The sequence below is a fragment of the Diadema antillarum genome, unplaced genomic scaffold, assembly GCF_040938485.1.
Source record: "Diadema antillarum isolate AM-2024a unplaced genomic scaffold, OU_Dant_1.0 seq00001207_RagTag, whole genome shotgun sequence".
Classification (NCBI taxonomy): domain Eukaryota; kingdom Metazoa; phylum Echinodermata; class Echinoidea; order Diadematoida; family Diadematidae; genus Diadema; species Diadema antillarum.
The window spans coordinates 179078-323256 of NW_027272000.1; the positions used below are offsets into that span (position 1 = coordinate 179078).

General features: G+C 37.5%; 4 protein-coding genes across 4 annotated transcripts in view; 3 read left to right on the plus strand and 1 right to left on the minus strand.

Annotated features, from left to right (window-relative positions):
- Positions 1–6875: 6875 nt before the first annotated feature.
- On the minus strand, positions 6876–29131 carry LOC139744737 (opioid-binding protein/cell adhesion molecule homolog). Its single transcript, XM_071655159.1, has 7 exons — positions 29010–29131; positions 24996–25358; positions 22633–22935; positions 21710–22012; positions 19785–19928; positions 19049–19176; positions 6876–8515 (listed from the first exon to the last, which is right to left on the minus strand). The coding sequence occupies exons 1-7, from the start codon at positions 29062–29064 to the stop codon at positions 8258–8260; spliced, it is 1554 nt and encodes a 517-aa protein (XP_071511260.1). The 5' UTR covers positions 29065–29131; the 3' UTR covers positions 6876–8257.
- A 22485-nt stretch (positions 29132–51616) lies between these two features.
- Positions 51617–58615, plus strand: LOC139744749 (uncharacterized). Its single transcript, XM_071655172.1, has 5 exons — positions 51617–51949; positions 54977–55285; positions 55711–56034; positions 56749–56834; positions 57634–58615. The coding sequence occupies exons 1-5, from the start codon at positions 51895–51897 to the stop codon at positions 57679–57681; spliced, it is 822 nt and encodes a 273-aa protein (XP_071511273.1). The 5' UTR covers positions 51617–51894; the 3' UTR covers positions 57682–58615.
- A 30724-nt stretch (positions 58616–89339) lies between these two features.
- Positions 89340–92058, plus strand: LOC139744738 (uncharacterized). Its single transcript, XM_071655160.1, has 2 exons — positions 89340–90024; positions 90947–92058. The coding sequence occupies exons 1-2, from the start codon at positions 89655–89657 to the stop codon at positions 92056–92058; spliced, it is 1482 nt and encodes a 493-aa protein (XP_071511261.1). The 5' UTR covers positions 89340–89654.
- A 35336-nt stretch (positions 92059–127394) lies between these two features.
- Positions 127395–144179, plus strand: part of LOC139744750 (nicastrin-like) — a 24622-nt gene continuing 7837 nt past the window's right edge. Inside the window, exons 1-10 of the mRNA XM_071655173.1 lie at positions 127395–127470; positions 131559–131681; positions 133025–133148; positions 134330–134460; positions 135749–135888; positions 136872–137019; positions 137619–137725; positions 139836–139997; positions 140975–141193; positions 141616–141788. Coding sequence (XP_071511274.1) covers positions 127401–127470; positions 131559–131681; positions 133025–133148; positions 134330–134460; positions 135749–135888; positions 136872–137019; positions 137619–137725; positions 139836–139997; positions 140975–141193; positions 141616–141788 — 1397 coding nt within the window. The 5' untranslated portion in view covers positions 127395–127400. The remainder of the gene's footprint in view (positions 127471–131558; positions 131682–133024; positions 133149–134329; positions 134461–135748; positions 135889–136871; positions 137020–137618; positions 137726–139835; positions 139998–140974; positions 141194–141615; positions 141789–144179) is intronic.

Sequence of the window (144179 nt, forward strand, 5' to 3'; positions counted from 1 at the left end):
CATAATCGGCATATAACTTGCTTGAAACCATATCCTATCTGACATCCGCAAAAACTGGGATACTCTGTACTGAAGACTATTTTTTAGCAGCTGTTGTGTTACATCTAATTCTCATTCTGTTGTTGCTGCTGCTGCTGGTGGTGGTGCTGTCGCTGTTATTAATCTTATAGCCGAAATATAATATTCTATGTGTTTACGATGCGGAATTGAACAAAAAACAAAAAACAAAAAAACAAAACACGCAAATATTCAAAGCAAATAACAATACATCTCTCTTATGTATAGGCCTACAGAGGGCTTTAAACCGAACAGGAACTTAACAGACATACAGTCTGTAAATGTATTTGGTAGTCATTGTAAAAGCTCGAGTGCATTGATATAATATACTGTGTACAAGCAACGATTACTCCAATGTCACTTCACAAAGAGGAAATTAATGTAGGTGCATGCCGCATGATTGTGTAGATAACGCACGTAAGAGCACATATCTCATCAATCCTGTTTATTTGCATCTTGTATGATCTTATTTCATTCATTTTTTCTTTAGTTTAAACAGGAATTATGGATGCTTGTCTGCCCACAACTTTGGTTCATTGTGTTAGATTGAGCTCTTTGTTTGTTTGTTTTTCTCTGAGATATATTCTCATATAAGTCTAATTGTGATCGTGATCACTACTGAAGAGTCTTTTAATCTAAACGCTCTCGCAACGCAACGGCCACACAGGTATAGGCTACATAATCGCACCTCCCTGCGTGCACAATCGAACATTCAGAAGGCGTAAACAAATTGGTACTCGCCACCAATAATAACGATACCATATTAAGCCTACTCTTCATGACTGATTGACGTTGCACAAAGTAAATTGATCATATGCAGAGAAATGAAAAGATGGCAGCCTTGGCAGCCATCGATGCCTATGGCAATGAAAGTAAACATCATTAAAAATATGACTCGCTTGCTACCTGCGGCCTGCGGCTTTATTAATGTAATGAATGATTTACACTGGTAATGATGCCAGCTCTTTGTGTCTGAATTTGATGTATTCTAGAAAAGCTCTATTCATACCCAATACTATGTTATGTAATGAAACTTAGCAGTACCAGCAAAAAACAAACAAACAGACAGACAGACAAACAAACAAACAGCAATTCAATAACATAGGATAAGTATACATTGTGATGATAATCCAACTTTGGAGGGTTACCATTTCATAATTGTCAGCTATGGAGAGCACAATGTTGTAAATTGATTATGAGAAAATGGAAACTCTTGCACTTTCCATTGATACCTAATTATGTTGACAAATGTCGTGAATGATCGAGCAAATGAACTTTGAAGACAACAATGGCAAATTACGACCTTTTTTGTAAGTTTCTTCTAAGTTTCTTCAAGTGTCACATGAAGGAACAATGAATGTTTCATTGAATCAATGAGATCTGTCAATGAAAGTGGCCAAATAAACAGGCCAGCCTGTGCGAAACAGGTTTCTGTTTAGGATTTCTTCTAACCTATCTATGCCCCATGGCCACCTGTCCGATAAAGCGGTCACTCCAACAAAGTCCAAACCACACAGTCCATTTTCTCTGCTCGCATTCAACACATAGCTCGCAGCGACAAACCCATGTCTTGAACATGAAAAGAGAAAATGGATAATGGGTTACCCTTTGTGGGAGTGACCGAATTATCAACAACCACTAACTTCTCCCCCTGAAAAAAAAAAGAAACAGGTACATGCAGCTTCTATGTTCATGATTGATATTCAAAATATATGTATTTGTTGACAGCCTTTTAAATAAACAGATACTTACATTGACCCCAACAAGTCACAACAAAATTCCCGAAAGACGTACAATCGCTTGACAAGTATTATGTTCACACATGTTCCCTTTCAATAATCGAACAATACTAGTCACTTCTAGCTACACCAACATCCCCCACGAAGAAAGCAACAATACATGTCACAAAACCCTGGGAAAACGCTCCAATCTCCACCGTAACAATCTAATTAGATTATCTGAACACGATTTAAATTACTGTTTTTTACGTTTACTTCATAAGGCCTTGTCACACCTTTTCGGGCAAGCCTTGCGTCTTAAATGACGGGAACAATCTTTTATCCCCGCAGATGACCTGGCCATGATAGTATCTAGCACGTATCTCACCCGTAATTTTCCGGAGTTGCGCACGCAAGTCATATTTACCCGCAGCCAAGTTTAGTTCTGTATACACGAGCAGAAATCCTTACAGTCACTTAAAGAAATTTGTGTGGTAGGCTGGTATGTATTATAAAGTGGAACACTTATCTAAACCAGGAGAAAACCGTCAGAAATTCATGTTTTCTCTTTACTCTTTGCATTATAATGTAAATTAGGTGGTTATAATCATACATACGTTCTCTAAATGCTTACATTTTCTCTTTTTGCTTTATGGGATCTTTCTGTCGAGCTACAAATTTGTCTGAGATGAGATATTTAAGGTTTTTTCTTATTTCCATGTACTAGTATCAGTTTGCAGACATTATGCAAATGAGGGACTATTTGCACGGCTTATAAAAAGGGCATCTTTCAAAGGAAACGGTCAATTTGAAACAAGCAACATGTGTGCCAAATAGGACATCAATCTGTACTATAAAATGCAGCGGTCACTCTTTTTTTTTACCTTTAACGAGCCAACTACAATCCCGTGATAAGTTTCATGCTGCCTTCAAATAATCGAACAATGCTCGTCATGGCTGATATCACCTCTCTCTACACAAACATCCCACATGGAGAAAGCAGCAAGGCATGTCGCGAAGTACATGGGAAAAAACACTCAACGCTCTTCTCCACCTATCATGGGTGTATATAGACTACTCGAACTCACACTCGAGAACTTATCATCTTCAGTTCAACAGCGACAACTGATTGATTGATTAATGAAAGGGACACTATACAACCCCTCCGGACTCTGCAATGAACAGATTCATGTTTGTTGCGTTGTAACAGTGGATTAGTACCCTACCACACCACAGAATTCTGGCAATAACGTGACTGGCACAATCATTTATGGTTCCTACATATTGATTGTTATAATATCGAGTATGATTCAAATTTCTCTCCCCAAGGAGCCTGAACAAAATATATTCTCCAAAACATTCAACAGTCTCCGACCAGCAATCAAACTCATTTCGAATTCAGAAGCACACTTCCCAAATTATAGTCAACCGCACCTTCAAACAGAGATTTAAGATGTTTAAAGAATTACTACAAAGAAAAACCACATACACATATTCATACACAACAAGCTCCTAACATCTGAACACACTCCGAATAGTATACTCCGCAATACCGTCAAGCATATACTACTCGCAGAAAAGAAAACAATCTTGACGAAGACAGTGAAGACAACCTGAAACACATCTACCCAACCCACACCTCACAACTCGTTGATAAAAGGCATCAACTAAAGATGAACCCTAAAGAATAACTAAATCAGTTAGTTTACAAAGAAAGACGAGCACTCAACTCAAAACTGTTTTGAAGAATAGCAATTCTCTTTCTTAGACCATCAATCACTTTACTTCAGGCCTAATTACACCCTTTAAGACCTGCTTGTATGCGTCGATGCCCTCTACCGAACAAAATTAATCCTCGTCAACATTGCCAATGTCAGGATTCCACAAATGCAATTCGAAAAAAAAAAAAACCTGAACTACTACTAGACACAATAACAAACAAAAAACCCGACATGATCACTTCGATTCAATCATTTCATTTCCAACAAAATTTCACTTGCGATCAAGCATAATTGGCCCTATGTTTGCAGTAAAGATCTGAAATTTTCGAATTACTTTGAAAAAAAAAGCGCAGACAATCCCACTGATCCGTAGATGAACAGCCAGTGGTTGCTACGACACAAGTAAAACTACCCGAATGGTTGTCACGGACAACCTCACGGGCGATGAGGTGTCGTCTGACATAAAAAGCAATCTCCAACGCCATCGTCAGTTTGCGCCACTGGAGGCGCCATTAGTACATGTAGTTCAATTTTCGTATATTTGTTACCATCGAATTACCTTTATACATTTCGCTATCGCATAGTCGTACAAGGTATGATTTCCTTGCTGCCTTGTATAAGTTAAATTTGTTCACACGAAACGACTACCATTGTAACATTAAAAAAGAATGGAGAAAATTCTAACAAGGAAGGAATGATGGGCCGTACATTTTTTTTCTGTCGATCAGTTATTCATGTTTAGCCTTCCTTTCTGACTAGAGAATTCAGAGTACTTTCACTTTAGTGCTAAAAAGTGCTAAAAAGTACTAATGGTTAGGCATAGTGATACATGAGCACACTACGTTTCATGCCACTAAGATTGACACTGTTCTAAATTCTTCATGTCGTACTATTACTGGTTGCCTAAAGTCCACAAAGGTTGAAGACCTCTACCTACTAAGTGGGATTGCTCCTCCAAGCATCCGTAGGACCGTTGCATCCCAGAAGGAAAAGCTGAAGCAAGAAAATGACCCTCGCCACCCTCTCTTCAATCATGATCATTCAAGAAAGAGGCTGAAATCCAGGCGCAGCTTCATGCATTCTGTAAAGGCACTGAACAAAAGCCCTGACAAGCAGCGTGTATTCATGTGGATTGAACGTCTTTATACCCACACACCGCATACAGTGTCTACTACCAGCCCTAAGGAAACTACACCATCAGGCGCCAGTGAGTCATGACCTTTCTGGTCTTGCTGCAATCGCCTAAGAAGTGCTGTCGGCCGCTGCAAATTTAACCTAGCAAAGTGGGGGTGTAGTGAGAATGATGACACCACCTGCCTGTGCGGAGAGGAGCAGACTATGCAACATCTCCTGGTCTGTCCACTTCTACCGGAGCCTTGCACAAAGGAGGATCTGGCAGCTCTAACGCCCTGTGCCAGGCAGTGCATCCAACATTGGATTGGAAGAATCTAACGTTCCATTCTGCGTAGTGACTCGAGAAGAAGAAGAAGACTACGTTTCTATCACTTTCTGTGGAAATCGATCTCTAAAACTAAGTGCCATACTTGGCCTCAAAATCGAAAAGTAACACATTCTTAAAATGTGTACATTTTTATTTGGAAGAATTAAACTTACCGGATACGCCCAGGAGCAATACCAAGAAACTGCCAGCAGCTAGATTACAAAACATATTCGCAGTCTACAGCTGATTAGATACTATAGTATTGATCAAAAGCATGCGATTTGTGATATGAGGGCACACCACTCTGAGGAAGCAGTGCGATTCAACAGCGGAGTACGTGACGGTATCAATACCCCTCAACATTTCATAACGCTCAGCCACACGCGCGCACACACACAACCACACACACACACACACACACACACACACACGGACACACGCGAATTGACATCTTCACCAAATAATAGTGCAAAGTCCTCGGAGAGAAATGGCTCCCTCTAAGCTGCTGAGTATTCGATACACGTATTGAACAATAGTCCTCCATGATCAATTAACTGTAATTGTTATTTTACACACTGTCTGAACTGTCTAAACTGTCACGAATAGTGGATACACTGTGTACATTTCATCCCCCACACACACACATTTATATATCTATAAATGTATATATATATATATATATATAAAATATATATACATATACATATGTTATATATATATATATATATATATATATATATATATATATATAAGGTGCATTTTGTGCTCTCGTCAATTCAACGCTTCATTGCGTCCACATTGAGGCATATTTTCTTTTTCACAAGAGCCAATACTTGCATATATTCTGAATATCATCATGCTCTTTATCCAAATTACCCAAAATTATCATTTATCACGCATTTCCCTTTATGGGTGGAAATAGCATTGTATATATATATATATATATATATATATATATGATTATACATGTATCAAGGCTCGACACTGACTTATCTAATATCTTAAGATTTTAAAGTGGTGGTCCGGAAACAAAATGACCACCAAAACGTAACCTTTTGAACATTTTGTGGCCCCCGGCCATCGGGTAACAGCCCCTCTCCAGCGCGAAATAATGTTAGATTCTACGCTTAATATTACTTCATAAACTGTCATTGCAACATTGCAAAGCTTGTCGTTTCGTCACATACAGGAAAAAAAGACCAATGTAATCGATTTTTTTCTGTAAGAAAAATGACAAAGCAGATTTTTATTGCTTTTTTGACAGTTATACAAACGATTTCAAACAAACATTCTACACTCAATTCTACGATGATAACACCAATAACTTCATTATGATTCCTACGTTAATTATCTTACCACTTCAATTAAATAACCAAATGAAAGAAAGAAAAAATGACTCAATAATTTCGATGAAAGAAGTGTCATTTATAAAGATAAGATTTCGAAATTTAGCCTCTGAACATTGTCATCTTGTATGATAGCTGTTGCGTGCTTATGATTACCTTATTCAAAATATTCTGCATTCGATTGCATGAAAATGAAACAAGCAGAAAAAAACAACACAGAAGACAATAACAATTTGAAAATAGAACACTAATGTACATTAATGGTACTTAAATCTGAAAACCGGCATTACTTACAGAATACTGTAATCCATGTTCCTCTGACCTATCTCCTTTTCATATCTTTTTACATAATACAGTGTAACATCACTATTATATCTGTGTACGTACTATGTGCATAATTGCAAAAAGTCCGGTGTTAAATAGTGAACACCGAGCTGGTGTTAAATTAACACCTCCGGGTGTCATTTCCGAATATAAAACTGTTTTTTGAAGAGTTTCTTAGTAACTGCACTCCTCGTTGATTTTTGATTTAAACAAGACGATCAAGAATTTTACATTAAAATACTAGATTTTTGAAAAAATGTGAAAATAAATTTACACCACAGTAACACCATGGTGTTAAATCTTACACCGATGTTTTTACAGTGATAAGTTAATTATGTGTAAATTTATTTTCTATCTTCCACCAATTTCACACATTACAGGAAATTCATTGCGATATTTTTTCCATATCTAAGTGATGGTGCTTAAAAGAACTGTCGAGAAATAGTACACCGTAAGTAAATAACTGGACATTAAACATTCCAAGTGTTATGTATGTACTGTTGTTTACTGATGATATCAATTCATTTTCTAAACATGAAAATGATGCATGATTGGCTACAATTAAAATATGGAATTGTGTAAAGTTAGTAATTGGATAAGTGCAAATAAGTTACAATTGAATTATGAAAAGACGCATAAGATGGTTTTAACTCTCGTAAGGAAGATATAAGTTCATTAAGGGTAGTTATAGGATGGCCATGTACACTATAGTAACATATGTCTGAAGACAACTAAATTTATAGGTATTACTATTGACTGTGATCTGAAATGGAAGACACATGTGAATGTAATATTGTTAAAGATATCTAAGATCATCGTAATTATCAGTAAATTAAAAACATGTTTGCCAAAATGTATTCTTTTAACTATATAAACAAATCATCAATTCTTCCTCATTTGTCATATAGTATCATTGTTTGGGGTGCTTGTAGTAAGTATTTACTGCATCGTATTTTTCTATTACAGAAAAGAGCGGTACGTATAAGTCTATGATAGCCATACAAAGCCATTGTGTTTTGAATTGAGTACACCGCCAGTATTTTTACTTTATGATTATCAAGAGATATGTTTCACGCATTCATATACTTATAATATTTTACCAGCAGTATTTGATACTTTTTTTGTGTGTGCATGCGAAATAGGTAAATTCACAATTATAATACAGAATGTGCAAATGATTTTCCCAGGTCTTATAACCTCTTCCCATTCGGTTGCTGCGCTTTTATGATTATCACGTTTCTAAATCGTTTGATTATTTTCACTATGAAAATTGTGATACAATCACAGAATAACTCCAATTTCCAAATTAATCTGTTTTCCTCAACTTTAGTTATACATAAATTACATTTATACATTTCAAGCACAAATTTCTTAAACTAAGTAAGAATTTAACCAACATATTGTGTTTTTTCAAAGTATTTCACTATTAAATACCATGTACGTGGTCGTTGACAATATCAGAAACCAAAGGTCCCCTTATCACGTCGCCCGGGAGACACCCCACATTGTAATGTCTGTCTTTATGTTTATCTTCTTAAAGTGGAGTAATTCCGTCACACCATGGAGCAATAAACCCACTTTTTAACAATGATGACCACTACATGATATTATTGCTCAAGCACATGGTTCAGAAACTTTCCCGATGATCAGTCACATGTAAGTGGTGTCAATTTCTTGTCTTATAAATTCTCTCACGAGTGACGGGTGTCTGGTCTCGTAGAAGACGGTCTGTGAGTCCACGTAGCCTTGGTCAGAAAACAAATCCCTCCTACTATCAACTTGCTCCTGGAAAGACATGTAGGGGGAAGTAGCGCGGACATGTGATGACGTCATTGGCATGTATCTATCCCGGTTGGGGTCCATCGTCTGCTCCCTTATTTCAGCGTATACCTCGTCACTGTCCATTGTCTGTAACATGAATGGTTTAGAGATTTGCGCAGGTCAAGTTTGAGTGCTGATATCTCAAGCCTAGCATCCACACGTTCTAATATATATTGTTTAATTTGACACGCGATTAAGCAAACTAGATCCGTGTTTCAAATTTAAGTAAAACTCGGTACGTGTAAAAGGCCTAATTTATACTCACGAGAGTTAACTGTTGTTCCTTCACGATACCGTAATTGTGTTTGAATGTAACACCTGCTTCAATTATTACCCGGGAATCAAGCACTATCATGCATGAAGCAATATAGGACTGACAATTGATTAAGTTACAGTGAATGAAGATGATAAGTAACGTTGCTTATATATCGATGTAGATTTTGATTCATCCAGGTAGTATGCTAAAAGCGTGTAAATTAAATCTGTTCGACTGGACTTACTTGTGAAAATCACGGAGAAAACAGTTTCGTGACTCGTCCGAGTCACTTCTTCAGCTCTGTCTGGCTGGCGAGCATTCACCCGTGGAGGGTGAATGGGCGATGTTACTGCCTTTATTGTCTGTACGTCGAGGAATTTTTCGGATCACCGACTTGTATGTTGGTGAAAGGTTGTGTCGGAGTCCCCCTCCCCTGTTGAGTGAAGGATTTTCCGCATTCACATACACAGCTTCACGGACTCCTCTTTCAAACCATCTGGTTTCCTTGTCAATGATGTCGACCTCTTTGTCCTCAAAATGCTGCCCCGTGTTCTTCAGGTGGGTGAACACGGCCGACTCGTTCCCAGCTGAGCTGGATCTACGATGTTGGTAGAGACGTTTGTGGAGAGGTTGTTTGGTTTCAGCGATGTAGTTTTCTTTGCAGTCTTTTCCCTGACACTTTATCCTGTAAATTACACTGTTCCGTTTGTGTTTTGAGATTTTGTCTTTAGGATGAACTAGTCTCTGTCGAAGAGTGTTGGTCGGCTTGAATTATACAGGAATTCGGTAGAAGCTGAAAATTCGTTGGATTTTCTCTGACAGTCCTTGGCAGTATGGGACTGAAACCCCTCTGCCTCGCTGCTGGGTTGTGCTACTGGAAGCCCTGTCTCTGACGTCACGTTTGCGAGGGTGAAGGGCTTTCTCAATGCTCCAGTGTTTGTAACCGCAGTTTTTCAGGACGGTTCGTAGGTGTTGATGTTCCTTTTCCTTTGTCTCTTCAGAGGAAGAGACAACATACAAGTCGGTGATCCAAAAAATTCCTCGACGTACAGACAATAAAGGCAGTAACATCGCCCATTCACCCTCCACGGGTGAATGCTCGCCAGCCAGACAGAGCTGAAGAAGTGACTCGGAAACTGTTTTCTCCGTGATTTTCACAAGTAAGTCCAGTCGAACAGATTTAATGTACACGCTTTTAACGTTGCTTATGTTATAATTATACATTGTTTTCTTTTGCCATTACTGAAAGCCGACTCTCTTTTCTTTTTCCTGAAAGCCGACTCTCTTTCTTTTTAAAGCATGGATATTGTTATTCATTCTAACTACAGCTCAGGAAACCAAACTGGTCGTCCCAGCTAGCTACCACGTGCCTTAAGAGAGAGAATTGATTACAAGGGTTTTTTTGTTGTTTTTTTTTTTGCTCCTCATTCTTTCACATAGCACTTTCAAAGTCTTAAAGTCTGAGAAATATTAAGTGAAAGGAATATAATTCCTTGACACGAAACGCTTTACCTAAAGATGATGCTAATCAAGGTAGAATACAAAACTGGCTTTTTGAGTGGTCAACATGAAATTAAATGTCAGTATTATTCTATTCAAGAATCTTTATCCTCCTATATGAAAAAAAAAAGAAAAAGGTAAAAATTTTGATAAGGTGAATACCATAATTACAGCTAGCATCCAAGTCAATAAACCGTATAAATGACATGGTTACTGATTTAAGTGATTTCAATACCTATGAATACATAATTATGCATTTTGATTCACGACGTGTTTCCAATGAATTTGACCAATTTGATCATCTCCTTTCTTCTCGAGTTGATCTCTCCTTATTCCGTCATTGGAATATTTGGAACCTGGTTCCATGTTACTCCCCATGATATAAACAATAATACGGTTTATGAAATATTTCATGTTGATAGTAGCAAATTTCAGTTCAATTCAATTCAAATCATTTATTTTCATTCTCTTTTTCCAACAAAACATATTACATAATTAATCTGGAATTACATCATAAACATAAACATTCGACTTTGCAAAAGATGAATGATTCAGAAACACAAAAGGATGCATACTAGCAAAAAAAAGTACAAAGTTATGCTCCAGTTGAGAAAAAAACAAAGAACTGAGAGGTCCACTAAAAAGCAAGGTTGTATGTTGTGAACTACTCAAAGAAAGAACAAACTTACGAATTATTTATTTACAAACACTTTTCACAGATATAATCTACGACAGAACGGAACAAAACAGGAGAAACATAAAAACATGACACGACCTGACAGAATAGATGGAAAGAATGGAAGGACAGAAAGGAAAAAAAAAGAAAATGCCTACACCCTGAACTAGGAAAATGGAACGGGGTGGTGGGATTGAGGATGTGCAGCTGTGGAAAGATTGTGACAGCTACTTCATTACGTAATAATGAATTCAGTGATCGATTGATTGGTGGATGGAGAATGAACACTGAGAATGATGAGATCTAACTAATAAAGAAAACAATCACAAAGGATTTAACAGAAAGACTTTCAACTTGGGCTTAAAAGAATGCAAAGGTGGGAATTTTTTTTATTTCACAGCTTAATGAATTTCAAAATCTAGGTCCGGTGTATATAAATGTATTCTGAGCTAATAAAGTTCTCAGGAGGGGTAAATGAGACTCATAAGATTGCCTAGTGGGATAATTATGGAAAAAAAAATGGTTCCGTGGGAACATTGAATTGAAATACATGTACCAGGAAGTGCATTTGCATTTAACCGGGGGGCCAAAAGCTAAAAACAGAGGTCGAGTTGCACTCTCTCTACAAACTAAGTAGACCATGCTTATTTTCAAGTTTTTATTATACCAAACAACATTCCACTGGTCTACCTCAAAAAATTTGTTGCGAAAGCCTCCAAATCCAAGATGGCGTCCAAGATGGCCGCCATATTTACTGAATTTGTTATTTGAAAGATAGAATTTGATTGAAAGATCAGATTTCAACAAATGTGATGTCATATGAAAGAGAATACAATTTTCTACAAGTTGATACCATTTTTGTGGGTTATTGTGATAAGTGGATTGAGATTTTAAGGAAAAAACACTCATTTTTTGATATTTTTCTGAAAAAAGGAAAATCATGTAAATGCTTGATTCAGCATAAATCCGAGAAAGACTAAAGGATTATCTTGAAACGTTTCAAAAATTTTGTTTGACATATAACTAATATTTGGAGAAAATTAGGGGTCAGTACCGTTTTTGGTTCAGGAGTTATAACGTCTCAAACTTGAAAACTCACTATGTAAAAATGGCCACTTTAGTTGTGACAATACCTTGTTGGTCGTAAAAAGAGCCTGCGCGCGCCAAGACTACTACACGCACCACTGACACTGGCGCTTGTAGCAGTGCCAGTGGTGCGTGTAGTAGTCTTGGCAAACGCAGACATTTTCTTTGACAAACAAGGGTTTGTGCCTGCAAACTAACTTTTCATACCAAGTGGTAGCTCAGGTGACGCTGATTGCTATTATTTCAAAGTAGATTGTTCTGAAGCAGATGAGATGAAGCAAAAATATCTTTCAAATAGAGGTAGAAGCTTGAAACAACCTTGCTATAGAAAGTTTAAAACAAAATCTGGATCAATCACTCAAAAAATTCAAGATTGCAGGCCATCAAAGCTGACATAGTGTATTGAGCCAAAGTAAATGTATCATTTCGATTTTGATACAATTTTGTCTGTTTTGCTGTCTATTTATATGGTTTTTATATATTCTGAACATTTTAATGCTATTTCAAACCATCTTAGGTTTATACGGAGACATTTTTTTTTTAGAATGCACCATGAATATTTCTCTAAAAAGTTAAAAAAGAAATTAAATTAAAAATGTTTATGAAAACCATGCAGAAATTAACATCTTTCCCATATAATCAATATTTGGAGAAAATTAGAGGTCAGTATTGTATTTGGTTCAGGAGTTATAATGTCTCAAACTTGAAATCCCATTTTACATAATATGCATTTACACGCATCTGTTCCCAAAGACGTCACAGAGGGTCAAATCCAAGATCGTGCTTACTTTTCGAGTTCCAATCTCTCTATAAAGAAGACCATACATAATATATATTAAGCATACTAAGCAATGTTCCGTAAGTACACCTCAATAGATTTGTCGCAAAAACCTCCAAAGTACAAATGCGGTCCAATAGGGCCGCCATTTTCATTGAAGTTAACATTTCAAACATAAAATTTGATAGAGACATTGGATTGCAACACATTTGATGTCATATGAAGGAGAGTAAAACTTCCTAAAACTTGATACCACTTTAGCTGTGTATTGTGATAAATTGGGGGGGGGGGGGGGAATCCATATTTTTATGTTATTTTGAAAAAAGGAAGAAATGTGAAAATGCATGATTTAGTATTTATCAAAGAAGAACTGAAGAATTATTTTGAAACCTGCGATTGAGATTGAGATTTACTGAGATTGAGACATAATTCATATTTCTGGAATTACAGGCAATATCATACACTATTGACAAGTTAACGTCTAAAACTTGAAAAAATTACATTTATGCATTATAAATTTTGCATACAATGTGTTTACATGGTCACATGTAATACTGTAACGGTCTAGTGACTTGCAAGTACCTGCAAACTAACTTTTCATGCCAAGTGGTAGGTGACGCTGATCGCTATTACTGTAGCATTTCATCATAGTAGATTGTTCTGAGGCAGATAAAATTGAACAGAAAGTATTTTCCAAAAAGAGATAGGAGCTTGGAATTTGGCACAAATTTTGCCAATGTGTAATATTTAGCGATAAAAATAGTATCCACACAAAATTCAAGATGGCGGTAATTAATCGAGGTTGTCGTTCAAGGCATTATTTACCATTAGTGCACGTAAAACAAAAACCCAGCTTTACTTAATTCCTCAAACTAGTTCTAAACTGTGAGTTAGGGATAGAACAACTAATGTACAAACTGAAATCAGTATAATTAATGCTAAATATTGTTAGATATACTAAATAGATCTGATAAGAATGTTTTTTTATATACTAAATTGTCAACAGTTATGGCTATGGTTTCTTGAAAAGCAATGGTGATATCTCCGTATGTTTTAGGCTTTATTATAATTTTTTTACATGGTAGAATGTTTTGTAATACAACTAACCTGCACATATAAATCGAATGTGATATCTCTCCCAATGGTAGAATACCTTTAGTGTGTTGCGTCAAAGTTAAATCTCAACTTATAACTTATAATTTGATATATTTTTTTAATCTTCTTATATTGCTGTCTATTACATGTTCCTATACATCCGAACGATATTGTGCTGGTGTAAACCATATTGAGGGTCTTTTTTTTTGGGGGGGGGGGGGGTGGAGCTCATTCCAGTGTTAGGGTAAGGCCCAATCTTTGATAAAAAAGAAATGCTTCTGTATCAAAGATATGTTTTTTTACTTGTATGTTACTCTGCTGTTGTAGAAACGCCTGAATGATGATGGTATATGTGTAATAATGTCTGATCCGTAGATGTCCTTGAAAGCCCTTCTGATCCGAAACCCCCCCCCCCCCCCCAAAAAAAAAAAAAAAAATCCGACATGGCGGCAATTTCTCAAATTTGTTGTGCGAAATTACTTTTCAGTATATTGTTCGAATAAAATTGTCCAAATTGATTATTCGTGCTGTATAGTATTCACATTTACAAATAAGCATGCTGAAACTGTATTTTCTGTTACCAGATTTTTCTTACATTGTTTTTAGGCTGATTTCATGTGGGTTATAGTGTCACAATTATTGATCTGAGCTTATGCCATTGGTAGATGCTTTCCCATATTAGATATCAGGATCACTCGAGAGTGAAAAATGTTCATTTTCATTCATTCTAGAGTGACCTCGGGGGTCACTCGAAGAGTGACAAGTGATCCCTAAGGCAGGGCTCGACACTAACGGTGGTCCGGTGGCCCGGGGCCACCAAAAACGCACGTCGGGCCACCAAAATGTCAGAAATTAAGAACATAGGTGGCCTGATCGGGCCACCAAAAAAGATCGGATATTTGCCTTTGGGCCACCAAAAATAAAAGTTAGTGTGGAGCCCTGCCTATTAAGGTCACTCTAAAATGAGTGAAAATGAACATTTTCACTCAAAAGTCACTCCAATTTCACTCTAAATTCACCGTTTTCTTGTTATTCACTCCTCACATCAAAAGCAAAAGCTTCCACTCGATTTGTTTTTTTTTTCTTTTTCGGAGAGTAGAATATCACTGGTTCTAAAAATGTGTCCATAAAAACCTAAGACGGTTTAAGATAGCACAACAGACAAAATTGTATCAAAAACGAAATAATACATTTACTTTGGCTCAATACACTATGTCAGCTTTGATGGCCTGCAATCTTGAATTTTTTGAGTGATTGATCCAGATTTTGTTTTAAACTTTCTATAGCGAGGTTGTTTCAAGCTTCTACCTCTATTTGAAAGATATTTTTGCTTCATCTCATCTGCTTCAGAACAATCTACTTTGAAATAATAGCAATCAGCGTCACCTGAGCTACCACTTGGTATGAAAAGTTAGTTTGCAGGCACAAACCCTTGTTTGTCAAAGAAAATGTCTGCGTTTGCCAAGACTACTACACGCACCACTGGCACTGCTACAAGCGCCAGTGTCAGTGGTGCGTGTAGTAGTCTTGGCGCGCGCAGGCTCTTTTTACGACCAACAAGGTATTGTCACAACTAAAGTGGCCATTTTTACATAGTGAGTTTTCAAGTTTGAGACGTTATAACTCCTGAACCAAAAACGGTACTGACCCCTAATTTTCTCCAAATATTAGTTATATGTCAAACAAAATTCTTGAAACGTTTCAAGATAATCCTTCAGTCTTTCTCTGATTTATGCTGAATCAAGCATTTTCATGATTTTCCTTTTTTCAGAAAAATATCAAAAAATGAGTGTTTTTTCCTTAAAATCTCAATCCACTTATCACAATAACCCACAAAAATGGTATCAACTTGTAGAAAATTTTATTCTCTTTCATATGACATCACATTTGTTGAAATCTGATCTTTCAATCAAATTCTATCTTTCAAATAACAAATTCAGTAAATATGGCGGCCATCTTGGACGCCATCTTGGATTTGGAGGCTTTCGCAACAAATTTTTTGAAGTAGACCAGTGGAATGTTGTTTGTTACAATAAAAACTTGAAAATAAGCATGGTCTACTTAGTTTGTAGAGAGAGTGCAACTCACTCGTTAAGTAAGCGACTTTTTGGGGTTTGGCCCTCCGGTTAATTGTAATTAAACATATTTGTTAAACTGACCATGTTGAAAAAGGTATAAATCTTCAATTTTCACAATCTTTTATTTAGTAATGGCTCTGAATGGGAACGTGGTGGGACGCCACAAATAATACGGAGTGCCTTTTTTGCAGTAACAATAATTCATCTAGTAAAATTTGATGGGCACTACCCCATGCTAAAAGTCCGTAATTAAGATAAGGCAAAATTAGAGAAAAATACAATATCAACAAAGAGGACAATGGAATATGAGATTTGAGTCTGTTTATGATACCAATATTACGTGAAATTATTGTACTAATGTTAATAATATGCGGCCCCCACGAAAGTTATTTTTTTTCGTCCACCGTATTACCAAGAAATTTTATATGAGATACACGTTCTAGCAGATTGTCATCAAAAATGAAATTTGTGTATAAAGCTTCTATGGAATTGCAAAATAGGCACATACTTAGTTTTCTAGAGATAAATAGGAGAATGCGTTGATCTTTATTTAACACAGAGAACACGGAAAATGTATAGATATTTACAACAAGTGAATGAAAAATAAAGAGTTAGTTTGAGCAAATATTATGATTGGAGATACTTTATACCGAAATCCGAGTAATGATTTGGATTTTCTTTGAAAGTTCGAAAATTCTAAGATGAAATGGTCCGAAAATAACCTATTTACATTTGTTTGATTGTTTAAAGTTATGTTAAATGAAATCCGTTGATTTTTCCACAAGCTAGCGTTAACTTGTTTATTCAACAGATTTAAATAAATGTCAAATAACCCAATCATGACTCCCAAATACTTTTCAGCACTAACTGATTGCAAAATTTTCCTAAGATTTTGATTAATATTGATTGAGGTAAGTTTATACATTGCCAATTTTATGATGTATAGTATTCGATCATATTGGCCAGATTTTCCTTTATATTTGCAATCATTTTATCAAAGTACCAAAAATACAAAATTATGTATAGCACAGACAAATCTCGAAAATGTGACACCCGTAAATAATATAAATAGTGTTTGTATGTTAGAATCATATAAACATTTTATATGAAAATTGTATAACTGCATAATAAGAATATTGTAATATGAGCATACCATTGGTGAAAACTAAGCCATGTAAAAAATCGGCGAAAAGTATTTGGACGAGACAAGTTAAATAAATACACTATATGTGTGAACCAAATGTATTGAAATTTTATTGAAAATTGACCAAAGAAAATGGGATTCCATCGGGATTCGAATTTTACAAGTTTGAACATATCGAATGTAGCGTAATAAAGTAATTTGTAAACCTAATGTACGAAACTAAAGTTTATTTTACAAAAACTGCTTAATGTAAAGGGTAATGTAATTAACGATACAAAGTAATGAGTAGATTAATGAATGGCAAAGATAGAATCCATTTATGATACTGAAAAATTCAATAATAGCCCCTCTAATATTCAAACTTATTGTGCGTTTCCTCCTTAAGAATTAATTTTCAATTGCTCCAAGTAATGTAATGATAAGTTACAATATAGATACGTATATAATCTATTTAACACATTAATTAATTGAAACAGTGTTTTATCCTAAAACAAAAAGCAATATCATTGATATTATTGAATCATGTGACATAAAACTTCAACAGGATAATCGGGTTTATCAGAAAGGTTATTCAACTACACCTTCTCTGGAATGTTTTATTCAACATAACTTTACAGTATAGAATAAGCCCGACATTCGCGAAAGATTGCTAAAATAACACTGCCGTCTCATGAAAAAGGAATCAATCTACCTTTTTCCTTCATACGCAGTTTTTCATTTCTTTTCATTTATTTGTTGCCATAGCTAATTTTTTTTTTTGGTATCATTTTTATTTTTAAAATGTCTCTGAAGTTGGTGAAGAAATTGAAGTCACATGAACCCTGATTTCCGGAATATAGACATATCAAAACGAAGCAAATTGACAGATTTCCTTATACACTGTAAAAACATCGGTGTTAGATTGAACACCATGGGTATTAAATCTAACGCCAATCAAGTGTCAGTAGACACCCACACCTACAAATGTAGAAAATGTATTGTGGTGATGTTAAAAAGTGTTCAGCTGGCACTTCGTGGTGTTAAGTTGACACTGTAGGTGATGATATTTTTGACAATATGCTTGTGTTCAATTAGTAATACACCGCATAGTGTTGATTTCATATAGTTGGTGTTAATGTCAATGGTATAACACCGTCCCGCTTCAATAGAAGACCACACCAACTGGTGTTACTGTGGTGTAAATGTGTTTACTCATTTAAAAAAAAAAACAAGTACTTCACAGGAAAATTCTTGATCGTCTTGTTGAAAGTTTAAAATCAACAAGAAGTGGAGTAATTGAGAAACTATTCACAAAAAAAAAAATTATTTTGAAATGACACCGGAGGTGTTTATCTAACACCATAAATGAGCACCGGAAATTTGATACCACCTCTGTGTTCCATATCTAACACCGAATTTTTTGCAGTGTAAATCAATGACAAAAAGTAAGTCTGCCTGTAACTTTCAGCCAATCACCTATCAGCTTTTCAGTGACATACCAGTGGACATTGATCTATTTTGAAATACATTGTAGGAATATCATGACGAATACAACAGAAACGAAACAGTTGTCGTAAAGTTATGTTCCCTTTATGTATAATCATACATTTATTTTTTGTTTGTAAAATCGAACCGGGCCAATCGACGTTCTGCAAGTCTCCTTTCAGGTGTAGCTTCCCTCCCCTTTTATGCGAGCAAATCCTTGGGAATAGTTTTTTGGTTTGTCAAGGAAAAGGGCCTATCACCTCTCAGACATCATCTCGTGAAATTCCCTGCTACATGGAACATGTCATCAAAGAGAAAATATTACACACTCCCGTACTTTGTATCACGACAACGTATGGAATTCTTGTTTGCGTTTGTATTTGCATATTGTATTCAATACAATGATAACAAGAGATGTAGAAAATCAGAATTATAAATGAAGTATTTTCAATAGCACACATAACATCATCGGATCATAACTAGTAAGTACTTGCATCATTGTTAGATGATGATATTTTCTAATTACTCATCATTATCACTTACCTTTCGGCGTTTTGGTGTCACGTTGGTTTCATTCTCTTGACACGCGTAGTCATAGAGTTTTCCCACAGGAGCAGGTCTAGCGGGTAGTTTTCTATTTGGCTTTTTTGAGGCTGCATTTCGTTTTTTCGCTGTTAACGTGACAGGAATGTTTATGACATTACGAAATATTCTGTGCCACATTCCGACGATAATATACAAATGTTTTAAAAACTGGCTGTTGTGTCTGTTGCCTCTTAATATAGGTATTTTAGCTTCCCTTTGACATAGTAGTGAAAACGTCTTGCCAAGATAAATTGACATGTACTCTTTATACAGGTCTTGTACGGAAAAAAAGTCTTATCAATTGAAAATTCATTATCATTTGCCTTTATAATTATTTCTATTACGCTTTTGTTATTGTTTCAACCTAAGACATTCTCTTTACGATGGGAAAAGGAGGAGGTGCTGCACTATTCATTCTAACTCTACTTAGTATGTTGCTAACTATTTTAATACAGTGCACTCCCGTTATAACGAACACAGTTATAAAGAAATTCTGGTTACAACGAAGTAAAAATACGGGCCGCAACGTTGTCCACTCTTTGTATATTTATTGTTCATTAATTTTGTTAGGTTATAACAAAGTTTTGATATAACGAAAGAAAACTGCCGGTCCCGAGGACTTCCTTGTAACAGGATGAGAATACAAAAACAAATGATAAAACAAGAGATGTTTGTCAATATGAATTACGTTTACCCTTTGTCCGTCTGATGAGCATCACACAGATGATGACGATGAGAATGATGATTACTAACCCTGCTCCTGACGTGACCGAAGCGAACAGTGGAAGGTTTTTGGGTGCTAGGAGGCCTGTGTCGTCTTCCTCTGCTCCTACCATGGCTGTATACCAAACATGAAAAAAAGAGAATCATTCATTTACAAAATCTACATTCCGAATTAGCATTTTTCTGAAGAGAAATGAATAAACAAAGACTGCTTGTAACATGAACTGAGAGAAAAACATATCTGAATAGAATGAATATTTGTATGTATATGTAAATGTATGTGTATTATATGTGACCGTGCGCCTCAAAACGAACATAAAGTCGCACACACTGATTTTGCGTGAGGACTGAAAATAGGTGAAATGGGTCAACCTAGCCAAACTTGACTTTTTCATATTTTCTGAAAGAGCGGGTCTTCTTTTACATTAGGCCTATGCTAAAATTTGGTATCATAAAACGGGCAGGAAAGTGTGTTTTTTTTCTAGCAGTTTATCTCGAACATTTTTGGTAGAATAGTGTGATTAGGTGTGTCTTTAGAATCCCTTTTTCATTTCTGAAAAACCTTGTCCACACTCTTCAATTTCAACTCTAATAACTTTTGAAAGGATAGTGCTACTGCTTTTAAAGTTGGCATTCATTATGGACAGAATGTGTTTATGAGGCATGCTTAATTTCAGTTTAATTTGATAATCCCTTCATTGTTGTTACTCTGGTGGTTTACTTCCTGTTTTTTGTCCCATTCATCGCACAGCCAGCACGGTTTGGTAAAGATTAAGCGCTTGAATAGACACTGTACTTCAGAGCCTCTTTTCTCGGTTCACACTTTTCCTGAGTTTGTGCTTTCTTTCCAATATTTAGATAGGTTAAGAGAGTCCATTTGATTTGAGTTATACATCATTTTAAAGCTTAAAGTCTGCTTTTTCAGAATATGGTCTTAACTAAAAATTCATGTTTGGCGACTTTTTGTTTGTTTTGATGTGCAGGGCCACTATTATACATATATAATTATATATATATATATATATATATATATATGCAGTTACTGCATAAGTTTCAGCGGAACACATCACTTAAGTTTTTTGTTTATTTTTTCTTAAATCGGACACTCATTTCAAGGTATAAAACTAAGTTATGGTTGAACCCATGCAACATCAGTGCGATAAGACAGCGATATACCAAACATGTATATTCGATATAACGAATTTCTTTTCCGCGTGACCTTCAAGGCTATGCTGATATGCTATCATTTATGTTACCATTTTCTTCAAATCCAACATGAGGTATGTTTAAGAGAATAATTTGAAAGTCATTACCAGTGGCGGATCCAGAGGGGGGCGCAACCGGCGCACGTCCCCCCTTTAATTTTCGTAAAAAACAAAAGAAATGAAAAGAAAAAACAATGAAATAAAACCCGGAAGTGGCACTAGAAATATTAGTCACGCCCCCCTTTACAGAATTCCTGGATCCGCCCCTGATTACGATCATCACTATCAAAATAACGTGCCAGTTTTCATCAATTCTTCCGTGGTGATGATACTGATTTAATATTTAAAATGACATATAATTATGTAGTGCAATGGCTTTTTCGTCCGAGGCTTCCACTGAATTTTATGAGCTGCATTAAACTGAATTGAATTGACCTGCACTGAATTAAAATGAGTTTAGCAAGTAGGATGAAACTATAGGTTCAAAATTGGAATAGTGGGCCTTTCCAAGAGTGGTGCAGCAACAAATGTATGTTGGGGTAGGCATTGTAATTTTGTTGGGGGCGGGGGGGGGGGGATGATTTTTTTTAATATCCATCTAAAATTATTCCGGATACTATCAAGGGATTCTAAAGCTCGACATGAATCTTCTCTGGAAGTTCATTTATTATGTAAATGTATTCATCCTCACCTGATCCAAACACGTTAAAGGAGCGTTCGTCAATCCCTTCACTGTTCCGAGCGACACATGTGAACGTTCCATAATCCCTCTCCGGGATGACGTAGCCAATGAATAGAGAGTGGATAATTGATTCTCTTTGAGACTCAACGTGACGCACGGACGAACGTTGCCATGCAGCATTGCTGGCCACAGCTCCCGCATGATACCAGATGACGTCTGCTTCCGGGTTAGAGTTCACTTGACACCGTAGGGTTAATTCGGTGCCTTCGTCGGCCTTAACGCTGTCATTGTAAGCTAAGATCTCGGGCGGATCTGACATGACGAGTAGAATAATCACAAACCCGAAAGAAAGTCGTGTAATAGTTCAAAAATGACGCAATGAATTATAACTGGAGATTTGAAATAATAGAAAAATTAAACGGTTTAAAGAGAGGATTTATTTGTTTATTGAATTATTCATTTATTCATTTATTTGTTCATTTATTTATTCATTTATTTATTTATTTATTTATTTGACATGACGAATAAAATAATCACAAACCCGAAAGAAAGTCGTGTTAGTACACAAATGACGCAATGAATAATAACTGGAGATTTGAAATTATAGAAAAAGTAAACAGTTTAAAGAGAGGATTTATTTATTCATTAAATTATTCATTTATTTATTCATACATTCATTTATTTATTTATTTATTTATTTATTTATTTATTTATTTATACATTCATTCATTCAATCATTCATTCATTCAATCTTTCATCTATTTATTCGCTTTTTGCCATATTGAGTATATTTAGGTCAAGGTTTGCCCGTTGACATTTACATTTACCCATAACTGTTAGTGGTAGGATATTCCGCTATTGCTTGTGTAACACCAAACTCAGGGTAGTGAATCATGTTTATATGAAATCATTGATGACGAATACCAACTTACAGACAATGTTCAGTGTACATGGGTCGGAACATGACGAAGCACAGGAGGAGATTTTCTTTGCGCAGCAGATCATCTCCGACTCATGGTCATTTCTTCCAAAGGTCAGATTTACAGCAGCACCACCGGAAGTGAGTGCCGGGGAAAGATCGGATGACCTCTGAGATATCTCCGCTATTGTGGCGCCTTGGTGCAGAAATTCGGTGACGCTGAAGGGTCGAGTCCAGTTCGTGGCGCATTTCAATTCCGTTGGATCACCCGCAAGAATCGCCCTACAAGGTGACAAGCTAACGGATGCTGCGCAAACTGTGATGGAACCATCAGGACATCATGACAATATAGGGTTGGAATTGGCGAACATCACATTCAAAGGATAAGTTCACCTTGATATAAATGTGGATTGAATGACTGCAGCAACATATCGAATACATGATTTCAGTGCAATTTGAGGAAAATCTGACAATCTGTTCAAAGTATGAGTGTACTATAAAGTTTCTGTTCAGGTACTAGTGGATGAGAAGTCTGCGACATCTTATGATGTCATAATTATTTGTAGAATAATAAGAATAAATAGACAGAATTCAACAATTCTGTTTCTTTCATTTTTTTTGAAAAATTGCACATTCCCCTGACTTGTTACTGACCTTATATTTAAGGGTAATATTATTCCCCTTGCCTTCGGCAAGAGGCAATAACTCAGGAAAGTCAATTGCTCTTTTGATATTCAAGAATTTTTCCTAAACATTTTCTTTATATTGTTGAAAGCAATTGAAAGCAGAAGGTGTAGTAGTGTGCTATCTACTGATGGGAGCACTGAAACCTGCAAAAATTCACAATTTTTTGATCGGATTATCAGATTATCTTCAAATTGCCTCTTATATCATGTTCTTCTAGTTTAGGTGCATTTTCTCAATCCTCATGTACATTGAGATGAATTTCTTTTTAAACATCTGTGGAAAAAATCAAAATCAATTCAATACTGAGTTATGGTACTGTACTTATATTTATTTGCATTTAGAAAAAAAAAATGATGCAAAATGGTACATGAGTCCATTCGACTTTCATCCAATTGCGAAGGACAGATCATTGAACACAATATAAAATAGTCAACATGCATGAATGGTATTGTAGCGGAAAAAACATCAATACGCACTTTGCAACTGCGTTATATGATTAAAAAGAAGTAAGAAGTAATCATAACGATGAAAGAGAGTGTTCCATTAAAAGCTAAGCATGTAGGACTTGGAACACTGAAAAGAAAACAAATGGCAACACCAATATACCAATAAAATGCGTTTATGTTGAACTTTAAAACAAATTTTAGCACTCATTGGGCTACATTATGATGCTTATAATACAAGAATACTACCAACAGTACTTTTTGTTTTTATTAGAATCAAAGCAAATTATATATCGTGGCATAGCAATGCTGTGGCACAGACACTATTTATTTGGCCGAATCAATGTATACCAAGAAAATGTGACTAATGGAGAAGACATATGCGGACACGCAAAACAACAACAACAACACAAACAACACGCAGAAATAACAAAAATGAAGAAAATACGCATACGCAGTTACTGGACAACGAAGAAAGGGAAAAGAGGAGCAAGGAAATATGGAGCAAATAGGACAAAATAGCGTACAAACCAGTGGACAAAGGCCTACTTGAATGGAAGAGAGAAAGGAAGAAAATACATGGTTTTAAGGGAGAGAAGAAGTCAAATTGAAATCAACCAGTTTCAATGATAGGTAAGGTAAGATTAGTGATTGAAAATCACACAGAAGACAGAAAATAAAGGATGTAGAGAGGCAGTAAATAAATTCGATATTCAACAAAGTCATATTAAAAGTAACTTTGGAAATAGTATTGCTGGTAAAATAATTTGCAGCTGAGAGAAAACACTATTGAAAAATAAAACAGTAAGCACATAAGTAAGTAAGTCTTCAATAAAACTATTCAACCAATGAATGACAAATTACGGAATGATATTTTTTTACATATAGATATTTTGAATCTTCACTTATGTTCTTTAACAGCTGTCTTTAACACAATAACACACACATAGACGGATACCATTAAACATTTACATAGATACAGTGGTATATCCAGAAGTTATCATAAGGGATAAATTGGAAAGTTCTGTGATTGCGCAGTGCCACATGCATTCAGAAAGCTTTACAAGACCGAAATGCCTTGTTTCATGTAAAATTTTGATGACACTGCTACCAGGTTGTTTGAGGTTATTTTTTCTTTATTTGACTTATTCCAAATTGTATTACAATACAAATTAAGTCCAAACAAGACGACCACTAAGATAAGGGAGGTTAAAAGGGGAGAATCCAACTAAAATGGTTGGCTCACCTTCTACATTTAGTTGAACTGAGCCCGTAAATATCCCGCCTGTCGTCGTAACCGTGCAGGTATATGTCCCAGTATCAGCCAAAGTCAGCGATGCTATGGTCAGGTTGCTGTGCAGTATTGCGTCATGGGTAATTGAGAGTGTGTACCTTGGGGTGGCGTTGTGCTCGTTACAAGAACTTTCCTTGCAATTGTACATAGCCAAAGACAAAGTCGTGTCGGCGCGGCCCCACCGCAGTTGATATAAACTCTCGCCAAAAAACGGGTCGAAATGGTAGGTGCAAGTGATTACAACAGTGCCCGTCTCGACAGCTACATTGCTGATGCTCGTCATAGATGTTTGGTCCGACGCTCGGAAGAGTATTACTGCGTTGGACGAAAGGTATTTTGAATGAGCACCAAAGGTTTTCCTTCCTTCCTAGTAGCTTTGGCTTGTTAAGTGAAAACATGTGATTGTGAAACTCCAAAGTATTATCTCATTTTCATATTCCAGGCCTGATTTCTGATTGTCCTGTATAAGGTATAGCAGACTTGTTAAGTGGATAAACGCTGCATTTTTAGTACTATGAATGTCCTACTTGGCACAGATGTTCCCTAGGGCAACTGAAACATTTGTATCTAAAGAGACACTCTGTATCTATCCAAATAACTCTGCATTTTTGAAAGAATTTTTAATCTATTAGGCGCTGGATCTTGAACCTGAGATGATGTTCTCTGGGTCAAAAGCAAATGATTTGTGAAAAGAGATAAACTGGCTGTATGCAAACAACCTGTTACTTGCATAATATGCATATCAATACCTACACTTAATCAGAACAAAAAAAAAAACAATGTCTTAAATCCCTTTGAACTTAGTATTCAAAAAGCTAATAAAATAAGAAAATTTCTCGTAACAAAACTGGGTTAGTTGCTCAAAATGTTCCATATTATCTAATTAACTTAGACAATTTTATGCATATGTAAATAAGTATACAAGACGTGAAATTTCGAAACATATTGATCTTTAAAATAACATTTTTTATCAATTTTATTTCATTGCATAAATACTTTGCATTGCGGGAGAATAGCAATCGATGACACTCTTTAAATATGATTATGCAAATATAACAGTAGGGCCTACATTAGAACAGCACTGCTATATGGAAATCGAAGCAATATAATTGCTTACAGAAGGAAGTTTTATTCCTTGCAAGCAGTATACAACTGAGGTCATGGTTAGAAAAAAAAATACAAAAAATCACTACCGTAGGGAAAGTGTGAATTCTGATTTTCATTGTATTTTGTAGGCAACCAAGCGAATAAGAGGCTTTTTACATCGAAGTGATTATAAACTTGTGCACACTATGTGAATGCAAGGGTATCTGCACACATTAAGAACTTACAAGCTTGAGTTAGAAACAAAGTGTGTTTCTGAATAAGAAAAATAAGTCCTCTCAGTACACTGCGAGCTGCTATGGTATGAAAAACTGTGCTAGTAAATCTATAAACAATAACATTGTGATAAGGAAATAATTTATGCAAAAAATGTCATGTGAACAATTTAGGAGATGATGTACTTTAAGTCAAATAAACTTGGTCTTTGATTTATAATTGGTCAATTTTTAACAATAAATCAAAGTAGAAATCATATGTTCGTAGTCATAAAGGAGTACATTAGATGGCCTTTACCATTACTAGGGTGTGATTTGTCGACAGATCGTCACTGCACATGCTATTCTCACTTGTGATTATTTTCCCTTGGGATAATGTAACTCGCTGCGATGGCGGTCTAAAGAATGTTGACCACATACCACCTAATATCTGTATAGATGATCATGATCTACATGCTCTTGAAGCTTTTTTCAAAACAATTATTGTGTTAACTGATTTTGTGTAAAGATGTCAGAGGTCAAAAAATGCACAGGTAAAAATGTAAAAGGTAAGGATGTCAGAGGTTATAGTTTACATGTGTGCATCAAAATTAACTTTCATGCGACCCATATATTAAATGCAATGACGGTGATGACTACTGGTAAACCATGTCACTGAATTTTAGGTCCTTTCCAACTTACCAAGAGGATACAAAAACACTTGAGAGGGGGACGGCTAAACTTTTTTTTTTTACCGATAATCATCAAGAGAATCACTGTCAGGTAGAACATGCACAAATATATGCTAAATTTCACGATAACTTGATTCACATTCAAGAAATGGAGGAAAAAGTAAAATATAGCACTTTCATTCGAGCTTTGACCTTTTTGTAAGAAATTTTCCAGAGAATCTCCATAAGGTGACACAAGTATTATTAAGTTAAAAATAATCCTATGAGCATTGCATAAATATGAGGGAAATAGAGAAATTTTGAGGGCCTAATTGACCTTGATCTTTGACAACTGACCTTTGACAAAATGACACCTATAAATGCCCTAGAAAATCCCTGCCAGTGCCAAGTTTCATGACGTTACCTTGAAAAAGTGAAATTTCAGCATTTTCACCTAAACTTTCACCTCTTGACCAAAAACTTTAGAGAATCTTTTTGGTAGTTCATGATGCGGTCACTAAGTTTCAAGAAAATACCTTCAGGCATTGCATAGATATGGGGGAATTAATATCATTTCTAGCATTGACCTTGATCTTTTTGACCTTTGATCTTTTGCCGATTTTACTTTAAAATTCCTTAATTAATTGACCCATCACACGTCATCATTGGACCAAGTTTGGTGAAATTTGCTTAATCCGGTCTTGAGTTACCACTTAAACTGATAAAATTTCATTAGTCGACCTTGACCATTGACTTCTGGTATATATTCGGGTACTAATATGCAAATAAATTAGGTGCTATTTGCAAAGAGAAATAGTGTTTTTTATATCACAAACCATTTCCTTATGATTAAAGATATGCATACTACTTTTGTAGTTTTTAACATTAAATGCATTTCTTAGAACGTAAGAAAAACTTTTAATATAATGTTCTTACTTTACTTTCTCTAGTTATTATGTAAATTGGGTGCAACTGATGGTTCAATTTTTCAAATTCTTTTCTCATTTTGTTTTATGGGGTGTTTCTTACGGGTTGCATATCTATCTAGGATGAGATTTAAGGGGTTTTCATTGTTTAAAAATGAATTTGCATAGATTATGAAAAATAAGGGATATTTGCCTATAGATACAGATTGTCTCTTAGATGAAAAACGTCCAATTGTACCGAGGAACATGACATGTGTGCCAAATGGGACATTTGTACAAAGAAATGCAGCGATTGCCCCTTTTTTCGCCCTTAGCAAGCCTACAAGTATATATGGAATAATTCGGCTTTAACATGGAGTGGCACGATTTTATCACTTTGCAAACCAAAATTAGCTCTGGACATTATTTAGAAGGTCACTTTGGAAGTCTTCCCATCCCTCTCTGTATGACCAGTCAAATATTATTTCAATCTTTCAGCAATGGGAGTTGGCATGATCATCAATCTGCACATGGAACAATCTGTTGAAACCGTCAGGACCATACACTGATATAAAACAGCCATTGATATCTGCCATTACAATAACGTTACAAGCTCTCGAAAATAATGTCAAATGAAATCAATCGGCAAAGGAATCGATAGCTACTTTAAAATTTCCCATGATTTCCACCGACGTGCATCGATTGAGATTTACGAGAAAACTAATAGTGATGCATTATTTATTCGTTCTGAATGATAAACAATAGTTATATAAAACCTTGAACAAAATCTCCCCACGCGACAATTAAAAAAAAAAATGAATATTAAAAGACAAGGAATTCCTCATGTCGCAATACACTGCATTAGATAAATCACCAACAAATACATGGAATAGATGCACTGTTCTTATTCATTTTCATCTCTTTCTCGTAATACCACACTTGTAATCTTTTTATCTGTATAGCTGTTATCTTTCTTTGTTGGGTCGCGGTGCTGAGAAAAGTTAATCCAGGAAGTGCAAATTAGCGTCAAATTATTAAGTTTGACATTACCAGTGCTTTGCCCCGTCAAAACGTTCCTTCTAGATCACTTACCTTGCAAGTACAAGAAATACTGAAACTGTACGGAGGACCAGCTACACGTAGCCATATTCCTTCTTGCAAAGGAGATAATGTGTCCATTCTATCAGAGGCAGGAGGCAGACACAAAATCACATGACTGAGGCGAAAATGAATTCTGAGCCAAACTGAATTAGCTCTTAAGCTTGCATTCTTCTCTCAATAGCTTTTTCAGTCACTGTTTAGGTCTCCGGCCGTCCAATGTCAGTAACATAATATCTTTTATGAGGATTTCTTTGTCTCAATAGGAAGTAAGAACACCAACAATGAAAGTTAGTCGAAGTGCATGTTTTGGTTTTGCTACGCGATTGTGCGATAGTCAATAAATCATGAAAGGCCATAAGCCGTCAAACACGACTAGTCTCTGGTACTGGACTATATCTGCAACAGTATGATCCTAACCAGAGAATGTGAAGACAACAAACAGTAGAAAAGCACCCATCGAGAGCATACCTATGTCTAGTAGATCGTTCCCACCTATATTGTGATAAACAACAACTACAACAAATATACCATGTATAGACAGTAGAAGGTGATCGGTACCAACATCAAGATTTAATCATCTGCTCCTTGTGTCATTATCAACTTTTCCTGGACATTTCATTCAAATCCGTATAACTTCGTATAAATCCGTATGTATTGCAAACTTACAAAACAAACAGACAAAAGGAATTCAATTTAATTCAATTCAGTTTAATTAATTTAAATCATATCGACTCAACTTTACTTCATTTCCCTCTAGCAAAATCACTACAAAATCACAAAGCGTACACACAAAGTCAACAAACAAATAAATGCCGGAAGTATAGGAGTTAAGTTCTGGTTCCTAATACATATACATCGCAGTGTGTGTTAAGACAAACATTGGTATGACTTAGTATGTATATTGCTGTGTCGCATCTTCCGAAATAACTGTCCATGATAGAGAAAGATGTCCCCTTCTCCAAAAATGTTTTTCCCCATTTATAGAGTTAAAATTGAACTATCCGTTGCGCAGATTTTTGGTTGAATATTTACAAAATTTTATTCATATTGTTTTTTTACCTTTTAAACATGTTTCCATGTAAAAAAACTAACAAAAATCTTAACAAAATAGACACGAGGGAAGGTCCCCTTACAATGAATGAATAAATAAACAGATAGATAGATAGATAAATAAATAAATAAATAAACAAATAAATAGATACATAAATAAAACTATATAGATATCATGGGGGCTCATCCACCTCCCGTCGTCGTCGTTGAAGAGGAAGAATGTGCAATTCCAAACTGTGTTAAAGTTGGCCTTGATAAGCGGCTGTCAAAGTATAAATGGAGTAGAGGTACTCGTGTATATTATGAATAAGAAAGTCTTGGAAATCGTGTTCATCATGTCACGAAAACGGTATCATCCCTACCAAATACACCTTCAAATCATCTGCATAATTTACTCTGATCATTACCGTACATCCAACTTAGCATGGTGTGGATATCACTTTTAATGGTCACTTAACGGGTTATATACACACTGTTCCTTTGATCGAAACTGACGGATCTTTTATGATATCTAAACATAATTAAGTGAAGCACGCAAAGATATTGGGGCATTGATAGGCAATGCTCGAGTATTTTTTATGCGTACGCACCAAAACTTTCCCATTTCACAGAGAGTTCCATACATATCCACAGTCTATTGATATGTCTCGTACTTTTTAAATATGTCCCTGTGCTGTCATGCATAAGAGTGATCTTGCGTGTCCGTTGGTGATGAGATAATTTGATAGGAACAGATGTGCAAACAAAGAAAAAATAAAATACAGCCCATGAGCTAGACACTCGGAAAAACAAGGCCCACAAGTTCGACACTTTTGTAAAGCAAACAATTAAAAAACAAAGGCACACGAGTCCGACAATAGGGGAAACGGCCCACAAGACCGGCATTATATCACGGGGAGAAGTGTGCCACCCTCGTGGATCTTGTTTGCTTAACGTGTCAAATTCGTGGACATTTTTTCCTAGGGTCCATCTCATGGACTATTTGTTTTTTGTTTTGTTTTGGTTTTTTTTGGCTTTGATTTAGTTAAACTCATGGACTGCACTCATGAGCCATATGACTCGCGACCTGTCGAACTCTTGACATGCACCCGATTTGATATAGGTTATACCATTTAACGTCATTGACCCCCATCACTAAATGTACATGTATTTGTTTTATCAGTCATGATGATGAAATACAAAGTAAAAAGAAAAAGTTACATTCATTACTAGCTGGTGAACGCTTAATGCCCAGACATGTAATTGAATGGCTACATCCAAATTTGAATTTGTGACCACTAATTTGGATACCTACAAGCGAATTTGAATTTGACGTGAAATCGTTTGATCAAAGTCACTGCACCGCTCGAAATGTGCGAATTTGAATGCACATGAAATGAAAATGAATATTATTTTTACAAAAATTGACCGGGGAACCTATATATAATGTGGTGTCATTAAGAGTATGTTTAGATTGTCATTGTGTATTGTTTGGACTCTTTCCTGATTGGACCTTGTAACTTAAGATTTCTTGAAATGAAAAATCAAGAATGAATGAACACAGAACAATACAGAAACATTAAACATAATGAAATCCAATAACCCTCTGTTGTGCCTACCTCTTTGCTTGTTTGATAAGAACCTTTCACGCCTCTCTGCCCCCATTCTCACCATATTTCTCCATTCGTTAAATATATACTCAATCTTATTCCCTTCATTAAATTGATTGCACAAAGTAGGGTGCCTATATAGGAATTTTATCATCTGAGAATGAAACTGAACACCGCATACAAGCTTATCGGTATTATTGCGTGAATTTGATTGCACAAGTAGGAAAATGCAGTGCTCACATTTGGTAATTGAACGAACATGCGTGAATTTAATTTTCTTCCTGTACCATTCTTTTTCTCATCTCTTTTTCACCCTACACGTAGGATGGATGTGTGTAAGTGTGTGTGTGTGTGTGTGCCTGCCAACAAATTAAGCTAAGATTTGTTTTTGTGTTTGATAACAGATGATTTAAGTAAACATATGTGTTATATCAATTTGAACTAATTTTCTGTATGTATAGGTTCATGTCACAATAAGTGTTGGTTGATTGTATGTACAAGTATTTTATCTTTCTTTTTTTGTGTGTGTTTGAGGGCTCCAGCCACAGGCGCACAATTGCTTTTTAAGTGTCCTGACATGTATTCGTTTCTTTGTAATGACCTGTAAGTTGTATATTTTTTTTATATTTTGCCAAATAAATAAATGAATGAATGAATGAATGAATGAATGAGTGAGTGAATGAATGAATTGATTAATTAATTAATTAATTGATGAAAAAGAGTTCTCATAAATTAAATTGATCGGTCGGATTCTGAATTTGAATGCACGAATATTTTCGCTTGAGTGCTCTGTGTGAATTTAAACGCACATTCATAATTTAGAATGACAAAAATATTAAATTGACTGAAAATACCTTTACATGTATTTCCAAATAATTTGAAAGTTTGAGGGGAGGCTCAAGAGTGAAGTCAGACAAAGTTTAAAAAATATATAAATCTTTAGCTTTTGATTAATGTTTCAGCATCGCTGTATAAGAAGGATTGCAACAATTCGTGATATCACAGTAAACAACGATATAGAGAAAATACAAATAGAGTTCAACATATTATTTTTATTTTTCTAGAACAATCATTACAATGAAAGGCCTGGGGTGACAGTAGCCTCAGAATGGAAGGAGTGTGTAATTTTCATTAAGAATACTATTTTGCGGTGAATGAAAAAAAAACGAATGTAATATATATATATATATATATATATATAATTTCCGAAGTTTATCGAAAAATAAAAATTTCAATCTCAACTGCATAAAATGCAAGGCAAATAAGGCTACGATGTCGTTGCTTACAAGATGTCCATTCGTTTGTACTTAAATATTAACTTGGAAATGATTTTGGACAATAATATACCCCTGATCCCCTTGTACTAACAACGTTTGGGATATGAATCCTTAACTCATTATCTTATAATCAAAAACTTATAAAGATTTATATCCTTATCAAAGTGCTAAAGCAATAACACTGTATCTCTTCATCTGATTTGAGTGAACGATTTCATAATTTTACATCTACACCGTGATTCATGTTACCAGTTTCGAAAATGAGTCGAATGCAAATGAGAAGGTCGGTGCAATATAGTGCTTACCCACACAATAGTCATTTTGAGATAATCGCTGTTGAATGTTTGGAAAGTCCATACATTGTACATTAAGAAAACATGAATGCATGCATTTTTTGCCATCTTATTGATTGAATTCAAATATATTTCAGGTTAGAGTAAAGGATGAGGATTATGAAAATGCATGTAACTCAATGTTGACAAAAGTGTGGGTTAGCACTTTATTGCAATGACCCTCTCAATTGCAAATTGGCTTATCTTAGCCTCTAAGGACCATCATTTCTATACACACCAGATAACTGCACCGAATAGGTTGCCCATGGCAATACAAGTGTTAAATACTGCAGCCGTACTTCACGTCTTTGAAGTGAAAAGAAAATCGTGTTTTTATACAGTATATAATACTGACACTGAACTTTATTTTCGTCTACTATGCTCTTATTCTTCTACGTCTTACAAATATAAGACTAACAGCAAAAGGTAATAATAATGAAAAAAAAAAGTTGTTGAGTCATTCACCTTTTCTGTGCTAGTGATTCAGATGTGCAGAAATTAAACATGGATAGGAAACTAATGTGATTAAAAAAAATCAGCACATTTGGAATACCTAGAATAATGACAGCACACACACACACACATAACACACACACACACACACACACACACACAAATCAATGATTGGATTCCATTATCTCAAAGAAACTCATAAGAGAGTAAATAAAAACTTGGAAATGCATACATAATAATACACACACACGTTATATAATATCTATACATAAAGAGAGAGAGAGAGAGGTAAGAAGGAGACAGGAAGAAAGACTGAGAAGGAGAAAGTCGGAGATTAAGCTTTGAACATTATGAATGCTATCTTTCTATCGTTTGGTCTTGTTTCCTACTTATCATTTGCTAGAAATTCTAGCAATGCTATTCTCGCATTGGAGAACGAAGCTTCTTCTTCTCTTTGTCTTCCTTTCATTTTATTTTCGGGGGAGGGGGATGCGTAGGCGAACATGACAAACAAAATAATGTCCAAAATTCGTCATCAGTGATATCTTATTAATGATCATGCTTACCCGGTTCAGAAAATACATATATGTAGAATGACAATATGATTCATTGCTTGAATTCCCCCACTCAGATTTGCAAGACTATTTTAGTAGTTTCGAGTGAGTCTATTCTCCCAAAAGACTTTGCACTGTAATTTGGTGCAAATATCACCTTTTTGGGCTGTGATAAGTGAAAAACTTTGATACCTATGTCGCTTGCAGCACTAAATCAACAATCAAATTCAAAATCCGGTCGTTCGAATTCACTAGAGAGAGGAGCACGCATTTCAGCAATGAGCAAATTCAAATTCATCTCAAGCTAGCGACGGAATCTTTTCGGTCATTCAAGTTCGTGAATAGGCAACCATATTCCAAATAAGTGCATTTAATTTAAAGGAAGTCCTGAAGTTAGTTAATTTAATGTGTGTCTTTTCATTTAGCTTTGAATATATTGGGATCTATCATGAAGGTTATTTATTTTGCAGTATAGAGGTCCACCTGTTCATTGAAAATTTTGAACCCATGCTTCACAAAAAGGAATATAATAGGCACACATCCCTCTGATAGGACACAAAATGGAGGTCGGAAGTGTGAAAGTGTCACAACTCATGTACGTTAAAGATCCCGCTTCATTTATAATTCATCGAAAAAAAGCAGTGTGCTTAACCCGGTGAAGTGGTCCCTCCTTACATCCAACTGGACCCCATGGAAGACCAACCATTGGAGCTGAATATGGGCTATCCAGCCATCTTTTATGGAAAATTAAACAAACAAACAAACAAAAGCTACTGTATAGGCCTATAATCGAGCATAATATGGAAGGTTGGTCGACACCTTCGCCTACATTGAAACTGATAGCATGAACATTATAAATGTCTTGTTTGTTGTTTATTGATATCTTTTGGTTTACTTTTGCGAGACTATGTGAGGTCACTATGTTTTCGTTTGTCTTTAAATTGATGCATTATCCCGTTATGTGATTAGTGTAGTGGCGTTGTCAGCATGCATCGAGAAATATGATTAGATTATGATTGCTGTTTGGATGCACGGCTGATTGGACCTTACAATTTAGAATTCCTTGAGATGAAGAGCAAAGAATATATGAACAGAAAACAATGTAAAACCTTTGAACAATTATAATTACACTTTATGCAAACATTCATTCGTTGTGTATATCATTTCCCCTTTCTTAAAAAAGTGTACTCCATTTTTCTCGTTAGATTGATCGCACGAAGTAGGAACTTGATCGCCTGAAAATGACATTGAACGCTTCAAACAAGCTCATCGAGACTATCAAATGACTTTCGCTTGAATTTGAACGCACGAATAGGAAATGCAATGCTCGCATTTGGAAAATTGGAAAATGAACGCCAAATCGTGTGCGTGTGCTGTGTGAATTTGAATGACAAAAGTATGCAATTGACCAGGAAAACCTATGAACAAAGGTGTGCATCAGATCGTTCTGTTTCAATTCTACAAATGCAAAAGCTCCGTTGTGCGGAAGGGGCTACCCGTTCCCACACCTCCCCCCCCCCCCCGTCAACTTCAATTCACTTGACACACAGTGATGTCGCACCCGCCTAACGAGAGCTGAGATACCGCGATTAAGTTATTCACTTAATATCTGTGAATATTTATATTCTTTACTTTTTTAAATTTAAACTAGTAAACATCACCAAAATTATGCACCAGATGGTTGAATGTCATGTCTGTCCCCTCCTACACCCTCCCTCCCTCCCCCCCCCCCTCGCCATTCATAATTTCTCAAGGGGTGTTTCCTTGAGCAACATGCATCTGACACTTCGTTGCACGATGATCAAAGGTACGTGGAATCAAATTCCTGGCTTGTCTGGAAATCTTCCACGAGTACAGATGGATGCCTTGTCTCGTAGGAGACGCCTTGTGAGGTTATGTAGTTGTCCTCGTCAGAAAACACATCCCTCCTGCTGTCAGCTCCCTCCTGGAAAGATGGCGACATGGAGGACAAGATGGTGGGATCATGCAATGGCGTCAAGGGATCTTGGTCGGCGTTCACCTGCGCGTACCATTTGTCACTATCTCCTGTCTGGGGACGGGGAGGAGGTCGAAAGATGTGAGAGAATGACCCAAGTATACAAGAGATTACTTCTGTGCCTTCACAATACCATAGTTTTGCATTAATTTGACAAGTGAAACACTCGCTTTAAGTGACGGGGGGGGGGGGACACAGGGTTAATCAGCAAAAAATATTATGCAATCTGGACTAGCTAGCGATGTATTACAGGGAAGTGAATAAGTTATGCATCATTTTTATTCGTATACTTTTATCAATTTTTTCTTTGGTATGACATTAATCTTATCTTCTTTTCTGCTCTTTCGTTTTTAGCACAGACGTTTTTATTCCAAAATATTGCAGGTCGGAAAATAATAGCGGTCGTCTCCACTTTCTACTGATTAGGCCTACTTTAGGTAAGAAAATTAAATATTAGGTTTTATTCTTGCAATTGATTGACAAATTGCCTACATCGACGTAAGAATTTTATGAATTTGAAGGTTTTGTTCTTCTTTTAACTGTTGGATACTTCAAGAACATTATGGTTGAAAAAAAAAACAGAAAAAGAATCATCAGTGAAATGAGAGCAATTTGTCACCTGGACACGCAGTTACCCCCCCCCCCAAAAAAAAAGCTATTCAATACCCCATTATTGTTTATTACGTTCGTGCCTGAAAGTGAAAGAGAGAAAGGAAAAATAATTGTCTTGCCTTGTCCAGAATAAACTTTATACCTTTCCAGGTGTTGATCCATCGTTGGCCGTTGTAACTTGATACAAAACTAAGTAGTCATCGATTTTGCCAATAAGGACAGGAGCAGAGGGTAATTGTCTCCTTTTTCTTCTGGCGGCTGCTTTTTGCTTTTTTGCTACAAAGGTGACAGAGTGACATTCTGCAATTACATTTTTGCTTGACGATAATGTACCAACATTTTTTATACTGACTGTTGTACGTTGTCTCTTTAAAGGCATTCTGGATTTCCGTTGACACAAACGGAAATGTATGTATGTATGTATATAATATATATATATATATATATATATATATATATATGCATACAGTATGTCCAAAAAAAAAATACAATCAGATTTTCGCATTTCTAACACCCAGTATGATTAAATTGTCTAGATGCTACTTCAGGGCCTTAAAATATAACATCTTAGCTCTATTTTGCAAAAAGGCCCATTCAATTTGGTTAAGCGGTCAGAAAGAAATGTGGATTGTTGTAAAGCATGTCAAGATTCCGATTCTTCCAAGTTTAGAACTTGGATGCTACTGTGTGTGAACACAATAGTCTGAACTTGGAAGGAAGATGTTCTTGACATGCTCTACAAAATTCATCATTTCTCTTTGATCACTGAAGTAAATCTAATAGGGTTTTCAGTAAGATGTGGGCAATGAGTTATAGTTTCGTACCCTGAAATTGTATTTGGATTGATTCCCGTTGTATTTTTTTTTTGACAAACGGTAGATGTACATATGCATACACATGTATACCGAAAAAAATACCTCACATTTAAGCATACGTCTTGTGAGATTAAACGTTAAAAGGGCATATTGGCTAACTTTATTCATAACTTCATGAATATTCATTCTTATGCAACAAGTGAAGTATCAATGGAGAGGTTTTATTTTGATGGGCACTAGTATTTTATAACCAGTGAAAATCTATGAGGTATTACTATTTCAGTTCATTTCATTTCAGTTCAATTCACTTTTATTTTCCATCTAAAAAAGAGTGAAACAGAATAAAGCCTGGTTGAAACAATCCCATTGTTTGATTGAGTTGCAAAAAAAAAATAATGCGATGAGAAATGTAGACAGTATGTAACATCATATGACATGCACATTTAAGAAGAACTGCTAAAAAACACCAATGCATGTTTTGAAAGTTGACAGTGTAGGAAAAGAATGGTCCTGTTAGAAACAGGGGCCCGTTGCATAAAACTTACCATTGTATTTCAATGGTAACTACCGTCAAAATTAGGCATCACAGCCAATCAGCATCAAGGATTATAATATTTACCGCTGATTTGAAGACTTACCGCTAGAAAGGAGCGGTAAGTCCAGCGGTAAGGGTTTTATGCAACAGGGCCCAGGTCTTCTAATGCATGAATCACTCAAAAAACACAATACATAACTACTCAGTATTCATCATCATTATAAACAGTAATTATTTTATAGTACCAAAACAAAAAATACAAATTCAGGCTAATGTAACAATGTTCAACTTGCGGGCACTATAGGTATTACTAGGTATATCTTTGGCCTACATCAAACGAGAAAAAATTGATGAGAGTGAAAGTGTACTACTGAATATAATATTTACTATTTACACGTTTAAACAATAACAAAAGCATACCGACTGAAATCTTTGAAAAAATGAATTGCGCTTGCCTTTGGTCCGTTTGATGGTTATCACGCAGATGATGACAATGAAAACGATGATTATGAAACCTGCTCCTGTCAAGACTGACGCAAACAGGGGAACAAGGCTATTGGGTACTACAGGACCTATATCATCAGCCTCTCCTCCTATCAAACAAGAAAGAATGAGGGTGACTGATACAAAGATCGTCTGGATCAATAAAAACTTAATGTTGCAGGAAAAGAGCCTAGAAAGACTATATTGGAAGTGGAGAAAAGTAAACAGAGGGAGTCGTAACGAAGAAAAATGTACAAATCAGATTATTAAAGAAATATGAAATCGTTGGAAGGAGAGAGATGCATATGACAATTCATTTACTAATATTCTGATAAAGATACTTATAGCGGCATGCTTTATGCTTTAAGAAGGAAAATGTATATCGAGCATAATTATGAAAAGTTTATTTTGTAAAACAATATGACGATGAAAATATACCCGTTGCAGAAATTAAGGCAAGAAAAAAAATTGGATAACACATCATCAAAGAATGTTGATACAGGGAGGTGTCTCTCCCACTTTCCTGTTTGATATCTATCAAAACCTGTAGTTAGTTATGCATTTTGAATTGTGTAAACCAAATGTATAATTATATAGCATAAAGAAATATGCTCACTACAATTATTCGTAAATCTATGATGATGTATTATTCTATATATCAAAGAATATGAAAGGATATAGGGTGATTTGAATTGAGCTTGGAAAATGATTAATACAATCGTAAACATGGTATGAAGATAATGTCAGCATAAGTGACGAAGAATGAGATCAAAATCCCTCTTATATTGCAAATGCATTTTATATGTTGATTTTGTGTGTGTGCGTGTGTGTGTCCATTTTAAGCTTTAAAAGAAAGTTTGTGATGATTCACATTTTTCTGAACTTTTGTAAGGTTCATTGGTCATAACAATATTTTTCAATGGTACAAGGTGAAGTTATCAATACAATTAAACCATTTAAACATAAAACTTTGACTAAACATTACGGATTTAGTACACAGTTATTAATTCTGTCCGAATTTGCTAAAGATTTTACAGGCATTAAAAATTCATATAATGAATTAAAATTGAATAAAACGTCGGTATCACCCGTGGCCTTGTCTTATTATTACCGTATATTTCAAAGATTTTAGAAAAGATCGCATATTAAGGAATTTCATCGTTGACAGCTAATAACACCCATATCTAATCCCGGGTTGGTTTTATAGATACTGTTCAAATGATCTTGCCATTGTGTGGTTATCAGATAAAGTCAACAAACAACTTTCTTTAAAAAGTATATCAGTGCCATATTTATGGTTTAAGCAAGGCGTTTGATATCATTGTCCATAGATTTGTAACTACTAGTAGCCGAAAATTTGTATGTTTTAAAAGTCAGGAGTCGTCCATGGCAAATATCAAGCGAGGAGTCCCCTACTGATCAATACTCGGCCATCTACTGTTTTTTATACACAGATGATATGAAACAAAGTTGTTCGTCGATCTTTTTTTTATTGTTTGGGGTTGACTGTTTCTGCTTCCCAAAAGAACCATAATAGCCTTATCCAGATATTCAATTCAGTACTGCAGAAATGTAATTAAATTTTTGCTGCATATTTGTAAAACATCTTTTAGGCATTTTCAAACTACACGCTGCGATATGCATCAGCAAATTGATTATGGTATAAAGCTTAATGTTTTATCAGTAGATAAAAAAAAACAATCACACTATCTTTTTAGGAGTAATGAATTACCGTATAGCCAATATTTTTCACAATTAGGTAAAAGAAACGGTATTTGTACAAAAACTACCCGTCCAAAACTGCTGATTCTATATTTCACCAATTAAATGTTCTGAAATAAGATGATGTCAATGCCTTTCTAAAAACAAGACTAAATGTTTGAGAATGATTATGAAAATGTATCACCTGAAGCTTTTAATAATTGTGTTCATAACAATAATCAAAACATTAATTCGTATCCAACCCGTAGGTGCAATAGCACTCGTTTTAATAACCCAAGAATCCTTAAGACACTGTGGATCTGGAATACTTTTCCAAATAATCTGAAGCAATTTCAATCCTTCTTAAAACCTTTTGAAATTTTTTAAATTGAAATGACGATAAATGAATGATTATGTCAGATGTATGATATTTATATTTGTATTTATATTTATAAAAAGTTGCATTTTAAAGTATAGTATTGATGATAACAGAAATATATAATTCTACTAATTTATTGTTTTGATATGCGTTAATTGATTATTTTTTCAAAAAAGTATTTTTCCAAAGAAAATCATAATTCAACTTATTTGTACATTGTATTCTTAAAATCAATGTTGCAGAAAAATCGAAACTTAAAAATACAAAAAACACAACCTTTGATGATAGTGGCAATTTGCAATAATCATGTCTTCAACTATAAAAACGTTGGTCCTTTAAAGTGGTGGTAAAGTATTGGTTAAGATGAGGATTGAGGTTTGAACTTTTTTGGAGATACTAAGAAACCACTGTTGAAACATTTCAGAGCATACAACTCTAGGAGGAATCCAAAGTTTATTTGATGAGAATCGGTTTTGAAATGACTGTGATACGTACGAGTCAGAAACTAAAATCAAACGAAGCGATGCGAATGATCCCTTTGTTTTGGATATCTCAGCCCTTTCAAAACCAATTTACATCTAATAAACTTTGATTATATCGAGCTATATTGCATTAAGATTGTTTTTTTTTTTTCATGACGATTCAAAATTGGAAAAAGCCGACCTATTAGAATGATGAATCGACAGCAGTAGGCAGAGCCTGGAGAGGGATATAAAAATCTGTTCAAAGGAAAGGGGGAGGGGGGAGTTGTTCATAATGGGTTCCTATCTCTACCTAAAATAATTCTGGATACTACCAAGGGACTCCCGCGATCGACATTAAGCTTCTGAGAATAAGCGTATTTACTGTGACTTATACTTTGCCTACTTGATCCAAACACGAGAAAGGAACGTTCGTCAGTCCCTTCGCTGTTCTGAGCGACGCACGTGAACGTCCCATGGTCTCTCTCCGGGATGACGGAGGCTATGTATAGAGAGTTGATTTCTGATTCTCCGTGAGACAGCACGGACGAGCATTGCCATGCAGCATTGCTGGCCTCAGCGCCGGCGTGATACCAGACGACAACTGCTTCCGGGTTAGAATTCACGTGACACCGTAGGGTCAACTCGGTGCCTTCGTCGGCCGTGACACTGTCATTGTAAGCCCAGATCTCGGGCGGATCTTAAGTACAAAATAGTTACAGAAATATTGGAAGGTTCGAAAGTATTCATTGGACACAAGAATAATCAGTAGTGATATAAACGGCTTAAAGAGAGGTAAGATGGAAGTCCTACTTATATTCCTGTCATCTGATAGACTTTGTATTGCTATGATACACTCAGCAAGAAAAGAAAGGAAATACTTTTTTTTTAAATTCGTATTTCTCATAGAATATTTGGCTAAACATTTATGATTTTTAGACCATGTTAAAGGGAATTCAATTTTCTATTGACCTGGTAGGACAAACAGGGGGAAACTTTACCAATGAGTTATTGAAACACATTTAATTTTCTCTTCCAAGGCACAAAAGAAGAAATTGGAAAAATTGACAAGATGTCATTTATGCGGCCGTGTTCTTAACAATCAGAACAAAAGACAATCTTAATATAATAATAAAAACAAAATAATTTGCAAAAAATTCAACCTCTATAATGGCTATGTAGGCCACAAAGATAAAGAAAGGCAAAATAAAATGTAGAAAAATTAAGAATTTTTGAACCAATCCGAATTCAAATGACATTAGAGAATAAGCAAATTTAAGAAATGGTTAGATTGGAAATGTTATTTCCAATTGAGGAAAATGAAAATGACATTCGGTTTTTGAGGTTGTCTCATGAATTTCAGAGATTTCCAAATTAAATGAATGGAATATTTTAATTTTGTGCCTTGGAAGAGAGAAACAAATGTGATTACTCATGCGTAAAGCTTCTCTTTGTATCAGTCTACCAGGTTGATAGCCAGTTAAATAAACTGTAATATGGTATATGCCACAATGTTTATTTCTTTTATCAAAAACTTTCTATGAAAAGTATTAACTGAAAAAAAAGTGTTTTTGTTTTGTTGTTCTTGTTTTTTTTTTTGCTGGATGTATATTCATGTGATGTTTACGTATTGACTAGTTCGACCAGACGCCGCCAGAAGGGCTAAGTATAGTTACACATTGACATTCACTTCTAGCTGTAAGTCTTCATGGTACGGAATTCTACTAAAGAGACAACACAGGACAAGAGAAGACAAGACAAGACAAGACAAGACGAGACAAGAGAAAAAAATACATTTATAACACTACTGTCAAGGCAATAACTGTGTAATTATCCTTATAAGAACGTTTGTTGTTGTTTTTTGTGTGTAGCGAATTCTAACTTACAGACAATGTTCAGTGTACATGGAGCGGAGCACGATGAATTACAGGAGGGGATTTTCTTTGCGCAGCAAATCATCTCCGACTCATGATCCTTTCTTCCGAAGGTCAAATTTATTGAAGATCCACCGGAAGTGAGCACCGAGAAACGGTCCGATGAGCTCTGAGTTACCTCGGCGATAGTAGCGCCTTGGTGCAGAAATTCGGTGACGCTGAAGGGCCGATTCCAGTTCGTGGCGCATTTCAATTCCGTTGGATCACCGGCACGGATCGCCCGACAAGGCGACAAACTGACGGATGCTGCGCAAACTGTGAGAAATCCATAAAACAGGACACAATAATAGGGATTCTTATAAGATGAGAATCATGTGAACAATAGTGGAGAAAAATCTATGGGGGAAGAAGCGAAGAAAGACGAAAAATATCTTACAATCTAAAGGTGCTAGAACCATGTGCTTAGTTGGGACGATGTAGTGAACGAAGGCAGGAAAGGTAATATTTGAATTGAAAGATTAAAAAAAGAAACAAAAGTAATTTATTATTTTGTGAGCGAGAAGAAAGAAGGTTCATTGAACAAACAGCCATAAGATATTGGATATTCAATAAATGCATTTCAAAAGTAAGTAACGAATGAATAGTAGATTGCAAAAGAAATAAAAAGTTTGTTGTTCATTTCACTTCATCTCCGGCGAAAGTATGCAATGTGACATCTCCATACAAACGAAATAAAAGTAAAGTGTGACTTTTCCCAACTACTTGGGACAAAGAAGAGGGTTCTCTTATTGTACATTGTTGCACAATTAAAAAATGTGATCTCAGCATGACAATATAATGCAACCTAAATAAATGATAATGTCATTTCCTCGTCTGATTTGTGTTATGTGATTGCAACAAGCCTTTCCGTTCAGATTGAAACTTTGCAAGACCAAAATTCCTCGTTTCGTTTCCGATTTTAATGAAACATCTACCCGTCCATTTACTTGAGTTGACTTTTCCTTTATTGACAATTTTAACGTTTAGTAGTCTAAAATGTGTCCAAACAATATGTCCAATTACATATTTCTGGATGGGGGGGGGGGTCGAAAAGAGATGGTCTAACGAAGCCACCGGTCGCTCACCCTCCACGTGAAGTCGAACTAAGCCAGTAAATATCCCGTCAGTTGTATTAACCGTGCAGGTATATGTTCCAGCATCAGCCAAAGTCAGCGAGGCTATAGTCAGGTTGACGTCCAGTACTGCATCATCATGGGTACTGGCGAGGGTGTACCTTGATGTCGTGACATGTTCATGGCAAGAACTCCGCTGGCAATTATTATACGTTGCCAAAGGCAAGCTTCTGTCGGAGCGACCCCACCGTAGTTGATGCAGTCTCTCCCCAGTGGACGGGTCGAGATGATAAGTGCAGGTGAGCACCCCAGTGCCAGTTTCGACAGCTACATTGCTGGTGCTCGTCGTAAGTATTTGGTCCGACGCTCGGAAAAGGGTGACTGTGTTTAAATATACAAATTTAGAATGCACGACAGGTCTTATTCTGAACTTGAATCATGGGACGCAATTTGAAAGAGTACCCTCAATAGAGTGATCAGTTCTACGCCCAATTATGATACATTTACTGTAACTGTTACAGAATACAAGAAAAATAGTCTTAGTCAACAGGTAGTTATATACCAACTGATAATTACAACTCTGTTGACATGTCGCCGGCGACATTTTCAAAGCTCAGGAGACACACCGATATTCTTTGCCTGTAGGAATTTCGAAATGGTGATAATTATGAGGTTATTCACCGGGGTAGTTTCTCAAATACTTAGCACTCCCGTTCCAATTTGTCCAGCCAATAAGTGCTAATTTTGCAGGATAGGCAGATAGGCCGAACTAACCCCCCCCCCCCTTAATTCATGTCATTTTAAACAATGCGTTTTCAGTTTCGTCGGGTGCATTCTGGAACGTGCGAAAGTCCGTTCCAATATCATATTTTGTCGATCAGAGTGAAGTGATATAAATTTTAACATGGCGTGACAGATTACTCTAAAACTAAAAAAAAATAATGATAATAAAAATAAGATTTCACTAATATTTTTTCCGTTTTGTTCATGATTATGGTTGCAGTCAGTCTTGCAAAGTTAACTTTAAACATGACTGTTAGGGGAATAGCAAAGTGAGTATTTTTCCCCCTTTTTTTCTTCTGTCATCAGTCGTATTTCATTCCAGTCTTTCAGCAAAGGGTTTTGGCAAAATCCTCTGAACAGGGAACTACACAACCATCAAGCTGTTAAAACCATTTGGGACATTGATGTAAACTACCACTGCCATATGCTATGACACTGACATCTCTCGTTTGTCCGTCTCGAGAAATAGGCAGATAGGCCGAACTAACCCCCCCCCCCCCTTAATTCATTTCATTTTAAACAATGCGTTTTCAGTTTCGTCGGGTGCATTCTGGAACGTGCGAAAGTCCGTTCCAATATCATATTTTGTCGATCAGAGTGAAGTGATACAAATTTTAACATGGCGTGACAGATTCCTCTAAAACTAAAAAAAAAAAAATGATAAGAATAGGATTTCACTGATATTTTTTCCGTTTTGTTCATGATTATGGTTGCAGTCAGTCTTGCAAAGTTAACTTTAAACATGACTGTTAGGGGAATAGCAAAGTGAGTATTTTTCCCCCTTTTTTCTTCTGTCATCAGTCGTATTTCATTCCAGTCTTTCAGCAAAGGGTTTTGGCAAAATCCTCTGAATAGGGAACCACACAACCATCAGGCTGCATGGGCGTCACCAGGGGGGGGGGGGGGGGTGCGTTGGGTGCGAACGCACCCCCTTCAGATCTATTAAAAAAAAAAAAAAAAAAAAATCAGTCTGCGAGCGATCTCAAGGCCGGACGCTAAATGACTATTCTTTCCTATTTTTTATTCTTTTATTTTACACCACGGACAAAAAAACAAAAAAAAAAATTGTGGGCAAACCAATTCTCACCCCTGGTTTTGGCAGCACTGCTTTTATACATATCTACTAGTATTCTATACAGTGTTTACTATCGACCGTACTGTACATCCGTACGGTACGGAGCACGTACACGTTTGCATGTACGTGTGCTACTTACAAGTATGTAGGGTCTATGTACGTTACTTCTGTCCTATCCATATTGCAAGCCCAAGTGCGAGCCTTAACCTCATTAAAAAAAAATGGAAGGGCAAGCATATCATTTTGCCCACCCCATAAAAATATTGGAGGGGCAAGCATATTACAATTTTGCCCCCACCCCATAATTGATTATTCCAGAAATGAGAAGATTGTCTTGCTTTTGAAAGAAAACAAAACTGTTGCCTCCATAAAACTATTGAAAGGCAAGCGCACCATTTGCCCCACGCCACATAATCATAATTCCCGCGATGAATCTGTCCAATTATTTCACCCAAAAGCAGTGGCGTAACCATGGAGGAGGGGGGGTGCCCCCCCCCCATCCGCTTGTAAAAAAAAAAAAAAAAAAAAATTACCAAAATAGTAATTCGAGGGTTAGTAAACTACTTTTGAATGAAGGGGTGATCAAGAAATAAGATATTTTTCTATGATTTCTTTTAAGCATAATTAAATAGGTATATAGTTTGAAACATTGTTCAAAAAGCCCGGAGCCGACAAATAATTGTGATTCAGCGTGATTCCTGGTTGGCATTCTGCATATAAGCAGGATGTGCGCAGTGTACTCAGAACATCCGAACGGCAAAAAGAGTCGCTGCAATGTTGCGCAATGTGATGTAGAATGTACACCTTTGTACCTTACTCTTCGTTATATCAAAGCTAGATCATTGATTTTGCAGTGTTGCTTTACATACTAGTCTATATAAAATGTCTTGCATTGCCAATAAAAAGACTTGACCTGGGCTAATTCCTAACTTTTCCATGTATACGCACACACAAACAAACACGCACAATATTAGGGGATGCTCTAAAGTGCAGATTTTGGACATCCTTGGTCACTTTGGACATTCTTGGTCACTTCGACGCCACCTCGCTGGTCATACCTCCCCCCCAGTCATGAACATAAATCGACACCCTTGACTACCAGTGTAAAACCTTGACTACCTGTAAAATGTCGCTCGCTCGCTCGCATTTAGTCGTAATGCCATTCTCCTGAAGTTGCTGCCAGTAATTGCCGGCAGTTGCGCCCGGTGCGCCCCCTTAAATTTCAAAAGCGAAAAAATATAGCTACAAACGGCAGTTTTTGGACTGTAGACTAAAATGTCACAATTTTCAAGCTCGCTCGCTCCGCTCGCTCACATTCAAATTCTCCTGATATTGCTGCCAGTAATTGCCAGCAGTTGCGCCCGGTGCGTACCCCTTAATTCGAAAGAAAAAAAGATATAGCTTCAAACGGCAGTTTTTGGTCTGTAAAATAACAAAATTTTCAAGCTCGCTCTCTTTGCTCGCTCGTATTGAATCGTTATGCAATTCACCTGATGTTGCGGCCAGTAATTGCCAGCAGTTGCGCCCGGTGCGCCCCCCTTATGATTTTCAAAGCGAAAAAAATATGGGTAGGAACGGCAGTATTTGGACTGTACAATGTAAAATTTTCAAGCTCGCTCTCTTCGCTCGCTCGCATTGAATCGTTATGCAATTCACCTGATGTTGCTGCCAGTAATTGCCAGCAGTTGCGCCCGGTGCGCCCCCGAACTTAATTTCCAAAGCGAAAAACTATGGCTAAGAATGGCAGTTTTTGGACTGTAAAATGTAAAAATTTCAAGCTCGCTCGCTCCGCTCGCTCGCATGTAATCGTTATGCTCTCTTGATATTGCTGCCAGTAATTGCCAGCAGTTGCGCCCGGTGCGCCCCCTTATGATTTCCAAAGCGAAAAACTATGGTTAAGAACGGCAGTTTTTGGACTGTACAATGTAAAATTTTCTAGCTCGCTCTCTTCGCTCGCTCGCATTGAATCGTTATGCAATTCACCTGATGTTGCTGCCAGTAATTGCCAGTAGTTGCGCCCGCTGCGCCCCCCCCCCCCCCCCCTTGATTTCCAAAGCGAAAAACTATGGCTAAGAATAGCAGTTTTTGGACTGTAAAATGTAAAAATTTCAAGCTCGCTCGCTCCTCTCGCTCGCATGTAATCGTTATGCTCTCTTGATATTGCCGCCAGTAATTGCCAGCAGTTGCGCCCGGTGCGCCCCCCTTAAATTCCAAAGCAAAAAAATATAGCTATACAAACGGCATTTTTTTTACTGTAAAATGTCAAAATTTTCAAGCTCGCTCGCTGCGCTCACTCGCATTTAATTGTTACGCAATTCTCATGATGTTGCTGCCAGTAATTGCCGGCAGTTTAGCCCGGTGCGCCCCCCTTATTTCCAAAGGGAAAAAATATGGCTCCGAATGGCAGTTTTGGGACTGTAGGACAACAGGCACTTCCACACCCTCCCCCCCCCCCCCCCCTTGCTACGCTCCCTCGCATACTAACACCCCCCCCCCCCCCAAGATAAAATCCTAATAGCTATTACGCCGGTGCCGTTTACCCGCTTAGTTTCCCTAAAAAAATAGTAAAAGTCTATATTATAGGGATTGAGAGTCTCCTATATTCCAAATGTCTGTCCAAAAAATCTCGTTACATTTAGTGTCAAAACGCACCCCCCTTGAAAAAAAGCTGGTGACGCCCCTGGGCTGTTAAAACCATTTGGGACATTGATGTAAACTACCACTGCCATCTGCTATGACACTGACATCTCTCGTTTGTCCGTCTCGAGAAATAGTAAAACTCAATTTCTCAAGCTAGATGGATGAGAATAAATTTGCATGTACGTAATAAGGGTTAGACAAACGCTATGCCTATACATGTAAGCACGTACAGCCCTGAAGTTAATCTTCCCGACTCGGCAATTCTTAAAAGTGTGCATAAGAAAAACAATCCAGCTAGTTGATCGGACAATAATCTGAATGAATAAATGTCAGCAACAAAAACATGGAATAGATGTTGTATTACTATTCCCTCCCATCTATTTTTGTTTAAGCCTAATTTTCTCTATCTGCTTTTTCCCAAACTGTCTTTGTCGGTTCACAGTGCTGTGCAAAGAAACTTCAAGAAGTGCATACCATAACAACGTCAAATCATTAATGATAATAATTAGATTTATTCATCCATTATAGAGTATACTGACCTGTCACATTTTTTCTTGCAGCACTTACCTTGAAAGTACAAGAAATACAGAAAATGAACGCAAGAGATGCAACACTTATACATTTCGTCTTGTATATGGAGATGTGAATGTATTCCACTTGATCAGCTACAGGAAGCCATCGATGACTGAGACTGAAATGAATTCTGAACTAAACTGAACTTACTCTGAAACTTTCTTTCATAATTATGTCGAACCTGTTTTGTCAGGCCTGTTTGTCAGGAGGTTGGAGCATTTGATAAAGAGCTTTGATGTTACTGAAGGAGTTTTGGTTTTGCAAGGCGATTGCAGAGCCATGGGACTTTAACAATTAACATTTTTTTTAGATAATGAGAAACATCTTATGAAATATGAAAGCGTATTTAATTTAATGAGGAATTCAACGTTTATTTGATGAAAATAGGTTTTGAAATGGCTGAAATATCCAAAGCAGAACGATTCTGAAAAAGTGTGGACACCTTTTTTATTTTGTTTATGGATATTTCGGTCATTCCAAACCCGATTTTATCAAATAAACTTTGAATTCCTCTTAAAATGGTATGCTCTGTTCTATCTCATAAGTGTTTTCTTGGTATCTCGCAAAAAGTTAAGGGCCCAATTCTCATCTCCACCAATATTGTACCATCCCTTTAAAGTTGACCAGTCTCGGTAACGTGAGAAAGAAAAACGGTTTTATGACAGATGGATCCCAACAAGAGGCCCTTAAAGATAACAATGAAAATGCATTAGATCTGTCGTCCTTATGACATGATACATACTATGGTATATGTTTGAAATTGATAGTCGAAGGCCGTTTTAAGAAAAACCCTGCACAAGATTTGAGAAGAAAGAAATAGAGAAGAAGATGAAGATTAAAGAAAGAAGATTAAATAATTCATACAGATATAGAAGGTGGTCCGAGAGGATACCGAGATCAACTAATCAAGAAATATTTAGATCAGTTTGGTGCTGCTGTCTAGAAACCTACACATTGAAGGGCATATATGCAGAACTTTGGTGTGAAATATTCAACGTATTTTGCACTTTCCTCAGATATAATCATATCTCTTCTGGTGTACGCTCTTATGTAAGATATTTGGTTCTAGCTTGATTTACATTCAATGTGACTGGGCATCGGTTGAGATAAAGCGGTGGATATTCACAGGTTGAAAGTTGTGAGTCTCATTAAACCTCATCTAGTCGAAAGTGAGACAATAGGTGAGACGATGGGTGGAAGATTTATGTTATCCGAATGAAAACTAATGATGACAAGGCTCGAAAAACATCAGCAACTGTAGATGAGTCATCTGGCCGTGTTGCATTTGATTATGATGTATCATAGAAACTGTTTGAGAGACCATGAACGTAATTTGACTACAGCTTCCAAACCATGAGTCCATGCACGTAAGATCCCGCTTTATGTAGGCACGGTTTAAATATGCTACGATCTGGCAGACTCGGTAAATAGCCTACCTAAGGGTGTGTTATTAAGTCGATAAATTTACTGTACATCATGTGATTAATTGTCATTACTCCCGCCAGTAGTATCATGCTAACACTTCTAGTCTATGTTATATATCTCCGGGTCACCTCTGTTGTATCCACTGAGCAAAGCATTACGTGCCAAGGAGCACAATCACATTAAAGGGATGGTATAGTATATTGGTGGAGATGAAAATTGGGCTTTTAACTTCTTGCGAGATACCAAGAGAACACTTATGAAATAGTACAGAACATACCATTTTGAGAGGAATTCACAGTTGATTTGATGAAAATCGGGTTTGGAATGACTGAAACATCCACAAACAAAATAAAACAAAGCGATCGTAATAAAAGGTGGGTCCCATGCTTTATTAAAGTCGCTTTGTTGTGGATATCTCAGCCATTTTAAAACCAATTTTCATCAAATAAACGTTGAATTCCTCATGGAATTACATGCTCTTTCATATTTCATAAGAGGTTTCTCATTATCTCACAAAAACAAAATGAAACCTGAAATTAGGTCTCAACCAAAACTATACGATCCCTTTAAAGGTCCTGCTTACTTTTGGGAGCAGTGATATAAAAAGATGAAAACCAATATATCACTTTTGATGCATACATGTAGGTTAGTTGTATCACAAACATTCTACCATATACAAGTTTTGCACTAAGGCCTACTAATGAAATCAGAACGACATGTATAGAGAAATATGTACGGTCTGAACAGTGTCCCCTCGTCCGATTTCTCTTCGCTATTTGTTTAGTGCCTGCCTGCTCCATCATATTTTGCGACAGTACAAGGTCCAAAGTTCATGTAATGCGATCATACCTGTAGAAAGTAACTGGATAAGTGGCTAGGATGCTAGTATAGCCTCAAGACAGTGCCAACTTTATTTACTTTCTCGAGTGTGTCTTTCTAGTTGCAGTATCCTCATAACCATTGTGAGCATTTTTTTAGATAAATCTTCTTCGTGTTATCACCAGATGTTGTTAGCATCACGTTTCCCATAGCATACAACTCAAAGTATGTTGTACTGCTGTGCGGTAGATACTCACTTGCAGTGTACACTCAACCACAGTTGACACGTTGACTAATGCTCACTCACCTCTTTGTTCTTCGTGAAGTCTGCTCATGAAATGAGTATGAGTCTCAAGCATGTAACACTGTCGCTCCTTTTGGGAGCAGCGTCTGGTAAGTATATGCCTGAAAACATATTCGCGTTTGGGAACAACCTTGCATTATTTATTGTGCCGACAGAAGAACTGCACGATTTTTATACTCCATTTTGTTTCCATCTCATACCGCACCGTTGTGGGTTCTCTTTTTTCTTTCATTCCAAGGTCATTGCGAAGCGCCTTCATGGATTATCATGTTCATTACTCGTGCTTACCTATCAATATAACTTAGGCACCGAGATGTTGCAAGTTAGTCCTACCAACTGTGATTTCATTCCCGATTCATCCCATGTAGACCTATAGTACAATGGTATAAAAGTATAATAATGCTTTTACACAATAATGTGTTAAAAGATGTCCCTTTTGCAATTCCTTCCGATATGTGTATACTATAACGCAAATATAAATTTAGTTCCCTTTATGTATGCACACGATGCACATTGGATTATATATAGGCCTATATACATATATATATGTATATATACTTTTAAAAATACTTATTTATTACTCTACCCTCAGCTAAAAAAAAAGATAGTAAACACTTTTTCCAGTTAATATTTTTCATAGAAGATTTTGATAAAAATCAATGTGTGATATACCATATCAAAGATTGTTTAACTGGCTATCAACCTGGTAGGTTTATACAAAGGGAAATTTTACACATGAGTGAACACATTCGCTTTTGTCTTCCAAGGCAGAAAACTAAAAATTGTAGAGTTGGGCATATTGGAATTCACTTGCAAATGCCCTCCAAGATAGCAATGATAACAAAAGACCAATTTCATGCAATGAGAGACGTGAGGGAAACAGCAGAAATACGTTTCGTTCCCTTGTTTCCCTTTATATTCAAAACAAGAAACAAAGTGGGGAAACTGAAGGTGGAACATAAGCATTTTCCATCAATTCAAACTTTAAATGACATAGAGAGTAAGGGATTTAAGGATGCACGAGACAAATTCAAGAACCAAATGTTATTTCAAATTTTCTTAATTTGGAATAACATTTAATATTACGCTTTCTTTGTTACTATAATTTTTCTCATATCTTTTGACTGGAAAATTTGACAGAAAATTCTTAATTTTGCTCCATTATTTTTGCCTTTCCTTATCTTTGGAGGGTTACAGAGACATTATTGAGATCATACGTTGATTTTTGCAAATTAATTTGCAGTTCTTTTGTGTTGAATTTGTCATTATTATATGGAAGAGCATATGGGCTTGAATAACAACTTGTCCATTTTGCAATTTTTACTTTTGTGCCTTGGAAGAGAAAAACAAATGTGTTCACTCATGCGAAAAGTTAACATTTTCATTGACATACTGGGTTGATAGCTGATTAAATTACCTTTAACATGATATATAAAACACCCTTTTAAGTCAGATGGTCTATGAGAAAAATAAACTTGAAAAAGTGTTTACTTTCTTCTTTTGCCGAGTGTTTTTTCATATCTTCATTCATGTGTATAGGGCCCCTACAGTGAATACGTGGATGAAATTTGTATTTTGAAAATAGTGACGAACATTTTACTTTTAATCTGCATGACAAATCGTGACAGCAAAACAGACAGTACATCAAGCCCAAGAGTCACGAGGGGTAAACTTGTAAGTTATTTGAGCTCAACCTCTTACTCGTTGTCAAAGGAAGAAGTTCATTCTTAAGGAAAAAATACAGCATTGAGGAAAGAGGGTATCATAATTCAGTGGTGTCTATAAAGTTTCAAGTTTCACAATTGTTTTCACTTCATGCGATGTGTTCTTAGCTCCCGTGAATTTACGACGTCTCTATCATTCAGTGCTATAGCTTAAACACGTAGAGTTACCATAATTAATTGGGAATTTGACGGGCTGGTCAAAGATTAGTTCGGCAAGGAGGAGTATTGCACAATTACAGTGAAAATTTGATCAAAATGAGATAAAAATCAGCGGAGTTATAAAATTGCGAACTAGTGTTATACAGTTTCAACGGTTCTCGAACAGCTGAAATGAATGCAAATAAGTGAGCTGGTTGAAAGTTGAAAGTTGAAAGTTCAAGTGTGTTTTCATTTCCATGAAATAAACAGGGAAATTGTATACAATATATCAGCAGATTATCAATAATAATTGCAAACATGTAGATAAACAAACAAAATATGTGGAAAATGAGTAACAAAAAAGAGAGAAAACATAATTGTAATTCTTAATATATACGAAGGGGCAAAATAAGTAACGATGGGGATGAAAATGGAGGACTCCATTAAAAAGGACAAGTTCACCTTCATAGACATGTGGGTTGAGTGAATGCAGCAATATTAGTAGAGCACATCATTGAGAGTTTGAGGAAAATCGGACAATCCGTTCAAAAGTTATGAATTTTGAAAGTTTCTGCCCAGTCACAGCTGGATGAGAAGACTACTATAGCTTGTGATGACACATGAGTACAACGCTATAAAGAAAGTATAGAGAAAATTCAACTTATTTTCACTTTTCTCGCATAACAAAATAACACTCGACTTCTCTCTTTCAGAAGGCAAGGGGAATAATTAGTATCCTTACCATACATCAGTTACAAGTCCAAGAAATGTGCACCTTATTCAAAAAGTAAAATTTTGTGAAATTCTCTTTTTATTTTCCTTATATCGTTGTACGCATGTGACATCACCCACTGTAGTAGTCTTCTCATCCAGCAGGGATTGCGCAGATACTTTAAAAATTCAAAAACCTTTGAACGGATTGTCGGATTTTCCTCAAACTTTCACTAATGTGTTCATCTAATGTTGTTGCATTCACTCAATCCACATGTATATGACGGTGAGCTTGTCCTTTCAATAGCTTGTACGTTGTGGGACCCTCAGAAAATACATAAGAAAACGAATAATGAATTAACGAAACTATAAATCGATGTAAAACAAGAGCAAGCGAACCAATGTCATGTCCTCAAAATTTGCTTATAACATGCACAGGCACTACCTTTCACTTTCTTTTTATCTTTCATCCTCCAGTCTGTCCATTGCAATGTAGGTCTATTATAATCTTGTTTCTGCATTTTTTTTTAATTCGACCACAAGTGGTTTTAGCTATGGAAGATGTCATCCTGACAGCCGGCGCCATGGAGCATATCAGATGTGTGTCAGAGATACCACCTGACTTCTCGGCCATCTGGTGGTACAAACTCGACCAAGACCTTCACTCAATCAAACCTCCTGTAGCCCAGTATCCCGGAAGTCTTGATCAGATAGACGATAGATTCAAGATAGTTCAACCGGCCACCCTCCGGATAAGTCCTGTAATCACTGAGCATACAGGCTGCTATCGGTGTATTATAATTGCAAGTTCATCAGCCACGATAGTGCGTGAATACAACGTTTCTATTGATGGTTAGTCATGAACTTTCTGTCATTGCTTGGGAAAGAAATATCTGATAATTGCATTATTTCATAAAAGTCACTTAGTTTTTCTAATATAGGACTATATCCTTCTTTGATGTTCAGTAATCGCAAAGTCCATTTTCAATTAAACAAAAGCCTTGTGATGTAAAGAAAGTTACAAGATGGTTTATCATATCAGAAAATATTCTCAATGCTTCTTTGCCAACAATAGGCTTCACAAGTTTTTGTAGCCATATTGTGCTACAAATTCCCATGGGAAGGTTGATAAAAATTTCTTAGCGTATTTAGTCTGATGTTTGTGTGTTTGTTTAAGGGCTTGTCTAGGTTATTTAGGGGCATAGCTTTCATCCACGAATACATGCATTGGATGCTTTCTTAATTTTGTCATCTTTGTTAAACACATTGTTCTGTAGAGGCTAGTGCATTTCCAAGTGTCAATCTAATGGCTGGTACCAAGGATGTGGTCCCTTGCATCCGGAGAAGGCAATTAGATTTGGTCTCAGTTGAATGGTACAAGGCGGGAAAACGTAACGAATCGGGAGATCAACACGCCAAACTTGTGGGCAAGTTCGATCCAGAAGAAGCCAGGGTTCCAATAGCTGGAGTCCAGGTTTTAGCCAACACTTCTCTCAGCATTGATAACGTCATTCCAAACCACGCCGGATCGTACAGATGCGTTGTAAAAAAGGACGGCTCATCCTACCAAACGGAGTTAACAGTGAATGTACTCGTGGATGGTGAGTTTAACTTCATTGTCAGTATATTTCACTCTCCTCACTGTAATTATACGCTGACACTTTAAGGATAAACAGCTCTAGATCCAGATGTTTGTTCGTACCAGACAACAACATGTATTTCGCTCCGAAGGCTTAAATACTTTCAAACATTCAATCTTTGTTTTTCCTTCCAAAAGCTACCCATATCCAGCCCTGTGAATTAGGTGGGTAACAGTGTTCGGTTCGGTGTTCGGTTGTCACGTAACTCCAAAACCTTCAGGACAGACATTATGTTGCTTGGTTCAGTTGAAATAACTTTCCTTATCATATTAATCTCGCTCATGTTAATACGCGTCTGATTAAATAATGCATAAACCAAGCTCGGGGATGCGTGTCTGATAAAAAATCCATTACAAAAACTGTCTTTTCCAGACAAGACATCAATATGTTTTAACATAGGGTATGCCCTATTTTGGAACCTTACTGGGACATAATGGTTTCTGATATCAGATCGTTGTTTCGGGGTATCGTACATATATATTATAGTGCTTGTATAAGACCTTGAAATTGCATGATCTAAGACATTAAAGACCCTATCAATGTGGGGCTGCGTATGTGAGTGCAATTTTCTGCATATGTTTATCATATATTCCACAAACTGAGGTGCTTACTTTTGTTCCTTTTCTTCGACATTTCATATCTATCTGCATCTAATGATGTTTCCATCCCCTGCAGAAGCCGCTGTCTGGGCGAAACACATTACCTTGACCATGGGCTTCCTCTCTGTTATCATTCCCCTCTCATGCGCCGGCTACAAGAGGGTATGTTTCAATGGTTACAGTTCCTTATTCCGAGGGTTCCTCAGTCCGAAGGTTCGTTATTCCGAAGATTCGTTATTCCGGAGGTTCGTTAATCCTAAAATGAAATGAGGATCGTTATTCCGAAGGTTCATTAATCCGAAAATGACACAAAGCTCGTTATTCTGAAGGTTCGTTACGGACCCTATTTAATTTCGGATAAACGAACCTTCGGAACAAAGAACCCTATTTCATTTTCGGATTAACGAACCTTCGGAATAACGAACCTTCGGCATAACGCCACAAATGTTCGTATTAACAAACCCTTTTTCATTTTCGGATTAACGAACCTCTAGGTATAGGGGAGTCGTGTGTTTCGGGTTAACGAACCTTCGGAATAACGAACAGCACCCATGTTTCATTTTGGGAGAAATTTTCGTAATCTACCTGTTTAATGGAGGTAATTACATACCCACTTCTTTCCCAATTTAAACAGAAGAGAGCATCGTCGGACATTATTATTCATGTCTCGAGTTTGCTCCCGTTAGCAATGTACGAAGTTTTGTAATTCTGTTGATGAGACTCTGGACGGTATAAACATTGGTAAAGGTAGTCGGGAGAGGCTTGGGGCGGGGTCCTGCAATCGAATCGACGTTCAGTTTTAGGTGAAACAGTGATGTTTTAGGGTTGTTTGTTTTGCTGTTGTTGTCGTTGTTGTTTTTGTTGTTGTTGTTTTCCGATATGAAGCCATGTTGTTCTAACCATAACATAAGGATGATAACCTCCTTAAAGTGTTATCCTGTCTCTGATGCCTTTGTCACAGAAAGTCTTGGATGATGGAAGGGGAACATCAACTCATATTCAGGGATGAGGATAAACTCGCGGTACCCAGGAACCACACCTTTCGGTCTGCATCCGCTCATCAACCACACTGCACCTGGTTCTCGTGGCCGAAACCGCTGTTTCCAATCTGTAGATAGGTGTTTGGTTTGAGGCTCGTTCTGTGGCTTGTAAAGTTTACTGAAATAACTGGAGTATCATTTGCGCAAAAACGTCAGAAGAAATTTGCGATGTGATCTAATGAAGAGGTGGTCGCATAACAAAACGTTCCGTTGATATACCTTTAGTAAAATACGAGAAGGGACGTGGTGATTGAGGCAGATGGTAAAAAGCATACACAAATATTGTTGATTCAGCTTACTCCCTCAGTGTTTTAGCATTTAGCTTGAAATTTGGCACATGTGACCACAATGGTTCGTAGATGTGCAAACCTATTCTTTCGTAAATGTTGAATAATGGGTTGCCATGCTAACAGTCTTTGAGAACGTTGCTTGAAATTTTGCACATGCGACTGCTATATTACAGAAATGTGCCAACTTCATCTTTCGTCATTGTTGAACGATACGTTGCCATGGTAACAGTATATTTTGAATGAAAATCATAAAAATTGGGAATTCAGCTAACTCTTATTTTTTAGCATTTGGCTTCAAATTTGGCACATGTAACCATTATATAACATAATAACTGAATAATTACTCCCCTTACTTATATTCTTAATCAATCTTTGTCGACTGGAAAGGTCCCTGAAAAGATGAAAATTGCTAGAGTCGTTCCCATATTCAAAAAGGGTGCTGAAGAATCGGTTAGCAATTATCGTCCAATATCTCTTTTAACTTCAATTTCAAAAATCTTAGAAAAGCTTGTTCACAAACGAACTCTTAGATTCCTTATCAACTGCAGTATTCTTTCGAATTTTCAGTTTGGTTTCAGAAAACAGCATAGCACAACCCACGCTTTGTTAGCTTTCATTTCATTTCATTTCACACATGCATGTTCACATGCATGTTTGTTTTTGTTTTTTTTTCATTTCCAATCAAACACAGGTAATACACTTTGACATGATTACATATATTGGAACATAATAAATAATTGCTACTTCATTGATAAAGTAGCACATGCTTTAGACGACGCTTCCCATACTATAGGTGTTTTTCTCGACTTCTCGAAAGCGTTTGATGCGATAGACCATGATATTTTGCTTTATGAGTTAAGCCATTACGGCATTCGTGGGACAGCTCAAGATTGGTTTAAAGACTACCTTACTAATAGAAAGCAATATGTTTACGTAAATGGACATGAGTCTCTCTTGAAAACAACTTCTTGTGGTGTCCCTCAGGGTTCCCTAGTTGGCCCGTTATTATTTATCTTGTACATAAACGACCTCCAAAATTCGTCCCAGATTCTTTCTTTCATATGCTTTGCTGATGACACAAATTTATTTCTTTCACATCGTAACTCAAACACGCTTATACATATGTTAAACAATGAACTGAAATTTGTTCAGTCTTGGATCCACGCAAATAAGTTGTCACTAAATATTGATAAGACGCAATATATGCTGTTCAGCAATTCTCTGAACTCTGTTTCTGATTATGTTAAGATCAATGGTATCAATTTAAACCAGGTAAATAGTATCAAGTTTCTGGGACTTTACATTGATAGTGATCTATCCTGGAAAACCCGTATTAACTATTTAAGTAAATTTTGTCCAGAAACATTGGAATTTTAAACAAGCTGAAATATAATTTCCCCATACATATATTACAAATTATATATTCAACAATGATTTCCCCTTACCTCAAAAGAATTCTAGTATGGGGTAATTCGTCCAAATTTTAGCTTGATTCGCTTTTCCTTCTTCAAAAACGCGCCATCAGAATTATCAATAACGCCGGATATTTATCTCATACAAATGAATTTTTTCACAAGAATAAAATTTTGAAATTGATTGATTTGTTTAATTACAATCTAGGTATTTTAATGTATAAATGCTCCAGGAATGATCTTCCTGATGTTTTTCTTCACATGTTCAAAAGAAACTACTCAGTTCACAATTATCCCACCCGCCAACGGGACGCTTATCACCTTCCACGTACTCGCACAATTTTCGCGATGAAAACTATTATGTATGCGGGGCCGAAATACTGGAACGACCTCCCCCCCCCCCCCTGAACTCGAAGGTTGTTTATCACTATCATCCTTCAAATGCAAATTAAGACAGTATTTATTGAATAATTACGCTACATTAGCTCATTGAAATTCTGTTTTGTGCTGTCCAGGACTACATTGTATCCCGTTATGCCGTACTCCAGGGTTGTTGTCATGTTAAACCAGACTTTAAGAGCCCAGCTGTTTGCGCCCTTAAATTCTATCACTGTGTTTATGTATATTTTTCCTTCTTTAAAGATAGCTGGGACGAGGAAACAGCTGGTATTTCACATTCTCACTGCACTGCAACTGGTTGTTGAATGTCTTTTTTTTCTGGATTTGCAGGTGCATGTGTTCCCTTCTTAATACACGCTTAATACATCCCTCCTTAATAATGTGTACAATGTACACATTTCTAATACTGTCTAAACGGTATCATTGTTATTATATATTAAGTCATATTGTATTGCCAGAACGACAATGGTTCATCCGCCTATATACAGCATGTGGCTTTTCCGTCCCCTAACCTGCACTAGAGAAGAATTTGCTATATAACTGTATATTTGTACTTTTTATTTTGTTTTTCTCTTATGTTCCGGTCATTGTTGTACCCGTGCTCCCCTTCTCAATCTTAAACTCGTTTTTAACCGGGACCTACGCTCAACAAGCTCACTTTTTAAGTAGGTTCCTTCATATTTCTTTAGCATTCATTCACAGATTCCAAACTTTAACAGATCGACCACTATTATGTTTTACATATTTGCAATATTCTATGTATGTCATGTATTTCATTTAATTTTGTTATATTTGATGTAATTTTTCATCGAGAAATATGAAAATAAATTGAAATTGAAATTGAAATTGAAATATAACCTAACTGTACAAATTGATCTTTCGTCTTCCTTGAACGATGCGTTGCTGTAGTAACAGCATTTTTTCACTAAAAAGCATACACAAATATTGTGGATTCAGCTTAATCCCACAGTCATTTTTCAATTTATATAGCTTGAAATTTGGCACATGTGACCACAAAGGTACTTAGATGTGCAAAATTATTCTTTTGTAATTGTTGAATAATGGGTTGGCATGGTAACAGCATATTTTGAATGAAAATCATCAAAAAATACTGTGGATTCAATTAACTCCCTCATTCTTTGAGCATTTTGCTTGAAATTTGGCACATGTGACCGCTACACAGAGCGTATCAAAAAAGGTATTCCAACTTTGGAGGGCTGCCATTTCTTAATTGTCAGTTATGAAGAGCACAATGTTAGTTGTGAGGAAAGAAGGACTCTTCCTCTTTCCATTAATGCCTAATTATTTTGACAAATGTCATGCATGACTGAGCACATGGACTTTAAAGACAACAATGTAAAATTGCACTTTTTCCAAGTTTGTGTGTTATTGTGAAGGAACAGTGCATGTCTCACTGCATGGATGAAATCTGTCAATGAAGGTGGGCAAATCATCAGGCCAGCCTGCACGACAGCAGATTCGTGTTCTACGGTTTCTTTGACGTTTTATGGTTCATAACCTTTATCATGGCCGCGTTGTCGATATTTGGTCTTCCCCATTAAGGCAAAACCATTATCCATTTTACTGACAAAGATGTGCAAACTTCATCTTTTGTCATTGTTGAAGAATGTGTTGCCATCATGGCAACAGCATATTTTGAATGGAAAATCATACTAAAATACTGTGAATCTAGTTAACTCCCGGAGTCTTGAGCATTTGGCTTGAAATTTGGCACATGTGACTGCTATACTACATTCATGTGCATATTCATTCTTTTGTCATTGTTGAACAATGTGTTGCCATGGTAACAGCATATTCTTAATGAAAATTAAAAGATACTGTAGATTCAGTGAACCCCCTCAGTCTTTAAGCATTTTGTGTGAAGTTTGGCACATGTGACCGCTATAGTACAAAAATGTGCCAACTTCATCTTTTGTCATTGTTGAACGATATGTTGCCATGGTAACAGTATACATGTTTTTTTGAATGGAGATCCTAAAAAGTTGGAATTTAGCTAACTCTCATTTTTTTCTTACCATTTGGCTTCAAATTTGGCACATGTTACCACTATATTACCTAGCTGTACAAAATTGGTCTTTCGTCACTTTTGGAAAACATGTTGCCATGGTATCAGCATATTTTTAATGAAAATCATACATAATATTGTGGATACATCTATCTTCCTCAGGTTTTGAGCATTTGACTTGAAACTTGGCACATGTGACAGCTATGATATATACTTGTGCAAAATTTTTTGTTAATGTCAAACATTGTGTTACATGTTAACTGCATTTTGTAGTGAATATCATAGAAATTGCTGATTTATTTACTTAACTCACTCAAGCTTTGAGCACTTGACTTTAATAAGGTATGGCACATGTGACTATCAGTGAGCGAAATATACATTTGATTAATGATGAACAATACATTGTCTTGGTAATTGTTTTTTTTTCTCTCTCTCTCAATAAGAGGCATACAATAGATTTCGTTTTGATAGTTTTCGTTGAGATGGAACTTCAGGTTTCCACCTTGGTTAGATAATGAGAAACTTCTTATGAAATATGTAAGATCATGTAATTCTAAGAGGGATTCAAAATTCCTTTGAAGAAAATTGGTTTTGAAATGAATAAGATATCCAACACAAAGAAATCCTAAAAGGACCAGCCGTTTACTCGAATCGCTTTGTTCTACTGGTTTTGAATATCTCAGCGATTTCAAAGTCGATTTTTCATCAAATAAATTTTGAATTCCTCTTAGAATTGTGTGATCTGCAACATTTCATGAATGGTTTGTTAGTATCTCGCTAAAGGATAAAAGCTCAATCATCATCTTCTTCATGGTTCAATACTATATACCATCCCTTTATATGCCAAAACGAAAGAGCTAGTTAGATAGAAGACTGCAAAATCTAAAGAGACATTTGATGGGCCAGTAAATCAACAATGGCCTTACAATGTCTGTTAGATAAACAGGAGGTGATCTTTTTTCACGACTAAGATGAATTGCACCACCATAATTATCGATTAATCTAGATCATGCAAATAAAACTTCACATAACACCTTTATTACAGAATGACAACAATCTGTGCCTGATGCAATAATTGCTACCAAGTCTATCTATTTGTCGGTGTTGTATTAATTATTTGTTGTCTGTAACACCCCTTACTCTCCCCCATGGTGTAATAAAGTAGGGTGAACCTAATATACTTTTCATAATATTACACTATATTTCAAATTGAAATTTTTCATTAACTGGATGATGATCACAACAAATATGTAAAATTAGTTGCTACGACTTTGCCTCAATTATCTCACACGAAGTGTACATCCGCCATGGTTAAGGCTAGCGATACATTGCTGTTACAGCAAAGTATATTCCCGCCAATTCTAATCATACACATTTTACACATACATACGGACACACGGAAAGAATAAGGAGTTATCAGTTTTGTCATTCATTTTTCTTTCATTCTACTTCAATGTTTTAAAAGAAGCACTGCTAGAATTCTACTTTTCGAGTCAATTTGAAGGTATACATTGCCAATGCAAACCATATGATGTAGATTCAATGATTTATTGTGATTTTTTTTTACTCCCGTTGAAGTAAATATCTGCTGGTTCGAAGGTAGCATTAACACGAAAGTCATAATCGTACTCATTATTTGAATTGTGTATAGAGTAACTGACGCAGACATAGGAGGTAAATTTAATTTAGCTTTATGATTCAAATGTGGTGTTTGCACAGCCAGCCAAAGTCTAATGTTTTATTTACAGTACATGATTTTTTTTTTTTCAGGTGAGCCTCTGTTGTCGCACGCAATGCCCTTTAATATGTTCATTAAAACATGCTCAAGTTCATGTTTAAAATAATTTTGCGTAAAGATCACACTGAAAATTCCAATAAGGTTAATAAATCAACATTACCGAATTCACAATATTGTCATGTTTTCCAGAAACAGTAATACCAATAGTTATTACAAAGCACATTCCATTAAAGATCTTATATAAAATCATGTTATATAACAGAACAACTACATAATAGTAATAATAATAGTGAGACTCTTATAAAGCGCACATTTCTACCTAAAAAAGATACTCAAGGCGCTATAGAACAGATTGTGTCACGTTACAACAGTATCACAGAAAATAATAAGACAATAAACCAACAAACAATAGGTCTATATACGTACACATACTATACATACAGGTATACAATAGATTGTCAATTTGAATTGAATATATATGTCTTGAGATTCTTTTTGAAACCATCCATGGAAGATGCTTCCCTAAGAGATTTTGGTAGGCCATTCCATAGTTTTGGACCCTTATATGAAAAAGCCCGATCCCCCCAATTATGCTTGATTCGAGGTACCTGTAATTTTAGCGAGTTTGATGAACGGAGATTACGTGGTGGTTGGTGAAGATGAAGAGTATTTTGAAAGTAGACAGGGGCAAATTTGTGCAATGTACGGTAAACAAGAAGAAGAATCTTGAAGTGAATACGTTTTTCTACAGGAAGCCAGTGTAGGTCCGAAGTATTTGGGTAGTATGCACAGTTTTCTTCTTTAAAGTAAGTAATCTAGCGGCACAATTCTGAAGACGTCGCAGTTTACTGAGTTCTTTTTGTGGAAGGTTGCAAAACAGAAAATTGCAGAAATCTAGACGAGACGAAATAAGAGCATTCATCAGTTTTTCTGCTGCTGATCTAGTTAGATATCTCCGAACTGAGTCCACGTTACGCAAATGAAATCTTACAGATTGGGATACATATGAAATGTGGTCTTTGAATGTCAGATTTGCATCATAAGCAACACCAAGATTACGAACTTTGTTCGAAGGCTTGATATTACTATTGCCAATTCTAACATAACATGTATCAGACTTCACTTTAGACAACATCTGTTTGGATCCTATCAGAATAAATTCTGACTTACTGTCATTAAATTTGAGACCATTTCTTTCCATCCATGCCTTAACATCATCAAGACATAATTCCAATCGTTTTACAGCTTCAGAGAGTTCAGTCCTGGTTGGTGAAAAAGATACAAATATTTGTATATCATCTCCATAACAGTGATACTGAATGTCGTGTCTTTCAAAAATGTGTCTAATCCTTGAAAGATATAATGAGAATAGAAGTGGTCCACCTACAGACCCTTGCGGGACACCACAGGTAAGTGCAGCCGGATCAGAGTTACTGTCATTGATCTTAGCATATTGTGAACGGCGTAAGATTGAAACCATTCTAATGCAAGTCCTGTGACACCAACAGATCTGAGAGTCTGGGTGAGAATGGAATGGTCAACAGTAGTTTATATCAAAAGCTGCCGACATATCAGTAAAACAACTGCAGTGATATTCCCAGCATCCATCTTGATCAGTTAGGTCAGTAAGTAATGTCTCTACACTATGATCAGGGCGATACGCTGATTGGTGGTTATCAAGAAAATCATTCTCCTGCAAGTAGTCTCGTAGGCGTGAAAAGGAAACACGTTCCATAACTTTGCCAACAAATGGCAGGTTTGAAATTGGTCGATAATTGTTTAACATATTCTTATCTGAATGAGGTCTTTTGAGGGTTGGAAATATCACAGCTGTTTTCAATTCATTTGACACAACACCTGCTGCAAAACTGCCATTTATTATGCTCGTAATGGCAGGGGCAGTCACTGATACACATTTTTTGTATCAGATCCGTACACAAAGGGTCTAATTAACATGACTTATTTGGAGACTTCATAATAATATTCTTAACCTCAGTTACAGAGGTTGGATTTAGTGAGCCTAATTTTGAAGTAGTTGCAACTTTAGCTTCACTTTTAACCACACGGACACATGGTAAGGATAAGCGTATATTCTTATCGACGAAAAACCGATTAAACTGGTTAGCCAATTCTTTGTCAGAAGAATCATGCTCAGGTAGAGGGGATTTCTGTTTTCTGCCAAGAAGCTTGTTTACAACTTGAAAGAGTTTCTTTGTGTCTTTTCCACAGTCATTAACTTGTTTAGAGTGATATTCCGTTTTCGCTTTTCTGAGTAGTGAACGGACATACTGACGTTGTTTACAATACAACTGCCTATCAATCTCTAACAACGATTTCCTCCATTTTCTTTCTAATTGCCTTCGACGCAGTTTCGCACTTGCAATTTCTTCATTGTACCATTGAGTGTTTGGGCGAAGGGTAATACAGCGCTTCTGGATAGGGGCGTACTTGTCCAGAACCGTCGACAAATTGCTGATAGCTTTTTCAACATTTTCAGCACTTGAGCAAATAAAAGGAAGAGATTCCATCAACGGATCTTTACGCAGCATACCAATGTTGATTGATCGCACTTTCCGGGTTGATATCATTTTCTTGTAGGAGATTTTGACAGGAGTGTTGATTTCACACATTATGGCAGCGTGGTCAGAGATGCCCTCACAGACCCTGATATTTTGGACAGTTGTCACATCATCTTGCCTTGTCATGAGCAAATCAAGTATATACCCTCGGGAATGGGTGGCTTCTTGTATATGCTGCTGAAGATTATGACTAGCTATCAGATCTGTGAACTTCTTGGTATTAGGCGAAGGCAGATCCATCTGAATGTTGAAATCACTTGATACTATGAGGCCACTTCTCCGTGGAAGTTGTTCATCCAGAAGAGTAGAACATTCTTCAAGGAAATCATTGAATTGGTTTGGATTAGGAGGTCTATATACTATCATTAGGTGAACATTCCTTGTCGTATGCAGAATTTCAATCTGGATCAACTCGAAGGTGTTATAGTTGCATGAAGAGCTGATGATTTCATGTTCCAGATTGCTCCGGATGAGCACTGCAACACCGCCTCCTCTCTTGTGCTTACGTGGAACATGTCGGAATAAAAATCCACTTAGAGTAAGAAGGCCAACCGTAGCAACGTCATCTGGCGACAGCCACGTTTCGCATACACCGATGACATGAAGATCATTCTCAGTTGCAATATCAATGAAATCTGCAGGTTTATTTTTCAGTGATCTTGCATTCATCATGCAGAAGGAGATATTCTTTGTTGACTGAGAAGGCTGAAATATTTTCTCATGACATTGCTCGGTACTTTGCTTTGCTGTGGAATTGGATGTACTAGAGGCAGGAGAACTTGTCTGCTGGTGAGTCATATAGTGCCTATTCAATTTCTTTATACATGTACTCTTCTAAAAAAAATAAAAAAATACTGCTCCTAAATCACCACCAGTCTACAATAGATACTGACTTCGAATAGAATAAAGGAAAATATGCTAAAGGAGAAAAAAACAGGACTGAAAATGTTCCCTCTTGAGGGGGTGAATAACAGAATAGAGTTGGTGTAAAGTGAATTTTGAGTGAAATGTTTATTTTCACTCATTTTGGGGTGACCTCAGGGTCAGGGATCACTCAAAGATTTGTTATTGATCCCCGAGGTCACTTCAAAATAAGAGAAAAAAGGCATATTATACCATGGTTGCAAGAATTAGTGTTAAACTCAAAAGGTCTCAACTCATATTTTATTGCCCATTGTTTATACCTAGCACATGTCTAGAGGAACCCGTCATGTCACGCAGATGTGCATTATAGGAAGGTGTCAAAAATCGTAAGGAAGAGAGTCACACTGGCTTACATAAAATGATGCACGATGAGATTCAGAACGCAAACTCTTACACAGTGTAGTTCTCACCATCATGCACTTTTTGAGTATGCAATTATTTTTTTTTTGTTTGTTTTTTTGGAGGCTTGGAGGCTTTTTGGAGTGGGGTATGTTCTTTGTTCAAATGCACACAATAATCATTTATGTTTGTCCATGTCAATGACTGCCAGTCAAGGCGTAACAAATGTATTAAATATTGTAATCTCAAACAGTACTTCAGTTACAAAGTACTTATAATACGTCCCAGCTCTGTATCTTAGAAACATGTAAACTACGTTCGAACATAGGAGGTAATTAGTAATATTTGCTTGTGTCTGTGTGTCTTTTACTTGCATGAAAATATTTGACTCACATTAAAACTGCAAAGATGCCTCAATATTCAAGTTGTATCCAAATTGATATGGTCTCATGTTGGTAAACACTTCAAATAAAGCTGAACAACTCTCTACATGCACGTGCCATAATAATGAGAAGTAAATCTTTGTGTTTTTCCTCCATTAAAGAGTTAACACAGTCTATATACCAACAAACTCAAACACCGGCTCACTGCATAATTTGTCAAGGCAGAATATGACTTACAGAGTGGACAAAATTATACATACTTTGATTATTCAACTTATGGGTGAAGGAAAGGCATATTTCCATACTGACTGTAACAGGTTCACAAGAGAAGATCTCGACCTATTAAGCCCGCCGCACTCTATACGACTCACGACTATACGACTGACAGAATTTGGATCCGAAATATATCAACACACCTCAAAATAAACACCCATGTTTATTTCAGATCCAAATTCTGTCAGTCGTATAGTCGTGAGTCGAATACTGAGTAGTGTGCGGCGAGTTGTGTTAGCTCTTGCATAATCATCAAGTAGCATACACTATTTGAATAATGTTTTGATTCATTACTCCTAGGATAAAGCATCAGGTTGCCTGATTTTTCTCTCAATCAATACATATAACTACCATTTGTTACCGACAACTCAAAAAAAAAAGACACACCATATTCAATGTGTATATGTCCTTTACATGACAGCCCCTTCTTTACAATCATTACTTTGCAATCAGCAATCGGTTTCCATAATGATTACGATTTAACACGTAAACTGCTGAGGGTATTTTTGGCATTTTTAGTTTTAGGGCCACACAAATATTTCGGAAATTTTTGAAAAATATTATATTTCTAGTTTTTATGTTATGCTATATGTCATTTTGAAGAGGATGGATTGAAATATTAAACAAAAAAAAAAACTTATAATACATTTCGAATATTATTTTCTATATGACCCACCCCCCCCCCCCAAAAAAAAAATCATATTGAAAAAAAAATAGTTGTGGTAATAATATGAAAAATTATGATACATTTCAAACTTTTCAATATCGTTTTCCGAATTTTCTACCTATTTTTGTACATTGGTATATTGCGACACTAATATAAGAAATTCAAGTGTTGATCTCTTTTTACTGCTGAGATATTTGCATAATTGTGAGTCATGTAATCAATGTCCGTGTAGTCCCATATATTGCCTTTACTGTGGTATTCTGTTCAAAAATGCATATTTTAACATCTTTTTTGGCTGTACAATTTCCTTTTTATGATAAAATTTCTTTTTTTTTCTCGATTGGTTTGATAAAACTAAATGTGTTTGAGTGAAATATAAGTTTTCACTTAAATACTTGTTATGGATAACAAAATGACAAAAACTGTAACTTAGGGCCACAAGTGGCCTTCAGCAGTTTAAAGTTGATAATATTCCAATGCATTTCCCGGCGATTTCACATAATGGAGTATAAGGTGTTATTTTTTATGTCTGCTGTGATTTTTTTAAAAACAAAAAATGGCCTACAACACAGCCTCATTCCCACTCCCATTTCCCCACTCGTCTATTATGTGTGTTCAAAAAAAAAAAAAGGAAATTATAGGATTCACTGATGCGTTTGTATACAATTTTCTGTGGATTTTTCAGCCTCAAACACAATGCTCAAAATATCTTGGATCGGGAACAATAAAAACATTTCACACTTTTTACGTCACAAATGTAAGAAAAATGAGTCAATATTTGCCCTTTATATCACAACGCAGTGTGAGATCTAGGCGGGGGTGCACAGAGCACCACCGTCCCCTTTGATTTTTAAAGAAACCACAGCTGATTAAACCTTGAAGTGAAGAAATATATTTTTGCTCCCTTCCTTTACGGAATTCATGGATCCGCCACTGCAACAAATGATGAGAGGCATTTATATATAGTTATGACGACGCGGATCTAATTTTTTTTTTTCATATTTGCTTCGCCGACTTACCTGTGCGTGCCGAGTATTGTGCAGGTACAAGAGCACTATCCTGGGTAATCACAGCAGCATTCAGATCACAGGCGCAATATTTGCATTCGGCGTAATCTAACAGTCTGTATCAAAGGTGCAATGATCGTGTAACTGCTTTATGAGACTGCTACAATTTCTGGTGGGTTTTGTAGTCTTGTACTTCCAGGAGTAAAGCTCAGACTAGTTGGAGCCAGTTGCGGATGAGCAGGAGCTGGTTCATTAGGGAGTACTGACAAGTGACAATGACGCCCAATATTCATTACCTATTCGACAGATCAGTCATCGACGGCCCCACGTAATGCCTTATTTCAAACTTGCCACCGTGTTCTTGTTTTTGTTCCTGGGCATATCAGGTGAGGCATTATTCAGGATACCAGAGATAAGCTAACTGAAGTTCATGTTAACGTAGCCGGAAATTCATGCATTCTTTGACTTTAGGGCCCACTAACTGCGCAGACCTCGATGCAGTGAATGAGGTCTATAAGTGATCTTATTTAGATCTGCTTGGTGGTGATAAAACATGTTATTTCGGCTCCACAGCAACAAAGATTTACAATTTAAGGAAAAGTCAGTCCAATGTGTATTTGATATTTATGAAATGGGTGTCACGGAGATCTGCCGCTGCACCTCCAGTAACTTGACCAAAGGCTTGTTTACTGAGAGTCTACTCAGTGGGCCAAACAAATGCTTATTCAGTCACTTGGTCTTGGTGTATTGTCCTGAATTTTTCTATACGTGTAAATGTATTACAACATGTCAACAAAAAATGTGAAATAAAAATTTCTCACTGAGCTTATTCATATCAGTGATATCTGGTCGATTTTTGCTGGTCGGTTTGCAGAAACCAGGGAGGTGGATTTCACCTCCCTGCAGAGAGGATTATGTTCGCAGTTATGACCCAAGAGGTCACTTGCGCAATAAATCTGTAGGATCTTTTAGGACTGTAGTACCCTTTCTGCATTTTCCTATCTGAATTTTGAAATTCTGAAATAAGTTTGTGATACAAAGGGTTATACTATTTGAGTTTCCTCACTCTTGACCCATGTAACAACAATTATAAAATTATATTATATATAATTGTGAATGATTTCATTGTACTAAATCATATGAAAATGATTAGACAGAGATTGGTTAACCTACAACTTTCATTGGCGTTTTTCTCCTTCCTGTGCAAGCTAAACTCTCCCGGCCTCCGTCGCAATTTCCTTCGAGTTGACGAGATATTTACCTTTTATCTATAGCAAATACGTGATAGTATGTGACCTTTTGCAGTCCTACTTTCTCCTCGTTCCAAATTCATGTATTAGGGTAGACCGGTCTGTCGATTACACTGCTGTATTACGGAACACTTCCGAAGAAGTGGATGCAGCGGTTTCGTGAATAATTTTGTGCTCTGGTATGCAGGATATGGAGTTTTGCATTTCGGATTTGTTTTCCTAATTTAACATTTAGTTCTTAACCACTTTTGCCTTTGTAGGACTTGCGGTTATAAAACCAGTTATCTTTTGGAGAAGTTCGTGAAATGGTTCACATAACATTCTAGCATGTGAACAAAATGGTTACACACTTGAGACTGACTTTTCCATAATTTCAGGGAATTATTTTTGAACATAACTTCCAAAGAAAGGGACGTTCCTTGTAACTAACTACCATGTGGGCTTTCTTTGATCACTACATTCTGGGCGTAAACACCACTTACTAGTTCTTAATTTCTGCCTCTTCTGGGCTGTCATCCCAGGGACCCTCGCTCCTGGTAGCGATCCCCGCACCTTACGTGAGACACCCTTTCTCACTCTGATACTTTACTTCACTCATGTCCTTGACGTTTAAAAGAAAAGGCCTGTACGGGGAGTGCTCTCTTTCTTCCTGTGCAGTGTAAACTGACATGAACACATACCTTGCACATGAACATCAATTTGGTGTAAAAGGGGTAATAAGATTCTCAGGGGAACTTTCAGATGCATAACGTAACGCATCACACGTCGTGTCAATGCGTATATAATCAAGTAGTATTTCTATTGTCAGGACTTCCGTTACCCCCCCCCCCCCCCCCCCCCCCAACACTCACACATACACACACACGCACACACACACCCTTCTGTTGTTCTAACCCGGTATATGAGTATTTATTTTCACTGTATAATTATTTCTTCTACACTTCTACAGAATCTGTTCTGCCAGCAAGGGAGGTCGAACTTATTCAGGGCAGCAGGGAAATTATACCTTGTACGACCGAGCTACCGCCAGGTGTTACTATTCTGGTAACCCAGTGGTACCGAACCGACGAAACTCGAGCTATCATCTTGCCTCCAGTGGCACCACCAGTTACTGACGATACGGGTGGTTTCCTTCTGTCAGACGACGACACATCGCTCGTGATAGAAAATGTCACCGAAGGCAACCACTCGGGGCGTTTTGCTTGTGTCGTCACAGCTGAAGTTTCTTCACCCGATCCGCTGCAGTGGAATTTCGATTTCAAAGTAATACGTAAGTTTGAGATTCACTACAGCAGTCACACCATTCCACTCCTGCTCTTCATTTCATCTTATTTTATCAACTTGATTAGTTTTAGGTAACGTTCTCATTGATCAATTTTCCATAGAAAAGAAATACGTGTACAACATGGACAAGATGTGAAACTTTAGGGCTTTTTACACTTGCAAATTTTTGCTTAGTCCCGTACCAACGGTGGGGCTAGGGGGGGGGGGGGGGGGGGCTTAGCCCCACCGTTGGTACCGGACTTTCCTTAGCCCACTTTCTGTTGACACTTGTTTTTGCCAAAGTGGGCTAGCCCCACCGATAGTCCCGTACTATCTGGCCCTGCAAAATAACAGAACGAAAAAATAATCCGGGGCTAAGCGACGGAGACGAAGTCCGACCCCCACTGACCAATCAGAAACGAGGTAATCAAGTGCTGCCGGTGCGTGCGTGTACGTGTACAGTGCACAGCGTAATCATGAATATGCATGTGGTTTGGAAAGTAACGAACTAAGAAATACGAGTGTAAAAAGGTCAGTTTTCTCCTTAGCACCGGACAAGAGCTTAGTACGGGAGTTATTGGCGAGTGTAAAAAGCTGAAAAAATTGGTACGGGACTAAAGATAGTCCTGGGTCAGAGAAAGTCTGGGGTTAAGAAACACAAGTGTAAAAAGGGCTTATGTGTGTTTGGCTTCGTGATACGAACTCGTATATATAACCTGATAGAGGCTTATCATAATCTATGAACAATCCTTTGCAGAAAGTTTGATAAGGTTGCAGGGGATTGCACCGTCACACACCACCACCACCACCAACAACAACAACAACAACAAACAACGACAATAACACTTTATAGCTTGGAAACCCTGGAGGAAATCTATAATCTTTATTTCGGGTCCAACGTAAAACAGCAGGTAAACCTGTATAAGGGCGTGGGGTCAAGGAAAGGGCTCTTGACCCTAACATTGTGTTTAAGAATCTTAAGTTTAAATTGGTGGAGTATATGAAAATAATTGCAGCTGCTCGATGTACGATAAAAACATGTATTACATTAACTGTTACAATGTTTTAGACGGTTAACATATCAGGGAATAATACGTTAGTTTCTAATTGGCGTATCCTGTTCCGAAGTGCATATTTATCTTTATGTATTATACAAATTGAGTCTCAAGTAAACTGTAAAAAATCTTAGTTGATCTTTTCCAATAAACAACATTTTGTTTAATTAACCGTATAAAATTGAGTGTGAAAGTTCATAGTCATTCTCGCTCTGCAAGATTGCAGCGACGGTAAAAGAAAATACAAACAATAACATGCTGACAAAAGTGTATAATGGACTGCCGTTTGAGCGATATTTTTTCTTTGGTGACTTCGCGTGAGGGCAACATAACAATTCGCACATTCCATCTTTTGATTTTTCCTTAACTCACGCAACTCATCCTTGTTCCCATGATTCCATATATCAGATTATATAACGCCCGCAGAGATCCTTGTCGTTTGATTGGTTGTTTGACATTGATCATTCGACCCATTTCACTATGACGTCATCATCCGTGCAATTGTGGCTCCATTTACTAGTATACCGTGCAATTTTGGATCCATACGATTTGCTCCATTGCACGCTCCGTGAGAGCCCGGCACACTACGCGTGTAAAACGCTTGCGTTTGCAGTGTGTGTGTGCGAGAACGCGCTGGCGTAAAGCGATCAGTGAGCACTTTCGCGATCTCAGATTCTCTTTTGTTTCTAAATTAATAAAACAGCAAATGACAAGGATCTATTCTAGGCGTTATATAAAACAAATAATAAATGTTTTTCATTCATGCAATGGACAGAATATTTCATTCGGTGAAAGATGAAATGTTTGATCCATTCAACTCGGCTGCGCCTTGTTGAATGGATCATTTCATCTTTCACTGTTCACCTCATGAAATATTCTGTCCATTGCACTCATAAACATTCATTATTTGTATAATAGTTCAAAGAAGTGCCATAAACCTTGATGTTTTCAGATTTAATGTCATAATGTTGAATGCAATTGTTATTCGCCACCGTATCTGTCTGCGAATTTTTTTTTTCTTCGCGTTTTCATCATGTGGCCAACACTGGAATGAGTTTCTGAATAGAATAACACCAAAAGGGGGTAACTTGCTTTCAAGTATGACAGCGCGGGGTCCGTTTCATGAATTCATTACTTAAAAGTCGTTACGTTAATCTCAGAATGGCCAAAAGCGCTTGTATGTAGCTATGAGAGACTTTCAGAGAGAATAAAAATTCATTTCTCTCATAAGTGCGTCTTTTGATCAAAACGTCTCTCATAAAACTTTCATGAAACGGACTCCGGGGGTTAAACACCTCTAACAAAACTCTTGATCTTTCTTAAGACAGATACAATACTTATGAACTGTCTCTTTTAACAAGAAGCAATGGGTGTCAGCTTGTGGGATATCATTTCTTTCAGAGATACCAAAAAGGTATTCATTGTTCTCAGAAGAAAACGCAAATCCAATTTTCTCCTGGTAATACTCTAGAAATCCCTTAGCCTCGCACTTGTTGTTAATCAAAACCATAATTTGTAACAAATCATGGCTTTTACGCTATTTGATAAAAAAGTGGGGTATGTTCACCTATATTTCAACCACAACAAGTTTGGTGCTAGCAATAACGAACGTCTAGTAGGCCTATTTTAGGGTCTTGCAAACATACTGCCAATGGAAAACAAAGGCAAAACTTCTGTGAGGAGTAATCACAGTATTGAAACAAAATACAAAAGTTTACAACACTTAAACGCAGAAAAATTGATAAGGGTCGAAACGTCCCACGCATGATTGATATTCGTGTCTAGTCAGAATATGGTCATTTTACATTTCTGGTTTGCCAAAAATCACATCGGTTATTTGTATATTTACATGCATTTCAGTCATCTAAGCATGCAGCTCGTATTTCAACACTGATATCTTGTACTTCTCAACATTTCTAGCCAACGCAGTTAAAAGTGATGTCCACCTCCTGAGCGGGGCGATAGAATGCGTCCAATTGCTCCATCGTTGGCGACCTAATTACCTTCCCATGCATTGGTGTAAGCTGACCAACGGTGACGGGGTTCTGGGCGGACGGCTTGACCACTTCGGCTGCGACGATCCCACCGAGGCGGAGGGCAATTTTGAGATAGTGGATAAGTTGTATCTACAGGTGACGAACGTCACATCCAAGCAAGCAGGATCGTACAAATTCGTCATCAGGAGAAATGATTCTGATCAGCAAACAGAGTTGGTCATCAGATTCGAAGTTGATGGTAAGCAGATATGGTGTCTGTTTTCTGTATTATGCTTGGATGATTTGTGTCCTTTTTACGTAATTTTATTCCTTATGTTTGTCTATTCTGCCTATACCTGTCTCTTTCATATTTAAGTTGGATAATGTGCAGAGTGTAGACTAAACACACACACACACACACACACACACACACACACGGCAGTGAAATCCATACTGAAAGTGAACAAATAAATGCAGCTAATGAGTCTCATAATCCTATTTTCCCCAAGAAGGGGTAACGTTGACCAAAACAAAGAAAATGAGGTGATGATATTGTGATCAATCAAGTCTTTCATTTTTCGACTTCTTAAATGTTTCCTATCTTTCATTCCTGCGTTTCAGTTGTTAAGATCGGTTCTATGCGGAAAATTTTTGAAACTATATTGATTACTCATACTGAGGACATGGTATTCTTTTAAATTGTGTAAGTGTGCTTAATATGTACGTGTTTTGTTGGTGTCAGATGATATGAATGTCATGAAACAATAACGTTGGGATCATATCGAAAGACTAAGCAGTAGCCTTCTCACATTTATCAATGATGACAGTCTTGGTTTCTTCCAAACACTTCTAGCGAACAGAGTTAATAGCGACGTCCACCTGCTGAGTGGGGCGACAGAATGCGTCCAATTGCTCCATCGTTGGCGACCCAATTACCTTCCTGTCCAGTGGTGCAAGCTGACCAACGGTGACGGGGTTCTGGGCGGACAGCTTGACCACTTCGGCTGCGACGATCCAACCGAGGCGGAGGGCAATTTTGAGATAGTAGATAGGCTGTATCTACAGGTGACGAACGTCACATCCAAGCAAGCAGGATCGTATAAATTCGTCATCAGGAGAAATGATTCCGATCGGCAAACAGAATTTGTCTTCAGATTCGAAGTTAATTGTGATCACTTTTTTGTTGTTCTCTTACTGTCATTACTGTCATGTTTGATTGATTTGTGTCTTGTTTTTCGTTTAGTTTCTTCTGTTTGTCTATATTCTCCCTACACCTATCTACATCTACTTCATAACCAACTTGGGTAATGTGGGGAGTGGGAGCACACAAACATGACAGTAAAATCTAAATTGAAGTCGAGCAATATAACCTTAAAACGTGTCTCATGTTTTTCCAAGAAGGGTTAACGATGACAAGTATTATGATGTGATGATATCATGGTCAGACAAGGTCTCTCATTCACTTACACAGAGATATTGTTTCGTCTTTCTTGTATAGGAAGTGTAGTTTAAATTTCATCTTGTACATCAAATTGTTCTATGTTTATCACGATCTAGTACGGACCTACTATCGAAGTAATAGTAGTATGGTAGAAGCAGTAGAAGTAGTAGAGGTAGTAGCAATAGCAGAAGTGGTTATAGCCGTACTCATAATAGAAGATATCAATATTTATTATTTTGCAAGACGAAGGGGGTAACAGCTATTGACGATAGATATGTTTTTGTTCCAAACGTTCAAGCAATTAGGAAGTTGAACGCTTACGTGCTCTCTATCTATCATTCCTTCGTTTGAGTTATGAAAATCATTTGAAAATGTTTGAATCTCATAAATTGTATAATTTGTGAGCACAAAAATGTTCTCTTTTCAATGGTGGCTGTGCATTTATTATGGATGCGAAGTCTAAGTATAGATGCTATGAATCTCATTGAATGATAATTTCATGATCATATCGAAAGATTAAGAAATTATATTCTTTTTTTCATATTCATCAATGATGACAGTCTTGGTTTCTTCTAAACACTTCTAGCAAACAGAGTTTATGGCGACGTCCACCTGCTGAGCGGGGCGACAGAACGCGTCCAATTGCTCCATCGTTGGCGACCCAATTACCTTCCCATCCAGTGGTGCAAGCTGACCAACGGCGACGGGGTTCTGGGTGGACGGCTTGACCACTTCGGCTGCGACAATCCCACCGAGACAAAAGGAAATTTTGAAATGGTGGAAAAACGGTATCTGCAGGTAACGGACGTCACCCCCGACCAAGCTGGATGGTATAAATTCGTCATCAGGAGAAGTGATTCTGATCAGCAAACATATTTGGTCATCAGATTCGAAGTGGATTGTGAGCACTTTTGATTTTTGTTCGCCCTCGCTTACTTCTTTGTATTTGTTGAAAGGAGTGGATGTTTGTTTGTTTGTTTGTTTTGCATTATGTTGTTTATGTTTGTCCATTCTCCCTGCGCCTACAATGAATATCTACTCCGCCATTAAATGTACTGTTTATTATTGGGAGCAGTGATTTAGCAATCTTTCAAGATATCACATTTGATGCACGTGCGTAGGTCAGTTGTATCAGGGAACAGCCTATCATAAAAGAATTTTGCAATAAAACCTAAAATATAAACTTCAGTATGAGATGCTCATGAAATCAGAATTTTCGGATCATATCGAAAGAGTAAGCAGTTGTTTACATCCAATAATGTGTCACAATTCAGAAAATTTAGTACGACCAAATGACTTCATCTGGACTACCCCAGTGAACATGAAATACAATTAAATCCCTCAATTCTTCATACGGTATTATCTTAACGGTACTTAATGTTGGATGGAAGAAGCAAGATTTATACATTTCTGTCCAAGTTCAACTTATCTGGACAGGGTCAAAGTGCGAGTTACACGAAAATGAACTTCTAATTTACGTATTTGATAGTCTGAAAATTTCACAAGTTTGTGTACCCGAATATAGACTATAAAGTCCAATATGTACATAATCAATATTCTTCAAGCCGTTAATACCTATCATCTAAAATCAGTTCCGATAGTAATGCCAAGATCTAATGTATAAGTTTACAATCCAGTTGTTTCATATGATTGTTTTACTTGAAGCAAACAGTGCGAGCCCGAATGTCTATTTACTGACGGGAGCCAAGGAACTCATTACCTGTGCCAGCCCTTGGGAAAATGGACATTTGCAAGTCACATGGTATAGGATTGGCAACAATGGTACCCATAAAATCAAATCGGAAGCCCAGCGCTGTAACGAAGCTTGTCATCCATTCGACTATGGCCTCGACATTGTCGAGGGAAAACTGGTAGTAAACAACGTCACTACTACCCATGAGGGATCGTACCAGTGCGTCATAGAGAGGAGACATTTGCCTCAACAGACAGAACTGAAATTCAAATTTATTGTTCAAGGTGAGATGATGAAAATCTAATGCCTCTTGCATGATGTAACATGCTGGTTCTGCACTGTAGCAGTGAGGCAGGGCCAGCGCTACGTTTTTCATGAATGGGCCGACTTTATGGGAACAGGGACGTTAATCCGTTTTCAAGATGGAGGAGAAGGGGGCATTCTGCTGCCACTTGTCAACCAAACTCGGCTGACAAGCGAAACAATAATAACAACAATAATAATTATAATAATGATGATGATGATGATGCTGATAATAATAATAATAATAATAATAACAACAATAATACAGGTCTTTACTTTTTCGGCTGCCACGATTCTCTCCATAATTTGGCTGAATAGGCGTGACAAGCAGAGAAACAAAACACCGTATCTTTCTGCCAAGCGCGTTGTGCCGGCCCAGATGGGGAATTTAGTCGGTTGATAAATCACGTTATCAAATTTTCAACCTATAATTATGCACATGCACTGACGGGTCCGTATTCAATGGGTATCGAAGACAACAATTTGATTTCTTCTGTAAATGACGATCAATCGCTTGTTCACTAATGAGATTTAATTAATGTAACATACATTGTTGAACACAAAAACTCTTTATCTACTGTCTGCATTACTGTTTTCGTACCTCAATTCTCTTCTGCCCCTTTTGCTCAAAGGGTCTTCCTTTTCAAGAAAGAGTCTGTGACTATTTTCGTGTAACATAGTTCTTGTGTGAACAACTCGTTTATAGGTCGAACGGAAAGTAGTGTGTACAAGCAACATTCAACATTGTTGAATATACTTCATAAATAAATTTTACTCCTGGTTACGATAGCACTATAAAACGTACTTTGTCAAACTTTCAATGCAGTGAACGATGTTGAGTCTAACGTCCACCTCCTGAGCGGTACAGCGCAAGAGGTCCCATGTATCAATGTTTCGAATGTTCAACTAGATGTTCTGTCGGTCAAGTGGTACAGACTCGGTGATGGAACCTCTGGAAAACGACAAGTAGCCTACTGGGATCCTGGAGAATCCAGTGTGTTCGTGCGCGGACTCGGAACCGTGAGCCACTCTTCTCTCATGATAAAGAATGTCAATCCTAAACATAGCGGAACATACGAGTGCGTCATGAAAAGGCGTAATTCAGCTCAACAAACGGAGGTGACTTTCAATTTCATCGTACAAAGAGGTGAGTGCCATAGCCCGACATGATCTCGAAGTTGGTCAAAAAGGTAGCTCGGTTTAGCCCTTTCATGAATGCCATTAGTTTCTTGGCATCAGGAACATACCCGTCTTTCAAAGCGATTAACTACTTGTTTGAGGAACAAAGGTCATAAAAAGCCCCGTCTTAACGGGCCACAAAACGCAGGGTAGCCTTGGGGTAGCCTCGGGTGTAGAATCCCCCCCCCCCCCCGAAAATTGTGTCTGTTAAGAGAAAGTCATGAGTGTGGTCAAGATTCGGTGCCGTCTCTGTTCCTGATATATTGCCGGTTTTGGGTCTTCTGACTCTGTAATTCGGCTTATTGCACCTCGTAAACCATTAACTTCGCGATGCTTTAAAGTTTTACGTTTAGGTATCAAGATGGATGTATTGCATTCTCTTCAACGGAGAACAAAAAATAAAATAATAATAATTCAGACGACCGCCATCATTGGCAAAGTAGGGCAAGGATTACGTGGCCTCGAAACGAATGAAAATAAATCATACCAGAAAAAGTGAAATATAGAAAAAAATGTACATGTCACAATTTGTACATAATAATGTAATGAGTGTGTGCGTGTGTGTGTGTATGTGTGTTTGTGTGTGTGCATCAACTCGTGAATATCACGTAAGCTTACTAAAACATCCATGCATAATGTACCGTATAATATAGAAAGATACACACCGACTACTCGTACTTCTGGGTCATAAAAGAAGTTAGGATGTTACTATTGCTAGAATAGAAACCTCTCATGGCAACAGCCAACAAGGAAGCTTGATTCTTGTCGTTCATGACAATTACCGTTCCTGCAAGAGTTACTTTAACCTTTTTATGAAATGGGGCCCTGATCTTGTATTTATTTGTTGCAGAGGATGCCGCTGCACGAGCGCTAAGGATATTTGTAATTTGCCTGTCTGTCTTCACTCCGGTAATTCCACCTGTCTTGCGTCTCTGCCAGACCTTCCGGTATACGATATCGTTTTTCGCTTTTTGTTATGCTAGTAGATTATAGGGCTTTTTACACTTGTGTTTCTTAACCCCGGACTTTCTCTGACCCAGGACTATCGTTAGTCCCGTACCAATTTTTTCAGCTTTTTACACTCGCCAATTAGTCCCGTACTATCTCTTGTCCGGGGCTAAGGAGAAAACTGACCTTTTTACATTCGTATTTCTTAGCCCCGGACTTTCCAAACCACATGAATATTCATAATTACGCTGTGTACTGTACACGTACACGCACGCACCGGCAGCACTTGATTACCTCGTTTCTGATTGGTCAGTGAGGGTCAGACTTCGTCTCCGTCGCTTAGCCCAGGATTATTTTTTCGTTCTGTTTACACTCACTTGCTTGGCACCGCAATTGCGGTGCTAACCCCTGCTATTTTGCAGGGCCAGATAGTACCGTACTATCGGTGGGGCTAGCCCACTTTGGCAAAAACGAGTGTAAACAGAAAGTGGGCTAAGGATAGTCCCGTACCAACGGTGGGTCTAAGGCCCCCCCCCCCCCCTTAGCCCCACCGTTGGTCCGGGGCTAAGCAAAAATTTACAAGTGTAAAAAGCCCTTATGCTGCTAGTGTAAGGCGTTTCAATTTCAAAGGTTACGCTGGCTTGATGAAACGGTTACAGCTCGTTATTCCGAAGGTTCGTTATTCCGAAGGCTCTTTATTCCTAAGATTCGTTATTCCGAAGGTTCATTGTTCCGAATTTCATTTTCGGATTAACCGATCTTCGGAATAACGAGCCTTCAAAATAACGCCACAAATTTTCGGATTAACGAACCCTTTTTCATTTTTGGATTAACGAACCTCTAGGTATAGGGAATTTGCGTGTTTCGGATTAACGACCCTTCGGAACAACGAACCTTCGGAATAGCGAACCTTCGAAATAACGAACAGCACCCTAAGGGTAGCCTTCGGTCCTTTCATTTCAACCAGGTATCATTTCTCGTTAAGTTTTTGACCTTCCTTCATCTATGATTATACAGTAATTAGTTTCCCTTATCTCTTTTTTTCATTCATACTTTTCTTTTCTCATATTTCTTTTTTCACCTTTTCTTCTTTCACATCTCTGCTGTCCCGTCTGTTTCTCTTTTCTTCATGTCCATACCTACATATATTTTCATTACATGTAACAGCTGGAATCATAAGCTCTGTAGGCAAAGTAGAAATCAGATTACAAAATATTCAAACTTAACCCGTTCCTTACGGGAACCTGGTGGCCTGCGTGTTAAATATCTGCATGGGCATTTTAGAGTTCAGTATGGAATGGGTTAATCTGATTGAATGTCAAAGCTTTATGCAAAAGAAAAGTATTTTTGATAGCTTATACGGAAACTAATGAAAGTTGAGCCTAAGGAATACAGGAATAAGTGAGAACAGTTTCCCATGATATAATTTCCACACATTTTGTGCAGCATCCACCAGGTTTCCGCATGCAGTGAGTATATTTAGTTGTCGTTGAAGTAATTGTTTCAAGAATTGTTTATCAAAAGGACACCTAACAGCCACAAAACTAATGTTATGGTTTCTGTTTCGAATGCAGACCTTACCCCCGGCAGTGGCAGTAACAGCGGGACGATAATACTGAATAATATTCGGAAATTATTCAAACAAGGATGGCAACTGTCTTCTTCGACCGATATGGGAAAACATGACTAGAAAACGGTTTGGACTACCAGATGACTACGGAAGAAGAGCAGAGTCCAGACAACTGTAAATCTCGAATCTGTATTACGGGTTTTTCTTTTTCTTGTTTTGTAATGGTTGAATATTTCCCCATCAGACATTCGTGCAGGATGAAATTTGAAAATAAATGACCCCTCGACAAAGACGTTGCAATGGTGCTATGACATAGGCCTATATCTAAAACACAGTGAGATCTGATATGTCTGCTACATTGACAAAAAGAGAAGGATCAGAATTTTGACACATTTGGGGAAGCTTTATACCTGCCTGATTCTAGTAGATAGTACCTTTATCCGTGTTAAGTTCAAGAATATGCTTATTATAAGGAGATGCTCAATCAGCAAGCATCTTCGTATCTAGAAATTGACACGTTTAGTCCACTTGGCGAAAACCCGACCCGCGAAACAGCTAAGATACCCGAAATCAAAGAAGTCCCAACAAACGGTGGTACCCAACCTCCTTTAGGACCATCCTGTTTTACTTTGCCCCTCGGATACCTCAGCTGCCCCAAAACCGATTACCATCAAACAGACCCAGAACTCTTCCCAGAACTGCACGCTTTTTAACACCTCGCAAACGATTTCTAATCATCTCGCAAAGGTATAAGTATGGTTTCTTACCTGTCATCCACAACGAACAAAAAGCTGAGAATATTCAAGGAGGAACATCATTACTTTGTGTTATTGTGGTGGGCAAACTGAAGCTTATACAATTTTAACAGCTTTGAATCAATGTATATGTACATATATATACATATATGTGTGTGTGTTTGTGTGTGTGCGCATGTGCGTGTGCGTGTGTGTGTGTGTGTGTGTAGGTTGGCTGTAATCTAAGATTGTGAGATGCTTTATATTAAAAAGACAAAGATCTAATCTGCAAATTAGTGAATCTGTAGCATAATCCTCATAATGGCTGTTGACTGCATGTATGACGGGAGATACATGTCTTCATTGAATGTCCTTCATGATTTGAAATGCTGGTATCTGGGAATTTGATGATTTCGCAACAGACTTCATACCAAGGTATAGCTTTTACAAATTTTGTGTAAGATTTTTCTATATATTCCCAACGAAAACAAAAATGTAATCCTCTGTTGCATGATACTGCTAACTGAACAGAGATGATTTACGTGTATGTTTTTTTTAATCAGTTTCTCGTAATTACTTGCAATATATGTGTTTTGTCGATTGTGCCATATTGTTGTTTCGGTTTGGATCCTTTGTCATTATTTTTTTTTAGAATATAGGAATATGTTTTCACGTTGGAGAACATCACAGAACATTTTGTCAACGGCTTAGACACGTTTACAAATACTTAACTACCATGTGATCATGACTTGTTTATCAAGTCGCTAATCCGCCTTCTTAATAATCATAAAATGGCTTGACTTCATTTTGATACATTGATTTCAACAGAACCATGCCTCTCTGAATGGCCATTTATATCGCACTGTACTTTATTTCGCTCCTCAGTACTTGGACACATTGGATTCACTAGCTTTAGATTTTTTTTTGTATAGTCTGTGACTGCATGTTTATTCCACCCATCATCAAATTTTGTTAAGAATTTGCGGAGGTTTATATCATTTATCTGACTTTGTTTCCGAGTGTATATACCGAGAGATTCTATCAAGAGAAACTTTCAAAATTTCATCCTCAAGTACTGAACATTTCCGCTATAGTTGTGTGTTACAACTTTTTTAGTGAACTACTTATAAGTGCATTAATATCTCCATTATAATGTAAGGCGATACGATACATACGTGTGTATTAGATTAAATGTCAGTGCTAGTTTCATTGCCATTTCACTATATCAAAGAAAAGCTGTAAGAAATACGAAACGTAAATGATTATGTTTCCGTGCATGTTTTGTATTGCAATTTTTATCAGAAATTTTATATTGCTGTGATGCTTTTGCATTTGTTGTGTGGACATAATGAAATACGTGGTGATTGTCTTTCATTAAGTCAGTTTGAAGTCAAATCTAGTATTTGAAAGTGATAGGATTTACATAAATAAAAAGCAAAGAGTCTACCTTCAGAGAGACAGTCCATGTAGGCTTATCTCGAAATGGCGCGGAGCGGAGCGCTCAACGCACTCGTTCAAGATGGGTGTGTGTTTGTGTATGTGTGTGTGTGTGTGTGTGTGTGTGTGATGAAAGTTGCAATATTTGGGTCAAGAGAACAAAACAAGTTACCCAAGAGGGAAAAGATAAAGAAATTTGTTTTGGATTTTATAGAGGAGGAAAAGGACATTGCGGTGAAAGCAGGTAAGCTTAGGTTTCATTTGCGAAAATGGGAGCAGTTGAAGCTTTCGTAGAGAATAGATTGTTTTTTTAAATTGATTTATCCACACTGTTGGCAGATGTTAGGTGTCCACATTGATTATATGAATCATATATGTAATCTTTTCATCCTTCTTCCCGCTCGTCGGACGTATGGTCAGTTTCGGCTTCTGACGTATTAATGTTTAGGAATCGGTATTTATCAGCATTATGGTGGTCACATTTTTTTTTCTTCTTTCCCACGTCAAACGTTTGGTAAGCTTCGGTTTTTGGTGTGTGTCTACTGTCTTGGAAACAGGTAACCCTGATATATGTATGTTGTGTGATTAGGTGTGTGGGTGCTTGTGTTTATGAATGTGCGCGTGCGGGTATGTTTGTTGTCGTTGATGTTTTGTGTTCGTATGGGTATGTGTTGAGGGTTGACGGTTGACGGTGTATGTCTGTGTAAATAAGTGTGGATGGTCGGATATAGATGTTGTTAGGTAATAGTAGAGTAATAGTGTGCAAGTTAAGGGGGTTTAAGCAGGAATACGGTTTGTTTTCATATATATATTGTGCACATAATGGTTATGGTAGGTTGATATGTTAAAAATGATGAGTTTTGTTCGGTCAATTTAAGCATGATTTTTTTTTTTCAGTTTATGGAAAGTTTTGGGAAATGCTGTTTTCTCAAGGGAGTGTAAAGGGGTATATGTAATGAAGCGGATTTTGATTGATTTGATCAAGTTGATCAAGATTGTTTTTTTCTTTCTGTAAGACTTATACTTAATTTGATATAATTTTTGTGTATAGCTTGTGCTCTGCCAAAAAATGGTGATTTAGCAGCACTTTTTTCTAGTGTGTGTGTAATAAGGTTGATATGGTTTTGGCTTGATTAGGTTAATCAAGATAGCTTTTGCGCAGAGATATGCAGAATTCCATGTTATTTTTTTATATAAACATGGTATGATTTGGGAAAAAACCACAAACACCCAAAACATTTGTAATGTATGTTGGAAAAATGATTTAGCAGCACAATAAAGAAGAAGACAGCTGCTTTAATAATAATGATAATAATAGTAGTAGTAGTAGTAATAATAATAATACTAATAATAATAAGGTCTCATTTACCCAGGGTAGCCTCTTCAGTGTTGCCACTGTTCTACCAGAGGGCCCTGCCATTATTATTACCCTAGCGTTGCCAGGTACCCATTTACATACCTGGGTCGAGAGGGACATGGTGGGTAAAAGCATCTTGTCCAAGGACGTAAGCACTGGGCGGGATTCCAACTCGAGTCCTCCAACTCGGGAGTCGGGAGTCTTATCCAATATGCCACAGCGTTGTTGCTGTTGTTCATATTATATTAATTGTAAACATGGACCTGATATTGAATGAAACTCAAAATAAGAACATCATAAAAAGTGTGTATGTGTGTGTGGCATGTGTGTACACAGTAAGTGTGCGTGTGTTTTTTTGTACAGAGGTGTTTGCGAACAGGTCTCTGAACACGTCCTTTGTCACTGTCGCACAAAAGCTGTCTCAAGCCCTGGTCACAACTCGCCGTGCGTGCTTTTCGTCCGTACGTTCTTGGCGGAGGCCACGGCATTCACGTTTTTTCTAAAAACGTGGGGAGGAAGTGACTAGCGCAGGGAGGAAGTACGTCAACGCACGACACTCGCACGGTTGCGCATGGTGTAAGTGCGAGGCCCGCACGCCACGCCTGGCCATGAGGGGTCACGTGCATCGTACGTTGTGCACGTGGTAAGTGAGTTGTACGTGCTTACAACTTACAATCTGCGTGAGATTGCCACGTTCTCTTGCGGAGGCTGTATTTACACGTGCTGCTCACGTACGGTATCCCTACTCTGTCGCATGTTGTAAGTGCGTGCAGGTGCGATGATTCTTTTTTTCCCCGTCAGATGCTAGGGGTAGGCCTAATGCTATTGTAGGACCACCTTCCGAGGTTCTTCAGATGTATAATCATATGTCTTCTCCATACGTGTAAATGGTAGTTTAACCTTCTGTGTGTCATATTCATTTCATGTCTATAGGCTTTTATATTTTGTTGAAAGAAAATGAGATTGAAATAAGTGAACTAAATGAAATATGTGAAATGTGTGCATATTTGACTCACTGACAGAGAAAGGCTATATCAGGTATAGGACATAGGTTACATCACGTATAAAATGGCATTGTATACCTGATGTAGGCTAATAGGCTACTGTCAATATCAGGTATACAATGACATTGTATAACATTATTTTGGTTGAAACATCGTAACACATTGGCACTGGAGGTGAGATGCATAATGATTTGCTGTTATGAAGTCTACCATCTTTATACCCAGTTTCAGAGGTGGTGGCATTCCAGCCATGGAGGCATTTTTTAGCTAGATTTATCAGCATATTATTAGAACAATGAATGTAGGCCTATGGTTTTGCAGTTTCATCTGAGTCTGAAGGTGTCACGTTTGCAATTAAGGCCCTATATAAGGTAATACTGTCAGAGAAATTTCTATCTTGCTTAATTTCAAAATATAAACATTCTCAATTTCAGAGAATGGTACTGACTTTCACTGTTCTGCATACACAATGATGGTCAATGCCTTTTAACCACGCTTGTGCAGCTCTTATGTAACAATTTTTCAAAACTCCAAAAACCTGGTCACTTCATGTACTGACCACTCAGAGCTCAAGATTTCTATATGCTTTGCTTCTTCAAGCAGTTTTTGACTGTGTCTTATGTGCCGCAAAATATGATACAAGTGTGTATATATATATAATTATATATATATATATACATGTATATATAATCATATATATATATATATATATATATATATGTATATATATGAAGAGTCTGTTCGCAAAAACCGATAAGTCCATTTTTGAAGATTTTGAAGTACGTATCTGTCATAAAGCACAAAACAATACCTTTTAAATGATATATTGATCACTACATATAAAGGTACATTTTTGAAGCTATGGTCAAAAGAAGCAAAAATTTGCTTATTATTCTCTCTATTTTTCTTGACCTTTAATCGCAAATATCTCCATTTGGCAAATATGGACTTATCGGTTTTTGCGAACAAACTCTTCATATATATATATATATATATATATATATACATAAAATTATATATATATATGTGTGTGTGTTTGTGTGTGTGTGTGTGTGTGTATGTGTTTAAGAACTTCGAAAGAGTTTTGAAAGCCATTTCTAGTGATATAACAATCATTTTTCTGAGTATGCGATTTTTTCAATCCATAATCCTAACATGGCATTTCTTGCCGGTAGGTGAAATAGAACAGTATGAATATATAATTGCCAACATCAGGACATCTTGGAGACGAAATGATGATACTCTTCCGTCGGCTCAGCTCTTGTACATTGCAGAAATCACTGCGCACAACTTGCGTTTTAAGTGCGGAGCAGGTGCTTAGTCGGCAAGTTCGGTACGGTCTGCGTGCTCTATTGAACAGTTGAACTCAGGGAAGTGTCGAATAAACACGGGCTGCGCACTTATTACGTACTTAACACGTACGTGCTACGTGCGCCGTCCGTCGAGCAAGTGACGGTGGGAAAATTTTAAAAGACGCACGGAGTCAGTGCGTTGTACGCACGTTCGCTGTAGAGGGCACGTACGTTGCCCGCACTTATGGTGAATCCGTATAGCCCGAACGCAGCGAAAGTTCCTCGTGTCCTAAAAGTGCTACGGCGTCTCTGCGTCCTCCAAAATCCGTACTGAAGCAGTACTTACTACGTACGGATCCCCAAATTTTGCCCACGTTTTTGCAAGTAGACAGCACGCACTTGCAAGTACGGCGAGTTGTGACCACGGCTTTACCCCGTCGGATGAGGTAGGCTACCATGCAGGCTAGTTATAGTACCATCATAGCCACGATCCATAAACATGCAAAGGGGGAAAACCACTCCCATTCACACTCGTAACCATGGTAACAACCTTTTATGCGTGTCCTCCCCTCACCCCCCCCCCCAAAAAAAAAACATACACACACACACACACAAACACAAAGGAGAAGAAGAAGATTAACACGGTGTAAAAGCTATCTCACCGCACATAAAGCAGAGGGACTCATTGCGCAATACCATTGGCATGATTGGGCAAAATGGGAAAAGTGAGGGAAATTCCCAACATGATATTTGCCCTCCCCCCCCCCCCCCTCGAAAAGGCAAAGAACCCTCCCACCGCGAAATATTTGCCACCAGTCCTTTTCTTAAGTATTTTTTTCAACTTTTCTGCTTTTCATAGCGTTCTATTGAAGTATCATCAAAGTATACAGTCTAGATGTGCACTCTGCTGAAAGAGCAATGATGAATGGTTCACTGTTGTCTAGCAATAGGTGCGAATAATTATTCCAACTTCCTATTTTCGGCACTTCCTCTTGATAGGAGAATGCCGGTTTTTTCATAGCGTTCTATTGAAGTATCATCAAAGTATACAGTCTAGATGTGCACTCTGCTGAAAGAGCAATGATGAATGGTTCACTGTTGTCTAGCAATAGGTGCGAATAATTATTCCAACTTCCTATTTTCGGCACTTCCTCTTGATAGGAGAATGCCGGTTTGTGATTGGATCTTTTTTAGATATTTATCGTTTACGACATCACTACGAACAGAGACCTCGTGAAACAAGCAGAGGCAAACATTTTTTTTTCTTTTCAAAATCACTTTATGCTAGCACAATCTATTAAGCTCTTCTAGTTGTACTAAATAACAGCAGCCTGCAACCTACTCCTACAACCTACTCAACTGAGCTGTTTTAATTTGGAATTTCTCTCTTGCCATCGCAAATAATGCCGTGTAGCACGCTCGATCAGGGGCAAGCTGATGATGTCGGCCGCCAGTTGCTTGATGGAAGTCAAAATGGTCTTCATTCCGTACTGCTCGAAGACGTGGCAAAGGCTTCGGGGGAAGAAAGGCGAGAAAGCAAAGCAAACCTGCCTTTTGCAGTCTTGCTGGCCACCATCCTGACCGGTCTGTGGCGTCCCGTGTGTACGGCGAGTGAAGCAGAGAATAGAGACGATCTACTGGCCGATGTTGATGGTCGACGTCGGAATTTCGGCAGCATAACAACAAACGATTGCGACGCCGATGACATTGATGAGGAAGACGTCATCGCCGACGTAGAACACTGGAGTGTGGAGAAACCTGAGCCTACAAGACGTATGTATTAGCATCCAGGGCACATTGTCGACATTGTTTAAAATCCTTAATGTAGCAAATAGGGAGGGGTACTGGAAAACAACATCAGCAATGAAAAAGATCGCTCTGGAGTGGAGTGATATGTAATATGTAAAAATCTGTAAAGAAATCCATGCAATCTGTCGATTTTTTTCTAGACAACACTGAAACTCACCTATTTGATTTAGCATAGATTTTGATAAAGTAACGATTTTATGTTTAATTCTCTCTGTCTTTTCTTCCTTTTCTTCTTTTTTCTTTTTTTTTTTTTGGTTTATGCTGCGTGAGGAATTTCTTGTGTCCTTTAAGCACTCAGACCGAGGGGTGACGGACAATACAAATACCCCGAGTTACTTGTATTATTATTGTCATACTACTACTACTACTACTCCTGCTAAATAATAGTAATAATAGTAGTAGAAATAGTAGTAGTAGTAGTAGTAGTAGTAGTACTAGTATATCAATAAATGTAATTGTTATAATCATTATTACCATTATTGTTATCACTATTATTATTACTATTATTATCATCATCATCGTCATCATTACCATCATTAGGCCTACTGATGTTACTACATCTACTAGTATTACTATTACTATAAAGAAAAAATGCAAAGGCATACAAAATACATATGCGCCATAATCCACATGATCAGTGCAGGGTACATGATTAATATTAATTGTACTGTAACCAATATGTATCTTACGTACACTTGTGTATGTTGTCTGTTGTTAGAATAAAGGGTTTATCAATCTGAAGAAATAAGAAATTGATCCTGTAGACTATATAAACACAGTTTGTAGCAGTCTTAACTTTTTACATTGGCTAGGAAAATAAATTCGACCATAATAATTTGAGTCTTGTCGTCTAGTTGAGAACTTTCGTATTCTTCTTGTCCGACAGCAGTGAAACCAACGCTCGCTTTCTTCTGCAATGAGGTAATTTTCTTGGCTGTTCTGTTGTTTTTCAACGCCTGGCTTTTGAGCAATCTGCAGACATACGTCCTCGAAACATGGGGCAAGCAGGAATACGCCCTGGATACGGTTGCATACTGCTGTTACACATGCCAGATATTAATGGTTGTGGCCTACGCTCTGATGGATCGTCTACGTTTCTGTACAAGGATGCTCGTAGGAGGGAAAGGCGGAGGTTCTATCTACCCGTTCGATATGAGGTTCATTCGGAATCGCGTCTCGATCATCTTGGCAGACGCTACAATAGCGCGGACGTACGTGTCAACACTGAGCCTGAGACGATTTGTCATTTTTCTCCTTTTACCCCTAGCAAATGCTGTGCTGAAGATTGTCTTTTCTCTCGTTATATTGCATTACCTGTGTGAAGCTAAACTGGCACACTCCCGGGACGTTATCTCTGCCCTCTCCTTCATCCCCTACGGCTGCTTTTGGTATTTGGTCTACATAGAGCGCGTCTCTCTCCACGTTCAGTTTAATCGCACAGTGCGGGAGTTGAGGTGCGCGGCGCGTCGTGATGACGTAGACAGAGCGCGCAGACTGATCGATCGCATTTACGCGGAATTCCACGCCATTCGGAAGACCACCGGCCGATGGTCTGCGGTAACCATGGTAACGGTTCCAATTTTGCTCGTCTACTTTGTGATCGTCACTTATATAGATGACTGGAACCACTCTCCGATAAAGATGAAAGTGCATTGGATCTTCAGCGTTCTGTTTGTGCAGAATGTGATGTACTCCACCCTGCCCTTTCTCGCTTTAGGTGGCGCCAATCTGAAGTACCTGTGGCGTAACTTTTGCCATGTCATCTGCAAGGCCAAGCTCCAACAACATAAATCGTTCTGGTTAGAGACGGAACAGTATGCTTCCCAGATAGACACACTAGGAGGCTTGGAACTCAAGCTGACTGTCCTTTTCCCAATACTCGGTGTAGTAGTCTCTCAGGCTCTTGCAGCAAACCACAATTTTTTGGTGTATTGGACCTACCCGTACGACTGTCCAAACGTAACGACAGTGTTACCAAGTGTCATTAGATTTGATTGACATTAGATATCAACTTGGTTTCCTGCGGCATTTGCTTGGTGTTATCATTTTTCCCAAGGACGCAAGGACCTAGGGTTACAGGGTTAGGTTTTTGGCTAGGTTTATGTTTGGGGGTAGAATAAAGGTTTTTCTTAGCGTGTGATATTTCCTAGTAGTAATTGTCGCAGGAGCAAATATCACGGAACCTCCAACACATTGCCCATGCAGTCCATATGTAAGTGAAACTGGACAAATAATGATACTTTGATGTTGATAGCTAATAACTATGAGAAAAAAAAGTAATAGTAAGTGGTTGTACATCTATCTATGTGCAAATAGTAAGAGTTCTACGTTTCTCATCCGATGCACTGACTGCTTTTAGCTACGCAATCAAAAAGTCCCTGATATTTTTTTCCAGGATTTTGATATTCCTGCCAAACGATGAATGAAAGAGCATGCCAGATTTGCATTCAGGAGTCAACAAAATTAATATCTTGTAATATTTGAGACTTAAGAGGTAGTGGTGGTCAAAACAAGACTAATAAAGCAATTTGAATACACACCGATTCAGATTTTACCCTTTGGACAATGTGTTACGCTTTATTATTTCACATTACTATAAATACTATTAAGAACCACACGAAAGCATGAACCATTCGTCTAGATGAATACATGTTTATTGGCAAAAAGATCAAATCTTTCCCGAATTCCTACCGGTTACCGTGTCAGTAATGGGAAAAAATATCAAAGGGTGTCGGTATTTCTCCTTCCCAGTTTAAGTTATTTGCCAACAGAAGGTTGACCAATGATTTTGCTCCTTTGCCTAAGTAATGCTATATCTAAACACAAATAACAACACCAAAGAAATAATGCAGGGCTATTATACAGCATGAAAAATACAGAGAACCGCTCTTTCAGTCTTAACTGTCCATGTTCATTGATTTTACATGATGATACTTGTTATGTCACATATGGATGAATGTTTCATATACGTGAATGCACACTGAAAAAAAAAAATATATTGGACACATCTAACGTTTTAGGAATCTAAGTTAATTAAGGGATTTTGCGAAGTACAATATATGACCAAAGTAAGTTTTGCTGTGTACAGGTAAGATGCATCTAGGCTTCGTTTGGTACTTTCAATGTCCTTTGAAGTTCAATGTCAAAATAAAGACTTCAACAAGTCAACTGGTTTATGCAGAGAGATGACATATACTATGCACTGTATGTACGACGTGGTTTGTTATCATAAGTATCCGAAACTGTGTTACGTACGAGATTATAATATTTCTGTAGTAAATTAGAGACATCATGCTTACACTACCACTGTTACAAGGACGTGTCTCCTGTTATGTGTTTTTACCCACGCCGATGAAAATCGGCAGGGGGTTATGTAAAGGGTTCCGTATGTTTGTTTGTTTGTTTGTTTGTTTGTTTGTTTTTTGTTTGTTTGTTTGTTTGTTTGTTTGTTTGTTTGTTTGTTTGTTTGTGTACAAGATAACAATAGAACGGGTAAACGAATTTGCACGAAATGTTCAGGGGATGTTTGGATAATGGCAGGAAAGAATCGATTAGATCTTGGTGATAATCGGTTGACCCTTGCAAATTCTGTGTGACCTCGAAGTTTTGACCCCATGATATAGTGACCACTCCGAAAATTTCCCATTTCTCACTTTGCGATTTTCCGCTACCATACGAACACATAAACTCCCAAACGATCCGACTTCGCTGCTCAAATGTTCGTAAGAATTCCGAAATTTACGTTTAGGCCTATTTGAGGGACTATGTCCTTCTAGATTTATGAAAGTTCGTTCTCCGTCGTCACAAACTGGCCCGTATTTTGATGGTTTTTCAAATTAACATTGATTGTTTTTTTTTCGTTGGAGGAGCATTTGCTCGGTCAGTTACACTGCACGATATGCGCGCTCAATGTCAATGCGTGTGCAAGGCCGCTGAAAATGCATCGCGCTGTGCACTGTTGGTGCAAAATTGCATCGGGGACGTTGCGGCGCTCGTTGGTGACCGAATACTGGTGCAGTAGACATTTGCATCAACCCTTGCATTGAATAATTTCCGTAGACACTAATCATAGGGGTAATTGCCTAGGGAGTACGTAAAATTTTGTTTTTCTTTTGCGCTTTTGTGGATACCATCAAAGATCGTACACTCATACGACCTTTGATATCATCACACTCTCGGCTTGCTATGAGCAAAATATCCCGCAAGAAAACGGCGTATTTCTCGATTTTTAGCGCTTTTTCGGCGACCCGTCGCGTAGACAATACTCTTAAAACTGGACTTAATTCGCGCGCGCTTGGAAAAGTTCTGATTCTGCACTTTTGACGGTGGTATTTGGGATTTTCGATGGATTTTTGGAGGAGACTAAAGGACTTTCCTGCTGTGAATGAGTGTTACCGTATGTGAAATGATGTGATTTGCTTGTGATGTGACTGTAGACCCAAAGATCGTACACTTCAGTGTACGATCTTTGGTAGAACTCACTGGCTGGTGATAAAGCACACTGGCAATTAAGTGACCGAATTCTGGTAGATGACCGAATGCACATTATGTTTACCCCGACTTTGTACAAGGCGTGGGTCTGCCGCCTTTGACGGCCCCTCTCTAGTTTATGTTTATATTCCTTGTTTGTTTTGTATTTTTACCAATATTTTTTCTCTATTTGGCGTTATTTGTTGGTCAATTTCATCGGTCCTTATCTTTTTGTTTGTTATGAGAATCTGCAACGATATGTGTATATATATGTTATGTAGATGTGTGTTTGAGTGCGTGAGTGTATTTGAATATACAATGTATGTCTGTCGTACCGTAGAACCATAGATACCAAAGAACGCAACCTAGGAGAAGAAAACAAAACCCAGACTGAGGGCTCGTCAACGCTTCGTATTACCTACACAGGAGAGAGGAAAGCGGGAATTTCCCACACGGGATCCCAATTCCCGACCTTTTATTTCATTTTTATTGTCTATTCCCGTCACAAAAGGGAAAACTGGCCAAGCACCCTTTTAAGTCATCGCGCGGATGAAAAGAGTTCGGATCCGCATGACTTACTACCTTGTGTCAAAATTTCCGTGGGAGAAAAATAAAACTACTCACTGACGTGGTTGGGAGTTTGCAACACTTGTTGAAACATGGCTCATTTTCATTTGATGCAAAGAAAAAAACACACCAAGAAAACAAAAAGGAAGCTTAATTTGGGTGTTAAGGAAGGGATGGTGTCTGTGGCCTTAAACCTTTCACATTTTTTTTTAGCACGAAAAGGCAGCACGAAGGTGACGATGAGGATATCTCAGAAATATGTATGTATATATATATATATGTTATTATTTTTTTATATTTTTTTGAATAACATATCTGATTAACAATATGAACTCAAATGAGTTAACAGGGAGGAATTCTCACGGAATTACTGGACGTCGCACAGAAAGTGTAAAATTTGGTAGATCAATGATTTTTGCAATCTGTATTTTACCGCTTCAGTTTTAGTACCGGTGTTCCAAGTGAGACATCGCGTACACTTTTACATAGTAACTCTGTGTATTTTGTCAGTGGAATCATTTCGTCATTCCTGCATGATTTCAAGATTTCATATGATTTTGTTGCAAAGTTACATTGGCCCACAGACCTCGGGATGCCGTGAAATATCGGTTTCACTCAACTTCCGCCATTTACAGAGACTCCAACTCTCCCGTTTTCGACGGGAGATCTCCCACCGAAAACCCATTTTTGCAAAATCTCCCATTCTCCTGCTAGAGATTTAATTTCTCCCGCCCTGGCTCTGTGTCTCCCGTTGGAAAGGATTTCTTACTTATTGCTATTGTATGTTGAAAAACTAAGCCTTAGATAGCACCAGAGAGCATCTAGAACTAAAGGAACTTCGCGCTTCGCACACATCAACTTGGAGTCTCCCGTTTGCTAGGGGGTTTCAGGCGGGAGAATCTCCAGATCAGAAGGTGCTTTGGGTTGGAGTCTCTGCATTTATTTCTATTTGAACGTTTACACAGCTGCCACACACCCCCGCGGGTAAAAACGTCTCACCGGGGCCCCGGTGAGAGGTGTTTTTTTTTTTCATTTCATTTCATTTCATTTCATTTTTATTTCATTGCCGGCCAGAGCATATGCTATGACAATTGCATATAAAAACTTAATTACAATGTAACTTTTACATATCTAAATGAAATTTAAATACACGTCATTCGTTTACACGAAACAATAAACATACATTAGTTAAAGAAATACATGGACAAAATGTGACTGAATCATAACAAAGAAAAGGTCGGAAATGGAGTTGACAGCTAAAAAGCCGAGCTTGTAGAATGCAGTCCTCTCGTGAGTCGTGAAAATTATAGTAATAATGCAACGAGACAATATAATATAATCCTCGGGGAACAGAGCATAAAACGAGTACGCACACAAACGCACACACAGACAGAAACAAAGCAGCTCTCTTACATACGCGTGGAAAGAATGAACAGGAGGTCAAAGACCAGAAGGGGACAGGAAGACAGAGGAAAGGGCAAAGGAGGAAGAGTTCAAGGGTCGATGTCAGGACACATGAGACTTTGGTCTTACCGAGAAGTTGACTATATATGAATGATATATTATAACGGTTAGGAAATAAATTAAACAAAGTAAAGACGTTAGCAGCAAAGAAATCAGTTAGGAGCTTTTTTACACTTCCCGGCGTTTTTACAAATCCCAGCTCTACAGACCCTCTCCCATCGGTTCGCTATAAAGTCATCAACCGGTGGCGTAATCATGTCATGTACCTTTGTACTATGGAAATGTACACTATTATAATGCAATCATTAAGTTTTGGCATTTGCGGGTAATTCTGGGATCAATCTTCATCTTAATAATGTTTAGGAATCGGTATTTATCAGCATTATGGTGGTCAATTTTTTTTTTCCTTCTTTCCTATGTCAAACGTTTGGTTAGCTTCGGTTTTTGGTGTGTGTCTACTGTCTAAGAAACAGGTAACCATGAGACCACATGTAAGTAGTGTGATTTGGTGTGCGAGTGTTTGTGTTTTTGAGTGTGCACTTGTGGGAATGTTTGTTGTTTTTGTTGCTTTTGTTGATGTTTGTTTGGGTGTGTGTTGATCGAGGGTAAGTTTCGAGGGGTATGTTAGTGGAAATAAGTGGGGATGGTTGGGGTTAGGTAGATGTAGTTAGGTAATAGTAGAGTTATGGTGTGTAAGTTGAGGGAGTTCAGTAGGAATACGGTTTGTTTTGATAATATCTTATACACATAATTATGGTTATTTTGTTTTGTACGGGGGGGGGGGTAGGTTAATAGATGTAATAAAAATGATGAGTTTTGTTTGGTTAATCCAAGCATGATTTTTTTCAGTTTATGGCACGTTTTGGGAAATGCTGTATTCTCAAGGGAGTGTAAGAGAATGTATGTAATGAAGCGGATATTGTTTAATCTGATCGAGTTAATCAAGAATTTTTTTTTTCATTTTAAAAGTTATGCTTAATTTGATATATTTTGCATATTGCATGTGCTCTGCAACGTGTGCAAAAGAAAGGAAGTTGTTTTAAAAAATGATTTAGGAGCACAATTTCTTTGTGTGTGTGTGTGTGTGTGTGTGTGTGTGTGTGTGTGTGTAATAAGGGAGATTTGGATTGGCTTGATTAGGTTAATCAAGAAAGCTTTGTCTGAGAGTTAAGCAGAATTTCATGTCATATTTTTTATATAAACATGGTATGTTTTGGGAAAAAACAAATGTATTGTACTGTCTGTTGGAAAAAATCATTTAGCAGTACAAAAAAAGAATACAGCTGTTTTTTTTGTGTGTGTGTGCGCTCATATTAATTTCATTGTCAACATGGACCTGATATTGAATGAAACTCAAATAAAGAATATCATAAAACAAAAAAACAGTGTGTGTGCGTGTGTTTGTGTGTGGATGAATATAGTCCCCTCGCGAACTATGACGGGATAAAAAAAGGCTGCCCTCAAAGCCTAGCTTACGCGTACATAACGAGACTATAGTGAACAACAAGACTGTATGTATAATTGGTACATTCGTGAATGGCGGTAAATAATCACATCACATTTCGTTTTGACGCCAACCCCATTTCCTTCTATATGTTCCCCTCTCAGTAGCCTAGTTGTAGAATATGATTCACTTAGTCCTTGCACTGCCGCAATAATAGCACTCACAGTTTTCCCACTAATCTGAGTGTACGGAATAAAAAAAAAATGTTTTGAATTGAATCGCTGATGCCTGTGTAAACACTTCTTTGTGGCTTTTGCCATCAATTAAAAAAAAAACTGCTCAAAAATGTTGGATATGCATGAGAAAGAGAGAAAAATACAAAATCAGTCCGTGCCTGCCAATCTCCTCACAACTGACGAGTCGAGACGTTTAGGTAAACAATAGCTAAACATAGAATTAGTGTACAAATTTCTCGCTTCACAGACTCACTTTGATGTGGGTACAAGATCATTACTAGGCCCATTTACACTTGCTTGGAAAAATCGCGATTTTTCTAAAATCGCGACATTTGGGTGTAAGTTGCTAAGCAACTACACCCAAACGCCCTCGAAACATCGCCAGAAAAATCGCCAGCCGGAGTGCGATTTTTTGAAACTTCGCGAAGTTTGAGGCGAAGTTAGCGAGTGTAAACCCAAGCCGCAGAAATATCGCGATTTTTCATCACGTGACTTTCGGTATCGGATTGCACCGGGAGTTTACGCGCGCTCCCCTCTTTGGAACGTGTAGAGAGTACGTCGGTCACTGGCCAGAGTACTACTAGTAGTACACACGGTATAGACAGCTGTGTACAGGTCTAAACAGCCGATCCTCGATCGGCTCGTGGTCTCTCACCTCCCTCTCCCTGATGAAACTAGTACGTGAAAACTACTACATAGCAAACTTGAAGTTCCAACCACGTATCATCACCCCATGACGACTTAACAAAATTATGTTCTCCCAGAAAATGCGTTGATTCAGATTGTGGGAGTGCCCGTACTGCTCTCGATATACATTCTTTGTGGAATACAGGAGTACGTAACAAGTGTGAGTTATTGCTGTCGCCTGATAAAATACCAGTCCTAACTTCCAAGTCCTACTTCTCACTTTCGTCATATCGGCAAAATTTCATGATCCTCCTGAATGCTGCTGTAGATGAAGTTTTACACACCTACTACGTATGGTGTACGTATGTGATCTAATATAGCAAGCTCTATAGTTTTACCGTAAGTAACAGTCACGAGAAGCACAAATTTATGTGTGCATTGTACTGATAAAAAGCCCTGCTCAACATTCCAACCAGCTGGCTGTGATCAAAATACGTGTATACTGTATACGGCACTGCAGTGAAAACGAACAGAATAGCGCGCGCTTCCACTCAGCTGCCGTGTTGAAAAGAGGTAAATTACGCATGCGCACTACCGACCAAAAAAATCGCGATGTTTCGTGTGAAGCTCAAACTTCGCATGCTTTTGCTCAAGTTGTAAACGGTGGACCAAAATATCGCGATTTTAAAAATCGCGATGTTAGTAAGTGTAAATGCGGCTACCCTTTAGTAAATGCCATCAGAGTAACGGTCAGGTCACAGGAATATAGAATATAATGCGTCGGAAGCGAACTCTCTCGCAGGAAAGTGCGACATTTCTGCAATTGTTGCGACAGCTAGTGGGTTACGTAGCCTCCACTTCTGACTAGTTGGAACCGGTTGCAGATGAGGCGCAGGTTCATCAGTAGGAGAGAAATATCAGTCTGTCTGGAGGAGTCTTTTGTCATTTTTTTTTTTACTTTATCGGCTCTACTACTCAGCAGACATAGGCGGGGATCTGTGTAGCCAGTCTCCGCAGAACATATCTTCGACGACCAGATACAGCCGCATCTTTCGGTCAAGTTCAACAGACATGTTTGTGTCGCTGGCAACGATCGGACCTCAACATGCTACAACAGACCAGCTCTCTATCGTACCACGAAATGCCTGGATATTTTAAACCTGCCACTCTCTTCGTGTTACTGCTCTTGGACATATCAGGTAGGTCATTATTCAGGATGATAGAGGTAACTGACTTAGTAATTAAAGTTCAATGTTGACATCTTATAGGGTTTAATTCATCCATGATTTTGTTTTACCGTGTTGTTAGGATCAGCATGACTTGGCGGTAAACGTACTATTTAAACTTCACATCAACCAAAACTCGCAAATTGCGGAAAGACAGTAAGAAATAAGGTCAATTTTTGTATTAATTAAGGTGGGCAGTGCCGTATATAAAGAGAGTCTGACCAACTCTATTTTCGGCTCATGAGTTTTGAAGCCTGTGATTGGTCAAACCTGGTGCCGTGATCTTTGTAGTCCAGATACTGGACGATTTTAATCGTCCGCATTCCCCACCAATACACACGCATACACATACATGCACCTACACAATGCGCCCAAGCGCTGACTGCGACACTACACCAATTGGTACTCCCGAAAAAAATTCAGGAGGGGTGATTTTGCGTACTACAGTGTACATACATACACCATCAACGTACGTCCGCCCGTACGTACGCGGGTACGCTGCATACGAATACAGTCCAGGAAGTGGACTAGTGGTGAGGGGGAGTAGGGGAGGCCTGTATTCCGAAAAAGCACAGCAAGGGGGGGGGGGGGGGGGGGGGGGTGGGCCTCCATTATTACACAGGCGCCAGCCGCAAACGCTGGAGGCAATGGCGCCACTGATGGGAGTATTCTTGTCCACACCTTGAACAGTCAAGTTTTTCTAATTGGACATATTTGACATATTTTTTCATTGTAGTACAACGGAAGTCCTTCTTCTTCTCCTTCTTCTTACATTCTTTAGGTATAGTTACGGAAAAGAATTCCGTATTTCAACCAAAATCTTGCGATGTCTTTTGTTAGTCTCATTTATATCACAGAAATATGCAAGTTATGCTGAGTCGAGAGGTAGGTGCATTCCAAGGTCTTTTGTTGAACATTTCAGTACTTTAGTAATGATTAAAGGATGGGGTTATCTTAAGAATATTGGTTTGGAGGGATTATTTTGTGGACGTTCCCAAGTAATCTGAAGAAAAGTAGAAAAAAATCATTAAAAATATATGCAATGTCTCTAGATATTCGTTTCACCGCAAAAGCGATGTTGAGGGTATCGTTAATCAACACAAATCAACATGCATTTGGATTTCAGTACCCCTTTAAATTCCTCTGCACTTCTACAGGAGCAGTTCTGCCAAGCAGGAATGTCGAACTTATCCAAGGCAGCAAGGAAATTATACCTTGTGCGACTGACCTGCCGAAGTGTATACTCGTGATCCAGTGGTACCTCAAGAATGAAAATGGAACTCGCATCAATCCTCCAGTGGCACAATCTAGCGGTGGTGGTAAAGATGGATTCTCTATGTCAGATGACAAATCATCGCTCGAAATAGGAAATGTCACCCATGGCAACCACTCAGGCCCTTTCGCTTGTGTCGTCACAACCACAGGCTGTTCACCTACAGATCAGTGGGATTTTGATTTCACTATAATTCGTGAGTTTGAGATCCACTGGGGTCATATTATTCCACTCGCACTGTTCATTTCATTTCATATCGTTACTTTTATTAGATTAAAGGAATTGCATAGTTTTGGTTGAGCTGGAGAAATGGAAATATAACTTTTCGCGAGATAATTAGAAATCACTTATGAAGTATTATAGAGAAGACGATTCCAATAGGAATTCAAAGTTCATCTGATGGAAATCGGCTTTGAAATGGCTGAGATACCCAAAAACAAAGTGAAACAAAGTGGTCTTAATAGAAGGTGGTTTCCACTTTTAATTATGATTTCCTTGTTTTTGGATATATCAGCCATTTCAAAACCAATTGCTATGAAATGAACTTTTATAAAATTGCTCGTCAGTTCATGAAGCTCAGAAGTACATCGGAAGTGCCATGAAAAAGGAAAAAATTGCAAGATAGCCTTTTTTTGCCCTGATTAAACCCAGAAGTGGCATCCCCCTTTTTTTTACGGAATTCCCTGATCCGCCCCTGTTAGGGTCTGGAAAAGCGCATACCTATCTTCTGCGTGTGTGTGTGTGTGTGTTCAATCTCTCTTTTTTTAAGCCAATACAGCAAGTTCTTAGAAAAAAAACCCCAAAAAGATAAGTGTTAAGAGACAGCCAGTTCATGAACGGATGGTGATATCATGTACTACACTCCATAGTGGCAGGCTGATGTTTAGTTTACTTAATTTAAGGTTCGTTAACCCAATTGAAGTGGAATGGGCTTCGTTGTTCAGGAAATGAAACACAAAAGGTGTCATATTTAAGCCACACATGGTCGGATCATAGAACGCTAATTCCTTTTCGGATCAACAAACATTTATGTAAAGGATATTTCGTCTTTCAATGTAACGAACGTAAAATCACCATGTACTTCATATACACTCCTACTCGCTTATTGCTTCAAAGATATTGCATAATTATAAAATGTGTGTGTGTGTCTCAACTAAAATCGGTCCTCTTGTACATTCATTATCAAAATGTGTAGCACCTTGCGTTGGTAACGAAGTACATCTACTGACCGGGGCATCAGAACGGGTCCAGTTTCTTCATAGCTGGAGAGAAGATTACCTTTCGGTCCTCTGGTACGAACTCACGAACGATGGTGAAGTTGTGGGAGGACCGCTTACCCACGTCGGATCCGCCGATTCAATCGAGACAGGGAGCAAATTTGAGATTGTGGATAATGTGTATCTGCAGTTTACGAACGTCACACCCAACCATGCTGGCTCGTACAAATGTGTCCTCAAGAGGATTGATTCTGCTCACCAAACTGAATTGGTCTTCAAGTTCGTCGTAGATAGTAAGCAATAATAAAATAATGTGACCGTTATGACCGTGCATCACAAAAGCCACGAGCAGTGATTTTGTGTGAGGGCTCAAAATAGGTGCAACGGGTCAACGTAGCAAATCTTGGGTTTTTTTTTTTCATAATATGCTCTTCTTCTATAGTCTTCTTCTATATTATGCTAAAATTTGGTTTGATAAAAAGAACAGAAAATTGTGTTTCTAGCAGTTTGTCTGGAACACTTTATCGTCTTGGATTGTTTGATTAGGTGTGTCGTAGAGTCCCGTTTTCATTTTTTCAAAGCCCTTTACACACTCTTCACTATCAACTCTGATAACTTTTGAACGGATGATGCTACTGCTTTTAAAGTTCGAATTAGTTATAGATTATTGTTTTTGTATGAGCATGGTCAATTTCAGTCTAACAATTCGTTTATTGTTGTTGCCACAAAGTTTTACATCCTGACTGTTTTTTTTTTCCATTCATTGCAAAGAGCACGGCTAGCCTTCAGATTGAGCGCTTGAGTAGACCCGATACTTCATTATTCACAAATTCGCAAAATTAGCGAATTCAATACCAATAGAATTATCGTTGATGTTTTATGGATCAATATTTTACTGTAATTTTCATGTACATCTTGCGATGTGTGTAAACTTATTTCAGTAGGTGCTATCAGACTATGTACAGAAAAATCCAACACAGCAGTTCGTCAGCATGTCACTCCTCTTCAGCTGAATGAAGGAATCTTATACACGTGATTATAAAAAGCATAACTTAGGGACTTTTCCTTTAATTTTTTTTTTATGCAGACCACGATGATCAGTCCAACGGCCACTTCGTGATTGGCACAAAAGCAGTGATTCCCTGCACCAATCTTGCAGTGGTTCCACTCGACAATGTCCAGTCTGTCAGGTGGTATAAAGTAGATGAGAAGACCATGGAGACCCAACTGATAGCCGACTCTAGCTCAAGAAATCCCATCAATCACGGATTTGATACCATGAACAAGACTATTTTGAGGATAGAGAATGTAACTTCCGCCCACAATGGGACGTACAAATGCATCGTCAAAAGGGGTCACTCCTTTCAACAAACGGAATTAACATTCCACATTATCCCAGAAAGAGGTGAGTTTTCTCAACAAGTCAGCAACATGCAAGTTCAGCTGTTACGGCAATATCATGCAGTCTATCGTTAGGAACCTGGATTTCGTGATTTAGTTAAATATCTGAGTACCTTAATAACATAAGAGGCAGGAATCGAATTAAAACAATTAAAAACAAGATAAAGATGTTACATACTTTTCCATTTGGTTGTTTGGTAAACAAAAAAGTGTCGTTCTGTCATCCATAACCGGTTTTCTTCTTCTTTCTGGTTGTCTTCTTCTCATTGATTTTATCACAGGTTTTGATTTCACATCCTGCGTAATATTAGGCATTGTATTTTCATCCATAGCACTGTACCCGGAACATACTTTCAGCATGTAATACCCACTATAATTCAGACGCCTTCACAAGATATAATTATTTCTGCTATTTTATATATCTTACTTTTTCTCTCTGTGTGTGTGGGGGGGGGGGGTGCATACATAGGTGTTTGTTTGTTTTTTTAATGATTTGGTTGGCCCTGTATCTATGCTCATCAGGGGCTTGGCTAATTAACCACACCCCCCTTGCCAAAATTAAAGAAATTCTCCTACAGATCTAGAAATTTTCAACAAAGAAAAAGTTTAGATATTCATGACGCAGTGGTAATGTGTGCTCAATAGGTAATTTAATTTATATCAAGTTTAGATGGGGCCGAGAGGCTACGGGTTGCAATGCATAATCAGCTCTGTACAAACTTAACATTCTTGGGGTATAGGCAGCGGATTGGCAGATAACTTTCACAAGTTCTTCACACAGTTCAGAGGCGTCCATTCGCTTTCAACTTTGGGGAAGGAATAAAACAGAGAGGGAGAAAAACGACCAGGGATGGGGAGGGGATAATTCAAACGATTAAGGTATTTTGGTGGACACCTATGTAGAACTATTTGGACATTTTCAATCAAAAATGGAAGGAAGTAACCATTCAGATAAATTGTGAATAGCTGAATCAGGGTATGGTATCTAACTTTAGAATTCGTCTCACATGTGCCCCTTTGTTGTATACAAACTCTGTAGAGGTTGAATAAGTGGTTGAAAAAAGAATTCCTGAGCAATCTCACGAACAAGTCGCTGGAATGGGAGTTTACGGATGAGAAGGTCGGTGCTCTTCTGCATATAGTATTTATGTACAGTCTTTCATTTAAAAGTATTTCGAGAGGCTTCTTATTACAATGGAGTTCATTAGAAAATTTAATGATATAACTTTGTAGGGGGAAAAAAGGTAAGTAAACAGAAATAATTGACAAATAAGCACTACAGGAAGTATTTTAAATATTTTAGGTCTCCGTATATAGACTATCATAAGTTTGGGACCATTCACGACTTATTCATCAAAAAACCAGTCGTCATCTTACTGTTTAAAAATCCGCGGCCGGGGCAGCAATGTAGTATCGGGAAAGCGCTATCACTTGGCTTAACGCTTATATTGGGCGGAAAAAGAATAAAAGGGTCCAGAGCTAGAATAATACTATATCAGAGCGTGAACATAGTCTAGAAATGATTTTGATGAATAAGTTGTATTCATGTGCATAGATATTGATCCCCGAAGCATGAATTCGTGGTTCATAGAGCCAGCCATGCTCTGTACAAAAAGAACAAAAGTATGTTTAGAACACGCTAAATAGCTATACCCTGTCTGTGTGATTTATGTCTGATTACACATACCATGAACATCCATTTGCTTTTAGTTATTATAAATTCCTCGCTATTGTTTTTTTCTTTTTACTGTTGCAGAGCCGTATGATCAAGTGCAGACATTCTTTCAGATGGTCATCAGCTGCCTGATAATAAGTAGTATCCTGCTCTGCATGAGCTGTGTCCTCCTACCTCGCTGTGTGTTGTCCTTGAGAAAGTTTATTGTGTTGACCAAGCAACACTTTCACTGACTTTCCAGCTTTAATGGAAGAGAACGCTATGAACTGACATTTTCCACCAAAATGAATCATTGAATTTGGGGTTTCTTCTTTCTTTTTAATTGAAACCTTTCTTCCTCGTGCAAAAAGTCACTTTACCACAATGTCTGTACATTAAATTTTGTTGCATTTCCCTTTTTTATCGTATTCTTGATAATTGGAATTTAAGTGTCATTCGATGAGAGAAGCAAATCATAGTCAGTCACTCCTGTCACTGAACGTAGTTTCGAAAGGATGGCATGAATGCAAATGGATTAGTTAGTAGACAAATCTAAGTTTAAAGAAGAAATCCACCCAAAAACGAATAAACTTCACAAGAAAGAGAAAAATATACCCGAAACGATACAAAAATGTCAAAATCGGATAAGAAATAAGGAAGATATGACATTTCGAAATTTCATTTTTTTTTCGGAAATACTTCCTGACCAGTTGTTTTGAATAATGATTTAAATCAGCAACTTGACGATGTCATGCTTTCACAAACATTTTTTTATTCATTTCGTTAATAGAAATTACAAAAGTCTCATATTTCAAATGGACAATGAGAAACCTGCCTTGCAACCACCAAAAAAAAAAAAAAAATAATGATAAAAACGAACAGATGTCAACTGATATGTCTTGGTTTGGAACAAGCTTTTACTTGCATTAGCTAAAAAAGATAGCAATTTCCCGTATTATAACAAACATGAAAAAAAAATGTGAGGATATGACATTAACTAGCTCATTACTTGAACTTTCATAAAGACTGGTCAAGAAAAGTTTTCCTGAAAAAAAAATGAAGTTTCAAGAATTACATATCTTCCTCATTTCTTATCCGATTTTTGTCATGTTTGTATCGTTCTGTAGGGAACATCTTTATTTTTCTTTTGGAGTTTATTCATTTTTGGGATTGATTTCCTCTTAAGAGGTCGCTGATGTTATTGTATCTGCATAACAGAAGAACGACGGCAGTCATTTCTTAATTTCAATGCATATTTCCAATGTAGGTGAATGTTAGTCTAAGAAAAGGAAAAGAAGTAACATTTTGGTGATACAACAATAGAATTCGATCAAAAAGGGATACAAAGTAAGGAAGTTGTCATGGTTGACATTTGAACCTTCGCTATATTGTCAGTCCCAGTTCTTGAACGGTCAATACGAATATGCAAAAAGTGAAGTGATGATGTCATTCCCTCACAACTTGCCGTATACTGTATACATGAATGGATTTGTACATAAGACCTTTGAATAACTAGTATTTTATTCAAAACAATTTAATTACACAACACCTAATCGTATTATATGCAACTTTTCATTATTTTGAAGATATCTAGCAAGGAATAATATCATGCTTTACATTTTGATAACAGAAACGTTGATTGTTTTGTTGGTTTTTTTTTTTGTACACGGCTAATGGAAAACGGTGAGGATAATGAAATAATCAGCTCAGTTATTTGCATATTTATATCAACTGTACGAGAATTGTACTGCATAAATTAGGGAAACTTCTTACTAGTAGGAGTTTACTCTTTGACGGGATGTAATGATGGTTTGTAAAATGTATCAAAAAAACAATTTACCTTGAGGATTTTATTTCGCTGTCGTATATGTACGAATATCGCTAGTCAAGAGAAGATAGTATGTGCCTCAAAAGCAAATTGGAAAGAAACTTCGATTACACCTTTATACAGATTCGAACTTGAAATATTTTTTCCAAGTCTTTTTTTTTTCAGTAGACTGTGTTTATGCTACTTTATACGCTTGTAATTATTTAATATTTTGCAAGCTTGACAATGTGTCCGTATGCGCTGCTTGGAATTACAATTGTTAGTATCACTGCAATTTTAACATCCTCATTGATATCATGAATAATATTATGTTTTTGACAGAAGAAGCTGCAGCATGATGGTTATTGACTTGCGGGAAATCGAGTAGAATGTAAAATGTTATTCAGGGTTTGAAATGCTGGTAAAAATCGTTATGAATGTCTCACAAAAGACTTGACCGAGATATATATTTTGCATGCTGCCTACAACAAAGGTAAACATAAATCATATACATGATACTGCTTGCTCAATAGGCCTATGCTTACTTCATTTTGCTATCAATATCTGATGAGCAATATGTTCTGCCGATTGCGCCAAATCGATCTATCGATTGTGTCATTTGTTAAGACGAATGTGTTTTCACATTGGAGAACATCACAAAATGTTCTGTCAACTAAACACGTAAAAAATTATCAAATGGCCTATCAGCCTGTTAACTCAGAGAATTGTTTCACTTCATTTCCATACGTAGATATCATGCCAAGGCTCCCTAAACGGCCTCCTGCATATACCGCAGTGACTTAAAGATTTCTTTGTGCATACCGTCGGGTTTTTATTTCTTTTTCGCTCCTCAGGACACATCGGACACTGTTGCTTTATATCTTTGTGTGTGTGAGAATGTGTGTGTGTGTGCATTTGTGTGTGTGGATGTGTGTGTGGGTTTGTGTGCATACATAATGTCTGTGACGTCAAGTTCGTCTCCCTAATTATCAAATTTCAGAGCTATATATTCTATTTATTACAGAAACTGCTTCGAAACGTTTTATGCGAAGATACTATTCAAGAGAAACCATTTTTCTTCGGAAAGTGAACAAAAAGCATAATTCGATTGGCTGTACGTGTCTTACAGTTATTTAACTAAAAAAACAGTACATTGATATGAACACGCCATTTTGTAAGCAATATTCTTACGTGTGCATTAACTCAAATCGCAGTGCTATTTTCATTGCCTTTTTCACTATACTATAGAATGACTTTATTTATTAAACATGTATATATACACATATTAATTCAAAAATATATCGTTGTATACCAATATACCTACATAATTCTATTTTATCATCATGTTTTGTACTTCAAATTTGTATCAAAATAATGTTCTATTGCTTATGTGGTACTTTTGCATTTTTTTTTTTTTGGTGTAGATAATAACAGACGAAAATGTCTCTGATTAAACCTAATAAAAGTCAAATGGAGTATTAAAAGTGATCGGATCAAAATCTACTTTTCATTAGTTTTCCTTGTGAAATCATTTACAGAATCATCATACTTTCAACATATAACTTTACCGTTTCACATTACAGCTCTTAGCAATAGTTTTAGTCATTCAATAGATACGTTTTTTGAGTGACCGTTATCCTTTAAATTTAGTCAGTGTACACGAATAAATATTTGATGCATTCAATGTTTGCCATTGTGTCAACAATTCATACTATGTTTGCTCTTCTGTCACCAATTCGTTCAGAGAAATGTGAAAAGAATGATTGATCATTGAGGGAATAAATACATGTAGGTTATCTGAGGATTGTTACAACTGAAAGGAAGTGAATGATTACTCTGTAATTTCGTGTGTGTCTGTATGTGTGTATACAAATAATGTCTGTATTCTGTGTAGTTTCCTTATTTGTATTATACAACGGAAAGAGTATAAGAAAAATATATAATTTGTATTAATGACAAAGTGTCAAAATGCACTGAAATATCCCTTGCATCTGTTTACATTCAAACTCTAAAATCCAACTTTATATTAGTTTGTTAAAGTTAAAAAAAAAAACACGATTACAGGGGCTTTCCTTTCTGCTGTTAATCTTCGTGAATATGAAAATTGTATTATGCTTGGTCTGTATTGCTACATATATAGTAAAAAGCAAATTGAGTATATGAATATAAGAACGACCCAAGTCCATGGAAGACCATTTTGAGTAAACTAAAAAAAAAAACTTCATATTTTTTTTATTTGTCCAATAATATTCTATTTAACTGTGATGGGAAGGCAACATTGTATATATACAAATTAGAACATATATCATTATGACAATTAACATTTACATTAATTGTGGAGAGGCCATTTTGTGTGGTGGACTTGGGTCGTTCTTTGATTCATATACATGATATTCTGCTATAGAGATGAGAGAGGGCGCTATTATATGAATGTAAGAATGACCCAAGTCCTTCATTCTTACATTAATATAAGATTTAACTCATTCATTTCAGGCACTTCCGGGGGTTTATACACAAGATGAGTCCATGCATAAGGTACAATTTCCCATGTCAAAGTGAATTTGGCCAAAAATTGGACTTGGGTCGTTCTTATATTCAGGTCTTCAATTACCTTATTTCCTACCACAAAAAGATGATCGTGACATGTCACATTCACTTTTTACCTGGGCAGCTAGGTACAACGTTGTATTTTCTGTCCTAAAGCATAATTGCATACACACACGCACACATTCGTATGCACTGTATGTAACAATATACAATCTCGCATGTACATTATGAACGGGCCTTAAACAGATATATATGTCGGTTCGATCGTATCACTACTTTATAGGTTCAGACGGTGATCTTTGACCTCAAGGATAACCTTACTTTGAGGAAAAGCTCTACATGGAGCCAAGTGCGGCACGGTCGATTTCGTTAAGAAGTCAGTCATTTCGTCCACGAAAAAATCGACCTAGGGACACCTGGCGCCCCATAGACATTATCGTCGAAGTCAGCTTATCCTTCAGGTTAAGGATCACTGTCTGAACCTAGCTATTATACTTTTTGTATACTAAGTCTTGTGTAAAATCTATCAATAGGTTGTGAATAACCTTATTAAAGAAATTTTAATGAGAATCTATCTTAACACCAGCAAACTAAAACTAAGTGCTTTTTCCAAGCATGTCTGTGTGGTTTCATTGCACGCTCGATAATATTTTCAATAAAGGGAAACTCATATTCGTTTTCAATTTAACTTTTAACGTAAAGATTTACCGTTGATACTGAAGGGTTCTTTAATTTATTCATTTATTTTAACTATTAACTTCGTTCTCTTATACAATGTAGCTGGGAAGCCCTTTCAGCTCACTCAGAACTGATCTTACACTGGGCACTGCATCTCATGTGAATTATAATTTCAGTTTTGAAAAAAGGAACACACACACACGCAAACTTACAGACATGGTGACAAAGCGGAAATACAAACACAAGTTATACAAATACAAAAACTGTACGAAATAATTATAGGAGGGTGTGATGCCAACATCTCATTTAATTTGCATATTTGATGAGTCAAAAAATCATTTGAAATGATGGCGTTATCATCATAAATACGAACACCCATTGATGTGGTAAAACATACATAGTTCTGCATACAACTCACCTGAGTATTTATTCATTTATTCATCTATTTTATTTATTTCCGTTATATTTCAACAGGGTAGCCCTTTCAGTTAAAAACACTGCTCTACCAAGGGGCCCTGCAAAATAAAAAGATACAAAGCTATACGTAGCATTCTATAGCGCCTATAATTCATTCCTTTTGCACGACAACGGTAAACAACAAAAAAGTCGAAAGGACATTATGTATCTGCCTGTTTATAGGCCTACATGCACTTTTCAGTAACCAGTATGCTTATCAGCTTCAAGCCGCCCATAAGATCCCAACCCATCTGTCTTTACTCACTGACAAAACAAACGTGTAGTACTACGTACATTATAAAGAAACTTCAAAATTTTGGAAGGAATGAAAATTATATACCATTTTCGCTTAGTTTCTAATAAACAATGTGTGACACCCCCCCCCCCCACAAAAAGAGAGTTTAGCATATCTAGGTGTACAAATCAAAGACTATCCTCTGAAAAATTACATTCCATGGAAAAAAAAAACACTGATAGTACCGTTACAATCCTCAACCTAAGAAAATTATCAATAAATTATCTTCCTATTAATCACCGAAAGTAAATAACATAGAATAACTGCTATCATGACACGCTACCTGTCTATGTATTATAAATTACAGGTTATAATCAAATACTCTCAAAATAACATTTCATGGAAATACAATTTGTATTAGATAAAGCACTAATGACACCATTAGATTTCTCAGACTAAGAAAGGAAGCCATATCTTAATCACCAAAAGCAAATGTATCAACGTAAGACTACTGTTATACAGAAGTATATGTATAAGGGAATCAATATTTTACCTTATTATTTACACTCGAAGATACTTCTTCGCTCATTTTAGATCTAAAAAGTTGCCGCAAACGGGAAAAAATAGTTGTACAATGTTAATTCTAAGCCAGATGAAGAGTCATGTTCCCAAAACATTTCGAATCTATGACCTGTTTATGGACGTCTTAATTTGTGTGCGATTTTTTTTTTTTTTTGAGAAGCGCAGATAACATTTTTTCCATGTACTTTCTACCATGTTTCAAGAAAAATTGAGGAGTTTCTTTATTGATTCGTTCTGATTTTCACAAAATAATGAGCAGATCAGCTGTGATGACAACTTTATTCAGTCAGTTTATTCAACTCAATTCAATTCGATTCAATTCAATTCAATTCAATTCAAACTGATTTTAGTTCCATATAAGGTGATACAAAATGATGTACATAACACTTACATGAATACATAACATCAAAAGGAACTTTCAATCACGTAATTTTCAACAAAACATGATTACAAGTATCATAATGATACTTGTAATAATATTCCATGCTATTTCAAAACTGTGATGAAGGAACATGATCCAGCTTGTGGATTTTGTGCTGCAAGACCATAAACTGATCAAAATATATACACTTGAAAAGCTCACGATATTGTCGAGAAATACGGCATACATTTTTACTCTGAATATTCTGATGTCATTTTCGCTGCAGCATTATTTTCCCTGATAGGGATCTCTTCAGTCATATTTTTACCCCAAATTATCCTTCATCCTCATGCGTTGTCTACAACTGGGAATCCCCCTGAACCATCTTTCAACCTAGAGGAAATGAGACAAGGAATACAAAAAGGAATCAAGTTGAAAAAGTAAACAGTAAATATAAATCTGATCAAGGAATACTGCATAGTATTGAATACAAATGCAAGGGCTCACCCTGAACAGATCATGCATTAACATGTTTTGTAAGACGTGCATACACTCAGGTGAACGATACAACAAGCAGATCTGTCAATCTTTTTTTTTTCTGTGGTAGATAATAATACATGAAATTGACATCACTGGACAAATATAAGTGCAATTATGTAGTAGAATGTCAGGTTTTACTGATTCCTATCTATAATCACACCTTATTGCAAAGAAGTTGCCCTGTGAATTTCCCGTCGCATGATAACTTGATGTATGCATGTATGTGTTATTGTTACTCTCCTGCGTGCAAAATCGCAGGGCTGTTGCTTATGTATAACAATTATATTTATTATATAGGATGATGTGATGCCAGGGCTATATCACTTAAAGATTATTTTTCGAGACTAAATTAACTTTGTTTATATTGATTTGTGTCTAGTTGGAACAGAACGTAGAGAGGCGATACCTTCATTAAGACAATTTATTTTTGTACGATTTTGTGACATTGCGATATCACTGTTACTTGTGGTATCCTGACATTCCATGATAATTTATACTTATATTCCTCCTTTTTTTAGGAAATTGATTTTTTCCCCGTTTGAGGAAGCATTAGAAAAGGGGATACAATGTTTCATAACTTTGTGGTGGAAGAGTATCGCTCTAAAAGCATTATGTCGAAAATGAAATATTTTCGTTACGCCACTTCCACCCTCTATTATTATATGAAGAGATATATCGATATACTCAATCTCCACCAGGCGATAAGCAATAGAGTGTTGAGATTTTGAGTTGTTACAAAATGCGAAGAAAAATAGATAAACTGCGAAAATGTAATATTTTCTAATCCAAGTGATTACTAGCACAGTCAATCGATCAGTAGAAAGAGCCTTTAGGTCTCTCTGAGCAAGTAACTTTGGACAGTATGTCAACGTTATGGGGTTTTTGGTGCCAGCCATCACGTAATGCACACTCATTGGACAGTTCCAATTAGAGATGGGATTTTCAGATTTCAAACTTTTTGGATGATGACTTTTTTAGGATCAGAAGAAACAGGTTAAAAATTTTGCCACAGGAAAGTTTATCAATTTGATAAAAGTTAGTTTTGAAATAGCTAAGATGTCCAAAACGAAACAATCCTTTAAAAAAAGTGGAACCCATCTTTTAATTCTGTTTTACTTTGTCTTCTGGATATCTCAGCCATTTGGAAACCTATGTTCAGGAAATAAACTCTGAATTCCTCTTGAATTCTATGCATTTTGTCATTTCTCAGCCAATATTATAGTATCCCACACTTAAAGGTGCTGTTTACCATTGGAAGCAGTGACTAAAAAGATGTTCGAGACATCACATTTGATGCAATGTGTAGGTCAGTTGTAATACAATATTCTACCATATAAACATTCTGTATAAATGAAGCCTAAAGTATACGGAGATATCACTATTTTTCCCACTAAACCATAACTGTAGACGGTTTAGTCAAGAAATATTTTTATTGCAACTGTAGTTCACATTTTGTTTGTTTAACAGCAATCAACATTGATCATAATGTTTCACCTTTTTACGTTGGTTGTTTCTACCCGAAACTCATCTCTTTAGAATATTTTGAAGCACTAAAGCTGGGTTTTTGTTTTATCTGCAAATGGTTAACAATGCCTTTCAGGAAAGTCTGAATATTATACCTACCACTTTCACTAATCCGATGATACCATGGACACCGAGGATCATCCCACTCAAGAAAATGGTAAAGTACCCAAGCCCTGAAACGGAGTCTAGAAAAAAAGGCGCGGAGAGAAGAAATGGTAAATATTTCAAGCTGGATGTGATAATGTTTGGTCTTAGTTTTGAAAAGAGCTTCATTTATGCATATCAACAACATATAAATCCCCGTGGAGGGCATCATGATTATTTCTGTCATTTCTCACTTTCACGAATTTCATCTAAGATTTAATAAATTTTGTCGTATTTTTATTACAAGGGAATTTCTGAAGTTTTCGAGACTCCCATTTTTTTTTTTTTTTTGATAAGCTTTCTAATATAAACATCTACCCTTCATTTTCTTTTTTGACATCTCCCTGCGTGGTCCGGTGGTAGATGCACGTTCAATCCAATTCAATTCATTTATTTCATTTTCATTTTGCTTCCAACAAAACATAACACAAAGTATATCAGGAATTGTATCATAAGCATATTATATACATTGCAAAGTACAAAGCATACAAAGTACGAAAAATGAATAATACGTTTACTAAGGTCGGATATCGTTGTGTATACATATACCGTCGTATTTGCTTGTTGGTGTGATATTGTAATGGTTAAGTAATATGTCTCTCCTATAGTCCAAAAGAGATTGGCATAAATTGGAATGGATCCCTGGACAAGTGCGTCAAGTTTTGCATCATAATCTAATGGAGTTTCTGTCAAAAAAAATAGACAATATGGGCACTTATTATCAGTCATAGTATCTAAAATGATCCTTTACCGTCGTAAATCATAATATCTAAAATAATTTATCTTCTTATAAAAGACTAGAGTACCTCTTCTTTTCTTTTAATGGCTGAGTGCGCCTTCAGAATCTTAGTTGGTAGAATTGGTGTACTATAATGTTACCATGGCATACAGCACCTGGCTTCCCGAGCGCACACTGACATGCCTACTCAGAAGGGCTTACGAATGCTCCTATGGTAACTTTTGTCACATAATAATAAAGACTTAAAAATTGGCATTGCTGCTCTGTAAACTCACTGTCGACAATGAATAAAAACGTCCTCTCAATCGGCGTATCAGACTCTTCTGTATAAATGACGCAATCGTAGAATCCACCATGGTTCGGGATGACATTCTTTATTCGGAGGGACGTCTCGTCAACGATGCTGAATCCACTCTTTAAGAATGGGTGGTTCCCTGGAATCGACTGGGCCAACGGAAAGTGTTCACGCGTTCCGTTCTCGAGCCTGTACCACTCAACCGACCGCAGTCCGGTGGCGGATGCATTAGGATTCCGCTCACCACACGGAATAACCTCAGCGATACCGCTCAGAATGTGAACTTCATTTGTTGCACTAGCGGCCACGACTGTTAACATAATAAGAAGTAACAAAATGACAACAATGAAGATAATTATGTGTAACAAATACGATACCACCAGTGTACAAAATTATTGTCAAATTATGCCACAGTAAATGTGCCAATCATTATTTTGTGCACTTAGAAACATCCGTGTATAGAGCGCCACATAAATGCACTTTTCAATGGTAAATATTAATTAAGAAAAGTGGCGCAGTATATTGAGTGATTGATTGATTGATTGATTGATTTTGAGTTTATTTCTGAATTTCTTTTTCATACATATAAATGAAATACAAAGTAAATTGAACAAATCAATTGAGCACAGTATAATAACAAATAAATGATTAATTGAAATATTCAACTTTTCTCCCCTGACACAATGCAAAATGAAAATAAACAAACTAATTTGTACATACATCTATGTAAACATAAGTTACAGTATATCTCTTACTTAAAGACAAATTAGGGAATTCTTGATGTACAGAAATTCAGGAGACCGTTATCATAAGCAAACGCTTGATGAGGACAATGGCCTCAGGAATGATTGTCTAAGCAATACAACATTATAAGAATATAACATATGAGTCATCACTCACTGAGTGGCGATAAGGAGAAAGGGAGGGAAGAATGAGGGGAAAAAGTGCAGCGGTACATTGTGCATTGTGCAAGATGTGAAGTGTTTGCGTGGAAATGAGTTGTGGTATATGTGTTAATGTTCACCTATATGATACTGTGTTGTTATGTCTTGCTGATTCAGTCATCAGCATGATTGTTATAGAGACCAAGATTTACACCTGGGTCGAGAGGGAGGCACTGCCATCATCATCTCATCCAAAGATCTACACTGCAAAAAGTCCGGTGTTAAATATGAAACACCGAGCTGGTGTTAAATTTCCGGTGCTCATTCATGGTGTTAGATTAACAACTCCGGCTGTCATATCAAAATATGAAATTGATTTTTTTTTTTTATTGTTTCTTAGTTACTGAATTTCTTGTTAATTCTGAACTTCAACAAGACAATGAAGAATTTTCCGATAAAGTACTGAGTACTTGATTTTCGAAAAAATATGTAAACACATTTACACCACAGTAACACCAGTTGGTGTGGTCTCCTATTGAAGCTGGACGGGGGTTATTTTCTACCCTTGAAATTAACACCACCAATATCAAATCAACACCATGCGATGTCAGTAATGAATTAACTCCAGCGCAGTGTCAAAAATCCACAGTGTCAAATTAACACCCCGAAGTGCCAGGTGAACACTTTTAACACCGCCACAATACATTTTCTACACCTGTGGGTGTGGTCCTCTATTGAAGCTTGATCGGTGTTAGATTTAACATCCATGGTGTTAAATCTAACACCGATGTTTTTACAGTGTATAAACACAATGCAGGATCTGACTCACAGTAATATAGGGACCTCCGTTTGAAAGTTAAGTCGTATCTACTATCAAAATTCCCGACTAGGTATTAAAGCACGTGCAAAATTGATGTATTTACGAGTGGGTATAACAGTATGTACCGGATATATCATGTGTGTGTGTGTTTGTGCTTTATGCCATTATACTTACAAATTTTTCTATTTCAATTCATTTCATGTTTTTTTCATACTTTTCGTATATGAATATTGCATCAGAAATAATGATACGAGTTCTTTTACCTTGTAAACAATGTGCAAAAACAAACAATATACTTGGTAATAACACATCAATTGTAATGATAACTGGTCGAAATCGAAATTGAAATGGGGTTGAACAAAGAGAAGTGTGATGGAACCTAAAAAGCTTGTTTCGCTGAAAGCCCCGAGTAATCAGTGTTTGTGAAAAAGAAAAAGAAAAAAAAAAGGCCAGCCGAGTTAATGGTAACAAAGAAAAGCGGAGTATGAATGCCTATGTATATATGCCTCGCAAACGATCCACTAAAAATCGAAGATTAATAATTATTTAGTACGTATTTTGTTGAGATGGGTCCTCGTCTTGCCTCTAACATAGATTCGGAAAATGCTCATTTTACTCAATACTTACCGTCATCTCCCGAATATTCTTTATTTCTGACGCCCACAAATCGTTTTGAATTTTTATGTAAACAAGGAAGGACTTAAGACTGGCCACTCTAAAGGCTATAATGTGTTTAGTGTTAACTTTGTTAATCAGATAATAAACCACATAGCCGACATCACTTTCTACTGGTCAATTCCCAAACTCAGTAAAGATAGGCAAGGTCGTACCAATTTATAAGAAAGATGACTCATCTCAAATGAAGAATTATCGTCCAATTTCTTTGCTTCCTGCCTTATGAAAAGTTTTAGAAAAGATTGTACATAAGAGACTTTATGGGTTTCTGAATGATAAGACATTATTAATTCCTAATCAATTTGGTTTTAGAAAAAAAAAATATTCTCCTGATTATGCATTTATTCAATTACATGATCAAATTATTGAATCGTTTATGAGAAAAGAACATGTTATCGGGATTTTCATGGATATGAGCAAGGCATTCAATACCATAGATCCTAATATTTTATTGTATAAAACGCAGATATACGGTATCCATGGCCAAGCTCTAAACTGGTTTAAAGATTATATACACAACAGAAAGCAGTATGTGTTTTATCAATCGACCTAGTCCAATAAACAAAACGTTATCTTAGGTGTCCCAGAAGGATCGATTTAGGTCCTATGTTGTTTTTGATATATATAAATGATTTAGTTCATTTATCTTCGTTATCCAACTTTATTTTGTTCGCAGATGATACGAGCATCCTCTTTTCTCATAAAAACCTACATACACTCACTGATTCCTTTTATACCATCAAGTATTTATATAGCTGGTCATGATATCGTCGACTGGTGTATGGCTATTTCTAAAGAAAACATAATTCTTTTTTTTTTCAATATTCAGTGATAATTTATTGCACTTAAACCACATTGAAACCTTTAATAATTCTGAATTAACAAAATTTTCAAGCTCGTATAGTCCCCATTACGTTTGCAGACTGACAGGGCACGCACACACGCGCACACACACATACACACGCACGCACGCACAAGCATACACACCCTCAAAATTACTTTTCCACGAGTGCCTCCCCCCACCCCCAAGGTCCGGCACGCCACTGATCACGGTAATAGTAATGGTCTCAGCAGTCGATTTTTGCTGATAGAGTGTTCCTCCCGCATCACCCGACGCGACGGCTACATTGATATATTATGATGATGATCCGCAAGATGCATGCATGGTTTTACCATAACTTCGTGACTGTATATTCAATAGTAGCCTATAAATAGGGGAAGTTTAAGGGGGAGTTAAGCGTTGTTTTTCTTCCGAGCGGGACGTGAAAAGTATAGGCTTATTATAACACATAGTTTCGCTTTCATGTGTCCTGAATAGCTGCATGTCTCATTTTCTTTACCATTTTCTAGTTCTGCCAGGCTCTTGAGGAGGTGTGTATATGACTATAAACTTAAGGCCGTGTCACACCGTTCCGAGCGAGCTACGCGGGCTTGTGGCGAGGAGGTAGTTTCCAGCACGTAGAAGATTTTCAGCGGGCGAACAAGAATGTGCAATTTTCATTCATGCCTTGTCATACCGTTAGGGGGAACTTCTGCGGCTTGACTTGCGGGGAAACAAATTTACTCCCCGGAGCTCTCCGCAGTTGGTCCGCACCTGACAGTATCTAGCGCGTAGTTGCCCGGAGGTGCTCACGCAGGTCCGATTTAACCGCAGCCAAGTTTTGAGCATGACCAAAACTTTTTCCGGGTGAGTCGCGGGAATGCCCGTAGAGGTCCACGCAGAACGCCAGTCTAGGAGACCCTTAGCGGCAGTACTTCCCAGGCAATTCCCACGCAGGTACTTCGCAGTCCCGTATGCAGCCAAGATAATGAAATTCTGTGAGATTTCAGCCATTCCATTAGAGGAATTCCTTCACTGAGTTGTCAGCCCCCACGCGACTGGTACAAAGGTCACACAGTATACTCGCAAGTATAACGCGTCCAGCAAGTAAGACACATGCGATGACTCGCACAAATCCTTTTCCGCCCTCAGGAATGTCCGGTATGCTAGAAAATCCCTACACGTAACAAGCCCGAGTAGCTTGCCCGGAAAGGTGTGACAGGGCCTAAACACGGTTGCGGGTAAAAAAAAATATGCGTGCGCACCTCCGGGCGACTACTTTTGAGATACATGCTAGGTACTGTCATGTGCGGATCATCTACGGGGACCTCCGGGTAGTCAAAATTGTTCTTTGCAAGTCGCACGCAAGGCTGGTGTGACACGGCCTAAAGGAATTAGGAACAAACGTTTTTGATACGTCGGGAGCCATTAGGCTGCGTTCACATAGAAGTATTCGCTATTCGCTATTCGCTATTCGCTATTCGAGCACCGAATACACCATCACCCGCACCGTCAACTCAGCGTCCCATGCAGTGAGGATTTCTTCCTCCTAAATCCCAGCAAATCTTATTAACAATTTCTAAACTGCATCAGAATGTCAGTCTGCATGCTTATTTTTGCTAAAGGGCAAATCCAGACCAAAATTGTCATTATTTCATAAACGAGAGACGGTATACGCTGCAAGAAAACCGAACAAGCTCGATTCCCACTTTGCTGTACTTTTCCCAGCTATTCGGTACTTTCGAATAGTGCCCTCCTATGTGAACCGGAGTGAGGAAATCCTATCGTTCGATTCAAGCTATTCGCGTGCCCTCGAAAAACGAGCCCGAATACCCGAATAGTATACTTCTATGTGAACGCAGCCTTACGAAAGGGAAATACACGCATACAGTATTCGTTGTTATTGTGTGTGCTGTACAAAATTTTAGTACAGATATTATTGTGAGAAACGCATTGCGTGAGACGTCTATTCAAATAATCAGGGAGGTGGAATTCTCGGATTCTATAGCTGTGTTCAGAGAGCGCAATGTTTCGCTTCGAGTATTCTTTTGATGCCAACGGGGAATAATTGACGTTTAAACTCGACAACTGCTCATCAATGAAGGCAACATTCCCTCCCACACTGACGTGACGATTCAATCATCAACGCATGACAACCATGCATGACAATACACTAAATGAGCATTGAATTCAAGTCTGTAAAACCCGAGGGGACTATGTACTATGTATACTGAATATAATACCAAGCAGTCTCTTCCAGCATGTTTTCACAATGAACATGAACTCGACCGTGACAGAGGCTCAGAGCCACCTTCGCGCCTTTTGAGAATAACAGCAAAGGAGGGATTAATTAAGTACGTGATTACATGTTTCCCAGTCTCCCTCGTAAACAGACAGGTCTGATGGCTTGACTTTATTTACTAGTATATTTTTCTCATGACAATCGTACGCAGATAACAAACCGTGAGAGCCATTGTTGGGGAATTTACCTCAGCCTTTACATAAGGTATTCATTAAAAAAAAAAAAATCTTAAATTCTTATTCATGAAACAAATTCTTCAGTGAATGCTGCAAACATTGAGGAACACAACATTGGAGTTTCATGAAGATTATCTAAGAGTTGTTATACTCAAACTCTTTAGTCCATGTGCCATAATATTTCGATATTGTATAGGAAGTCTACAACAATGTCACAAACACAATATCTTATAGGGAAGTATGATCAGAATTAAAAATGCATTTCTCATGCATAAAGAGTACAGGCATTTCTCTGATATGTTATTGACATATAAGACAATAATTTAGTCTGATATTATCCATAATAGCCTTCTGAATGAGTTTAATTCGAGTGCTGCTTCATCATGCTATAGACAATCAGAAAATATGATTTTTTTTTAAATTTTATATTACGTCATTTCATAATACTGTGGCGGGTAATTCATGAATCATTCTGTCTAACCTTCATTTTTCTTCCCGTCCTGTGTATACAAGGGTAAAGAAGGGGAAAGGGAGGAAAGATACACACAGTCACATAATAGTATACATAGCGTAAGCACTGTATACACACAGACTTAATACACACCGTTCGAGGTATCTTCATTCCTTATATACAAGTCATGATTATTGCATAAGCCGTATGGTTGTCTACAATCGCTGCAAAAGCGAACGTCGATCTTTTGAAATCTCCCATGCGATAGCGTTCATATACTAAAGTTTTTAATCCTGCAATGATATCTATTCATTCGTCTCTAATATATAGCGTCACATGATGTCATTATTACCAACGATTACTGTGCAATGCAATTCATCTTTAAATTCAGTTCTGTCATGTACGATCGCAATTATAAAAGTCATCCAACCGCGGATCCACCTGTTGAAAACTTCGATGCCATTCGCTTGCATCATCGGAGACAAAAACCATACAGACTTCAATAGCAGTGCATAAAGTGTGTTTGCGCTATCACAACATCGATTGGTTTTAGAATGGGAAAAAATATCATGAGAAATTCCAAACTGATTCAGTCTCAAACAAAATACTTACAGCTCGTGATGAGTAAGATGTGTACCAACATTAAGATGAAGGAACTTGTAAAAGCCATGAGGGATGAACACAGGACTGGCGCCTGGAACGACTATGCATCTATCAGAAATGCGCTATGAACGGAAGTTATGGAGCTTGGCGCCAACAATTGTTAATTGATTCACGAGTCAGTGCACATTATAATTAGTTCATCGTACTAATGGCGGTGGACTGAGTAACAATTGGCTAGCGTCCAAGTAGAAGTACTGAGATATGTCACTATTTGAGATAAGTTTTCGAGGGGTATATACATGCTGGCATGGATAGAGATAAATGCTTTTCTCGAGGTGTTCATGCTTCTCAGTATAAGACTGAATTTCAAAAAGAATTACACTGTACATCCTAAAAGAGAAAACAAGGATTAAAAAACGAGTATCATAGAGAAGTAACAAGTAAGATACAGACATAATATAACACGAGGCTGGTCTTATGACAGGACATGTATAGGCCTATAATGGGCAAACCGTCATAAACCCTTTATTACGTCATAACAAAAGCGCATGTGACCATGCAGGTTCGGCATTCACTCTTTCATGGTTAACTTCTCTCACATACCTTTTGATAACACAATGTAGTGGAACATTCGTGAAGCTTGGGGAAAATCGCACAATCCAACCATGTGGTTGCTTAATTTCTTTCTTATTCCTAATTCTTTTTTTTTAAGTTTCAGTACCGCCATCGCTGGATGAGAAGACTGTACAAAGGTTCGTGACGTCAGTGCAGGACAACAACGTAAGGAGATTATAAAGATAATTCCACAAATTTAATTTCATTTTCCAAATGAAAAGTAGGTCTATACATTCGTTTTCCTTGAATTGTTAAAGACATCGAAAGGGGCAATATTATTTCCCCTAGCTGTAATCTGAAAGGGTGTGCGTCATGAGATCAACACTCACGAGTAATTCGTATATAAGCTCACGAGTCATATAGTCCACGAGCTATATAGTGAACAAGCCACGAGTACGTTACGACATCAAGTAATAGTATCAATCCACGAGATATACGGCCAACGATCTAGTTAATATTATGTATAGGCAAATAAAGTTATGTTCCATGAGGGACACTGCATGCAACCGAGGCCCTATACAAAGTATACATCCCGGAGGTTTTTCATAAAGCTGTTCTTAAAGTTACGAAAAACTTACGAGTGACTAATGATCAGTTGTGAGGTGCTATACTTATCAGAATTTCCGTAATTCAGCACAAGAACTGATCACCAGTCGCTCGTAAGTTGTTCGTAACTTTAAGAACAGCCTTATGAAACACCCCTCCCCCCCCCCCCCACATATTAATGTATAATAGGCCTATACTGGATAGTAGTGCCGGGCCTTTTTGTCTAACGTCGAACTCGCAGCACAAGCTTGCTTTGCCTAATAGCCTCGAGCTCATTGGCTGAGTTGACTTGTGCCTATAGTCCACGGGCCTGTTTTTAAGTAGTGTTTATACAGGAAATATTGCGCCTGTTTTGCTTATACTCATGGTGTCTATAGCTCGTGGATATAATACATATGACTCGTGGGCCTTTTTTAATATCTATTGCTCGTGTGCTGGAAGGACTCGTGGGTGTCGAGTTCTAAGCATGACCATTACTCAGAAGAGGGGTAATACCTTTTAAATGATATATTGGTCACTACATATAAAGGTATATTTTTGAAGTTATGGTCAAAAGAAGCAAAATTTTTCTTATCGTTCTCTTTAAATTTCTTGAACTTTAATCGCAAATATCTCCATTTGGCAAATATGGACTTATCGGTTTTTGCAAACAAACTCTTCATATATATATACATATATAATAGACTTGTATGATTACATACCACTTAAAAGAGACTAGTAAGAAGGTAATGCATGATTTGTATTGAAGGAGGGTGCTCATCAGGTGAGTGTGAAGAAGGAATTATATCACAATGGTCATCATCAAAGTTTTATATCATTGTTGTTGGACTTGTTGGGAAGTCAGTTGCAGCTGAAGGGGGGATACATTCAATTCAACTCATTTATTTATTTCATTCCCATTTTTCTTCCAACAAAACACAACACAAGGTAAATCAGGAGTTCCATCATAAGCATAATAATATACATTACCAAAGTGTGGAGGATAAACGATTGGCAACAAACTAATAAAGATACATTAACTGGTTTGAATGTAGTGATGGTTACTTGAGATATTATATCCTCTTATCCACTTATTAGGCTATACTGTCACAACCCCCAAAATCAGCCTGCTCGGAGACCGGTCGGCGAGTTTTTAACCAATTTCGTTATGACGCCGACCGGTGACCGACCAGGCACCGCTGATTTTTAGGGCATCGGCCGGTCGCCGCTGAAGTTTTCACACGGAGTTAAAATTTTAGCGGCGACCGACAGGTGTTCACTCGCTGCCCAAAATACATACTCTCGGTGTCCGAGCGACAACCGCTTGATCAGGCACTGACGTAATTTAGCGGTCTCAGCCGAGCGAGTTACTCAAACAAAAATAATTAGAAATAGACAAAAATGACAAAAGCACAAAAGGAAACCAATGGAATAGTTTGAATGGTAGCCGTCGAGCGATTTAGGGACTAAAAATTATGAAGATATAAAACTACAGAAACACAGAAGAAAACCAGGGAATAGATGGAGAAGAAAAGCCAGGACAATGTGGAAGAAGCATGCAGGGGGAGGGGAGGGGGATAGAGGCAAGGAAACCCCACCAACAGCTCAATTTCTCGACAACTATAAAACGTGAGGGACATAGAAGACAGGAACAATCACTTTGGGGCAAAAGAGATGAAAGCTATACCGTGTCGAGTTTAGTAATTTATGGTTTGGTTATTTCATCATTTTAAAAGCCTGTTGAATGAAGAAGTAATGAATGACAAGAGATGGGGAAATGAAAATATGAAATTAGATAGGAATAGAAAAATAGTATAAAACATAGAAGCAAACAAAGCTAATGTATATTGGAAAATTCTAATCTATTCTAATCTTTCTTCCATCTTGGGTTTTCCTCCTTTTTGTTTGATTTCCTAATTTCCAGTTATCTGTGTTTTCACATAGCTGAGGTTTGGTAGTTGGTATAATTCAAATCGTAAATCTTTTGCCTCGAGTTTAATCCTAATTAATGTACATGAATAAACCCAGGTAGCTCGTGAGAAACTTCCGGCAGAGACCGGCGGGCGGCCGCCGGTACGCCTACGGGACACCGGTAGATGACCTATTGATCACCAGACGGTCGCTGAGCGATATTAGGGCGTAAAAATCAGCCGGTGGCCGGTGGTGGGAGATCGTCCAGTTGCCAATGGGACATCGCCCGGTGACTGCTCAGTCTCTCCGCGGAGAAGATCCCATATTTCGTTTTGTTTTTGTTTTTGTTTTGTTTTTGTTTTGTTTTTGTTTTTTTGTTATTTTTTTTTTTTACCTAAAATCGCCCGGTGACCGACGGGAATTCGACAGGGCATCGCTCGGGCATCGCTGGGGTTTTATATAGCGTGCTTGACATCTCCAAAAACTGGTGGGTGGTGCCAAAATTTCAGCGGCGACCGAGCAGGCTACAAATCGGTCGGTCGCCGCTCTGAGTTGTGACGCAGTGAATTTTTAGTCAGTGGAATTTCCCTCTGAATATACTCAAAGTGGGATCCAAAGTTTCTTTGAAAGTGTCCCAGGTGTTCACTGGCCCGAATTCACGAAGGTGGTACAAATGAAACCGTGGTTTAAACCATGGACAAAAACCATGGAGCGCCAAGTGTCGCATGGAATATTTCGTTACGAAATCAGTCATTTCGTCGATGAAATGATTATTTGTAACGAAATGACAACATTTTGTAACAAAATGAACATTTCGTTCACGAAATTATAATTTCGTTAACAAAACGGTCATTTTGTCGACGAAATGACGAAATATTCTGTGCAACACTTGACGCTCCATGGTTTTTGTCCATGGTTTTTAAACCATGGTTTCATTTGTACCACCTAATTAATTCTTGAATTCGGGCCACATAATAATTATGATTTCACCACTGTGGGTTAGATTTGTCACAAATATTCACAATCATATTAATGGTCTGCTTCACCAGTGACTTTTGATTCACAATCTGTTTAGAATGTTAAAAGAAGACTTTCAGATGATTTTTCCGATTTTGACGTTTGAACAACTGTCCTGTAGGATGAAAAATACAAATATTTTTCAAAATGTATAACAAAATAATTGTAATGAACAAGGATGATGACATGGCAGCCAGGACTCACTGAAATAATGCATGAGTTGGGGCTCAAGGAAGTAGAACAACAGAAGAAGGCATGCATATATACACAGGTGAACTTGCAAGCTAACAGTATTGTAATGGGAATAAAACTGCTACAATTCTGAAATATATGCGAGGCTCCTATTGTTCAGTGTAATTTGTTTAAAGCTTTTCAAAGTACATTTGTATTGCTTCTCTACTCAAGGACCACACTAAATTACACAAATCTATACATGGAGCTGTAAATTTATGTACTTCATGATGTGAAATTATGAAAATTATCTGGAATGCCCCTTAATTTAAACGCTCGAAATTCGACAATGTGAAGAGATTTCACACTGTGTTCTACGTTGTGCTTGTTGATCATTGCAAGCATCCAAGGTTTAGAATTTTTCTTCTCAGTGCAAGGCGCACAGATCACTTTACTGACACTGATATCATGTTTCATTTACAACCCAGTTTTTAAAAAAAAATAAATCAAGACAAATTTTGGGAAAAAATGAAAATAATGCAGAAAATCATACAAAGGAAATCAAAACGGATTAAATGATATTAAAAAGAACTTTATTTAAGAAATTGTCTATTTCTTATGTACATAGTACATAACATTATCAAGGAGCATTATCGATAAAATCAAAATCATATATTCAGATTTACGTAGAAGAAAAACAAAATCTGGGTAGATGGAACGGAATCTTGCAGTATGATTACATAATGACTGGCACCCATCATGCTCACTTTCCCATGCATTCCTTGGCTTTAGAATACTTACATACAGTAGTATGCACCAAACCCGGAAGTGATGCCGCACATTATGTGGGGAACAAAATCTCGCTCACGAACTTTACTGCAAGATGGCGACAATCATGGGACAAAAGCAGCGTATCCGGTGTCTTCAGTTGGCTCTAGTTTTCTTGTTTTCTGGTGAGTTAGAGTGGATTAGATTCTGGAATGGGGTGTCTACAAAAAGGTGTTATGGTTTTATGTCTTTTCATTTCAGTTGGTTTGTTTCTTGTGCACGAAATTCCCACATCACTGTCAGAATTTACTCTCAAAAACTTCGAGTCGAACAGAACAACAAGCGCAAGCTATAGAGTGAACCGTGTACCATACATTGTGATTGTACGTCGGTAGCTAGTTGGCTACGCTACCGAGTAAAATGTGGCGAAAACAACTAAGTATTCCCTCTAAATTACCGAAATTTAGCAAAATCGAATAAGGTTTATCGTGTAACTAACGTTACATATATTATAACTAGGCCTACCTTTGCTGACTCGTTGTTAGATGTAGAGTATCCTTCCGTAATAAATTTGACGATTTTGACCGCAAAATTGTCACCGCCGCTTGTACGATCGAGCACACACGTTACACATACACATGACATAAACATTTTGTCGCCCGCTACGACCGTACGAGTTGATGCAGAAATGAGAAATGAATGTGAAAAAACAAACCGACTCATCTAATTTATTTCAATTACGATGAAAAGTTTCCTTATGAAAATCAATTCAAATTCATCAAACGGTCCTTCAAAAGTAATATCGAAGGATTCAAAATATATTCAAATATTATTGGGAAAAAAATGACGGCTAGAAAAAAACAGCGGCCTGTCGAAAAAACGCATTTAAGTGCCCTTTATACTGTAGTGTAGTGCAGAGTGTAATCAGCTGGCGTTTACCGAAAGATCGGTCTGTATCATTCTGGGCTGTATCTGGTCGTCGGGAATATGTTCCGCGGAGACTGCGTCTGGCTTCTCACGGAATCCCTTCCTATACAGACCGAAGGCTATCATACTACTGTAATGGCTCCTGTATTGATGCTCTGCCTGCCCTAGCTGGCCTAGGCCTACAGCATACAAATAAATTAAACAATGATAAACCTAACGTGAGACAGAAAGATCCGTCTGTCCGGAGGAGTCTTTTATTTTTTTGACGTTATCGCTCTCCTCTGTAGACAGACGAAAGTTGGTAGTTCTAGTACTAGTAGGCCTATACATCGCTGTAGGGATGGTCTTAACCACGGCACTGTCTCTATGGAAAATTTGGTGAGGTACCTCACCCTTCTCGATTGCGTCTAATTCAGGGCCCTAACCAGGTCGGCAAATTTAAGCTTGTAGAGTATTAAAGAACCCCAATTTTCGGCCGGCCCCCCAAATCTGGACACTTGACTTACCACTCATCACAATCCAGCAAATAGTACTGTCACAACACACGCATATCACATCGTTTCACATACTGGCACACTCGTTCACTCCAGGAGAGTGCCCAAGTCACCTCCAGAAATCCATCTGAAATCCCAAATTTTGCCGTCAAAAACACAGAATCGCTGCAACTTTTCCAAAGCGCGCGCGAATTAGGTCCCATGTAACGAATTGGGGTCGCCGAAAAAGCGCCAAAAATCGAAAAATTACGCTGTTCTGTTGCGAGATTTTTCGTTTATCGCAAGCTCAGAGTGTGATAGTATCCTCAAAAACACAAAAGAAAAACAAAATCTCTGTACGTGCCGATACATTGAATAATGTACAGGGGCTGAATGCAAATGCAGAGTCCCAAAAAATTCAGACACGAACGGGCGCCGCAATGTGCCCGATGCATCCTTGCGCCAACAAAGTATGGGGCACGCGCATTTTTCAGCGGCTTTGTATGCATGTGTATTGACATTGCGCGCGTGTCCGAATTTTGGGAAATTGACAAGGTGACAATATTTGGGGATTCTGTGAAATTTTATGATTTATTGAACAAAATTAATATTGGGAGAAAGTAGGTTTATATATTTAACATACATTACTATAGATATAATTTTGTAGATTGTTATTTGAGTTGAACAAATATTGCAAAAAAGCTTAAGTGTTCGAAAATTTGGGCTTTTACTCTATAGCAAAATCAGCATTTCAAGAATGCACTACACCCACCAGATTAATGAATAATCCAACATTTTGGTAGAATTTTTGACTTAAAACACACATCAACCAGCCCGTCGTCACGTTCAAACGGCTCTGAAACATATGAATCCGTTAGCCAATCACATGCGAGGTAGTTTCTACAGTATATGTTTTTTTTTTTTAAACACGTACCTCACATGTGATTGGCTAACAGATGTTGCGATGTGGATAAAATTTCTGCGTTATAACCTAGTTACTGTGAGTATTTTGATTGTACAGTGTGAGAAATTTACCCCAAATATTGCTGCATGATGTGTCATGTCATGTCAAACTTGTTTGAATGTAAAAAAGCTGTCTGAAATTTGGTTTATCGTAGCGTTTGATATGTGCGCGACCACTGGCAGCGCATCCCTACAGGAGCCGGCATCATTGACTTTGGTCTGTAAAATGAGGGGATCCGTGACGCCAGACGCAGTCTCCGTGGAACATTTCCCCGACGACCAGATACAGACTGATCTTTCAGTCGAAGATAAACCCAATTTTATAGTCATAAATTTACAGCTTTTTTTTTTCAGTGTTTACATTCAAACAAGTTTGACATGACATGGCACATTTTGCAGCAATATTTAATTTGGAGTTACTTTCTCACGTGCAATCGAAATACTCACAGTAACTGCATTTGCTGGTTAGATCGCAGAAATTTGTATCCAGACATTGCAACATCGCCGTTCGCTAGCAGAAGTTGCCATTTAAAACATGTATGCTACCTTGCATGTGATTGGCTAACATTAGTAACAGTACATTGGCGAATGGATTCATATGTTAAAGCCAATGAAGGTGATAGAGTTGTACAGTAAAGCATCGGTGGTATAAATTTATTTAGGTCTAAATTTTTAGATGTCTACTGTACCCAAGTTGTGCTGCATACATACCGCTGCCAGGGGCCTGGTGGTATTCCGGGGTTTTTTGTGGCCTCACAGTTTATAACCTTTAAAATCACTCCAGCAATGGCAGATCCAGGCATTTTGTAGAATGGGGGTGCCTTTTTAATACAAAATCAAAGGGGGTCACACGACCCCCCATTTTTTTTTTCTTCCTTTTTTTTTTTTTTTTTTAAAGCAAAAAATAAAGGGGGGCGCTTGGTACACTCTCCCCGGATCCGCCACTGCTGTAGAAAATATAGTTTTGTAATTGATACATAGATCGTACATTAGATTTCTACAGTTTTATTTTTGGGTTGGACTTCTTAATGTTACAGGAGCCCTATAATTTCACATGTTTCTGTTTCTCTGCAACAACGTTATCACGCTCATTTTGATGCAAATTTGGCCATAAATAAGGAAATTATTGTAATGATTATGACCAAGATGAGAGCAGATATATCCTGATGTAGAACCTAAACTCTTCTCATTTATCAATCAACATTGAACAAGATCATAGGGCATTCTATAAAAAACATTCTAGATAGAGTGAAACCCCAAGTGTTCAGCCGGCCTCCAGAATTCAGACACTTTAATCACTTGTGACAAGCCAGCAAATTTTGTTGTTACAGCACACACATATCATATAATTTCACATATATAGGGTCTACTGACACATTCGTTCTCAACAGGAAAGTCCCTTACATTTTGTAGTCACCTCCAAAAATTCATCCAAAATCCCAGATGTCGCTGTGAAAAATGCAGAATTGACGCAACTTTTCCAAAGTGCATGCAAATTAGTCCTGTGTTAAAAATTTGAGGTCGCAGAATCAAGAAATACGCCATTGTGATTCTGTTGCGAGATTTTTTGCGCTATTGCAAGCTCAGAGTGTGATGGTATCCTCAAAAGCACCAAAGAAAAATGTACAGGGGTTGAATGCAAGTGCCAATTCGCCAGAATTCAGACGCCACCGGGTGCTGCAACGTCCCCAATGCAAACTTGCCCCAATAATGTATGGAGCGGCGCATTGATATCAAACGCGCATAGGGCACATCCGGATTCTGGAGAGGCCATAAGGATTTTGGTGGATTATCCTGTGATAATATTTTTGGATTTTGTAATATTTTGGGATTTTGTGAAACGTTTTTGATGTATTTATCAAAATCAACATTGAGGTAAAAGTCGTTTGATACATTTGCAATTTTCACAGTCCTCTCAGAAACTGCTGGGCAGGGGACCCCAAGGAAGACCCATGACATGATTTACTACGACATCAAGAATTTTGCTCCGTGTGTGCGCAGATTTAATGCAACTCATCAGATTGGATGCACAAGTAAGTACATGTACCTTTGTCCTGATTTCGCAGCACAGCAGGCAATCAATGAATGCATGTAGATTGCTTTTGCACAAATTATCGTGACAATAACAGAAGTGACAATTTATGTATCTTACATGTACAGCATGGCCACAAGTCTTTGTTCTGGACAGCCTGCATGTACTGAATGTTTACCCAAGAAATTTCCTTATTTCTTGCGGTGCATACACTAAAATTTCTATACACCATACAGGGGCGGATCAAGGAATTCTGTAAAGAAGGGACGCCTTTACAAAATTAAAGGGGGCTGCACGCACCCCTCCTCCCATTTTATTTCTTTATGTTTCTTTTGTTTTAATAAAAATAAAGGGGGTCGCATCCAGTGCGCGCCCCCCTGGATACGCCACTGCGATAGCTGTGGACACACATGGTGAAAGAAACAAAAATTGAAGCACGCAAAGTAATGAAATAGATATATACGACAGCAGTGTATTTTCAGTCTGAACAATGAAATAATCAGGCTATTGATTCAAAATACAATAGCAGTGTACTGTATAAGCTGTTGAGTTTGCATTCAGATATGTTTCATGAATGTGAAGGTCGTGGATACTTTTGTGAGATGTTGTTCTCGCAATTTAGTGCATGGCGACATTTTCACATGTTAAAATTCACGGGCCAACAGTGGTTAGCAAAATTTGTGAAAAAGAAAAACAGTTTCAAAGGGATCATATAGTTTTGGTTGAGACCTAATTTCAGGTTTCTAACGTTTTTTCGTGAGATAATGAGAGACCTCTTATGAAATATGAAAGAGCATGTAATTCTATGAGGAATTCAACATTTATTTGATGAAAATTGTTTTTGAAATGGCTGAGATATCTAAAAAAGGGTGATTCTAATAAAGTGTGGGACCCACACTTTATTACGATCGCTTTGTTTTACTTTGTTTTTGGATGTTTCAGTCATTCCAAACCCGATTTTCATCAAATAAACTTTGAATTCCTCTTAAAATGGTATGCTCTGTACTACATAATAAGTGTTTTCTTGGTATCTCGCAAAAAGTTAAAAGACCAATTCTCATCTCCACCAATACTGTACTATCCCTTTAATGTACAGTATTGTATAGTGGGCTAGTATTAGTAGTTGTCAAATCAAAGGCATATTGGATCATGACATACAATGGTAATTCATTTCAGGGCACTACTAGTTGCCATTTTCTTCCACTGTTTTTTTTTTTTTTTTTGCCTGAATGACTTCTTTGTTTACTCTCCCTGGTAATCAACATGTATTGGTAATACATGTTCTTTGTGAAAGGGAATGAATGATCAATATGCCATGGTCCTCGTTCCCTATCTCACAAAAAGGCGACTTCAATGGCAACACTGGCGTCATTCATGTCATCGAGGAAGAGGCCGACCTGGAATGGCTGTTGGAGAACGGCACCTACACGCCATACATCGCTGTCATGAGTCCGGTGCAGTTTAACATGTGAGTGGGTACAAGGCCCTGGATTGGAGGCCTGATCACAGTTCCCTGCATTAGCATTCACAGTGGAATGTGAACTGTGTTTTTATTTCTCACTTTTGATGGCAGGCTTGTTCAATGCAAAGTTCTACAAGTGTTTATGGAAGAAGATGCCCTTTTACCAGTATACGCATGAAAGGCATTGCTTATCATAGGGGGCAGTAATTTAAGAAATTGAGGCAATTGATGTATGTATGTATGTATATATGTGATGGCTCAGTTGTATCACAAAACATCCCGCCATATAAACATTTTGCAATAAAGCCTAAAATATAAGGAGATATCACTATTTTTCACAATAAACCATAACAGTTGGTTTATTCTAGAAACAATTTTATCATACATTGTAACTGTTGTCCACATTTTGTATAATATTTAACATTGATTATACTTATTAAAATTTTAACATTGATTGCTTCTATCTTAATTCACATTTTAGAATTATTTTGAAGCATTAAAGTTGGGTTTTTGTTTCATGTGTAAATGGTAAATAATGCCTTTAGATAAGACTTATTTTTTAATACAGATGTCATATACTTTAATTCATTAATACGATGTGACACATGGGCCTGTCACATGTAACGTTGACTTTGGATGTTAATTAATCAAATTACGTACCTGTTGCTACTGTTTGCAAAGTAATTCCTGGAAAAAGTCTCCATCAGACCTTTCTTCATATCTTATTCAAGGCCTTGTTCAGACCTTAATTTAAGACCTTGTTCAAGTGTATAATAGGCAGTTAACATGGAAGCCTACCACATGAATTCTTGAGTTGTCTTTTTTTTCCATCAAAATTTCTTCTGTCCTTCCACCCCTACCTCCCTTCACCCTCTCTCGATTTATAGTAGCAGTGAATCACATATCAATATTCTAGCATACTGCGTCACTTCTCTGTTTAGATATTGATGAGGTAACTCCTTCATGCCATACTTGCATAGTGCTCTGTGATTGTGGTGTACACGAAAAAAAAAGAATACATGCAATGAAATAATGATAACAATAATGATAATAATAGTAATAGTAATAATAATGATAATAATGATAATAATAATAATAATAATAATAATAATAATAATAAATAACACATAACACTGAATACTGATGTCTCTAAGCCCCAATGTGCATTTTTATTTTCGTGTGAGCAGTGCCAACGTCAAGAGGTTACTTGCGTCCGAGAAACTCAGCGGGATAATGGTGGACCACTCCAACCCCTCAGAAATGATCGACCAGGAGGAGCCCTTCTCACCAGACAAATCCTGTCCCAATGATAATTTTGGTAAGCTGACTGATTTCATTTGCTTCCTTATTGTTAGCTCGCCTGAGTCCAAGCCTCAAGTGTGCTATTGCGATCACTCTTTGTCCGGCGTCCAGCATGCGGCGTCTGGCGTCCGTCATGCATTTAAACTTTTTATATTTTCATTTTCTTCTTGAGAACCCTGTGACAGGTTTTCACCAAACTTGGCAGTTAACATCCCTAAGGGGATAGAATCTTAATATCTTCAAATGGACACCATGCCTCATCTGGGAGGCCCAGGGGGTGGGGGGCAATCCAAGCCCAAGACCCAACAAATTTTCTTCTTCTTGTTGAAAGCACATGGTCAAATTTGTCACCAAACCCAGCTGCCCAAATTCATGAAGGTGGTACAAATGAAACCATGGTTTAAACCATGGACAATTTATATGGAGCGCAAAGTGTCGCATGGCCTATTTCATTACGAAATCTTTTCATCGATTTCGTCAACAAATGTTCATTTCGTTACGAAATGACTGATTTTGTAATGAAATAGACCATGCGATACTTGGCGCCCCATAAAAAACTGTGTTGTACCATTTGTGAATTCGGGTCAGTGAGTTATCAATAGGGTGGCCATTTTTATACTCAATGCAAGGACCCCAGAACTCCCTAAAAAAAGAAAAAAAATATATATATATATGTTTGAAACAGGAAATACTCTGAGTAAAAATACATGAGTGAGTGCACTTTCAAGGTTTTTTTGTTATAGCTCCAGGTGTTGTGCAGGAATTGAATGGGGGAGGGGCAGAGACTCCAACTCTCCCGTTTTTGACAGGAGATCTTCCGCCGAAAACCCATTTTTGCAAAATCTCCCGTTCTCCCACTTGAGATTTAATTTCTCCCACCCTGGCTCTGTGTCTCCCATTGGAAAGGATTTCTTACATATTGCTATTGTTTGTTGACAAAATAAGCCTTAGATAGCACCAGAGAGCATCTAGAACCCTAGGTACTTCGCGCTTCGCACACATCAACTTGGAGTCTCCCGTTTGCCAGGGGTTTCAGGCGGGAGAATCTCCAGATCAGAAGGTGCTTTTGGTTGGAGTCTCTGGAGGGGGCACTTTTAACAGAACTTTTTGGTTGTTGTTGTTGTTGTTTTTTTTTTAACTGCATAGTCAAATTTTCTAAATGCAGTGTACATGGCAAGCATTTTTACCAGTGTGATGGAATATGCAAATGGGCACCATGGCAGCATATAGAAGCTCTCAAGCATGACTGCCTAAATTGTATGTACGTTTTGCTCAAGAAATTTCACTCAAAATTAACCTCACAGGTATGTACTCCAACAACAGCGAGTACGCCCATTGTGCCAAGGTGACGTGGAATCCCCATGGCAACGGGATGAGTTTCATGGACTTCGGCATCCCGGTGTTTGCCCTCACCAATCCCAAAGATGTGGAAACTGTAAAGGAAGTGAGTACGAGTATTGCTGGAGATTTTCTCCCAACTGTTCACTGTATACAGTTAAACCTGTCTATAACGGCCACTCAACTGAGGCGAAAAAAGTGGCCGCTGTAGACAGGTGGCTGCTATAGACAGGGATGTGAACATGGCTTTTCTCTTGGGGGGGGAATTGTGTTTACTGTAAGACGAGGAATGTTCGCATGCATTTTAATTTCGCGAATTTTGCGAGAGCCAAGATTCGGGAAATTAAATGCATATGAAAGTTCGTACCTACACTAAATGCATCGAATGCCAATGCATAATTTGCAAAAATATCATGCAGCGAAAAAGGCCGTCGGCTCCAATTTGCGAAAATTTCATGCCGCGAATGTATCGTGTTTTACAGTAGTTGTTGCATACGGCAGGTGGCCGCTTTACGTAGATGCTGGATGCTGTAGACAGGTTTCACTGTATCTAAAATAAGGGAAGGTTTTTATTGTTGTATATATATCAATTATTGCTTGTTGGTCAAATATCCCTTTTGCAAGCATCACACAATTTTTTGCATGGTTGAAGATTAATGTCTTCAAATATTGTGTATGAAATCTTCCAGTGATACACCTCAGGGGTTTTAACAAAGCAGTGAAAAACTATCCCCATTTCACTGAAAAAGATAACCCTTTTGTATCAGGAATAATTGTTGATCTTTTTTTTTTTTTAGGGGGGGGGGGTGTCAAAATAATTTCACATAGAATTCATGGTATTTATTCCCTGTCCATCATAAAGAAGTTTCCAGGTTTATTATTCTGAGGAAAGGTATGAACTGCCTACCTCTGCAGTATACCAGCTTAAGGAAGGAATCTTATCTTCAGGGTTGCAAAAGGGAAACTGGAACTTCAAGGCATGAAGCAAATTATTTTGTTTTAATGTCTTGGTTGATATAAATATGGTTCTTAATTTGACAAGCCAGAGCGTATAACCGCATTCTCTCCCCCACCAACCCCGCCCTACAGTGCTACATCAATTTCAGCCGGCCTGACGCCCAGGGTCTTCCGCGCCCCTTCCCCCAGTGTGCCGGGGAGATGTATGACTTCATGTTTGGTGCCAAGGACACACCCACCTGTATCTGGAGGACGAAGCGCACGACCAACCTGGAGACAAGTTAGTCCGACTCCTACTCCCTAGTCAGATTGTAGTCACATGGCATGATTACTAGTCTCCAGTCCAGACTCTGCAATGCATTTGTACTTCCACTTTTGGTTGAAGAAAGCTCGTCATAAAGTGGGAAGTCATCAATAATGATAACAATAATGATAATGAATAACATTCGCATACCACTTCATCTGGCCATTTGTAAGCCCACTGATACAGGACAGAAAAGTTGAATTAGAATGCAGAATATAATAACGAAGATTGTGATTTGTATATAGTGAAAAAAAAAAAGATTTAGTAAGTGATCTTTGAGCATTGAGTCGAACTTGTCTATACTTTGAGCATTTTGAATGTGAAAGGGGAGTTTGTTTCAAAGAAATGGAGTTGATAGTGAAATTAAAGAGGCTTCACTGTATGTCATAAGAAAAAAAAAATGATTTAGCAAAGAAAAAAAAAGAGATTTGTATTTTCTTTTTCATGTGAGATCATAATGAAGCCTATGATACCCTATATTCAAATCAGATGCAGGATTGGCTTATGCCCAACAATGAGAGTTTATGTCTACCTTTTATACAGTAGAGTTGTGCCATTATGGTCTTACCGTGCAGGTCTTTACTGTGACCCCTTGGGTAACTACAATGTCTGGGCCACACTTCGCCCAACAAACAACAGTGAACCTCTGGAAGAGAAGTCCCTCATTGTTGCAGCCACACAGGTGAGTATTACTTTACCTGAAGCCAGTAGCAAAGCAATAATGCTTGAGCTTGAAATACCAAAACAAACAAACAATCAAACAAACAAACAAACAATCAAACAAACAAACAAACAAAAAGTACATTGTATTGCAACTGATTGATGATTGCTCCTCATCAGTACAGTGCACTCCTGTTATAACGAACACGGTTATAACGAAATTCTGGTTTATAATGAAGTAAAAACTTGGGCGGTAACTTTATCAACTTTATGTAATTTTGTTGTTTATGTGGTCGGTTATAACACAATTTCGATATAACGAAAGAAAACTGTCGGTCCCGAGGACTTCGTTATATGGGAGTCCGCTGAAGCAAATAAACACAGTCAGATTGTTCAGTGTTTTGAGGAATAGCCGTGATAAAAAATCATGGCCTTACATACTTAGTGGGATGTATGGATGCATGTATGCATGCATGTATGTATGTTTGGGTGTATGTATGTATGTATGTTTGTAATTGTTAATCTCATTGGCACAATAAAGGTTAAGCAATGCACAGAAATACTCCAATCCATGCAATCTTAACCAAGTGAAATACACTGAGATCAGCAGGACATGAAATATTGCTTGTATGAAAAGTTTCTATGCATTTCTTTTCTTATCCTTTTTTTTTCCTCTCACAGTCTCTACCTCTGTCTTTCCATCTCTTATCCTTCTTTCTTCTTTTCATCCTTTCCTTTTACTCCTTCAAGACCTTCCCCTGTTCAGTGGGTTTTCTCTCCCTTTGAGGTCATGTGTCCCTTTTACAACCCTGAATATTAGATTCATTTCATATTAAAGCTGGTATAAGGTACAGGTAGATAATTCAGACCTTTACTCAGAATGATAAAACTTGAGCTAAAATATAAAGAGATGCCCCTATTTTTCTCAATAAACCATAACTGTAGACAGTTTATTCTGTAAACAATTTTAATATAGCTATTCTTCACATTTTGTATATTCAACAATACTGAACATTGATTGTACTGATTAACATTTTTACATTGGTTGTTTCTATTCCTAACTCACATTGTTGAACTATTATGTAGCACTATAATGCTAGGTTTCTGTTTCATCTGCAAATGGTGAGGAGTTGCTTTAAAGGGACTGTACAGTACTGGTTGAGGTGGGGATTCATGGTTTATACATTCCTAAGTGAGATAATGAGAAACCTCTTATGAAACATGAAAGAGCATGTAATTTTAAGAAGGATTCAACGTTTATTTGATGAAAATTGGTTTTTAAATTGCTGAGATCCAAAAAAGTGATAATAATAAAAGACTACATGCCCCAACTTTATTAGGATCTCTTTGTTTTGTTTTTGGATATCTCGGCCACTTCAAAACCGATTTTCATCAAATAAACTTTTGATACCCCTTAGAATTGCATGCTCTTTGACACGTCATAAAGTGGTTTCTGAATATCTCGCAAAATGTTAAAAGCTAAATCCTCACCTCGACCAGAACTGTACACACCCTTTAAATGTAAAAAGTTTTTTTCTGAAAAGGTTTTTCTAAAACCTGTTGCTTTCCTCCTCTTTCATTTGCTCCTTCCTTCCCCCTTTCCATCTCTATGTCCTTCTCTATCTTGATCCTCTCTTCCTCTGCATTCTAGAAATTAGCATTTATTATTGCTGGAGTTGGTTAGGGTCATCATAGCATAGCTCCATTTACTGTGCAATTTCGGATCCATACGATTTGCTCCATTGCACGCATGCCATACTTTGCATGCCAAGAGCCCGGCACATTACACATGTAAAATGCTAGCGTTTGCAGTGTATATACGACAGCGCACTAGCATAAAAAGCGCTCAGTGAGCACTCCCTCAATCTCAGATCCAGCATAATCTCTCTTGTTTCTAAATTCATATAGCATCAAATGACAAGAATCTATTCAAGTCGTTACCGGTATAAATAAATGATAATGTTTTTCATTCGTGCAATGGACAGAATGTTTCATTCGGTGAAAGATGAAATTACTGAGTTGAATGGATTATTTCATCTCTCACCTCAGGAAATATTCTGTCCATTGCACTCATAAACCTAAATTATTTGTATACTGTATACTATAACATACGTTGTTGCTTCTTTCGTCAGCTGGATTCCACGGCGCTGTTCTACCAGGTCTTGCCTGGGTCCGGAGCGGAGACCGTCGTGTCCGGTTTCGTGACGCTGCTAGCCGCCGTCAAAGCTCTCGGCGACCTGCCCAAGGATGTGAAGGAGAATATGACCAATATCATGTTTTCTTTTTTCCAAGGGGTATGTTGCATTTGTTGTAATAAAAGAAAAAAAAAGATGATGACATTTAAAGAGAGATAAAATGATCTTAAGAAATTAAACGTGCAGGCAATTGCACACAATGTCATTTTTTTACAAGTAAAAAGTATAATGTATGTGTACACACACCTTTTACCTATAACTGACATGTTGAGGGTAATATATCCTCTGCTGTGTGAAGGATGTAATGCCAATGCTATTTCATTATGCTTTAGAAAAAATGGAAATGTGTGGAATCACCCTCTTATTTTCTTTACTTTAATTTTACTACACTGACATTAAAAACTGGTGTAGCTGTCTTATGCAGTGATGACGGCACATGGGTTTGAAGCAAACTTTCACATTTTTTTCATTTTTACACAGATTGTCTGATTTTCCTCAGGGTTACTTTCTTCTAAAAATTCCTCCTTTACTGAAACTACATGCATATTCATTCCAAAGTCCCCTATAAAATTATGTTTGATTATATTTCTGGAATGCTGTGTAATGAGTGTAGGTACTCACTCACATGTCCTTGTAGTCTTTGCATATATATTACGACAATTTTTTAGAGGGTCACAGGAAGGTGTTTTGCAAATAATGTGTGTTTGTTCCAGTGATCGAACAGCTTGTCTGTTTTATTGAATATTCTGGTTGTTCAACTTCTAATCGACTCTTGATTACAGGTACAGTTATAGAAAGTGTTGAAGTGATTTAAGAGATTGATTGTAAAAAAAAGAAAAAAAAATACTGGATGATATTAAGTGAAAATGAAGAACATTTACCTTATTCAGATTTTGAAAAAAATTGACTGATGACCACTCTGAAAACATATAATTCCTTAAAGCAAAATATCTTCCAAAGTGTGAACTGCTTCAGAGATTACTTAAGAGGCTGCAGACAGTTCATCTCTCACAAAACATAACAAAACATTGGGACTCATTCCAAAATCTTCTCCTCCATTTTCCTTCTCGTGTCAGGAGAGCTATGACTACATCGGCTCATCGCGGATGGTGTACGACATGGAGCTGGGTCGGTTTCCCGCCAAGCCAGACGAAGAGAAGCAGCAGCCATCCCTCGTCAATCTGACGACGATAGCGGCATTCGTGGAGCTTCGGCAGCTCGCCCTCTCGAGTGAAAACTCATTTTACGCACACACAGACCCCGTGTCACAGCAGTACAACGACACCAAGGAAGTGGTATGCTATCGTGAAAATATTCGTCAGTGATTTTCGATCCCCTGACATTCTCTATGATTCCAGGATTACTGACTTATATTTGTTGTACATCTTAGATATTCTCAATTTTACGAATTTCAGATGGATCGATGACAGTTACAGTCTGTGTGTTACTAGATTTAAGTGGTATGTTAGCACCTTTCATTAGGGCCACTTTGTTTTGTAATATCTCAGCCATTTCAAAACCGATTTTCAACAAATAAACTGATTTCCTCTTAGTTTTGTGTGCTCTTTCATATTTCACATAGTTTCTCATTATCTCATCAGAAGAAACAAACCTGAAGCCCCATCTCAACCAAAACTGTACCATCCCTTTAAGTCCTTGAGTAGGCACTTCTTACATTTCCTATACATATGTGTCTGTGTGTGTTTGTTTGTGACAGACATCTGAAATATTGCGGCTGTTGGAAGAGATGTCTGCCACCACCAGTGCCACGGTGACCAATGCCAGCCAGGGCCAGCCCCTCCCACCAGCATCCTTCCAGCAGTTCCTGCGAAGCCAGCCGGACATTCCGGGCGTGGTCATCACTGACCACGACGGAGGCTTTCAAAACTTGTGAGTTCGCTTTGCTCCAGTTGTTTGATAAACTTTGTTTCTCGGGGTGTGATAGCTTGCAGTGTTATCTGCTCAAGCCGTACAGCTATCTTGCGAGTGTTTCATTGTGTGAAATTCTCTGCATTGTTTTGTTACGATGAAAGGGAAACTTTTCTCCCGAATGTGTGAGGATTCAGAAGATGAGGGATGATTCGTGAAACACTTCATAAAATTTGTGCAAATAGCATTCTAACGAATGTAACACCTTATGGTAATATTCAGTTTTCACTAACTTAAAGTCATATACCATCGTTGTTTGATAAACTTTGTTTCACGGGATGTGATAGCTTGCAGTTTTACTGCTCGAACCCTACAGCTAACTTACAAGCATTTTGTCCTGTGAAATTCTGTGCATTGTTTTGTTAGCAATTAAAGGACATTTTTTCTCCCAATATGTATGGGAATTCAGCAGATGAAGGGTGATCACTGAAACACTGTATATAATTTATTCAAAAATCTTTCAAACAATTACAAGTGTATGTAACAACATATGTTAATATTCAGTTTTCACTTGAATTCATGTACCACTGCCTCCAGACAGAAACTGTACAACAAGATCACGGTAGTAGAATGATATTAAAGAAAATATAAAGGGGTTTTCAGATAACTTCATTTTTCAAGGACATGTAAAGAAGCACTTGAACTAGCTCATCCATAAAGGCAAGGAGAAGAATATTTGCCTACACAAATCAGTAACATGGTTAAATGGAATGTCGTCCTTTCACCATGAAATGAGGACTTGTGAAATTCATGTGACATTTTCTGATATTATTCTACGACTGTTGACATCATGAACTGCTGTAGATGTGCTATGTAGAGAGGTTAGTGTATGTTATTCTCAAAAATGCACTAAAAATATTTATACCTTTTGAACAGATTGTCTAAGTTTCACTGAATGTGTTGCTAATCTCTCCAAATTGCTGGATCCTCATTTGGTATATGTTTGGGGAAAACATTCCCTTTGAGTGAAACATGATGACAGTCGGTGAGTTATCTGTGTCTATCCATATTGCAGGTACTACATGATGATGATGATGATGAAGTCTTGTATAGCGCCGGTATCCGCCAAGTCAGGCGCTCATGGCGCTTGCTCCAAAATAAATACATAATTCAGCTTAAATTTCAGCTTAAATTTCATGGGTGCACCGCTTGTGATATGACAGTTAGAATAAAAAGAAATAGTTCCAGGAAGTAATTGTCTCCAAATGTGTAAACATACATTCTTACACATTGGCTAGTTTTTCAATTTGAAGAGATGGGTCTTGAGGGCTGTTTTAAAAGATTCTGTGGTAAGAGCTCTGCGGATAGACTGTGGAAGGCCATTCCATATCTTTGCAGCAGCCACGCGGAATGAACGAGCTCCCCAAGAGTTGTGTGCTCTGTGTTCCACCAGCAGGTACTTGTCTGCAGAACGTAGATTTTATCTTGCTGGGACATATGGCTCTAGTAGATCACATATATATGATGGAGAACTGCCATTCAGTGCCTTGTACACAACCAAACTGATCTTATACTCAATCCTCTGTTCAACACATAGCCAATGTAGCTTTTTCAGAAGAGAGTTGATGCTTGTACTCTTCCTGGACATGGTGACAACTCTAGCTGCGCTATTCTGCAGGCGCTGAAGTCTGTGTATTTGTGATTTATTCAGATAATACAATACTGAATTTCCCATGTCAAGCCTCGATGTGATGTATGCATGCACCAGAAGTTCTGCAACATGGTTATTGAAGTACTTGCGGATCAAGCCAATGTTTCTGAGAGCTAAGAAAGCTGCTCTGGATACAGCCAAGATGTGGCTTTCCATGGAAAGATTAGAGTCAAAAATGATTCCAAGATTCCTGGCAGTATCTGAAGGAGGGATGATATCTCCACCCACTCTGATCCCAGTGACGTTTACCTTTGGTCTTTGATGCTTAGACCCAATGATCATAAACTCCGTCTTCCCTTCATTAAGCTTCAGAAAGTTTGAAATCATCCACTTATGCAACTCATCAACACAGCCTCAATACGCTGTATTGCTTGGATTACTTCAGAATGGACAGGATTCACTGATAAATATATCTGGATATCATCAGCGTAGCAATGATAACTAAGGCCATGACTCTTGATGATATCTCCAAGTGGCAAGCAGTACATGCAGAAGAGCACTGGGCCCAGGACAGATCCTTGAGGAAGTCCATATTGCAAAGGCAATCTGTCAGAGCTAGCACCATCCATGCTCACAAAGTGTGTTCTCTGAGTGAGATAAGAACGGAACCAGTGAAGCGCAATTTCAGTTACACCAAAGAGGCTTTCCAAGCGAGTAAGAAGAACTCCATGATCTACAGTATCAAAGGCTGCAGACATGTC

Excerpts from the sequence above, each read along its gene's own strand:
- LOC139744749 (XM_071655172.1), top strand. The coding sequence starts at position 51,895 with ATGAGTATGAGTCTCAAGCATGTAACACTGTCGCTCCTTTTGGGAGCA. Across the intron at positions 51,950-54,976 it reads CCTTTTGGGAGCAGCGTCTG|TGGTTTTAGCTATGGAAGAT; the intron begins GTAAGTATATGC and ends TTCGACCACAAG. Across the intron at positions 55,286-55,710 it reads ATACAACGTTTCTATTGATG|AGGCTAGTGCATTTCCAAGT; the intron begins GTTAGTCATGAA and ends ATTGTTCTGTAG.
- LOC139744737 (XM_071655159.1), bottom strand. The coding sequence starts at position 29,064 with ATGGCTACGTGTAGCTGGTCCTCCGTACAGTTTCAGTATTTCTTGTAC. Across the intron at positions 22,013-22,632 it reads ATGTACACTGAACATTGTCT|ATCCGCCCGAGATCTTAGCT; the intron begins GTAAGTTGGTAT and ends TCGTCATGTCAG. Across the intron at positions 8,516-19,048 it reads TGACACCAAAACGCCGAAAG|ACAATGGACAGTGACGAGGT; the intron begins GTAAGTGATAAT and ends TTCATGTTACAG.
- LOC139744738 (XM_071655160.1), top strand. The coding sequence starts at position 89,655 with ATGCCGTGTAGCACGCTCGATCAGGGGCAAGCTGATGATGTCGGCCGC. Across the intron at positions 90,025-90,946 it reads GAAACCTGAGCCTACAAGAC|CAGTGAAACCAACGCTCGCT; the intron begins GTATGTATTAGC and ends CTTGTCCGACAG.